The 142,084-nt window shown below is 41.5% G+C and overlaps 7 protein-coding genes and 1 long non-coding RNA gene across 19 annotated transcripts in view; 6 read left to right on the top strand and 2 right to left on the bottom strand.

Moving 5' to 3' along the window:
- Positions 1-14,332, bottom strand: part of PCMT1 (protein-L-isoaspartate (D-aspartate) O-methyltransferase) — a 16,833-nt gene extending 2,501 nt beyond the window's left edge. The window contains exons 1-8 of one of the 8 annotated variants that reach the window (XR_013983975.1): positions 14,056-14,332; positions 6,747-6,851; positions 6,414-6,445; positions 5,332-5,436; positions 3,591-3,711; positions 2,776-2,861; positions 1,928-2,150; positions 55-239 (exon numbers count right to left, since the gene is read on the bottom strand). Coding sequence is in view for 3 of the 8 variants with exons in the window: in XM_080998593.1 (XP_080854719.1) it covers positions 67-164; positions 1,981-2,150; positions 2,776-2,861; positions 3,591-3,711; positions 5,332-5,436; positions 6,414-6,445; positions 6,747-6,851; positions 14,056-14,317 (979 nt within the window). In the remaining 5 variants the exon portion in view is untranslated. The remainder of the gene's footprint in view (positions 1-54; positions 240-1,927; positions 2,151-2,775; positions 2,862-3,590; positions 3,712-5,331; positions 5,437-6,413; positions 6,446-6,746; positions 6,852-14,055) is intronic. The other 7 variants (XR_013983976.1, XR_013983977.1, XR_013983978.1 and 4 more) reach the window with 7 other exon arrangements.
- Positions 14,333-14,474: 142 nt separating this feature from the next.
- Positions 14,475-16,107, top strand: LOC308473257. The gene is made up of 2 exons (XR_013984000.1): positions 14,475-15,187; positions 15,232-16,107. It is a non-coding gene; the product is annotated as an uncharacterized lncRNA (long non-coding RNA).
- Positions 16,108-17,713: 1,606 nt separating this feature from the next.
- On the top strand, positions 17,714-27,718 carry NUP43 (nucleoporin 43). The gene is made up of 8 exons (XM_080998774.1): positions 17,714-18,189; positions 19,076-19,198; positions 19,407-19,484; positions 21,956-22,124; positions 23,497-23,632; positions 23,757-23,908; positions 24,792-24,914; positions 26,740-27,718. The coding sequence occupies exons 1-8, from the start codon at positions 18,070-18,072 to the stop codon at positions 26,955-26,957; spliced, it is 1,119 nt and encodes a 372-aa protein (XP_080854900.1). The 5' UTR covers positions 17,714-18,069; the 3' UTR covers positions 26,958-27,718.
- A 1,596-nt stretch (positions 27,719-29,314) lies between these two features.
- Positions 29,315-51,075, top strand: LATS1 (large tumor suppressor kinase 1). 3 transcript variants are annotated; one of them, XM_080998772.1, is made up of 8 exons: positions 29,331-29,532; positions 35,783-36,260; positions 38,846-38,996; positions 40,520-42,015; positions 46,236-46,818; positions 47,156-47,338; positions 48,128-48,234; positions 48,363-51,075. In XM_080998772.1, exons 2-8 carry the CDS (start codon positions 35,910-35,912, stop codon positions 48,867-48,869), a joined length of 3,378 nt encoding a protein of 1,125 aa, XP_080854898.1. In that variant the 5' UTR covers positions 29,331-29,532; positions 35,783-35,909; the 3' UTR covers positions 48,870-51,075. The 3 variants fall into 3 exon arrangements, with proteins under 3 accessions (XP_080854899.1, XP_080854898.1, XP_080854897.1); XM_080998771.1 differs by having other exon boundaries at positions 29,331-29,888; XM_080998773.1 differs by lacking the exons at positions 47,156-47,338; positions 48,128-48,234; positions 48,363-51,075 and adding an exon at positions 44,397-44,454 and having other exon boundaries at positions 29,315-29,888; positions 46,236-46,327.
- Positions 51,076-55,735: 4,660 nt separating this feature from the next.
- KATNA1 (katanin catalytic subunit A1) lies at positions 55,736-75,788 on the top strand. Its single transcript, XM_080998573.1, has 12 exons — positions 55,736-55,885; positions 56,292-56,383; positions 63,088-63,261; positions 64,723-64,880; positions 67,107-67,290; positions 68,349-68,470; positions 70,337-70,442; positions 71,215-71,373; positions 72,531-72,657; positions 73,145-73,279; positions 73,732-73,858; positions 75,439-75,788. The coding sequence occupies exons 3-12, from the start codon at positions 63,091-63,093 to the stop codon at positions 75,635-75,637; spliced, it is 1,488 nt and encodes a 495-aa protein (XP_080854699.1). The 5' UTR covers positions 55,736-55,885; positions 56,292-56,383; positions 63,088-63,090; the 3' UTR covers positions 75,638-75,788.
- A 1,776-nt stretch (positions 75,789-77,564) lies between these two features.
- GINM1 (glycosylated integral membrane protein 1) lies at positions 77,565-93,584 on the bottom strand. The gene is made up of 8 exons (XM_080998588.1): positions 93,426-93,584; positions 89,173-89,223; positions 88,508-88,604; positions 85,975-86,126; positions 81,878-82,034; positions 81,205-81,335; positions 78,892-79,055; positions 77,565-78,467 (listed from the first exon to the last, which is right to left on the bottom strand). The coding sequence occupies exons 1-8, from the start codon at positions 93,543-93,545 to the stop codon at positions 78,365-78,367; spliced, it is 975 nt and encodes a 324-aa protein (XP_080854714.1). The 5' UTR covers positions 93,546-93,584; the 3' UTR covers positions 77,565-78,364.
- Positions 93,585-95,858: 2,274 nt separating this feature from the next.
- Positions 95,859-112,465, top strand: PPIL4 (peptidylprolyl isomerase like 4). 2 transcript variants are annotated; one of them, XM_080998576.1, is made up of 13 exons: positions 95,859-96,576; positions 98,494-98,561; positions 98,891-98,955; positions 99,692-99,809; positions 100,646-100,788; positions 101,627-101,723; positions 103,267-103,383; positions 103,707-103,831; positions 105,743-105,809; positions 106,797-106,908; positions 107,832-107,928; positions 108,875-109,010; positions 111,630-112,465. In XM_080998576.1, exons 1-13 carry the CDS (start codon positions 96,507-96,509, stop codon positions 111,819-111,821), a joined length of 1,407 nt encoding a protein of 468 aa, XP_080854702.1. In that variant the 5' UTR covers positions 95,859-96,506; the 3' UTR covers positions 111,822-112,465. The 2 variants fall into 2 exon arrangements, with proteins under 2 accessions (XP_080854702.1, XP_080854703.1); XM_080998577.1 differs by having other exon boundaries at positions 95,867-96,576; positions 111,633-112,465.
- A 1,042-nt stretch (positions 112,466-113,507) lies between these two features.
- On the top strand, positions 113,508-131,905 carry ZC3H12D (zinc finger CCCH-type containing 12D). Of its 2 annotated transcripts, none has more exons than XM_080998570.1 (6): positions 113,508-115,508; positions 120,274-120,700; positions 124,904-125,043; positions 126,592-126,826; positions 127,251-127,357; positions 128,855-131,905. In XM_080998570.1, the coding sequence occupies exons 2-6, from the start codon at positions 120,399-120,401 to the stop codon at positions 129,883-129,885; spliced, it is 1,815 nt and encodes a 604-aa protein (XP_080854696.1). In that variant the 5' UTR covers positions 113,508-115,508; positions 120,274-120,398; the 3' UTR covers positions 129,886-131,905. The 2 variants fall into 2 exon arrangements, with proteins under 2 accessions (XP_080854696.1, XP_080854697.1); XM_080998571.1 differs by lacking the exon at positions 113,508-115,508 and adding an exon at positions 119,483-119,707.
- Positions 131,906-142,084: the final 10,179 nt, after the last annotated feature.

Below are 142,084 nucleotides of genomic sequence, written 5' to 3'. Positions count from 1 at the left end.
ACAGGTAGGGAGATACTGGAGATTAATTGAAATGTAAGCATAAAACCTACTGACCAGCTTACTCACTCTGCATTTTCTTCACTGCACTAGCTGTTAGCTTGTATCTCGGGAGTGCTAGCTGACATTTTTGTAAACTGAATCTTCTTCCAGTTGCTCTGATGTTTCTAAATTCTTTAAGCAATATCTGTATTAATGACTGTTGCAACACCTTCATGATCTTCAGTAGGCTTCATTCAGATCTGTCAATATTTATAACCAATTTCCAAATGGAGGTTCTGTTTGAGGCACTTCAGTCAGTTTTCAAATAATGGATAGACTAATAGCTAAGCTCAAAAGTGTTTAGCTTTAATGGAGATTTTAATGAAAAGACGACCTTCCTATTTTATGACACACTACACCATATCTCCTTAATCTATCTATTACATAAAAACAGAAAATATACCTATCTGCCTTCCAAACAGCAACTGCAGGGGTGAAGGTTTCTGCTTCTACCCAGGACGTTACAAGGACATAACCAAATATGCAACCTTCACTGAGTGGGAGAATGTGAATACCATGCATCTGTTGCCAGCAGTTTTTTGAGGCTAAGAGGGCTATACACAGCCTATACTAGCTGTGTAGAGCTATCTCTCCATTATCAGCAAAAAACCCCAAACACTATTTTGGTGAAAATGGGAAATTGCACACTAACCTAGAGGTAACTGTTGCTTGTCATAGGCTCAGTTTTTTTAGTAGCAGTAATAAGTTATAAGGCTGTACTAAATCTACTTCGGAAGCAAAGGCTATCCATCAATAAAATATTAATACAGAATTTAAACAAATAGCAAATATTAATTTGCTCAGCAGAATCTAGGTCTCTGAATATGAAACAAGCTTTCTGTAGCAGCTTTTGGTCAGCAGCAATTCATTCATGAAGTTATCGGTATGCTACGCAGTAGCTCAATACTGTTCTCACAAAACAGTGGGCCTTCCATTGAAGGCAGAAAAGCAAAATTAATTAGTTTATTTTTGCACAGACATTTCTACAGCTGTAAAGTGTCTAGAAATGCGACATTTTTATTAAATGTCAAAGTAAAACTTTATAGATTTGGAGAGCTAATCAGGCATGTGTTTGTCTCATCAACGAAGACAGTTCTCAAGCACTTCTATCTAGCCAGCAGTGAAGGACTGCTGGCTTATTCATATGCATGCTAATGATAGGCACCCTTTTAGCACTGACTACTCTGTTATGTGTGCCCTAAACTACAAAGCTATCCACAAACCCTGACAGCTCCCAGAGTTAAAAATCTCTGAGACCTGGTAGCTTGTTGAAAATGAACAGTTTGTCAGCTTGAAGAAAATATGACAAACATTATCACACATCCAATACCATCTTCTTTTAAAATAGCAAATGTAAAGTATTTGGCTTGGGTTGCTTTTGATCAACTATAGTGAACTTGTCTTAAAGCTAAACAACTAACATGTAAAAATATCCGTAATTAGATTGCTTGCTCTAAAGGTTTCTGAGCAATGTTTAACTTTTGAAAACTGGGAAATCCCTTTCCTTTATAGAAGTCAGGCAGACACTTGCAGTGTGAAACACAGTCTGATCTATTGCACCTTGCATATAATGCATACTTATCAAAATCTAACCCAAGACAGCAATAAGAACTTTGTATTTTGGGAATACTTTAGTCTCAAAATGTAGGTAATATTTTTAGCTTATACTAGAGAACCTCAAGAAGACACAAGTTACAATGAAAAATGAAATAAACGCAATCGATGCAATGGTATTTTCCCCAGCATTTAATGAGACACACAAAAACTTGTATGTGGTGATGTAACAATGCAAGAGGTTGCTTTTGGTGGTACAGTCAAGCAGAAAGCAGGGAGCAAAAGCAGCCTTGGCAAGCTATGTCTTAAGAATCAAGATTCAAGACCCTTTCACCTTGTATGTGTAAGTGTGTGGAAGAAGAAAGTTGAACAGAAAATCACTTCCACCTGGACCACTGCTTCTCCTTATCTGTTAAAGGCACATATATCACTCCCATCAGAGGCTTCATTTTGACACTGCCATCTTCTAGCTTATCGTACTGTTCCAGCATCTGGTTTCCTCCAGCGGGTCCAACAGGTAATATTAACCTTCCACCAGGCTTTAATTGATCTATAAGCTATAAATTAAAAAAAAAGTTAATTATTCACAGCAAGTGTACTCCTAAGCAGTGTTAGTTATACTCAAAGCAGACCCATTGAAATTAATGGAAATTACTAATTTAGGTCCATTAATTTCAATGGGCCTGCTCTTGAGTCTTAATTACTTAGTTGGATACAACTCTAAGATCCCTACCTTGTACAATGTAAAATAACAAAGAATACTGTATTATACTCCTTGATGGTTAGAGCTTTTAGGCCTAATGGTCTGAGACACAGCCCACAGTTCTAGCCCTTCCCCCTGAAAAATTGCTGGAAGCTAAGTTCTGGAAACAGGTAAAAGGAGAGGGGATAGTTTGGAATGCCCCAGTCTTTATTTGCCTTGACAAAATTAAAAGGGATTTGGGCCTGCACTGTGCAAAGCTTTTCATTTCCAAACCACCAGCACTCCCAATTCCAAAAAACATCAACATCACCTATTAGTATACCAAATCAAATTCCACTGTTGGAATGTGTTTCATTTAATGAAATCTAATTAAAAAGCCCATCGTTTAAAGCAGGTATAAGCATCCAATTAATCATTTCAATTAATAAAGAAAAATCATAGCAAACAATATGTACCATATATATGCATAAATCACTTACTGCTTGGGGAACAACTGGTGCAGCAGCTCCTACATGAATAGCATCATATGGAGCTTCTTCAGAATATCCCAACCTTCCATCTCCCACTACAAGGGGGGAAAAGATATATACAAGGATGAGGAACAGCTGACTTCATATTGTCCTCAGCTTATTCAAGACACTGAACTCATAGATGAAATCTTAACTAAGTTTATGAGTTTATGTGGAACCAGCAAAAAAATGTTGAAATTAAAAATAGCCATAATTAGCCTCCTAAATTTTAATCAGATTCCCAACTGAAATTTCTACTGGGAATGAACGACCTGGGTTCCAGGGAATTAGTACCAAACAGCAGTAGTTCACTAAATGCAGCCAGATGTGGACACAACAAAAGGCAGCTGTATATGAGGATTGGAAAGGGCTCCTAGTGATTTCTGCTCTTGTGCAACTGCAGTGCCATAAAGAGGAAACACTTTTACAGAGTGGACCCACAAATGAAACCCAGTTTGAAAGGCTATGACTCCCTGTGCCAACACTAAACTTCTTAGATCGGATCCCATGACCTGGTCACTAAGCACAGTAGCTTGCAAAAGATTACAGACCTAAGCACATGTAACTGAAAATGAAGTTATTAGCGGGCTTGGAAGGTTTTTGTTTAAAAAACCCCATCAAAAAGTAAACATAATAATTAAATAAAATTATATAAGTTGGATAGTAAACCTAACTACTCTAGTTGTTTATATTTCATAGAAAACCTACTACAAAGAGTAAGACCCTGCATTGAACAAGCATATTCCTATACCTATTTTTTACTGTTAATATACTCCAGTACTTACCAATCAGTTTCACTCTTCCTGAAGATAACAATAGGGGATCGTCCTTTTTAACATTATTTATTGAGTCATCTACCAACTCTTTGATATGATCAATTCCTACAACTTGTCCTTTGGGACCAACCTGAAACAAAACAAGTTTATTTTGGTATGGAATGTACTATGTATGTATTCAGTTCCTTACTTTTACTTTCAATTGAAGTTATAAGCAAAGGCTACAGGAGATGAAGGATAAAACCTAATACGGGTTTTTCCTATTATCTGTCTATCTGTTTCTCTTCCCCCAGTTTCACCACATCCATTTTGCCTTAGAATGTTTGGCATGCAAGTTTCTTCTAAGAAAGTTATTGCCATAAATACTTTAGAGTTTCTCATGGTCCATACTTACGAAGTCATTTCCCAATATTTTTTTTCATATTAATATTTTGTAATTAACATTCCAAGAAGATATGAATATTTTAAGGCCTCAAACCAGTGCTGCATGTTAGCAGTTTTACTATGAAATACATGAATAGCAACTTATTTTGTTATGTACAGAACTTTTTTTTAAACTTAACATTCTATTGGCATTTGAAATGTAATAGAATATAATCTGTTCAGCACTAGTATTGACTGCTGATTCACCTAAGCAGGATTACACAGGTGACAAGGCAACTTTTTTAAAGTTCAGGGTTTCTTAAGATATACTGAGATGATGGAAAGAAGCCACTAGCTGGAAAAAGAATACTGAACTAGATGGACCTTGGCAGTTCTTATTTTCTTACAAGATTATGGGAAAGAAATATGGTGGGTTTTTAAAAAAAATAAGAGTGTGTTCCATGTTGCAAGTTGATGTTAAAAGAAGAATGCAGAGTCTGGAGTCTACTTCTATATTAATGGCATGTCATACACATCGCACACTCTGCAAAAGAAAATAGAAACAGAAAATCCTGCACACCCCTGCTTGCTTTCTTACATGATCAGTAAGAAAAATCACTGAGGAAGGTATTGAAGTGGGGATGTGAAACATTTTGCAGCATGAATGCCTCATGAGCAACCTTCTGGGGAACCTGCATGCTGATGGTCAATGGGCCAGAGGCAACAAGTCAGCAGAGCAATGGATGCAATTCTTACATTTGTACAGTAAGCTTTATTCCAGCCACATACAAGTCAAATGCTTCTACACATCTCTGCATCTTCTACCCAGGCAGACAAGAGGCATTTTCACAATGCATATTCCAGCAAGGTAAAAGCACTTAAGGAGGGTGCAGAGCAGGGCCAGTGAGGTCTGAGGATGGGCTTCACTGGGGGAGAGTCCCAAGAGCCAGACAGAGAGGTCTGGAGGGATCCCTTAGCCCTGAGGATCCCTAGCCCTGTTTTAAAGCATCCTTTTTCCGGTTATAATTACTAAGCATTACACAGGAACTTGCCCCAGAATGGAGTACTTCCATACTTCATAGGCTGTTCTTTCTTCAAAATATTCAATCCAACTATTAGGTGGCATTAAATACAAAAAACAAAAATATGAGCTGATTTGAGCTAGTATTGCTTCATGTTCTTTATGAGCTGGACTTTATTGAAACAGTAAGGCATTGGTGTAAAGATACCCCAAAAGACCTATCCTTCTAAAAGTATAAAATAATATCAGAATCAAGTCCTTGCAATTCTCTTGTAAAGACATAAAAAATAAAGCATTTTGTAATGCACACAGAAACCTAACAAGAGTCATATATTTATCGTAAGTGGTTAAGAATTGTCCTCTCACCATTCGTGCAAAGCATGCAGAAAGAATTCCACTTCCAGATCCTACATCAAGGGCTTTGGCTCCTTCATGTAATTGTTCATATAGGAGTTCTAGAGCATATGCATGCTGACCGAAGGAAAAAAGGAAAAGATGTTGGTATTTTACTTTTGGTTTCGCCCAATGTACAATGCTATGATTTTATGTTCTTTCATAAAGAATTCAAACTATGCAATTCCCTACAGAGAATCCAGTAACTGAACTCAATCAAGCTGTTATAGATATCAAACAATTTCACAATTTAAGAACTGCAGTTTCAAACCACATAAAGGTAAGTATGTCAACTGTCAATTTGTAAATGTAAAAAGATCCCCAAACCCTTTAGCTACCCAAATTTGATTTCAGAATTGTCCATTTACACAATAACAGTTCAGAGGATCAAGCCCAGGATACACAGAAATACGTTACTAAATGAAAAATAGCTTTTAGGACCCCCAAAGGTTATCTGACAAGAACCCATGAGCTTAATATTTGCTATTAAGTTTTGTATTTTTCTCTATAAACCCTAATAAAATCTATTGAGCTTACAGAATGAGCCTAGACACAGAAAGACAGAAAAGCATTCAAAAGAAACTTGTGCCAGGCAGACTGTGAATCTATCAATCAAGTCTACTATTGACAGCAAATATGATATGGAATGTTAATGGGTGTCACAGTTGGAAGCCAACCCCACCCACAAAGAAAAACATGAGGGAGAGGAAAAAACCTACCTTCTCAAACAACTAACAGTATCCTTAAAAAGGGTCGAAACAAAATAAAAAAAAATCCTTCCAGTACCACCTTAGAGGCCAACTACGTTTGTCATTAGTATGAGCTTTCATGTGCATGCACACTTCTTCAGATACACTGAAACTGTTTCAGTTTCAGTGTATCTATGGCAGACCAACACGGCTACCTACCTGTAACTTAAAAAGGGTGTGGGGGATAAGCATTAGGGTTCCCCCTGCCATGTACTACACTGGGGTGTGTCATCAGGGTAGACAGAGGAAAATGAAAGTTTAGTTGTTAAAGGAGACAGGCTGACAGTATATAAATATAACGCTTACCATGTGTGGAGCACTGATTGTTGCTTGAAATCCTATAAAACATTTAAAGAATGATATGAGTAACAAAACAGCTCACTTATCAAAATGTTCAACATCAGCACCTTTGCTAGCCAACAAATGAAGACTTAGATATATCATTTCTGATGTATTATAATGACAAAGAAACAGTTTCCAAGAGCAAATCATTGCTACAACAGCAGCCAATTAATTGTGGCGTTATCTTGGCATTTGCAACACTTCTGGAACAGTTCATCTTTGGTTCAACACAACAAGGCCTTAGGAAAATAAAGCTTTTAGTCATCGTTAAAGACTTTGAATACATAATTTTCATACCTATTGATTGAGGAGAATCCATATATGGGTTGCATTTTGCATAATGGCAGCGGTCTGTTGCAAGCATTACTTCAAATACTTTATCTGACTTGATTATTCCATTTTCTGGAAGAAAGGCAAATCAAAATATAAGGGAATATTATTCCACAATACCATTATACTGAAACTACAAAATAAAATGTACCACAGTCTTCAGAAAAAAACACAAGTGGTCAGTCAGTTGATGTAATGCTCAATTGTAAAAGTTTATAGGAGAGAATTTTTCAAGCATCAAACAGTAATGCAAATGTCTGCTATGAATCCAGGAAGGATTGAGTTAATTACTGAAACAATACAGTATATTTATTACAAAAGAGATTATAAAAAAGAGATTACTTTCTTATAGCAAAATGTTTTGGCTTTTCCCTTCTTCAGCAGCTCTGAAGTGAACCAACTCACATCGGGGAACTTCAGGAAGATGCTACTTTAAAATATAGCCTACAGCAATGATATACATTATGCCCATGTTAGTTTATCTGCAAATTATGGAAGCTGAAATTCATCACTTCAACATTACTATGAAAACCCACTGTCAAAATAAATTAGGAGTTGGACTACGAGTCTTCTGGACTGCGTAGTGCTGATGTTATTGTTACAGTCAGCTATTTAAGGGTTCAGAGTGGGGAAAGAGCTTTATCCTATCCCTGCCAGTCCCTTTGTTATTCTAGAGATGGCCTGGGTGTAAGTGCTTCCAGATAAAACCTGAATTTTGGGGTGGGCCAAATATTAGTCTTGCCTGTTTGGACAAATTCCTCATCTAGGACTTTGGCCTGTGATTGACTGTTTCTGGATTGATCCCCCCTTGCTAAGGTTATGTGCCACATTTCCTAAGTTCTTCTTTAGCAGAGCAGCTAAGCACATAGAGCACTGAAATACAGGCAGGAATGGGACTGCAGCAGAGAACACATGTAACCAAAATTCAGCTATACTTGTTCTAACACAGCAAAGAATAGACCACTGCAGCTCTTTGAGTTATATAAAGCCTGGCAAATCCAATGTGTATCAACACATCTGAGTCTCTTCAGTTCCACACTCTGAAAAATGTGCCACAGTTTTCAGAAAGAAAATATGTGAACTCTAGATGGGGCTTTACCCTGAGAGTGTATCTTCTAATCTTATTTCAGCATAGTTGTCAATGAGGAAAAATTGAATTAACATCCACAATGTACAATCCAGTTCCTGCCTGCCTTGATTACTGATTTAGTGGCTGGGACTATGGTACCTTTGTTGACAAGCATTATATCAGCACATGCTTTACGCTGAGACCAAGTCATGCTGGTTCCCACCCCCTCAATAAGTGTGTTGTTTTATTTATTTTTTGGTCATCCAGTTCCTAACCTCCCATTTTTTAGAAGAACAAATGAGAAAAGCTTCAGATACATCTGCAACAGCATAAAAATAGATTTACAACTAAATATGATAACCGTGTTTCATTATTAGAATACAGTACCTCTATGGTCCCTATTCCTTAAAATATTGCTTTAGCAATATTTGCTTCTTGGTCCAGCTTCCTTACCTCACTTTAAACTAATTAAGGCTTGTCCCTGTTTCTGTGGATTGCAGAACTATATTCTTGCAGAAGAAATAATTATGCAACATCTAAGATAATAAAAACTGCCTTATTCCAGGTTGGACTATTTGTCCACATAGTCCAGTTCTGTCTACTTTGATTGGCAGCTCCAGAGTCTCAGGCAGATATCTTTCTCATCTGCTACCTGACCCGCTTAACAGGTGGTGCCAGGGATTGAACTGGGAACCTTTTGTGTGAAATAATGCGCTCAGGTACTGAACTATGGTCTCTTCCCAACTATGTCGTAAAATAAGAACTACACTACTGTATTGTGGTTCAGCAATAGTACAAGTTATAGATAAACCTTAGAAGAGAGTTCAAGAAACTATGAATTGTTTAATAATCTTCAAACCCATAATATGTTCAACTTTGCTGTGAGAATGAACAAAATAGTCATAGGCAAGGGGATTGGAACACCAATACATTTCACTTTGAAAAACAGTTTTTTTTTTAAATCTGGAAATGACTAGAAGATAACAAGGGGGAAGGGGAGAAAAATAACAGTCTGATAACTAACATTTCACCCCAGATGTGGAGCACTATCTACTAGTAAAAAAAATTCTTTCTTTTTTTAGAGAGTTCCTGAAAAACAAGTTCAAAAACACATACTAGTAGCTGCAACAGAAAACAGAGCTTTGTAAGAGCCTAGATATATTTTTCAGATCATTTTTTTCCTAGACTTCAAACTAGAATGATTTTAAGGGTGAATTTTGAAAGTAAATGTGCTCTTTGACATAGTGATTGGTTAGCTTCTTGATCAGAAGATTTAAAAACGACAATTGAGCATGATTTTACAGGGGAAGAATCAGGTTCTAAAATAATATTTAGTCATGCTCATTAATTTCAATGAGTTCACTAATACCTAGCTGAATACCACCCTATCTGTGTCACATTTCTGGATATTTACTATTTCATTTTATCACATTTCTATCATTTTTAGGGCTGTGAAAATCATTCTGAAATTGTCATCCAAAATTTGCAAAGCAGCACTAGAATTTATGTAACACTTTCCAAGGTTTTTAAGTACTAAGAGTCATATTCATTATTTAGTAGCAGAATTCAAACTACATCATGCTGTTGTCCTGCCTGCAAGCACCATACATATTTATGTTGCAAAAGGTTCTGAAACAAATCTGCAGCTTATTTAAGTCTCTGCTCACACCCCTACCTTATTAATAAACTATGATGTAGCTTTTAACTCTTCATCCCTACAACATCAAGAATAAGAGAGGGGCGTAGGGAGAGAAATAACACAAGCCCACCTTCCCTACACTATTCTCAGGAAACGCTATTGCTTTGCTAGACAGTATCATTGATTTTCCAGTGATGGGTTGGTGGAGGAAGCCATATGTTCTTAACAGAGAAATGTTTTTAAATATTTGGCAGGTCAGGCAGAAAAGATTAACTTCAGCATACCTTCTCTTTTTAGTTAAATTCAAATTCCTTAAGTTAAATCTTTCTGGTGTTGTCTTTGACTCCTGTTCTGCACTTATTTATTATTTTTGTATATTTATTGACCTAGATCCTTTTGGCTACCTACGCATATTTTTCTACAAAGGATAAGTATAAAATACTGGAAATAGATAAATAAGAAACAAAATAAAATGAGTGTTATGGACATACACAGTCATAAAATATAACTATGCATGTGCTGTTGAAGTCAGAATGTTGCAAAGTTATGTTTCCTTTATAGAAGTACGCTCAAATAAATAAACAAATAAATAAATAAATAAATAAAACCCCACCCATCTGGCTGGGTTTCCCCAGCCACTCTGGGCGGCTTCCAACAAAATATAAAAAATACAATAAATCATCAAACATTAAAAACTTCCCTAAACAGGGCTGCCTTCAGATGTCTTCTAAAAGTCAGATAGTTGTTTATTTCCTTGACATCTGATGAGAGGGCATTCCATAGGGTGGGCACCACTACCAAGAAGGCCCTCTGCCTGGTTCCCTGGAACTTCGCTTCTCGCAGTGAGGGAACCACCAGAAAGCCCTTGGAGCTGGACCTCAGTGAATGATGGGGGTGGAGACGCTCCTCAGGTATACTGGGCTAAGGCCGTTTAGGGCTTTAAAGGTAAGGACCAACACTTTGAAATGTGCTCGGAAAAGTACTGGAACCCAATGTAGGTCTTTCAAGACCAGTGTTATGTGGTCTTGGCGGTCTACCGTATTTTTTGCTCTATAAGACTCATTTTTTTCCTCCTAAAAAGTAAAGGGAAATGTGTGTGCGTCTTATGGAGCGAATGCAGGCTGCGCAGCTATCCCAGAAGCCAGAACAGCAAGAGGGATCGCTGCTTTCGCTGTGCAGCAGATGATCCCTCTTGTTGTTCCGGCTTCTGAGATTCAGAATATTTTTTTTCTTGTTTTCCTCCTCCAAAAACTAGGTGCGTCTTGTGGTCTGGTGCGTCTTATAGAGCGAAAAATACGGTAATTCCTCTGTTGTCAGAGGCATAAAAAAAGCCACATGCCCAATTTATTTATGGTAAACAACTGCTTACTATTAGATTCTAATGGATTATTGAATATTCCTTTATTTGATATGTTGTGACTTTTTTACATTATATCAGATTGTTACTATTAGTATTTGATGTTCTTTGTGTTTTTATATGTGTTGGAAGCTGCCCAGAAAGGCTGGGGTAACCCAGCCAGATGGGCGGGGAATAAATAAATAAAAATTATCAGTATTATTTCGCAAGTAGAGACACATACTAAAACTGCCTCCAAAATTTAAAAGCTGCTGTCCTATAATGAGTTTATAGACATATATAACAGGAAAAGTATTAAGATACAATGTAATATAAAACAAATCTCAAAAAATTTCCAACTGTTTTTCACTCTGCTCTTTAAATCACTTGCTACATTCCCAAATACGACAAACAGGATACTAAAGCTATTTGCTTAGCTGCAATACGAAAACAGGAACAGACAGCAAGAGCTGCTGCAAATGATTTTTGACTAAGACCTATAAATCTTTTCCAACCAGCTTCTCCTGTAAAATACTTCATGGAACAGGAATGGGAATTCTTACTTTCGAGATCTGCTGCTCATTTATTTGGGTGCTTTTTGTACAAACCCATATAATTTAGTAATAGCACCAAATGCTTTAATAAACAAAAATCACAACTCCATCAAACAAATGACATCACTAATTTATATTTGTGATATCACTACCGCAGATTGTCATATGTTGTGGGATTACTTTCGATTTATGCAGCCTGGTGATGTTGACAAGGCACCTGCTGCTCTGTGCCCAACCATGGCTCCTTCTTGGCTTATTAAATCTAGCAGAAGGGTGTGACTGGCTGGACTGAGGGCATGGTTAACACTTCATAGTGTGAGGAGGTGATCCCTGAGTTGAAAGAAACAACACCCACTCCTAAAGAAATCAACCCTGTGCCAGAATTCACCATGACGTTGATACAGTAAGTGCCACACTTTTAACATTGGGGGTAGGGAGGTGCCAGTAAGCATTTATGGATGCTGTTTATCTACTGATTCCAATCTGGGTTTAGGCCTGGCCATGTGACCAAATCTGCCTTGGGTGCCCTGATAAATCACTTTTACTGAGAATGGGACAAGAGGAATAAGTCCTTCCTTTGCTACCATTAACCATGCTATCCTCCTAAATAGCTTACGGTGGGTTGCAATTTTACCTACAGGACCGAGTCCAGAAAGTAAGACTAGGGAACTGGTTTTTGGTCCCATGACAGTGCCACAGGGTGTTATACTATCACCAATGTTGTTTAATATCTATATGAAGCTGCTAGGAATGGTCATTAGGACATTTGAAGCAAGGTGCTGATAATAATTTATTGTATGCCTTTCCCACCCCTCAAAAGATGGTCTCAGGGTAAGAAAAAGCATATAAAAAGACTATTAGAACACTCAGCTCTATTTCTCAATAAAATCTGAAACAGGAGAGGCTGCACAAGCGACAACCTAGTGCCTGGATGCAATGGTAGGCTGGATGAGGACAAATAAACAGAACTTTGATCCAAGCAAGGCTGAGGCTCTGTGGGTGAGTGGTTCCTGTGTCGCAGAAATGGGCCAGTTGCCTCCAAGGATGGGAGTTACACTTGCTCAGAAGATGCAGGTACATGGTCTGGAGTTATTCTTGGACCCAGCTCTCACTAATTAGGCTCAAGGTGATCTCCGTAGTTAGGAGCACCTTCCACCAGCTTCAGCCATTCCTCAACTAGGATAGCTTGCCCAAAGAAACCCAGGGAATTAGTAATTCTGAAAGTGGATTACTAAAGTATGATATATACAAGGCTTCCCTTGCGATTGCTCTGAAAGATGCAGTCAGAGCAGAATGCTATAGCATTATCGCTGACAGGAGAGAGAACCTACTAGCATATTACACTGCAACTCAAAGAACTGCACTAGCTGCTGATTTGCTATCAGGCCAAGTTCAAGGTCTTACTATTAGCATATAAAGCCCGTAACAGCTTGGGAGCAGTTTGTCTGTGTGGTCATCTAGCCCCTTATGTGCCTACTTCCACAGATTCAATGCGCAAAACTTGCACTGAACAAACACCTTCATTATGTTGCTTTAGACACCGACTAAAAACTTTGTTTCAGCAAGCCTATCCGGCCATGTAAACAAGTTATGCGTACCTGCTTTTAAATTTTGTTGAATTGTATATTGATATCTGTTTTGTGTGCACCAATAAGTGACATTCTTTTTATTAGGCTGTTAATTATTGTAAATAAATAAAAACAACAAATTATCCATTTCATCCAACTTTCTCATTATCGGATTCGCATTTGCAGCACACATTAACATGGGTGGCGGCTCCCAGGCAAACAAAGATGTTAACAGCTGAACCGATGAGAAGCACCCCAAGAGACTCACTAGACGGTTACATAATGACTGAGGGGAGAGCGAAAGAGCAGCTGCCACACTATCCAAGGGACATTTTAGATTTAGATGGTTTCATTCTTCTCTGAAGTCACATGAACCTGAAACCTAACTTTGCCTTTAACGACTTGAAAAACCTGGAACTTTCCGGCTTTTGTGAGCTATGCATCGGTTGTTTACCTGTGGGTGGGAAACTACATAACACATGCCTGCTGCAGTAGGTAACCCGCATAATGTTTATTTATTTTATATTAAAAGGGCGTTTGGCAGGTCCGATGCGCGATGCTCACAGCTGAGAGCCGGCCGTTTAGCTGCCTTCCCCCTTAAGACGCGGGAAGCGGAAACGGAACCGGGAGAGAGAGGCACCTCCACCACGACTGCCGGGCCCAGCGGCGAAGTTGGGTGGACAGCCGAGGCTGCTGCTTCCCTGCTTGCGAAACAGCGGAGGGACTCAGCCCTGCTCTCTTCCAGTAGTGGCGACAGCAGCCACCGCCCTCAAGCAAGCTCCCGCCGCACCGAGACACACCCGCTCGACTGCAGGGACTCTCTTTTCTCTCTCTCCCCCCCCCCCTCCCTCGCGGTGCTCGCGACCTCCCACCCGCCCACGTCTCCAGCAGCCGCCAGGCGCGAAGGCCGTTGGCGAAGGCACCCCAGCGCGCGCTTCTGAGGGCCGACAACTAACGGTCACTCCCTAGCGACGGGGTTCGCGCGCGCTTGTGTATGTGTGGTACATGAATGGACTGCGCGCGCCCTGGCCCCTCCTTCTGCCTCCTCCTCCTCCTCCCACCCCCTTCCTTGGCCACCGGCCCCGGCGCGCACACCACAGACGCACTCACTGCGGAGGTTGTGGATGAGCTCGGAGTGACTGGCGCCTCCTGACTTCCAGGCCATAGCTAGACAGACTCTGCGGAGCAGGTAGAGAGCCGCCTTCAGTGCCGCGACTGCGCACAGCAGTTTCCCCAGGAAGGACACAACCTCCAGCGCCGACACAGGCGCCGCCTCCTTCCCTCCCGCAGCAGCAGCTGCCGCCGCCGCTGCCGCCGCCTCGCGTCCGCCGGAGGGAGGGGCTGCTCCCCCGCCCCCCCGCGCGCTCGACATTCTGAACGGGCGCCGCCGCCGGGCAACCGCGGCTGGTGTGCGCAGGCGCAGTACATGGAATAAAGGGGAGCGGGCCGGGCAGGGGGGTGATGATCATCTTGGTGATGAGCGGAGGGGCGGGGTAGGAGGCTGGGTTCTTGGGGTTGCGGAGGACGGCGAGGGGCTTCGCAGCCGAGGTTGTGGGAAGCTGGCTGCTCCTTTAAACGGAAGCATGTGACAGGTTCTCCTGTCGGGCTATAAATAACCGTGGCATGGCCCATAAGGCACATTTGCAGTTTTATTTGCAGTGCAATGTGGGTAGGCTTTTGAGGCAGAGCTCAGTTTTAGGGGGTGAAAAGTCTCGCAGCGTCGCCGGCAGGGAGCAAAGCGCAACATACGCACCTGGCTGGACGCAAAACGCTTTCTGTCGTGTGGTGGCGGCGGCGGCACATAGGACATACAGTATATGTAATGGGGCCACATGATTCTTATGTATCAAGAAAAAAGATTCATAGCCCACCAATCCCAGCACTGGGTACAACATAGAGAAAATCCTAACAACAACAAAAATCAGTGACATACAAAAAGAGACAGTGGAAACAACAGAAAGGGGCTACAAGGATGTTGCCCACTAAAACGATAGGGCTGGGGAATGTTTGTGGAATTGCTGATGGATCTGGTGTGTGCTCAGCTGGGAGGGACAACACATCCAATGAGAAAATGCACTACAAAAATGGCAAACAAGCCCTCAACACCCCTGAAAACAGCCAGTGCCCACTAAGTTGCAACTGCGATGCCAGGTATGCCCACATGCTGCCCACCCATGGAGGGAGCCAATGAACTCTCAGCAAGATAGGTGTATCTGCAGCACACACCATTGCATCACCATACGTACAACACCCATGGGGATGCCACTCTGCCCCCACTCTTATCAGTTCCAAGCGGCACAGCCAAAACTGACCCCTACTGCCAGTTCTGAAGCATCCCTCCAGGCAGGGATCTGAATCCTTTTATGCTCCTCACAACCACTGTTTTGGAGCATAACCCACCAAGGACAGGAAGGGGAGCAACACAACACAGCACTCACTTAGCTCCCCAGGCAGGGCACACCTAAAGTACAGTGGTACCTTGGGTTACGTACTTAATTCGTTCCGGAGGTCCGTTCTTAACATGAAACTGTTCTTAACCTGAAGCACCACTTTAGCTAATGGAGCCTCCCGCTGCCGCTGCGCCACCAGAGCACAATTTCTCTTCTCATCCTGAAGCAAAGTTCTTAACCCGAAGTACTATTTCTAGGTTAGTGGAGTCTGTAACCTGAAGCATCTGTAACCTCAAGCGTGTGTAACCCGAGGTACCACTGTATGCACATAGCACTTAAAGGTTAAAGTTATAAGGCCCACCCAAAGAGGAAGAGGCACTCTTGTTAAACAGCCAAGTCAAGGAGAGGGTCAAGAATGCTGTTCCATCTAACCTGTGAGGAGAATGAGGGAAACATGCTTCTTTAATTAATTTATTGGTAATTGCTCACACTTCCTCAACTCTGCCTAGATTTGGATGAGGAAGAATCCCAGAATCTGCAGTTTATGTACCTGAGAGGGAGAATTATTTTAACAAGAGCTATTTACTGTTCATTGCACACTTGAGATAAATAAATATTTTATTATGGCAGACTGTTCTTCAGAACTCCCTGCCTATAGGCAAACTTCTTTGTTGTACTGTGTGCAATGTCTGCTAAAAATGTTATTTTTTGTATATATTTGTTTTTAAGAAGGTTGATTTTTATCTATAGTATGATAAATATGTTATAATTATATTATGCCTACTTTTGTTGTGTTGATTTTATCAGTATTTTCCTATGAATATTTAATATTACCTTACATAAACTGCTTAGAGGGCAGAACTTTGGAACAGAAGTTCAAGGCCCCACTCAGGGCTGATTTACCACATTTTGAAGTAACAAAATAATACACACTGCCTTCTAAAGAGGGTACCCTCCATAATACTTTTAAGTCCAGAGTCTAAAATTACCTAACTACACCACTTGAAATCATGTAGTTTTTATAGAGGCTAGAGTAGCTGCCAAGAAGCTATCCGATATGTATGCTATACTATTTTTCAGTCCTTTTCTATGCAGAGCTAAGTACCCATCAGCCATTATAATTTTTGAAAGTAAATAATAACCAATAGCTCCTGGCCCAGTTTGAGTTTACAGCCACAACCCTACGTATAGTTATCTGAGAATAAACCTCATTGAACACAGTGAGACATATGACTGAGCAAGTAAGATCTGGGGGCATGGATGCGATGCTATTGAGATTGTCACATGAAATCAAGTGCTGTTTTTGTCTTGCACAAAAATGAATCCTCCAAACCAAACACATTTCGTTCTCTTTTGCTGATGCAGTACTAACACTCATATTTTACTTACGTATATACAGTACACACTTCTTTCTCCCAGAACTGAGCAAACATCCGTCAACCCATACAAATACCGCTATCATCCCATAATTTTAAAGCGACAAATCAGGAAAACCACGACGTGGTTTCTGAAGTAACAAGGTCTAGCTTTAGAAATTGTAGAAGAAACAAGGAAGGAGCTTTACAGGCCTATGAATACTGTACTCTTCAGCTAATTCCACTGACGGGGAGTTCAATGAGGCTTATTCCATAGGAACTGTGTTTCGAATGACACTACATAGCATGATCCCTTGCATGTTTACTCAAAAGTAAAAGCCACTCTGTTCACTAGAATTTCCTAATAGGTGTGTTTACAGTTGCCGCTGTAGCACACATGGGTGTAGCCAGGGGGGACAGCTGCCCCCCCATAAGTAAATAAATAAAAATACTTAACTAAAAGTAGAAATTGCAGAGATTTTGAGAGATTTTTCCGAGAACTTGGGGTGAAAAGAAAGTAATTTAAAACAACATTGAAATATACTCAGAGTCGCAAAGTGATTTCATGCTCTTTATTCAGCTCATAGTGGTGAGGAGGAATGAATGAAAGTCCCCTCAAAGTATCTGCTTTATATACATTATTTACACAATGGGCTGCACATGATTGGCTAATTCTGGAATTCTACTGTAAGCCAATCAGGTTGTGGATTCACTTATATCTGGAGCATGATTGGGTGGTTCCTGCCAACCAATCATACTGCTGCATTGTTCTAGGACCAATCAGACTGATGCATTCTGAATCCTATTCTAGGACCAATCAGACTGCTGCAGTTTGGATCCTATTCAACTCAGTACATAACAAACATTTTATTCCAAATCTGCTAGACAGTTGATGATGACAGGTGGGTGTCCTGCCCCTGCCCTAACATAAATCCTGGCTACGCCCATAGTAGCACATAATGGGATGGTGGCCAAGAAGGATTGCAGGGAGCCAAGCCTTCCCTCGTGCCATTGGGTCCCTCGTCTTTATTAGGGTGCTCAGTATTGACATATATCACGAGATGTGGGGCATCACCGCCACGTCCTGGGAAAAACCGACATGGAAGGAACGTCTGGAGATGCTTTACATCCCACCTCAGCGTTTCCTCCAATTCTAGCTATTAGAAAACGAAAGGAAAAGCCAAAGATAGAGCATCCCGCGTTACTCCCCCCAGTAATCTCGGGAACCTAACGCCTCCTTGAGAGAGAGCAGCGCAGTCCTGACAGGCTTTTGTCCCGCTTCCTTCGCCGTCTCCCGTGACGTGTGTCAGCCAATCAAGAGGGCGCATTTGAAAGCCGGCGGAGGTAAGAGAGACGCGGCGGGTTCTCCCCGCTTAAGCATGGAGGATGTGGCCGCCAAGTACGTGTCCCAGAAAGTTAGTAAGGCCCGCTGGCGACCCGTGTCTGCCGCTGCCCTGCAACCTCCCGAAGTCTTCGCTACCGGCTCGTGGGATAACGAGGTAACGCGGTTTTCCATCCCGTCCCCCCTTTCCGTCTCGTCCCCCCCCATCCCGTCCCCCCCCCCGTCTTCGGTGCTTTCCGTTCCTACGTGCACGTTTTCCGTGTCTGAATCTCGGGGGTCGAGCTGTATTCGCTTAGACTCAGAGGTCCGTCGAAGCCCCAGACCCCATATTTTTTATTTAGTTTATTCAACTTGTAGTAGTAGTTACGATTTAACTGGGCGGTTTTTGTGTTTTGTGTGATTCTGCCTGTTCTTATTTAACTGTTGAGCTCCCCGAGCCAGTGAGAATGTTAGGATAATAATAATAATTAATAATAATAATAATTTATACCCCGCCCATCTGGCTGGGTTTCCCTAGAAAATGAACTCTTCCCCCCCTTTCCCTCTTTTTTTTTTAAAAAATGAACGATTAAAACAACTACTGGCCATTTGTAATTAAGGTGTGGGGTGGCTTAGAAATAACTGGCATATACTAATAATCATTTCATTCTGCTTTGGAAGTGTAATTTAATAGCTTTCTCTCTGTTTGTTTGCTCCCTCTCCTCACTAATGCAATAAGGTAGATTATGTGATCACTGAAAGCTTTTGTACAAAATTATAGAAACCTGGTAAGCTGTCTATTGACAGTTCAGTAGGTACTACGTATGTAAAAAAGAAAATCCAGCAGTTTTGTGTTTCCATTCTTTTTACCTCTATGTGGTGTGCACAATATATAGTGTTTTGTATCTACCTTTTAACTTCATATATTTGTTGATGATAGTATGGTATTTGGGACACTTTTTTAGCTTGGCAAGAAAAATGAAAATGTAGCTGAAGTAGGTTGCTATCCAAGTTTGGTTTTTCTTATACTGGTACAAGAGCTTGCTTTTCTTGTAATCCTACAGGAAAATAAGATTTCAATATGGTCTGTTGGAGACTTTGGAAGTTTGACCCCAAATGGAGAATACCATGGAGAACCACATCTGCTATGTGATATTGAACACAGTGGTGATGTTATGGATATGGAGGTAAAAGTGCTATAAAAATAGCTCTTAATGACATTTAATTTCCATGTTAAGAAAGTTTAAGGTGTTGCAGTTATACCAGTAAGAAAGGGAGTTCCTAACCTCTACAGTTGGGGAAATTAAATATGGGACATTGATACAATTTGCTTATCAAATCTTGTGTAAATACAGATTTGTGTGTTAACATGTTTGAGGATTTCTTCTCCCTTAGTTTTTGGATCAGGAGAGAATTGTGACTGCTTCATCCACTGGAAGTGTGACCATATTCAGACATCACCAAAATAATCAGGTAAATAATATTCGCTTTCAGCTACTCTGACAGTTGCTCTGCATGTCTGAAATAAACAAGTGTGAAGCTGTTAAATATAAATGACAGCTAAAAAACTCTAGTAGAAGTGGTTAGTTCTTTCTCTTGCACTTAGTTGACTAAAGTGTAATTGTGTGGTCCCTAGGCAGCTTTAGGAACATTTTATGAGAACTATACCCATACAACTCATCAGGTTTGTGTTGATGTATATTAGCTGAGTATACATTAATGTTGACAAAACCTTCATTGTGGAATAGTCTGCAGTTCTAATCACCATTAATCATAGTGAGACGTGCTTCTTAGTACTGCTGCATATGATTGTGCTGTTAATATAAAGCTCAATATACAAAAGAAAACAGTGAAACATTTTTACTTCATTAGAACACTTATAATGTAGTCCTATATTAGATGGGGGTTCCCCCCCCCCCAGTTGTGTCTGGGACTTCATCAAAGGCTACACTCCAACTATCAGCAGTTATGGAACTGTTGAAGCAAGGGCCAGTCTCTGTCACTGGCCAGAAGAATAAGGGGCATTGGGTACTTGTGTATTTTTAACGCGTTATAAGCTGTCTGAGAGATTATTTGACCTAAAGGTAGTGTATAAATAAACAATGGATGGGATTCAGCTAAGTCATTAAATGACATGCAATGGGACCTTCCCTCCCTCCCGCACACCCCCTAAATCTGTTCTCTCGGGTTGGAATTCCTGGAACATATTTAGGAGGTGTGCAGGCAGAAGAAACTGGAAACCCATTTGCATGAGCGGACCTCACTCCCTGTGTACATACCCCACCTACCGCTATGTTGAATTCCATCCATAATTATTTGCCCTTGTCCTTGAACGTTTGCTGATAACTTACCATTTGATTTGCTGTGTGTAATCAGTCTTTCAGATTAAATGCAAAACCATTCCTGCAGAATGGTTTGATGGGATATGTCTGGCAATCTGATTTCCTTGGAGTTGGTTACTCATTATAAATAACTGCAAGGCACTGACCTGAAATGTTGTAAATCAGGGTGGGGAACCTTTTTCAACCCAGGGGCTGCATTCCCTCATAGCCAGCTTTCTGGGGCCACATGCCAATGGGTTCAAAATGAAAGTAAGTGTGACCAGAGTGGACAAGGCCAGAGCTGATGGTGTGGCCAACAAACATAAATCTGCTGATGCTGTCTGAGTGTATGTGGCGGGGGGGGGGGGCTCATTTAGTTTCACTGCATACAGGTGGTATAGTGACAATAAAGGTTTATTTTTATTATTATACACATATTCGTTCTCTCCTGCCTTCTTGCAGCACCGAGGCTTTGAAAAACAGTAGGCTTTTTGGAAGCTATCTGTGACAAGCTAATTGTGAGTGTGTACACACTGACCCAATTTGCTTGTTGTGTTAACAATAACAAATGGTTTGCCCTGAACATAGAAATTACGTCTGTTTTTCTATTCCCCTTGAAGAAGCAACATTCCACCACCCCTGGTTTAGCATCATGTCTTTTTCTCCAGAAAAATACACGATTAAGTCAAGAACTAACCTTAACTTGACATTGTGGTTTGGAGTGAAACAAACCACGATTGCCAGTTTGGATGTAACACTAAGTTAGGGATTGTGATTTGTGGCTCCTGACTGTGTTAGAAAGGAAGTGAAGTGAGAGCCATCTGCACATCTGTGGTAAACCATTAATTAAGGTTTTCATGATGCTGCCCATCCAACATATTCTAGTTACCAGGAAAGGTGGAAACAGAATACCTCTGTGTCGCTTCCTTGAAACTTGGACATGTCACTCATGCATTTGTACTTCAAACATTTTTAAAATCCTTTGGAAGATGTGGGGTGTATAGGAGCAGCCAGAAATATAATATGTGTTTGCTTGCAAAACTGAAGATATATTTACTGGCAATTTATATAATACATAGATTGTTATCTTGACTTTTGAAACTTTAGTAGCTAACTTACGTAGTTGTTACTTCTGTAGCATTTTTCATTGTACCATTTTATTTACAATTCACATTTATGCAGTCTTACTGCACTCTGCAAATTGGTTTAGCCTAAGTGGTAATTTGTATAAAGCTACCCAAAAACCTTTTATGGAGTTTTGAACTTTTATGGAGTTTTGAACTTGAATGCGTGCATCACAGCTCTAAATTCAGATACTGTAGAAGAAGAAGAAGAAGAGTTTGGATTTGATATCCCGCCTTTCACTCCCCTTCAGGAGTCTCAAAGCGGCTAACATTCTCCTTTCCCTTCCTCCCCCACAACAAACACTCTGTGAGGTGAGTGGGGCTGAGAGACTTCAGAGAAGCGTGACTGGCCCAAGGTCACCCAGCAGCTGCATGTGGAGGAGCGGAGACGTGAACCCGGTTCCCCAGATTACGTGACTACCGCTCTTAACCACTACACCACACTGTACTAACTTTTTCCACATAGGGTGGCTGTTTAATCCTCTCTTTTGTCTTTTAGACTTTGTCTTTAAACCAGAAATGGAAAAATGCACATTACTATGATGCATCTGGTGGCAGTGCATCATGCACTGGGATCATATGCAACAGCCCTGAAATTTTTACAGTTGGTGAAGATGGTAGGATAAATGTGTTTGAAGTTGACCATAAGGAAGCTAAACGTACTATAGGTAAGTAATTTTAGCTCAAGTCCTAAATATTTGTGCAACATATTGTTGTAAACTTTCCTGCTGACCTTTGCTAGCTCAGGATAAAAACGAATCAATTGTCTGGGGAGTCCTTGGAAGATCCATGAGTGCCATTTTTATGTGAACTTAATCATAGCTGTAGGGAACAAGAATATTAAGTACACTTTTAGAGCAAAGTATATACAACTATGAAACACTGGAATGTGATTTACACTGATACTGTACATCGATGGGCATGTGCAGTATTGCTTACCTTACCCTATAAACCACCAGTTCATTGAGGCTCAGGAAGACATTAAATTTTGGATGGTGCCCTTTGTCATCTGCCTTAATCTACATGCCAAGGTGTTTTGCATGTTTTTAAGCAGATGAGATAAACATTTTCCAAACTGACAGCTCTCCTGTTTGAACCGAAGTATAGCTCATGCTTTGTTATATGTTAGTACTGCTATTAGTTGTTAAAACTCCTTCTGCACACATCCAATTTCCATAGGATGGTATACTCTGCTGCAATGCCTGTACTTTGCTTTCTCATTAAAAGCATTCTCTAATAAAATTATTAGGTTTTTTTAGAGCAAAGAATATTCTCAGGGACCTACACACAGACATGTTCTGCTGTGGTTTTCATAAGAACTCATATGCGAATGCAGCAAAGCTTCAACAGTAAGATCCTATAGAATATGGTTAAAACAGTGCTTTTGTAGTAATGGTTAGAAAAGTGAACAAGAAACAATAGCTTCAGCAAAATGGAAGCTGTAGACCAAAACTGTTTAGCCATTTAACAAAAATCTAAAATTGCTACTGGTTTCTTAACCAAGGTATTGAGATATTTAATAATGAGATAGTGGCATAACAAACCAGAGCAGTTCTCAGGGAGGCAACACTCTTCTCTCATACACCAATGAAGTTATTCTGGTGTTGATCTTTTGTGAAGACACTGATAAGGGCCATGTACACTCTAAAATACTTGACCTTTACTTTCATGAAGTTTCTAATTGGATTCTTTGCACTTTAATAAGCATTGTACAAAAATTCCCATCTCTCTTGGTAGACAGAAGTGTGAGCAATATATCAGAAACAGTAATATTGAATTCTGTGGAGATTACTCCCAGGTAAATGGCTATAGGATTACAACCTTAGTATACCCTTAATGAGAAGGTATATTAGTATATCCAACTAGTAGTTTACATGCCAGAAAATTCTCTCTAGAACATTTAATCTCCTGGGGTAAATCCTACAGTTACTTCTTAGAAACAGTTGTTTACTCTGCTTTTCTGATATATAAACAAACAATGCTTGCTAAGAGTGATACAGTTTTAGATGATATGAACTTTTTTGTTCTAATTTCCTGTAGATAATGCTGACAGCAGTACACTCCATGCAGTTACTCAACTTCGCACAACAGAGATCCTGACAGTCAATTCCATTGGTCAGCTAAAAGTATGGGATTTCAGACAGCAAGGAAATGAGCCTTCACAGATATTTTCATTGTAAGTATGTACTCTCAGATAAGGAATGATGTTAAAGCCAAGCACTATAGCTAAATGTCATTTGCTTCCTGGATTACAGCCTGTTTGATTCCCCATTAAAATGTGTGTTCCTCTTGCCTTGCAGGACAGGGGAAAGAGTTCCACTGCACTGTGTGGATAGGCACCCTAGTCAGCAGCACATTGTAGCCACAGGCAGCCAAGATGGAATGTTGAGTATTTGGGATGTAAGACAAGGCGGCATGCCAGTTTCCTTGCTAAATGCTCATGACGCAGAATGTAAGTACCGAAACAAACAGGCGTAATTCTTGCGCCTGTCCTAATGTCAACAACTAGAGGTACAAGCCTTCCACACATGAGTACAGTACTTGGGCGAGGCAGGATTTCCATAGAGCTCAATAGACCCTTGTATCTCTCCTCCTTGGCATATACATGGGTATATGTTTGGGAGGTCTGTACAACCTCCAGTTATTCAAATGGTTGTGGTGTGTCCATGTATACGAGCTATGAGGTAAAAGAGAAATGGCTCTAAGCCAGCCTTTCTTAACATTGGGTCCCCAGATTCATAGAGTACTGTAATAGAATTGTAGCATTGCAAGGGACCCCTAGGAGCATGTGTGTGTATTCATATCAGGGAATTAGCCCTTCCAGAACATGAATGAATAAGAGAATTTATTACAAAATTCTTAAATAGAACCTATTCCCGGTACAGTCACCCTCTGTTCTGCTGGGAGACAAGAGAGCTAGCGCAGAAACTATGACACATTTTACAAAATATACAAGAGCGTAGCAACTGTAACTTGGGAACATAGTCTAGGCAGTGGAATGCTCTCATAAGGTGCTCAAGAGGGAACAATAGAGATTTCACTGTATTTTCTCAATAAAATTTCATTTCAGGAAAAGCTACAATCACACCCCATGTGAGGGTTCTGTTCCAGAGGCAGTGTGCATACTCAAAATCATTTTGTAGTTCATAGAAAAAATATATGTATGAGTCTGCTTTGTAAAAATTCAAGCTTCTGTTCTACTTAGGCTCATTGTATTCGACTCAGCCTCTAATCATAGTCTATTATTGTAAAATGTTGCACGCCTTCATGCTATCTAGTACCTTTATTATGTCCAGATTAGTGTATATTTCAATAAAATTTGTTTACTTGTTCAGTATGGGAAGTCCACTTTCATCCCTCCAATCCTGATCATCTGTTCACTTGTTCAGAAGATGGAGCTCTGTGGCACTGGGATGTTTCTACTGACGTGTCTGAAAGAAAATCATTCCTTCATACAGGTAAATTTCCTATTTTTGAGAAACTTGAAGGAGCTTATCTTCTGTCAGTAGACTTGGGAGTGAGTGTAAAGGAAAAGCATGGGACAACATGGGCTTATCAAGCATAGATGTTACTACATTTTTGTGTCTGCTCATCTTCAGAGAGTTCTTCTGTTGTGATATTCAGTTTGGCATTTTCTGTTTATTTCTAACGTGCTGTGTCTCTAGCCAAATTAAGACAGAGCAGTAAAACTTGGCACAATCTACGTTTCAAGTTCGTAAACTGGCCTAATGTTCCTCTGCTATCCCATCTGTGGTTAATGTGAGGAGGGAGGAAATATATACATATACTAGAAATCTCAAAGGAATTCTGTGGTGAAAGCAGTACAGTATCTGGTGCCAATTTTCCAAGTTGGTGTGGTGATGTGGTATGTTTACGATCACTCTGCTTGGGGAATGAAACTTTCAGCAGTGACTTACTGCTTTGATAAAGGAAGTGAAAGGTTGGTAGTGCTTGAAGGGAACACACAAATGTAGAAAAGAAGGTGCTAGAATGAAAGGCTCAAATTTTGAAAGTTGGGTAGAAGAGATCCCCTTGAAATCAAGTGGTTGAAGGCTAGGCCATGATTTATAAAAACAGATGAGCCAGGGGAAGAGAAGGAAATAATGTGTTGCATTATGTAGCATAACATGTGTACACCTGAAGAACAGTGGTTTTGCCCATGCTGCTGCTACTCTGTATTTTATTTATAGGCAGCCATTTGGTGAAAGACTCCAACCCAAATAGTAAAACACTATAGAAAATATAATTTCCAATAATAAAACCCATAAAAAACATAAAATTCAGCAGTCATAACAACTTAAAACCATTGACAAAGTATGTTGAAACCTATTGGCAATGAAGTCTTTGCCTAACACCAAACAGAAATTAAGGTAGACACTAGGGAAGTTTCCCTGGGAGAGCATTAAATATATGAGGCACTGTGACAGAGAAAATCCTCTTCCCATTATCACTTGCCTAACTTCAGGGCAACTTGCCTAACTTGTCAAGGGGATATGGACAAGACCTGAAGAATGAAGCGTTCATGTTTTGGAAGGCAGTCCTTAAGATAGCCAAGTCCCAAACCATTTAGGACTTCATAGGTAATGAATAGGGTGGTCTGGTAACCTGTATACTGAACTACAGACCTCTGTCTTTGAAAACTGTTTGGAAACTGCAGTTGGTATAAAATACAGCTGATAGCCTACTAACTGGAGCTGGCTCTAGGGACTATGTCTCACTGTTGTACTAGGTTCTCATAAGTTGAGAAGGTAAAGGATCCTGGACGGTGAAGTCCAGTCAAAGGCGACTATGGGGTTGCGGTACTTATCTCGCCTTCAGGCCGAGGGAGCCAGTGTTTGTCCACATACAGCTTTGGGTCATGTGGCCAGCACGACTAAACCGCTTCTGGTGCAACGGAACACCGTGACGTAAACCAGAGCGCACAGAAACACTGTTTACCTTCCCACCACAGTGGTACCTATTTATCTATTTGCACTGGCGTGCTTTTGAACTGCTAGGTTGGCAGGAGCTGGGACAGAGCTCACCCCGTCGTGGAATTCGAACCACCGACCTTCTGATTGGCAAGTTCAAGAGGCTCAGTGGTGTAGACCATAGCACCACCCCATCCCTAAGTTGAGACGGAAAGAGGTGTAGGCTATATTTCTGGAATGTTAGCAGCAAAGCCAAATACTTAAACTGTTAACAACATGAACAACTGTCAGTCATCACATTTGCTATGGAGAACAATGACTTTCTAATTCTGCATTTAAGTTAAAAATTAACTCATTTTGTGTTTTATTTTAGGTGGGAGAAGTACTACTACATATCTGCCTCACAGTGCAGTTAATCAATCTGTAACAAGTGCCTGGCTCAGCAATGATCCCACTAAAGACCGCATGGAGATCACAAATTTAGTTTCAAATCCAACATTATCTGTGAATAGTTTAGATGTTTTAGGATCATGTCTTGTATATGGAACTGATGCAGAATCTATTTATGTTAAAAAAAACCTATTTGCATAATTTTATCTCCACCAAAGCTGATTCTGAACTTCTAAATGCTGAAATACATTTTCTAGTCATAAACTAGGGGAATAATTTGTAATGGCAGATAAACTACAATTCACATTGCAGCCTCGATTCTTTAACCATGTTACATAAAAGAAAAATAATTGCCATTTCTTTCTAGTTCATGGGTTACCAACTCCTCTTTGCAGTAAGCTACCTAAAGCTCAAAAATTTAAAAGGATAGTTCAGCCACTTTTACAGTTCTTCAGCAATCATGAAGAATATAATTAATGTTTAAGTTACTGATAGTGGCAGTAGACTAAATTTCTGAACAAATGCTTGTTTGGGGGAGACTTATGTTGCATTTTTATGTACCAATTAGGTTACAATACTGCTAATCAAAGCTGGAAAAAATATAAATCTTGGCAAAGGAAAACGGAAACAGTAGACGGTTAAAATGCTTCAAAATTTTAATAGTAAGCCATGAAATGGTTTTAAATAGTAACTTTAATGTGACACTGCATACCTCCAATACTGTATCTGACAATAAGATCAATCTTTGGCCTGTCATACAAATTCCATTTAGATTAGCACTGTTACTATGAATTTTTACTTAGAAGTCCCACTGATTTCAGGAAGACTTTTTCCCAGTTAAGTAAGCTAAGGTTCAACAGCCTTATCAATTTAAGAAACACAACTGCTTGTAAAATTGTTAAGAAATCACTGACTGCATGTATCATTTATGAGAAAACTTTTTTATTAAACTGTCAATAGAAGTTGGTTTTCTTTTCCTACACTCGAGTGCTTAAACAATTATTATAGAACTTGAACATATTTATTGAATAATAAAGCTGTCTTTATTATAAGCAGGGCTGCCAGGAGAAGGGTCTATGATAAGGTTACCAGATTTTTTTCAATGAGTCCGGGGACACTTTTCAACTTCATACTAAATACCGTAGATGGATTTTGTCAGGGGACTGATTTGTAAATCTGGGGACGTCTGGTAACCTTAGTCTATGAGTCCAAGTGAGCTTTTTAAACCAAAAGTGAATAGTTTGTTCCAGCCCTCCCCCAGGTGTATAGAACCAAGAGCTGTTTGGGGTAGGTGGGTGAGTAGGAAGGCACTGATGCACTCCAAAGAAGACTGTCCTGTTACAGAAACCATGTGAAGGCCATAGTTTTACCTCCACAATAAGTCTTCAGTTAAAGGTAAAGGGACCCCTGACCATTAGGTCCAGTCGTGACCGACTCTGGGGTTGCGGCGCTCATCTCGCATTATTGGCCGAGGGAGCCGGTGTGCAGCTTTTGGTTATGTGGCCAGCATGACTAAGCTGCTTCTGGCAAACCAGAGCAGCACGCGGAAACACTGTTTACCTTCCCGCTGGAGCGGTACCTATATATCTACTTGTGCTTTGACGTGCTTTTGAACTGCTAGGTTGGCAGGAACAGGGACCGAGCAATGGGAGCTCACCCCCTTGCGGGGATTCAAACCACTGACCTTCTGATTGGCAAGTCCTAGGCTCTGCGGTTTAACCCAGTTAGGCTAAACAGCCCTATGCCACTTGTGAGTTGTGGCCTGATCCAAGATGGGCCACAACAGGAGCACTACCACCATGCAAATGCACGCTAAAAGATTAAAGAAGGTGTCCCCTATTGCATGTTTGGGTGAAGAGTGGGTCCTGGGTCTGAAAACTGTTTCCCTGAAGAATGGGGGGGTAGGCTAAGCCGAAGGCAGCAGAATACCTTGGCCTGGTTCTGTCCTCTACTTAGTTCCACCCAATGGGCCCAATCCGCACCCCCCCCCCCACAGCCAGAGCAGGCGAGCGAGAAGCGACCCATGAGTAGATGCTGCAGCTGTTCCTTGCAGCCACCTACTGCTCGCCGGCAACCGAGCAACGAAACTAGTTGCAAGAAACAGCTGCCGCAGCCATCTCTCACTCTTTCAGCGGCACGCTCATATCATTGCCCAGGCCCTACGGTTTGGCCCGCCTGAGCAGCCGCTTTCCCTCGCTTGCGCTGCGTGCTCCTGCCGGGCAGAAGCAAGCGGAGGCTGCCGCTGCTGCTGCTGCTGCTCGCTGACACTGCCAGATCCTCTGCCTCCCTTCGGTGAGAGGGAGCCGTCTCCCCGCAGCAGCCTCTCCGAGAAGCAGCAGCAGAAGCAGCTCACAGGCGCTGCGAGACAGGCACGCGCCTGCCTTCTCCCCACTGCTCGCCTGGCCCAGCTTCCCTCGGCAGTTGCATCACCCGCCCCCTGCCCCCCCCCCCAGAAGGCGGAGGCTTCTTACTCCTCGCATTCCAAAGCGAGGGGAGAAGAGGAGGAGGCCAAAAGCCGGCGAAACACGCAAAGGAAGACGGGAAAAGGTTTTACATCCGGGAACCTTGGGCGACAGGCCCTCCGACAAAATGGCGGCCCGGAACTGAACCCCGGAAAAAAGGGGGTGGGTGGGAGATATTGCAGGGGGGAGGGGACGAGCAACTGCTGCCATCAGCACCGGGGACCGAAGCCTTGCTGGCTGCTGCAGAGACGCGCCGCTCCCGCCCCTCTGGGAATCGCTCGCCTTGAGGCGCTGCCGTCTCCTCCCTCAGGCAGGTGGGTAGGAAGGCTTGGCTGCAGTTCCGCCTCAGGGAAGGAAACTCGGTGGCTAGTTAATGGGGAAGGCCCTGCGCACCACACGCCTTGGCCTGGGGTGTTATAACGGGTCCTTCGCTGCCACGGCAAGAACGTCGCTGCCTCCCTTGCCTGGTGAGCGTCTCACCTCCTTCCTCCCCCCGCATTCCTCCGTCTCCGTACAGCTTCTCTCAAGCAGGTTTCTGGCCTTTTTGGTGTCGTGGGCGTTCCTTGTTAGACCATCCGTCCCATTCAACCTTAGACACCCGCTTGCAGCCACCTTATTTATTTCCTGCTCTCCATCCGTTCCCCACTTTTTCATGCTGTGCTGACGAGAAGTAAGTCTTAACGAAGTAGCTGTTCTCTTTTATTTCTCTATTTGGAATTTCGTTTTCCTGTCAGATCTCTCTATCTTGCTGACTGGTTTTTAAAAAATGATAATTAAAGAAAGGTAGTAGTTAACATTCTCCCAGGGCAGATCAGAATTGTTTGGAAACCTGCCTACTATTTCTCCACAGCGAGATCTGTATTATCATTTTTTAAATGTTTCATCTTACTGCTTGGAATAATGATTAGATGAAAAAGAATGTCTGTTCAAAGTATAACACCAATTCGAATCTGAGATTAATCTGCAAGATCAAATCACTTAACAGGGAACAATATCTAACTGATATGATGCTGATAGGCTTTTCTTTTTCTGGTTTACAGTACTGTATAGTACTTTGCTTAGGTGCAAGTTTGAGTTGAACTGATCTATAGTCATAAATAGCCTGATTGTGAAGAAAAACCTGCAGTTGGAGTTTTTTTCTCTTTAAACCACAGCTCCGCTTCCAAGTATTTTGGTATTGATTGTCATTATTAAATATTAGGTTCTTAACATTCTGCTGTATGCTATACAAATAATAAAATAGGCAAACTTTTGCCTAGATGGCTTACTATATTATTTTATGCCCAGGGTGGAGAGAGGGAATATCGTAAACAAAAAACACAGAACCTCAGATATATAAATTTTACTTAAGGGGGGAGGAATGAAAAGATTACTATGCTTTATTTTCTTTTGTTTTAAAAGTGTGCCTCAATGTGGTGTTTTTGAGATATAATGATTGTAGGTATTAACAGTTATAAAAATTAGCTGTGTTTGTCCTCATAGTTTATAGCATGGGTAGGCAAACTAAGGCCTGGGGGCCGGATGTGGCCCAATCGCCTTCTAAATCCAGCCCCTGGATGGTCTGGGAATCAGCATATTTTTACATGAGTAGAATGTGTCCTTTTATTTAAAATGCATCTCTGGGTTATTTGTGAGGCATAGGAATTTGTTCATATTCCAACATATAGTCTGACCCCCCACAAGGTCTGAGGGATAGTGGACCGGCCCCCTGCTGAAAAGCTTTGCTGACCCCTGTTTTATAGTATTTCATTATGAGCTATTGGACTTTTGCTTTATTGTTATAGGTCTCCTAACAGCTTGATCTTACACGTTTATTCAAGTTTAATTTATTTAAATTGGGCTTACTCCCAAGTGTGTTTGTGATCTAAGGTAGTGGTTCCCAAACTTGTTATCTCCTGGACCACCTGAAAATTGCAGTGTCTTGGCAGACCACTTAATGATTTTCTATTTGTTTAGCAATTGTAATGTGCTGTGCTAGATACTGAAGTATTTTTTAAAAATTATATGGAATTCAAATTTTAATACAATAACTTGGCGCTCAGGACTCTAAGTGGAATCAGCAAATACTGCATCTCCCATCCCTCCATTCCACCTGCAAGAATGTCCAGTTTGCAGAGCAGCAGCTTCCTTTAATCAACACATTTCCATTAGAGAAGCCTTTTCATTTGTAACATGGCAGGTCTGAATCCAGCTCTTTGTGAATTAAAACATGACTAGTGATGGATGCGGGTGGCGCTGTGGGTTAAACCACAGAGCCTAGGACTTGCCGATCAGAAGGTCGGTGGTTCGAATGCCCGCAATGGGGTGAGCTCCCGTTGCTCAATCCCTGCTCCTGCCAACCTAGCAGCTCGAAAGCACGTCAAAGTGCAAGTAGATAAATAGGTACCGCTCCGGCGGGAAGGTAAACGGCGTTTCCGTGCGCTGCTCTGGTTCGCCAGAAGCAGCTTAGTCATGCTGGCTACATGCCCTGTCTGCTGACAAACGCCAGCTCCCTCAGCCAGTTAAGTGAGATGAGCGCCGCAATCCCAGAGAGTCGTCTGCGACTGGACCTAATGGTCAGGGGTCCCTTTACCCTTACCTTTAGTGATATTTAGCAGGACAGGAAGAGAAAAATAGTTTTAAACTTTAATATATTGAAAGAAAACAGAAGGGACACAAGCCAATTCCTATCAGCTTTTAAAAAATAAGTTAATACAACATGTAATATTTTAGTGCACATATAGTGTTGAGCATTTCTAGTTTATTCCTATTCAAAGAGGTATTTTCATATTGGCCATCCCAGTAGGATTTCTTTCTTTCTTTATTACAGGTGTGGATCCCACATTGTTTCACTACTGCTTTTGAAAGTACTATGCTTCAAAAGCAAATTGCAGTGTAGCTGATACTTTGGTGGGTTTTTTAAGCCCACACCTCATTTGAAATGTGGAACTAAATGTGCCATTGGTAAAGTGTGGACAAAAACTTTAGAAGCTTTTTTTCCCCATTGAGGACTGTTCAGGCTCATTGAAATCAAAGTTGGATTTTCCATTGATTTAAGTGGGAAGTAGATTATTTTGTTGAAAATGCAGACTTTAAGTAGGTAGTCCTTTTTAAAAGGTGAGTGGATAGTCCTGCAGGTCTTTTCCTCTTGTGTACCTACTATCTTTGCAGTATTTTAACTGGATTGATGGCCTATGTTCTTAGCACTACTTTGAACATCCTTCATTGAAAGCAAATGTATAGGACGACATCCAGTGATGTCCGCCTGATTGTGCAGCAGATTTCTGTGTATGCAATGGGACTCCCCTTCCTTTGCTCCCTTAGCTCCCCTGCATGCCCTCCAAATCTCCAAAGGGCCCTTTAACTCCAGAGTTAAAGTCCGGTTTCCGTCCTGGTTTTGGGACCGAGACGGCTCTGGTTGCCCTAACAGATGATCTCCATAGACAACTGGATCGAGGCGGGTCAGGACTGCTGATCCTTTTAGATTTGTCAGCAGCCTTTGACATGGTCGATCATGATCTTTTGGACCACCGCCTCGCAGACGTGAGGATACAGGGCATAGCCCGTAACTGGTTGTGCTCTTTTATCTCTGGTGGGGGACAGAGGGTGGCACTAGGGAGGGAAATGTCGTCGCGCCACTCCTTGGTGTGTGGAGTGCCGCAGGGCGCAATTCTCTCCCTGATGCTTTTTAACATCTTTATGCGCCCCCTTGCCCAGATTATCCGGAGCTTTGGGCTGGGCTGTCACCAATATGCTGATGACACTCAGCTCTATCTGCTGATGGATGGCCACATCGACTCGGCCCCGAACACACTGACCAGATGCTTGGAAGCTGTGGCTGGATGGTTTCGTGGGAGCCGATTGAAACTAAATCCTTCAAAGACAGAGGTCCTATGGCTAGGTCGGGATGGCATGGGGATGAGGAACCAACTCCCTTCTCTTGCGGGGGCCCAATTAGTGCCATTGCCTTCCGTTAAGAGTTTGGGTGTAATCCTTGATGCCTCCCTTTCCATGAAGACGCAAGTTACAGCAACAGCCAAGGCGACATTTTCCCACCTTCGCCGCATCAAGCAGTTGGTCCCTTACCTTTCCCGCCCCAACCTGGCCACAGTGATCCATGTGACGGTCATCTCCAGGCTTGACTACTGTAATTCGCTCTACGCGGGGCTGCCCTTGAAGCTGTCCCAGAAACTCCAGCAGGTACAGAATGCTGCAGCGAGGCTCCTCACAGTGTCTCTGCCATGGGAGCATATTCACCCAGTGTTTTTCAAGCTGCACTGGCTCCCAGTGGAGTACAGGGTCAGATTTAAGGTGCTGCTTTTGACCTTCAAAGCCCTTCACGGCCTAGGACCCTCATACCTACGGGACCGCCTCTCCCGGTATGCCCCACGGAGAGCCTCAAGGTCCATAAATAGCAACACCCTAGTGGTCCCGGGCCCTAAGGAAGTTAGATTGGCTTCAACCAGAGCCAGGGCCTTTTCAACTCTGGCTCCGGCCTGGTGGAACGCTCTGCCTCATGAGACCAGAGCCCTGCAGGATCTGATTTCTTTCCGCAGGGCCTTTGTTCCGCCTGGCCTTTGGCTTGGAGCCAATTTGATTCCCTCCCTCCGTCTCTTTCTTTTTTCTTTTCTTTTCCTTCTCCTCCTGCGATGAGGCTACTTTTTAATATTTTAATGTTTCAATATTTTAATGTTGTATTTTAATTTTGTTTTTAAGTTGTAATCATTCAACTTGTTTTTATTATTGCTTGTAAGCCGCTCTGAGCCCGGCCTTGGCTGGGGAGGGCGGGGTATAAATAAAAATTATTATTATTATTATTAGAGGTGACTAGAGGGACAGAGGATAGGGCAGCTATTGGGAGGTGGGGCCAGGTACATCGAGATAGAGCTAAAGATAGGGGAAGTGTAGTGGTACCTCGAGTTAAGTCCTTAATTCGCTCCGGAGGTCCGTACTTTACCTGAAACTGTTCTTAATTTGAAGCACCACTTTAGCTAATGGGGCCTCCTCCTGCTGCTGTGCCGCCAGAGCATGATTTCTGTTCTCAGCCTGAAGCAAAGTTCTTAACCCGAGGTACTATTTCTGGGTTAGCGGAGTCTGTAACCTGAAGCATATGTAACCTGAAGCGTATGTAACCCGAGGTACCACTGTACTACAGTTTTGTGAGACACACTTATTTTAGGGTAAACTTCATTGAACAAAGTGGGACTTCTGAGTAAGATTGTGTTAGTAATCTTGACTATGTCCTACTTCAGAAATATAATTAGTCATTACATAGTCACACTACATCTTTCCAATAGAGAAACCAGCAAAATGTTACCTTCAGGAACAGTTATTTTACCACATGCAGCTCGATCCAATGCATGATTACTTATTGAATGGAATATGACTGGCTCCCAAAGTAGTGTATATTGGATTGCATTCCTGTGCCTTTGACAGTAGCTTAACATGCTGAAAGTAAACAGGTGAAGCTCTTCATAACATGGCTATATCAATTGTGGGGAAAGCTGTTTCCAGCCAGTGTACTTAGAAGTGGCCTTATTCCTAAGTTCATTGGAGTTCAGCCTTCATAGAAACCCTGCTTTTCATATCAGGCTACTGCTAAACTCACGGAAGCAGGAAAATAAAGTTGGTAATCCTGCTGCTAGTCTAGAAAGATGCCTTGGGGGACAAGTAGAATTGCCACCTTTTCCTCACTGGATTCTTGTGCCTTCAAACAGCTGCAAGGAGAAGCAAATTTTCAGCAGCTGTAACTTACCTAGGAATGGAAAATCCAGTTTTGGAGCCTGATCTGGGTATCAAAATGAACTTTCATTAAATTTGCAATAGGAATAAAAGTTTCAAGTATCCATTTCACTGAGGATTGGTGAGGCTCAGAGACCAATAACGTACTTGTCCATTTCAGAGAGCGTAAAACTCAACAAAGCAGTTGCAAAAGCCTATTGTAGAGCAGAGAAAATGGTAGTTATGTTGTGTTTTATAAATCCAGATGTGCACCAGATGAGTTAGCTTCACTTAAAAATTTCAGAGGGGAAAAATGGACTACTGCTACTGAAAGTAAACCTCCAACAAAGCTTTTCCAAAAGTGCATTTCAGGGACACCCCACCCCCATTTTAAAAGCAGTTTAAAATATTTCTTTCTCCACAAATTAGACATAAGTTTAATTTACCCCAACAGAAATGACTTCTTGCAAAAAGAGGTCTGAATTTTTGCATAATAGTCTTGGACTTGGTTAGTTTGTTTTGAGAGTATCCCCAGTCTTTGACAGCACACAGAAACTTACGTTGGGTGAGTTATACATGGATATCTCTGAAGTTGTGTCTTTTTTATAGAGTCTCTCCATGCCTGCTTCCCTCAGTTCAAGCTAGGTTATAAAGAATAAAGCATTTTGCTAAAGCTGTCAGATCAAATCATTTGGAAACAAACATGTAAATAAAACTCTGGCTGCAATCCTATGCACGCTTAATTGAGAGTAAAACCAAATGATCCCAGCAGGAGTTATTTTTTACTAAGCATGTATAGGATTTTGCTGTTGGCAGGAAAACAACAATTGGAAAATGTTATAACAATGACCTTTATTTATTTAGGTTGGCTGACCTAGGTTTGAATGAATGGTTATCCTCCTGGAATCAAGGTCAACTGTCAATTTTGAAGTTGCCATCAAACTTGTTGAGTATATTGAAGGTGAATCTTCGTTAGAGGTTATACAGTTTCATGAAGAGAAGTGAGAAACCAGAAGGTTATAGACAAATGAGGCCTAAAACTTTTCCTGCCAGTAATTACACTGGTAGCAGCCGGCAAATGTTGCAAGAAATACGAGAAAGCCTTAGAAATTTGCCTAAGCCCTCTGAAGCTGCAAAAGTTGAGCAAAATGTGGGTAAAATACCAACTGATGATCCCAGACAGGGTCGAAATCCCCCTAAATTTGTGACCTACCATAAAGCATTACAAGAAATTCGGAATTCTCTGCTTCCCTTTGCAAATGAAACAAGTTCTTCAACAAGAGGAACATCAGAAGTTAATCGGCAGATGTTACAAGATCTACAAGCTGCTGGATTTGATGAGGTAAAATAACAAATTTAAGTGGTTACTTATATTAATGATAGTGCAAAAGCCATATGAAATCATTGTGAATGTTTTGCTTGTAATTTGTTGCTGGTAATATTTTGCTGCTTCCTATGCACATTCCTAGTATAAACTTAATGTTCCTGTCTAGAATTCAGTCCAAAATACAGTGTATAACTTTGGCTTTCTAGTTAGTTCTGTTGGTTTTCAAAAGGATTTGTTTTTCTTTATTGATTGTGGTTCAGGTTTTTTCCACAAGCATTTCAGATTGCTAGCAACCTCTTATTTGATTAACGTTAATACCGTAAGTAATGTTAATGAGATGATTATTTTATACACTGTTGCTCTTTTTGTGTTTTCTATTTCTTGTATTTTATTATTTTTGGGATTTCATTAGTGCATAAAATTCAAGTGCTTTAGATGTTGCAACAAATCAGCCCAAGTACCCAACTCTTTCAGTGTAACTTGTATACTTTTAAGATGCATCTTGTTTTTGAGGCTGCATTCCTAACATGCTTACCAGAGGAAGTCCCTTTCCCATATTTCTCTCTTCTCTGGAGTCTGTCAATCATCTGCTTTAGATCATTTTCTCTTTATCTCTTTCCTCACAATCCTGTTATTTTGTTTTATGCTGAACCTGCAGCTTCACTTCTATATTTATTTCCATTTCTGATAACTCTGCTTGAGTTTTTGCTATTTCTGGCTAGATGTGTTTCCATTCGCTTTCTCTTAAAAGTTTCCCAAACTGGGCTATTGGTCTTTTCTACTTCTCTACATACACTATATTTATTTTCTTTTACTTTGCATCATTCTTCTCTTTTATGTTAAAGTTGTTTTTGATTCCTCTCTTTATTCAAGCTGTTTCAAAAAAATTGTTCAAACATTAATATAACTAATGTATTTCTTGTTGTCTTCTTCCACTGCCAAGGCACTGGTGTAGTATTAATTATTAATTTATAGCTTTATACCTTTCCTCTTCTCAGCTTCCTCTGGTCTCTTCCATCCTTTTAACTCTGCTGCTAATTTAGTTCATTTTGGCCACTGTATTTGTTGTTGTTTCAATTACCTTCATTGGGTTCCTTATCAAAGACAGTTTAACCTGTCACTTCCTTTTCTTAAACCTCTTCTTTATGGACACCATCTTATCTATCTTTTATTTGTCTTCTCATAGTCTTCACCTCTTGCTTTACTTCTTCTCACACCCAGTGCTTTTTTGTTGCCACTGGTGAAAGGAATATGTAATGAGCTAGGGAGTAGGAATTTCAAGGGAAAGTGGCAAGATATCCCCTTGCAGCTATTTCTGCTGCCTGCAACATACATCACTGAATTGAGAAACTTACTGCATGATGTAAGGGAGAGTTTTCCCTCTGTTTTCTTTCCCACTCCCTTGCAGCTGGGAAGCATCCCTTTGTCTGGGTGGCAGGAATGGATTTGGTGGATAAATATATCCTCAGTTGGGTTGCTGCTCCTGTTTATTCCAGAAAGTGGAGCTATTGAAATCAAGCACAACTACCCTCTAAAGGAGAGCACCTTCCCTCAGTCTTCTGACGCTTCAGGAGACAGCTCAGACATTAGCTCTCTACCTTTCCCCCTTCACTCTCTTTTTTTGTCTGCCTTGAGTTTTTCTTTAAGACCACTCTCTTATGTATTCTAAAGAGAGAGAAAGAAGCAGCTCAGTGTGCTTTTGATCCCACCCTGCCATCAGTCTAATCCCCACACTCACTCTTTCCTCCTAATCCCGCATCACACTTTCTCCCACACTGCTAATCCTCAACCTTAAAATACATTGTACCAGGAAGAATAAATGTTAAATTCTAATAGAGCTCGGGGAAAGTTTGCCTCAAGTTTAATAGCTAATTGTACAACACTATGCACTAAGAAGCCTAAGGCTACAATCCTGTACCTGCTTATTGAAAGTAAGCCAAATTGAATTTAATGGAACTTACTTCTGAATAGGATAGTATTGCATTTTCAACTTCACAGTGTTATCAGTATTGGAGTTGGATAAAATGTCATTTAAAAGTCTTAAGCAGTGACAAAAAAAGAAGCACCAAGCTACAGAGAGAGATAGAAATATAGCAAGGCACTTCCGTGCATAAGAAAAAGGACAGATTGCGAAGGATGCATCAGCCTTTGCAAGAAAGTTGATAATAACTTAAACTGTAAGTTCAATCATATACTGTACAGAAGTGGACTCATTGTGTCCATTGGGGCTTACTCCCAGAAAAGGATTGCAGTCTTAGAATTCTTACAATATATTGAATTTTTATTTAGTCTTTGAGCGTTCAATTATATTCTCCATGGAAAAGTATATAAGCCCTGCCATCTGGAACGTGTAATTTGGAGGGAGATACCAGCAGGAGAGGGTTGATACATCCTTTCCCAACTGCCCACATGATTTGCATAATTAGCAAATACTTTGCATAGTATGCAAATTAGGCCACATTTGGGGAACTGAAATCTAGATCTTAATCTAGTCATCATCATGATGCATTAAAGGTTTGAATGTGTTCCTTCCACCCTTTTTTGTTGTGAGTTATTGGAGGTTTTATTTTAAACCCTTTCTCCTCCCACTCCCCAAATAGGATATGGTTGTACAAGCTCTAAGACAAACCAACAGCCGCAGTATAGAAGCAGCAATTGAATTCATAAGTAAAATGAGCTACCAAGATTCTCGGCGAGAACAAATGGCAGCGGCAGCAGCTAGACCTGTTAACGCTGGCACAAAACCACCAGGTAGGTGTAAAGAAAAAAAGTAAAGTACCGCTGGATGGTTAAGTGCAGTCAAAGGCGACTATGGGGTGCGGCGCTCATCTTGCTTCAGGCCAAGGGAGCCGGCGTTTGTCCACAGACAGCTTTCTGGATAATGTGGCTAGCATGACTAAACCATTTCTAATATATGGCCTTGGAAACAAGAAATGAAATTGGCCACTTCTGCCATGATTGGAAATCTTGTGGCAGAGGACAGAGAGATAAGCTTTGGAAGTTCAACATCCAAACAATAAAGACAAGACTTTTTAAAAAGTAGCATTTTCATTTATATATGCTATAAAATTTTATGTTCAGTGTTACACAATTTTACAGCAAACTACTGCAGCTCAATTAATTTTGTGTATTCAGTTCATTTTGATATCGGGTTGGATGGAGATGGTGTTATTTAACTTCTGAAGTGGATATTTAATTAAAGGCCTGTTGAAACAGGGTGCGTGTGTCTTTTTGCTATTGCTTTCATTCTAACTCAATACACCAGGAAGCCCCAGGGAAGTAAATTGAGAATGCTTCCTCATCTCATCTGGCTAGCTCCAGCCCCATTTCTCTCCCACCTTTGGGCTGGCATCTGGAAAACTGGGTATAGCCAGAGAAAGGCAATACATAGAGATCTGGACCAAGTTTTACAGCAATGGGTCACTTAACATATTATATTCCAATGTGCATAACTAACCCTTTTTTAAAAAAATGAAAAGCTGCCTCAGGAAAGGAGTGTTCAGAGTGAAAGAGGGAGGGATGCTTAGTCCATTCTCCACCTGCCATGTCTGTGCTGAAAATCAAATGCCTCCTTCCCCCAGAGACTTTCTTGTGGAGTTCCACAAGTTTCTTTGTCCTATCATACTCAGAAATTAACCAGAAAAGAGAGAAAAGCCTCTTGAGCATAGGAATAATTTGGTGCAAATAAATAGCTGGATAGAAAAAATAGTGTCCTCCTGTTGCTGCTTTCCTTTTGGGGAAAAAATCTGTTTGGGCTCAGTTACATGCAGTTGTTTGTAATATGTAGTTACACAGAATATCCATTTCACAGAAGAAACACCTGTGATGTTTCGAGTCCTCCCCACCCCAGACAGGTCTCTTAATTCCTCAAATAAGAAATAAAACAAACAAAGTAGGCAATACCCCCTAAAAAAAAAAAGGACAATGCCTCCCAACAAAACAACCAAGAGAGGGAAAATAAACTTAACTTTTAAAAATAAAAAATTGGTTGGGGAAAGCATGCCTGAGGGTATAAACCCTTTAGGATCTTCCAGTGTTTTTCTGTGCATATATTTGAATTAATTCATGCCCCTTATTCCTAGAAGTAAGTTCTTTTAAATTAATGTTTTTAAACTCAAATGAATCATTCATATTGTTTTTTCAAAGTTATATTTGAACTTTGCTTCTGTTTCCATGAAACATCACATTTATTAATCCTATGAAATTCCTGTTCTGAAATAACAGTGCACTGTGTAATAAAAAGCATACTGTTGTTTTCTTTTTAAAACAAATAGGGGGAGTGCAGCAGTCAGTCAACCGCAGGCAGAGCTGGAAAGGTTCTAAAGAATCCTTGGTGCCTCAGAGACATGGTCCTGCATTGGTAGATGGCCTGGCATTTCATTCCGAGAATCCCATTTCTCAGCCTGATGGAGGAAGACCCTTGTCTGGCTCTGGAATAACAGGATTTGCTCAGGCTCATCCTGGTAATGGACAAAGAGCAAATCCGCCACCTCCACCTCAAGTAAGGAGTGTAACCCCTCCTCCTCCACCTCCCAGGGGAACAACTCCACCTCCCAGAGGAACAACTCCACCTCCTCCTTCCTGGGAAACAAATTCTCAGACAAAACGGTATTCTGGTAGCATGGAATATATGATCTCTCGCATTTCTCCAGTGCCACCAGGGGCATGGCAAGATGGCTATCCTCCGCAACCTATAAATCCATCATCGATGAATCCTTCCACACAGGGACAAAGAGGTATTAGTTCTGTTCCTGTTGGCAGGCAACCAATAATCATGCAAAGTTCAGTTAACAATAAATTTAGTTTTTCATCTGGAAGGGCTGGAATGCAAAATGGCAATTGTCAGACTGATTATATTGTTCATCAGAATATTGTGCCTGGTAACTCAGCGAATCGTCAACCACCACCGCCTTACCCCATGTCTCCGGCAAGCCAGCAAAGCCCCACACCTTTGCAAATGCAAGCAGGAGGCTCTGCAGCCCCATCATATCCTAATGGGAACATTCCTCAGTCTATGATGGTTCCAAACAGAAACAGCCACAATATGGAGCTGTACAATATAAATGTTCCTGGAATCCCAACATCCTGGCCCCAGTCGTCCTCTGGGCACGAAATTCCAACTTGGCAACCGAATATTCCAGTAAGGTCAAATTCCTTCAATAACCCTCTTGGAAGCAGACAAAGCCATGCTACCAATTCACAGACTTCTGCCACCACAGTAACTGCTGTTACTCCAGCTCCTATACAGCAGCCAGTAAAAAGCATGCGTGTACTGAAACCAGAGCTGCAAACTGCCTTAGCTCCTACTCACCCTTCTTGGATGTCACAACCAATGCAGGCTGTCCAACCCATCTCCTTTTCTGAGGGACCATGTACAAATATGGCAGTCCTGTCACCTGCGCCAGAGGCTCCAACATATCAAGGTCCACCACCACCTTACCCAAAGCATTTATTACACCCAAATCCACCTGTCACTCCTTACGAGTCTGTTGCAAAGCCTGGCAAAGAAGATCAGCCCAGTTTCCCTAAAGAAGAAGAAAGTGAAAAGAATGAGAACAGCGAGGGAATGGATAGAGAAAAGAAGCAAATAACAACTTCACCAGTCCCTGTTAGGAAAAACAAGAGAGATGAAGAAAGAAGGGAGTCCCGCATTCAGAGCTATTCTCCTCAGGCTTTTAAGTTCTTTATGGAGCAGCATGTCGAAAACATACTGAAATCTCACCAGCAGCGACTCCATCGTAAGAAACAACTGGAAAATGAAATGATGCGGGTAAAGCCTTTTAATTATTTAATTCCTATTTCCGTGTTGCTTCTGTGTGGAATGTTTTTCAAGCCTTCTGATTGTATCATTGTGTCAAATCTCTGAGGTGAACTAGGCTGACCTTCAGTGATTTACTCATGGCCAAACACTCTGAATCTGAGATCTTTCATACCCAAATGCCAGGAGCAGCTGGTGTGATGGGTTAGAACTGTGGAGCCATCTTCCTGGCAGCACCAGTGCTGTAGCTTACCAGGGCAGTGCTTGGGTGGAGTACCAGATTGACTTTTTGACACTCCAGTCCAATGACATCCAGGTAAGCTGCAGCAGAGTTGGTTTCTGAAGGACAAGTCTGTGGCTCTAGTGTACCACATCAGCCATTAATGTTAGATGCAATACTATCATTTGCCACAGCCCCCCAAAATTCATACTTAGATAATTGTTGAATCTGAGTTGCTTCCCTTATATGTATTATATCATGCAACAGTATCAAGGTAGATGTGTTGGGTATTTTGTGTCTAGGAAGAAAAGTTATAAAAAATTGTTTCTGAAGTAATGTTGCATGAGCAAAATATACTTAAGCTCCTGCAAGGAGCTGTTTTCAGGTTTTTTGGTCATTTCCATAGCAGGCGTTTGTGACATATGCTACTAAATTACCTCTTCTATGTGCACAGTTGATGATAGTCTAGCTCTGTAGGAATGCAGCATTTGTTATAGTTCTACATTTACTCTCTTTTGAAAACTATAAATAAATAATTAAATATTATACCTAGCAGATAAATGGCTTTGATCCTGAGTTGCTGTTTGACTACCAGAAACGACTCTGAGCCTAAAATCCAAGCCTGTATCTGTACAATCTCAAATTCAGTTCCAGAATATATTTGCAGAATTTATACTTTCACCTTCAATTAAAGTCCCAGGGCAGCATTTCCAGGATACTGTTTTGTCCTATGGATTTTTGTTGTTCACTCTGTTTCTCTCTTTACTGTAGTAGTGGTAGAATTCAGCCTCAGACCACAGGTGTTGTTACATATCTCTGTATGTAAGCAGTAAGCATCAAGTTCTCATGTGAGATGTAGCAATTAGCTTTGTCCAAGCAATTAGCTTTGTTTCAAGCACAAGAGAATTCTAATAAGAATGGCTTAAAGATCCTAATGCAGACTTCTTCAACCTCGGCCCTCCAGATATTTTTTGACCTACAACTCCCATGATCCCTAGCTAGCAGGACCAGTCGTCCGGGATGATGGGAATTGTAGTCTCAAAACATCTGGAGCTGCCAAGGTTGAGGAAGCCTGTCCTAATGGAAGGAATCTCATTTGCAGGGGGGAAACCGTGAAAAATCGAAAGCTCTTCTAACAATCAGCAATAATGCTGCTCTAGTCAGGGTATCAGGCTGGAATCACAGGAGAGCTTGAAGCTCTCTAGCCATTGTCTATACCTTTGTAGGAAAGGCCTACCTTCCTTTATGAAAACAGGGTTCTTGGTCAAAAAAAGAACCTATCTCCTTATGTCTGCTGAAGCCAAGTTGGTGCATTCAAGAAACTATAAAAGGAATGCATGCAATCAGGAAGCACTGGAAAATGGGTAGAAACAAGTGATCTAAAAATGCAGTATGCCGACTTTCAACTTTATTGCTCAGAAGAGAAACAAATTGTTGATGCCATGAGAGTTGGGAATGGGGAAGTTGGAAACTTATTTATATGTGCCCACCAAGGATATACACAAGTGTAGTCAGAAGCAGGCAGCTTCCCTAGGAATGTGCCAAAGAGATTAAGTATTATTTTCCCCAAACTCTAGCAATACTGATTCTGCTAGGACCATTACTTCTAAATCTGAGCTTTGCAGCTATTTTTTGTGGCAGACATGGGCCTAGAAGTAAGTGACTCAGTAGACTGAGAGATTTAATAAATCCTGTGATGAATACAGGCTAACAAGATATAAGGGTTTTCCTTAATCTTGCTAATTTTATGTTAAGCTATTTGATGGAATGTAAAAGGCCTCTTTGAAAGAAAACAACAACTGTATACGCTCCAAAATTATGTGATGTAGGAAGGAACTGTTTTAATCAGTTGTGAGTTCTTTTGATTTGTTACAGACAGATATATTTTGACAAAGCAGTGGAATTGCCTTTATTACCTGTGTTAAAAATAAGCATTGGAATTTCAGCTGCATGTTATTAATTTCTAGTTTACACTTTCACTGGAATCAAGGGTGAACCACCTTTCTCTGCTTCTGTGAAATTCTTTAGAAGTGCAGTTTTGTTTTCAAAAAATATCCCTGTTAAATTGTATCTTTATGTAATAGTAAGCTAACTGATGTGTAAATCAAATTCCAGTTCTTGCTTTTTCTACATGTTCATTCTTAGTCTCTTTCCTTTTCACTTTCACTAACAGCTGATTTAACTATTAAGGTGTTGGAACCTTTCCTGACATCTCTACCCTTCGTTACTGGGTAGGCAAGTAATATTTTGGAGACAAGTGTTGCATTTACAGAATAGCATGGACTCTTTCTTAGGGACCCTGCATGCTTACTTGCATTTGAATTAAGCATGTATTCTTTCACCGTACTTGAATGTATTTATATCAATTACTAATCTTCCTTCCTTTTCCTGTTTTATAAAATTATTTATGGTCTGCAGTAGCACAGGGATAATGATACAATTATACTTTTGTATTTTACTTATTTATTTATTTTTTAATAAAAAACCAAGTTCTAATTCCCTATTCTCTTATTAAATATTTCTTAAAGCATAGTCTCCTTCAGGATTGTCAGGGCAGAAAAATTGGGGGGAAACCTGAATACTGGAGGTAGAAGCTCCTACACTTTCCAGAGTCTGCAAAAAAAGCAAACCTCTATTTTACTCTCTTTGCTGAAAACTAATCTGATTTGGCTTGGCTTCAAACGGAATAGGAAAGGATAGGGGAAAGTCCTGCATTCTTATATGGTTATTGCTGTACTTTTAATTTAATGTAACATCCTCCCAAGACCATGAAGCTCTTATTTTCATTTCGGAAGCTGCAAATCTTCAAACGCCACCACAACCCGACCCCGCCCTTCCTTCTCAAGATGAAGCATTTTTAAGCTATTGAAGCAATGACTCCCAAGTTCCAGTCCCCTATTCCCTCATTAAGTATTTCTTTAAAAAATCAGAACAGCAAGTGCAGAAGGGGGAGGAAAAAAACTCAATACTGGAGAGGCAGGAGCTACTACTTATAGAGAGCCTGCAAAAAATTAAAACCCCAGCAAGCCTCTAGTTTACTCCTTGCTGAAAGAAATTGATCAAGCAAGAATAATGAGAGAAAAAATCCTGTATTCGCTCAGAACCTGAGAGTACAGTGCTGATAACCCCACGGTCGCAAATTCAATCCCCATATGGGGCAGCTGAATATTCCTGCATTGCAAAGACTAGATGACCCTCCTTATTTTATTTGCTAAAGCATTATAATCTAGAACCAAACCCTAGAGCTTTGCTTTCCTAGCAGAAGCTATTCAAACCCCGCCAGCACCCAACCTCCACCCTTTCTCCCCGCAGCAAGAAAATCTATTTTACTTAATTCTGTATACTTAAAAGTGGCTGGTTTATTTAGTACTTTCATTCCTTATTTTGCCAGACACTTATTTGTATAACTTTCCACCCTCCTTTTCTTCTAAAGATTGTGTTCAACACAATTATAAATTGAGTCCTTTAACAGTGAAGGGTAGAAAGTCACATGGGAAGAAATAGTGCAGTTTCTTTAGTAAGATTTGAATCCTGACAGGAGAAGACTACTTTTCTTGTCACGTAAATAGAAGAAATGTGAATGAGATCTAGCTTTAGCTGACTATTAAGAACATTTCTATGAAGGAAAGTAGTCATAGCCATCCTGTCCCCCAAACTCTTAGCAGTAACAGAATGTTGTGTTCAGCTTGCCTATTTTCATCAGTCAAGACCCTCATCAAACCAATTGTCCTTAAATCCTGAGCCTCATTGTGCATGGCTCTTAGTGTATGGCTTTGTTATAATCACTCCTTTTAACCATCCCTGAATACTACATTTTGTGTCATATTTGTTCTGAAGTGTTTTCATTGACTCCTAACATATTGCAATACAGAAATTAAAACAATAAAAAATGGAGGCATTATTCCCTATTTAAGGACTGGTGCTTTGCTTGTCCTAAACCTGAGTTTGTAGACATTTTCCATGAGCAATTCTTCATTTTTTTCACTTGTCAAATTTCATATTTGTTGCATAGGTTGGGTTATCCCAAGAAGCCCAGGATCAAATGAGGAAAATGTTATGCCAAAAGGAATCTAACTACATCCGTCTGAAACGGGCAAAAATGGATAAATCAATGTTTGTTAAGATTAAGACCCTTGGAATTGGGGCATTTGGAGAGGTGTGCTTAGCAAGAAAGGTGGATACAAATGCCTTATATGCAACAAAAACTCTACGTAAAAAGGATGTGTTACTTCGGAATCAGGTTGCTCATGTTAAAGCTGAACGGGATATTCTTGCAGAAGCTGATAATGAGTGGGTAGTTCGTTTGTACTATTCATTCCAAGATAAAGACAATTTATACTTCGTTATGGACTATATTCCAGGAGGAGATATGATGAGTCTGTTAATTCGAATGGGGGTCTTCCCAGAAAATATGGCCCGGTTCTACATAGCAGAACTGATCTGCGCAGTTGAAAGTGTCCATAAGATGGGATTCATTCATAGGGACATAAAACCAGATAATATTCTGATTGATCGTGATGGCCACATCAAATTGACTGACTTTGGGCTTTGTACTGGCTTTCGGTGGACACATGATTCCAAATACTACCAGAGTGGTAAGAGAAATGTTTGCAATAATGGCATTTTGTTACTGCATATTAGCATATATAGTAGCAGCGTTTACTTGTATTTACTAGCAGGTTTTCCACATTGCTGCCTGATTGAGCACCATAACATTTTGTGAAGTCATTATCAAAGCAGAGATAGTCTCAATCACCCATTATATAATATTAGATGACTTTTGTAATCTTGTCCCACTTCAAAAAATATTAATGACTATTGTGAAATGACATCATTTAAAATATATATACAGCAAAGATGAGCAAGGTTTTGCTTCCCAGTCACCCCCTTCACAATTGCTTCTATTGGTTTGCAAAATGTTTTCTGTTGCAGGTGACCACCCACGTCAGGACAGCATGGATTTCAGTAATGAATGGGGAGATCCAGCAAGCTGTAGATGTGGAGACAGGTTGAAGCCACTCGAACGTAGAGCAGCACGTCAGCACCAGCGCTGTCTGGCACACTCATTAGTTGGGACACCAAATTATATTGCACCAGAAGTATTGCTGCGGACAGGTAAATGTTTCCTTTTGTTCCTTGGCAAAGTAATTTGGTGCTAGTTTCTGAAAATGATTACCCAAAAACACAAACTGGTATAATAAGGAAGCACCGCTATAATACAGGACTGTATACAGTGATACAAATGACAATTTATGGTGCTATATTTTGTAACACAACATAGTGTATCAATGTGAAGAACTCTTCATCCTAATAGGGGAAGATCACAGTTATCCAACATTGTATAGATTCCTCTGCTTGTGGTAAAGTACACCTGGATAGAAAAAGCACCTATTTTTAAGGTAGCTTCTCATTTCAGCTACAAATGCAAACATGAACAATGAAGGTTTTCCCCTGTTTGGTGAGCCTACCATTTTTTCAAAATGTTTTTATCATACAGGTAACATTGTAATACGACTGTACTGTGACACTTTATGGTCTTAAATTTTGTATTATTGTGCTATGTGTGATAGAGCTCCTGACTTTTAACAGTCCTGCTGCATAATAATTAGATTAGACTTCCATTTGTATGCTGCCTTTCCACAAAACAAATTATGTTCAATAACATTTCAGCAATAATTTATATAAGCATTGAATACAGCAACATTTCTGAAATGAATCAAGCCAAACTGCATACACATTAAAGTGCCACATGCAAAAGCATCACTAACCATCAGCCCATTTTTAAAATAAATAAAGTTACATGCAGTAGAAAATTGAAAAACATGGCAATTAAAAAAAATAGCTGGTGGTTAAATCTAGAATTTTTATTGAAATATTGAATTACTGAGTTTTCTTTTGTTTCAGGATATACACAGCTGTGTGACTGGTGGAGTGTTGGGGTGATTCTCTTTGAAATGCTAGTTGGACAACCTCCCTTCCTGGCACAAACACCATTGGAAACACAGATGAAGGTATTAGAGGAAAATCTACTTTTGAATGTGTTTCAGAAATGTTTCTTCACTTGTTCGTGAGGGTAGGTGTTTTATTACTGAAACAGTCTTCTAATTTTGTTGCACTTGTTTGTGTTTTTAATCTAAAGGTTATCAATTGGAAAACATCACTGCACATTCCGCTGCAAGCAAAACTAACGCCAGAGGCATCTGACCTTATTATTAAGCTCTGCCGTGGGCCAGAAGACCGCTTAGGCAAGAATGGTGCAGATGAAATAAAAGCACATCCGTTTTTTAAATCTATTGATTTTTCAAGTGATCTGCGGCAGCAACCTGCTTCCTACATCCCTAAAATTACGCATCCCACAGACACATCAAATTTTGATCCAATTGACCCAGATAAATTATGGAGTGAGGATAAGGAAGGGAATGTAAATGACACACTTAATGGGTGGTATAAAAATGGCAAACATCCTGAACATGCTTTTTATGAATTTACATTTCGAAGGTTTTTTGATGACAATGGTTACCCTTACAGCTATCCCAAGCCTATTGAATATGAATACAGTAATTGTCATAGATTGGAGTCAGAATCAGATGAAGATGAGGAGAGGACCAGAAGAGAGGCCCAAAATCATGATCTAGTTTATATTTAGTGGAGAACGTAAACCATTCTTTGGGATTTCCAAGATGTATGCTACAAGAGAACCTGAAAAACAATTGGAAAGCTGGTTTTCTGCGCACTTGGGGTGGAGAAAAAGGATGCATGATCATTGTTGATCTAGTGGTTTTTCCTGTCTTTCTTTTCTCCCTATCAACACAGAAGTCCTTTTTCAAGCATTCATTTTTTCCAGCATTGTTAAAGAGGAATATAGAAAACAGTAATGTTAGGAAAAATAAATTGTAAAATAAATAGTTACACCTTTGTAAAGTATTCAGATTAGGAAATTGTAATTTCTTTAGGAAATTAGATACTTGTCTATTTGTATATAGACCACATACATTTATTTTCCTCCCATAATTTTTCATTTTTTAAAATCGTCTTAGCTTGACCAAATATCATTAATACCATGTACTTACTAAACTGATAGTTGTTTTTCCTGACTATTTATCAAATTCTCACTCTAGATGAGACTGCAGAGAGTAAACTAGTAGGGATTTTCTGGCACTCTGGGGGTTGTGGGTTTGGAACAAAGAAGCGTAGGATTATAATCCGAAACCCATTTAGAAGTAAACTGTTGAGAATGTAGTGGGACTGACTTCTGAGTAAACATGCATAGGAATGTTTGTGTTTCTTCTGACAATAAATGATGATGTTCACATATTAGTAATTATTTTAATTTTGCTTGATTGTTTTGTGAAGCATTACTGGCTTTGTGGTGCCATAACATAAAATTGAGGCGGGGGGGCGTGTGTGTAGTGATACTGGCCTATCACAAAATGTCTTTGCTGGTTGATCTCATCCTGCATTAGAAAAGACTGAAAACACTTGAGTTCCTGTGATACATACTTACTATGAATTCTTATCCTATCCCTGTAAGAAACGCCATAACCAGGTTCCCTGCAGTTCCATTATTACTGTCCTTGTGCTGTATCATTTCAAACCAAAGGGCTTGTTTTGAAACAGGTGGTTCAGTTCCTTACTCCCAGATTCATTAACTAATTTGAACTGAACTAGTAATCCTGTTTACTGGGGATTAGGTATAATTTTATCTCTCCAGTAGACTGCTTCTGGGATACCTTTGAAGTTGCAGCCTCTTGTTTCATCATTCCAAGAATAACATGCTAAGTCCTGGTTTCCATGGTACATGTTGGCTTGAAGATATTTCTTGCTTCCTGCATAGAGGGCACATGCTGCTGTTGCAGGTAACTGTTGTACCCACAAAATCTGTTTGTACCTCAGTGATTGTAGAAGGTAAATAGTTCTTCATCCCAGAGCCAGCTACTTTAAACTAAAGGAAAAACAGCAGATCATACAATTTTGCTTGCTTGATTTTTTAGAAAGCAGTTCCCCCCTGCACAGATTATTCTAAACATCCTGCTCTCTAACACAGAGTTGCACAAATAGTTACCCTTTCAAACCCATATGCTAGCCTTTTCACCCTTGAAGAATTAGCAGATTCAACATCCTGTAGTAGTCATACAACTACTTAAGAATATGTATATATCTCTCTGGTTGTGAAAAATAATGTGATGTGCTCTGAAGAATCTCCTTCCCTGACTAGTGCTTATTCTTTTGCAATGAGTTAATTTATTATTTATTATGATTCCTTGCTTTTCCTCTGATAATGACATAAATGGCTCATAAGAATCTTCTAAATAATCTTGTGCCTATATAGGATAACATGGTCAGGGCTGCTTGCTTTCAGCATTAGAACCAGATCTTGTGCCTTTAGACCATTCTCTGGCCTGCTTACCTCTTGAGCAATAGGCATGTTTAATATTTCTCTATTAAAAACAGTAATATTCATGGAGTATAGGCTACTGCAGAATGCATATAGATATCTGTCTTCAAGAAAAACAATTGCCCCAACACCTTTATCATTTAACATTCTGGTTTAGAATTTACCTTGTGTGGGTCCTACATATGATGGGTATAAAAAACCCAATTCATGCACCCTCCCTTATCTGGTATATAGCTTTTAGTCTTAACTAGACAGTCTTTTGAAAAGTTCTGTGGGCGGTCAGATAGTCTTGTCTTGCTCCCCTACACTACAAAACATAAGTTCTGTGTTTGAAGCTGAAGTGTGAATCAGACCTTGGAATGTCTAACTTTAGCATTATATAGGATGCAGTGTACAGTTATTCTAACTTTTGAGATGTGTTTTTTGTAAAAATAAAAAAGTCCTATTTTAAAGAGGATTTTGAAGGTTGTCCCTTGTTTATTATTGATAGGAGTTCCAGTTAAACTGGCAAGTTACTGTTTTTTGTCCTGCAATAAAATATAATATATTCCTGGCTAAAGCCAGATAAATTTAAACTGCTATTTACAGTTAAGTACATATGTGAACTTGCTTTCTCAGTTTCAAAACAGAATGTTCATCATCTAAACTCAGAGAGAAAACAGAGAGATCTTATGTATCCCGAGTTCTCAAGTCCAGGAGATGGCCTGTTTTGGAAGAGGTTACCCTGTCCTAGGAGCAGCAGGTCCATAGCTTAGGGGTTCTGGATTCAACTGAAGTTTCAGGTAGCCTTAGTGGCTATGAGTGTCTTTTTCCAGCTATGCACCATTTGGAAAATAAATGATTTGGTCACTGTATTCCAGACCCTGGCAACTTCCCAATTGGATCATTGCAATGCACTCTCCATTGGTCTGCCCTTAAAGATAACTTAGAAAGCTCAGTTGATCAGGATTACTGGCTGGGATTCCATTTTCAATCATATAATCCCTTTTCTTAAACAGCTGCATTGGTTGTCTGTTCATTTCTGGGCCCAGTTTAAGGTGTTCATGTTAGTGTTTAAAGTAAATGGTGCTTCCGTCACGGTGTTCCGTTGCACCAGAAGTGGTTTAGTCCTGCTGGCCACATGACCCGGAAAGCTGTCTGTGGACAAACGCCAGCTCCCTTGGCCTGAAGCAAGATGAGTGCTGCACCCCATAGTCTCCTTTCACTGGACTTAACCATCCAGGGGTCCTTTACTGTTTACCTTTAAAGCCCTAAACTACTTAGGCCTCATATACCTGAAGGACCATCTCCTTCCCTGCAGACCCTCTCAGGTGTTAAGATCGGCAGAGGAGGCCTCTCTTTATAGTTTTGTTGCCCCCAAGAACTTTGGGTGAGGCTTAGAGAGGGCATTCTTGGTGACAGCCCTTAAATTGGAACTCCCACCCCACAGAGGTGTGTCTGGGACCCTCACTACAAAGTTTTCAAAGAATGCTGAAGATACACCTCTTTATCCAGGCCTTTGACACTTGAGATGTATATTTGTAGAACCTACCCTACTTTTGTGATTAAAAAGTTTACAACAAACTACAGAGTTGTATTCTAAATGGTTGTGACCCACCCTGAGACCTTAGGTTGAAGGGCAAGTGATAAATAAAAATTAACCATAATAATAATCCAAATGTTAACATATCAAAAGTTTTAGGTGCACAAATAAGGCCTGTTAAGTTTTCTAAATTTTGCCCATTACTGTTTTCAGCTAAGGAGTGATGATGTAACATTCACAAATGTAGACCCCAAATTAATTATTTTAATTAAGCTTGTTAATATTTATATGCAGAGAAATTAGGAATGTGATGTGTGACACTGCATTTTGGAACATTATAAAAATAATATTCTGCCTCATTTGTTTCCTACTGTCCATCCAAAACATTCCTACAAATGCTACTTTTTCTTGGGGAAGGAGAGTGCTAAATTAGGATAACTGGTGTTTGTGTGAGTCCTCATATAAACAGAATGTAATGCTTTCCCACTCTTTGTGACTTATAGTCTTGGTGGACCTATTATTTATCAGTAGTCAGAGTGGATTTATTGTAGCATCAGTTTTTATTAGCAATGTACTTCATCAGTTTGTGTGTCTTTATTACCAAGTTGTGCCCTTGGAAAAACAGAAGATATGCTCATAAGCAATTGTGATGTTATAGTTGCCTTGTGTCCATGTGTAGATTTTCTCATACTTTTTTCAAAATAGTCTCTGGTGTGAATTTCGAATATTTTATAGACTGCACAATTTACATTTTTCTTCGTAGAAGAAATTCTATTTTTTTAGTTTTGTAGTATTTTCAACAAAAAAGTTTGTGACAGGACCGAACAAAAGAGAGAGAAAACATAAACTTGTTCCACACTTGGTTTCTAAATAAACTTTTCAGTTAAAACGTTAAAAATGTCATTGCTTTGCTTTTCCACATACACATATGACCTGTATTTATATAAAATGTTCTATAATCATGTAATTGTATTGTAAATACGGTTGTACTATTTGCTTACATACTTTCCTCTTGCTGATTCTTTTCTACCTTATTCGTAACCAACCCTGCAGAATGTTTGACTAAAACTTTTCTCTCTTTTTTGGAGACTTAAAAAAAAATCTGTTGTTGCAGTATGCAAAGCTGTGATGGAGAACCAGTTTTTTTTTATTTTGTTGATATTGTACATCTGCTAGAGAATGCAGTGTGAATGGGTTCATAGATGCTGCTGCTGTTACCCAAAGTACCTGTTAATTTTTGGCTGTAGATCTCTGGTATTTTAAACAAGACATTAGTATTTGCTGTAATGCAGCCAAAGGAAAGCAATGGTATATTTGGGTAAACATCTGATAGTAAAACTTTAAAATGCCTTACTATACCCTCCAGTGAAAGGCACTATTCAAGTTTACTTTTATATTTCATTTTGTATATATTCCTTTTGTATTGTAAACACTGCTGGTAAACATTACACTTTTATTAAGAAAATTCTGTAGTGTGAGAGAAGTGCCTTGACAGACAGTATAACAATCATCTTTACATATTTCTGCATGTAATAACTATTTGGTAATCCATTAAATTCCTTGAGTGTCTTATGGATCTCTTTCCACTTTTTAAATCGGTTTTCTCTAATGTACCATTTGCTGAGGTAATAAAATTTAAATTCAATGAATAAGCTGCTAATCAAATATAAGTTTATATTGATAAAAAGTGTTGGTTTGGTCTTCCTCCTCTTTGTTGAATGGAGATATTGAAATCCTGTTCATTCAGATGTTATGCTGTATTTGTTTATACTGGCCATGATTACCTGGCTCACAGAGCAATCCAAATCCTTAACAGGGAGCAACACACGGATGGATCCATCAGCTCATCCAAAACTCTGCCACATGGGTGAAGGGTGGTTTTCATACATTTTCCCTTGCACTAGCATTAGGCTTGTATAGCTGTCAGGGACCTACGGGTCTTTGGATCTCGGAGCTCCAATGCCTCTAATGTCCTGGGGGTTTTGGGGAGGGGGCTTCTCTGGGTACCAGCAGCAGTATCTTCACACCTGCCCTCACAGAACTTGGAGCCACTGGTACCACGCACCCCCACCAGTGGTGCTCTTCATCAGCTGATAGGCCTGCACACCATCCCACTACCATCTGACATGAGCATCCAGGAGTTAAGATTTTGCCCCCAGTTGTTATTTACTGTATTTCTAAATGGGGTCCGATGACAGTGTACAAATAGAGTATAAATCTTACCATGTAATGGAATCCCCCCCCCTAAATACAGGTATTTTGAAAACCACAGTTCATAGGACTTGTAATTTTTTTCCAACTTAGGTAAAAATCTAAGACCCTATCCTATTGGTCTTTATTCTAAAGTAACATGAAGTAGCATTCCAAAGTACCAATATAATAAACTATAAAATCAAACCTAAAAAAAAAATAAAATACACAGCACTTTATTCTGCTTTTCTATACACACCTGAAAGTAAGCCCAGTTTAACTGTGAGGTTTACTAATTGGTAGATGCTCTGGACTGTTGCATTGCTATGATACTGCAATTTGTGAAACGTATGAGGCTCTGTGAAATGCTATGAGTGTAGCATGATCCTACTGCTGCTGGTAAAGTACGGTAAAAAGGTATTTCCTTGGCTTTGCTATGCCACTAAGCCAAAGAAGGAATCTACCCTCCACATGTCACCTCCCATCAGGCAGCAGAGCCAATGATCAAGGATAATGGAAGATACCAACCAAAACATCTGGAGGACCCCTTCTCAAAATCATATAGCCTTTAATTTCATGAAAGCAGAGGGCAACACCAAACCTGATGCCTCAACGCCTTCCACATGTGCTGAGTCAGAAATATTTTGGGCAGCAGGTTGCAGGACAGCCTCAAAGATGTGCTCTCCCAAGCCCACATTCCCAGCATGTTCGCACTCCTGTTTCGGTGACGTCTGTGCTGACTTGGTCATATTCACGAAATGGAAGATGGCAGGATCCCCTCAGGGTCATAGTTACAGGCACCAACTAACCTGTTGGCAGACCAACTCTGCCTTACAAAGACGTCTGCAAACATGACATGGCAACATCAACCCTGCCCTGTGGGAGTCCCTTGCAGATGACTGCAGTGCCTGAAGGCAGACAGGCAGCTCCAGTAGGCTAGTTTGTACACACTCAGCCCGCTCTCTATCCTGCATTCAGACGTGCAAGAAGCCTTGTCAGAGATAAAGGGCACATTCCAAGCAGGCGAGAAGGCGCGGGCGCCAAGCGGGGCCAGCGAGGGGTGAAGCGGCAGGGTGAGGCTGTGGCTGGGAAAGACTTCCGAGAAGGCACCTCGGCCTAGCGATCCCCGTCCCTGACATGAAGAGTTCGGGGACCACCAGCACCCCTTCCCAAAGAGAGCGAGAAGTGACAAGCCAGCCGGATCCTTGTACCAAACAATGTGGCGGGTGGAGGCGGGGAAAGAAAGTAAAAAAGAAAAAGCGGGCAGAAGAGCCCGCCCAGCAGTGACGCCGCGAGTTCTGATTGGAGGAGAGAATATAAATGAACGAAGGAGGGAAAGAATCCCACGCCACTCAAGAGTCCCGAGAAAAAAAAGAACCGCCCGGTGGGCGGGGCGTAGGGACGTTAGGACGCCGTGGGGCGGGACAAGAGCTGGCGCCTGCGCGCTAGCGACAGTGCCTCCGCGCGGAGTGGGCGGGAGGCGGCGCTGAGATGAGTCGGGCCCTAGCGCCACCGCCGCGGTCGCCGCCGTTACGGAGCTGAGCGCGCCGAAGAGGTGAGTGAGCGTCCGCTTCCGCCAGCCTCGCTTTCCCCGTCCGTTGAGCCCGGAGCGCCCCCTCCCTCGCCGCCCGCCTCCTTCGGCGTCTTCTCTGGGCGCCTTCTGCCCCCCCCCAAGCATCCGGAGTGGGATGTCGCCCCCCGAGCGGCGTTGGCGGGAGGGCTTTGAATGGGCTTTGCTGGGCAGCCTCTCCTCGTCCAGGAGGCCCGAAAAGAGGCGCGAGGGGAGGCGCCCGCGTCCCCAGGTCCCGGTTTCCTGCGGCTCCAGACCCTGTTTCGTCTCCTCCTCCTGCTCGAGACCTTCTTTGCATTCCCTTCCCTTCCCGCCCCCCCCCAGCACCTGCCCGTGTGAGGCATCCCGCGGGTGACTGGAGAGCCCTTTGCCCAGTTACGTGTTCTCTTAGGATTTCAGGTGATGCGGGAGACGTCACTGTCGGGCTACTCGTCCTGCCATTCCTTGGACTGCTTTCCGGAGTAAACAACACCTGCTTTTGGAGTAAGTCAGTCTCTCTTTTTGTATGGTTGGGGGCGGAGTGGGGACATCATCGTGAGTTTGGGGGGGGGGGGACGGACTTCTTTATTCCCTGTGCCATAGGAGTGGGGTTCCCAGCAACTAGTGCTCAGAGACATACTGCCTTTGAAAGTGGAAGTAGCCATTGTAGCGAGTAGCCATGGAAAGCTTTATTCACCATGGATTTGTCTAATCCTCTTTCAAAGTTATCCAGGTTGGTGATGCTACCTCTTGTGTGAGTGAACTCCATAGTTAAACTATGTGCTGTGTGTGAAGAAGCTGTTTCTTCTACCTGTCCGGAATCTTCCTGTATTCAACTTCATTGGATGTTCCCAAGTTATGAGAGAGGAAGGAAAATTTTTCTCTGTCTGCTAGTTCTCCATACTATACTGTTATAGATTTGGGAGTGCTCCCCGCCCCACAAATCCTAGAAATTAATAATTGGTAATATTTTGATTATTTGGGATGTGAAAGGAGAAATGCAAACTGCAGAGGAATTTCTGGGCTAGTCTATTCAAAACAGGGCCATTAAGGAACAATAGAGTTCCAGTGATATCTGACCAATATTTTAACAGTGGCCCACTAATTAAAATAACTTGGCAATGCAAGAGAACTGTCCTTCCCCCCTGCCCTGAGTTGTGAACAGAGACTGGGGTTTGGAAGGTTGGCAGGGTGACTGTGTTTGAGGTGACAGGAAAAAGGAGTCTGGGAAGGAGAAGGAGGAAGAGAGACTAGGATTCATCTTTGGGCAGGTTGGCTGAGGGAGATGCCTTGACTCCAGGGCTTCACTGCTGCAGGGACAAGCCCTCTTGAAATGACCATGCTGTAAGATTTGGACTCCTCCCATGCAGACTGAAGCCACGACAGTTTCCACCATGTCTCAGTTCTTCAAAGGACCACAGTGCCTGGAACCCCATGAGCATGAGCTCTTGCCACTGCTCAGCAGAGAGTGGGAGGCACCCAGCTTTTGTAACAATACATAATTTTATGCATCTTTATAATTTCTTCTTTAGATTTGTATAATGGCATTATGATATTGAGATCTTTATTTTCCATTCCTTTGTAATGATACTTAGCATGGAAGTTGCCTATTTTCACAGCTGCTGCATGACTGCATTGCAGACCTCCTGGAAGTTCAGGTGTGTACTCTGGGTTACACCTTGAACCATCATTGCTACTGGAGGCGTGGGTGGCCCCAGAGGCTAGGAGTGCCTTTTCCTAGCTTTGATTGGTGCACCAGCCATAGCCATTCTTGGACAGGGCTAATCTATGCACCATTAACTTCCAGGTTGGATTACTGCAATGTGCTCGTGTGTTCTGCTTGTTGCTGCTTTAGGACCTGCGGCTAACTCAGTGGTTTGGTTGCTGAATGGTGCTGCCTACCATTGAGCATGTTACACTGGGGCAGGTTCAAGGTGCTTATTGACATATAAGACCCTGAACAACTTGGGGCCTGGTTACTTGAGGGAGCACCTTCTCTCATATCATCCTGTCCATTAATTGAGTTCTCCATGTCAGGCCCTCCTAGTCATTCCATGCATCCTGAAGCACCGAGGGGGAGATCTTTCTCTGGTGCAATGCCCAGCTCTTGGAATTCACTCTTTCCTGAAGTATGACAGGTACCAACCTTGTGTTTTGGTATCTGTTTAAGACCTACCACTTTTATCAAGCATTTCCTTTATTAAACACCTAGCTTTCTGTGAAATATTTTTTATTTTCCCACTGTTATTGTTGCATTAATGCTTTGTGTTATTTCTTAAATACGTTCAATATAAGCTGCCCTGAAATTTGATAATAAGGATGGTATATAAATATTAGAAACAATGCTGGTGTTTATAGGACTAAATATTTCATTGTTTTCTTGCCCTGTAGAGTGGAGTGGAGTGGAGTGGAGAATTCAGTATCAGGATTGTGCATTATTGCTGTTGTTGTTGCAAGTGAGCTAATGTAAAATGATTACTTGGGGTCTGCTCCTGAAGGTTGCAAGAATGAGCATTTGGTCTTGATAAAATTATTGCATCTGTTGAAATTTTGTGGGTAGCCAGTCTTTTGCCCTCCAGATGTTGGGCTACAGCTGCATCACTCCTGACATTTGGTTATGGGGCGGGGGTGTAGTCCAGCAATATCTGGGGGGCACCTCTTTGGTTATCCCTGGTTCAGCAGAAGGTCATCTTCCCGGTTACACAGGAAGAGGAAAGGAGGAATATGAGCTTGAGTCTTGCTGTGGTTTGTGCAAGTCCCCCTAAACCAGCGGTCATCTTGGTTTTTAGACACCTTTTTTTAGACCCAAGAGAGAACACCCATACTCTTCACTTTTCCAAGGGATCTGGGTATAACTCTTGCGGCTAAGACAATAGTGCTCAGCAGAACAGGGTAAAGCTTCACTTTTTATCTTGCCTTTCAACACTTGGGTCACTGCTCATTACTGAGAGGGTCAGCAGAGGCAGGTTGGTCCTGCCCCACCAACTACTACTGGACTAACATGTTTTTTAAAAGATGCAAAGAGGGGTATACATTTCTCAGTGAAGGCACCCAGACTCTAAAAAGTGGTAACATTGTAATTAAAGAGTTGTTATTTAGTCCATATTTTATTTTTGTTATTATATGTACAACTAATAATGGCAACAAAGTGTTCTGGTTCTATTAAGTGTACAGGAGCATAATAAACAATCTTCAAACAGGTCAAAACTAGCATAGTGTAACAAGCTGTAATATGACAACAAGCATTTTCTCTTGATTTCAGTGTTTTAATTCTCTCAAAATTGATATTGGTGGGACTTTGGGTACATTGTGCCCATAATGCTCTGGTTTTCTAGAGCAGGGGTTGTCAGCCTGGTCCCTACCGCCCACTAGTGTGCATTTCAGGATTCTAGGTGGGCGGTAGGGGGTTCTACGGCACAAGCTGAATCCTCCTTCCGTTGAGCACTGGTGGGCGGTAAGGAAATTTTACCATCAAGAAAAATGCATTAGTGGGCAGTAGGTATAAAAAGGTTGACTACCCCTGTTCTAGAGTAAAAGAATGGACAAAGTAACATGCATATCAGAGGGGATGAAGGTAGCAATGCTTTTCTCTATCCCTGTTAACCATTTACAAATAACTTTTCAAAATTAACAGTGAAACTCTATAGCAGATGGCAGAATTCTGAACTGTCATTTCAGAAGCAACACTCTCCTTATGTAGTATTGTTCAGTGCTGGATCTACAAGTTTTGTCATAGGGTGCAAAAGTCTTGTTTTTTGTCCTAGGGTGCCACCCATTCTCCCTAAAGACAAATGCTTTAAAAAGGCCTCATATAGGTTGGTGGGTTAAGTCAAGGAAAGGGAGCTTTGAAAATGAGTTGCTAGTTTCCTTTATACTGCACTGTCAGATTTAAAATTCAATTAAAAGCAAAATTAAATAATAATAATAATGTATAGTTTAGTAGCCAGGACCATCCAACACAGGAAATCAAGTTACATACACTTCTTTCTTCTTAGATGTATGAAGCTGTCAGTGTTCCCAATTAGCCCACACACATCCACACACAGGTTACTAACTGTAAAGCATAATGGGAGGCCAGTATATAGGGGAGTGCCTGCAAGGGGGCCACCCTCCTGGTTTGCTCTGCCCAGGGTTCATGTGCTTGCCTTCTTGGTGCAGTGGGTACTAGGAAGCAGAAGGTGACTGGAAGGCAAAGGAGGCAGAGGCGCTTATCTGGACCCATCTCCTGTGGCGGGGTGTGTACCCTGAAAGCTGAGGATCGGGTGGGAGAAAAAAGGAGGCATTTGATTACAGCATATCTGTGGGTGCTGCCCTGGGCATTTCCAGCAAGGGATGCAGCTGCATCTGTAGTGGTGAAGTGGAAGGAAGAGGAAAACAAGGAGGGCTGCCCATCTGTCTGCCTTGGGACCTGCTGCGTCTTGGAACAAGGGCTGCCAGGCAACAGTGAGGCAAGGCAAGGCAGAAATGGCAGGGAAGGTTCTGGGCTCTACTGCTGCTGTTGCTGCCACGCTTGCATTGCCTGGCTGCTGTTTGCCATCTGCTGCCAGCCCAACAGACCAGACCCAATGTGAAGTGAGAGGCTCCTCCCTGCCCTTTCGCTCCTTTCAGCATTGATGTGTGTGTGCGTGTTGAACCCAGTAATTTTGAAGCCACCCCAAATGTGCCATCCAGGGGCACTTGCCCGCTTTCTCCCCACACCCGATCCAGCCCAAGTATTGTTTTGGGAGAGATTCATTTAGCAGCAGAGCACACAAACACACTTAAAAAATATATATTTAAATAGATGGTTTGAATAAAAATCATAATGCTAAAGTATGATGTCATGACTGGAAATGCATTTTATAAGCTTCATAATTTCTCTTTGGAAGCTGAGCTTCTGTTAGTGCTGTTGTTAAAAGTTACAAGTCTTGGAAACTGCTGTGAAGTTTTTAGTGCACAACTTGTGTGAGAAAACATGCTTCCAAGATTTCAGCAAGCTTTCTCATAGATGTTTAGGATGGGTAAAAATGGTTCTCATACCTGATACACTTGTTTGCTAGTACGAGCTGATGACTAAACTAGTTTGAAATTACAAGTTTAGCAAGATGATGAAAACAATTAAGCAAGTAATGGCAAGTCATAAAGGAGATTTGGGTTTTTTGGATTCCAGAGTTTAAAAGCATATTATAGTTCGGTTTTTGCAGTAAAGAACAAGAGATAAGAGTGCTCTGAAAAGTCATAGGCAGGCAAAAAAAAAAAAGGAAGTAGATAATACTGAATGAAACGGTAGTAATGATAAGCAAGGAGAAAACCAGAGGAAGAGTATTTGAAATGAGAGAGCACTGTACACAAAGTAAATCCCATTAAAGAGCCACATACTAAACAAAGCAATGTCTTTTAGCATTAATTTTAGTGTGGTTGGTATCTTCAATGAAATTTTGTTAAACTTTTTTTTAAGCTTAAGACACTTAAAAAGTTTAATTTTTTTTTTAAAAAAAGCAGTGTACAAAATAATCAAAACATATTAAAATCAAAATTATATACCAATATCATAAAATAAAATTCTAAAAATTACATGGTGATCAGTAGAATGTACAGCTAATAGCTGTTTATCAGGTCAATGTAGTTTGGGCCCCTGTGTTATCGGCAGGGGAAGCTGCAAACTTGCTGCCGCACCCTGCACTACTTACTGCCAGTTATGTCAGCGTGTTTTGAGTTTCTATTAATATAAGTTCTGTAGCCAGAAATGTTACCCATAACTAGTTTCAACATGTAGCTCTGAATGGATTGCGTACTAAATCTCATAGCAACACTTGACGCAGTGAAATGTGTTTTAAAGGGATAAAGCAGAGAGCTTTTACCAACTTCAGTGAGAGTCATTCCCTGAGTTTTAATCTCGTGTTACCTACAAACAAGTAGAAATCAAAAGAGTAAAATTTTCACTAAACACAAAATGCTGCAGAAATGATCCTGCATTTGTTTTTAAGTGTAATTCTATCCTAAATCCCTCTTCCATGGATAACCAGATTAATTTACTTAGAACATAGTGCAGAACATTTAATGTAACATTTATGGCTGCTTATTTAAGTCTCACCAGAACAATGATCTTTTATGAATGAGCCATTAAGATACATTAGGTTTTCTAAGGGTGAACTCTTGGAATGCTGGGAGTAGATTCCAACTAACTCAATGGCACTTTCTGCTGAATAGGTTTGTGTAGAATTGCACTGTCAGGCACACAGCACTTCTGAAGTGATATAAAGAGAGAACATTTTATAATAATTAAGAAGTCACGATGCGATTGGGCAACTACAGTGTGTCTTCTCCTTCCATCAGCCTCCCTCCTGTTGATAGCATTTCTGTAATACATATGGGCAGCCCAGGATATTTAATGTATTCTAAGAGGAAAAGTATGGTTTCTTTTCCTTATTTGGCTTTAATGGAACATCTTCTGCCCATCATGTACTTCTATTCTTTTGAAAGCCCTTGGCCACTCTGTGGACTCAGCTATATAGCTGCAAATAAAACTTTTTAAGTGCAATATACGATGTGACACTATATAGCAGTGGTGAACCTTATGGAAAATTCAATGTATTTTTTAAATGCTTTTTAAAAAGCATTTTCAGAACATTTTTTATGTGTGTGTAGATTGCACCTGTGTCTCTCAGCCATACCAGGAAATGCCAGGGATTAAATTTAGGACCTTCTGTATGCAAGTCAGGTGCTTTAAGACTGGTAGGGGAAATCTTTCAGATTCTGAATTTGAATAATACAAAGCAATGAAACTGGGACTGGAGGGGAAGCCATGTGTCTGATTTCTATATACCATATAATTTAATTATTCAGTTTATGTTCTAGTTATTCACAATTAACAGTCTAACATAAATTATGACAAATCTACAGACTATGTGCAGCTTCTATCATTATTTAAAGTATAGTTCTTTGGAGATGAAACTGAGCATGCTTGAACTATGTATTGAGTAATGCTTGTGTCATGACTATTTGACAACAGCTATGTTCACAATAGATTCAAAGGTCTTTGAGAGAGATGGCTTTGTTACAAAATGTAAGTGTTCTGTAGTACTAAGACTATTTCACATAGTGTAAAAAATTGAAATACAGCATGAGAACCTTTCCATTCTTACACATTTCCATGTTACACATTTGACAGGTTTTCTTTATATCCCAGCTGTTGTATATTCCAATTGCAGCATTTTTTTCCTCCCCAGCTTATGTTGACCATGAGTCTTGTCATGATAAGTGAGAATGTGAAGCTGGCCCGTGAGTACGCCTTGCTGGGAAATTATGACTCTGCAATGGTCTATTACCAGGGAGTACTTGACCAAATGAATAAATACCTCTCTTCTGTCAAAGACACATACCTCCAGCAGAAATGGCAACAGGTGGGTCATCCTTTTTCCATTGATTGGTTCTTACTTACACTTAATTCATAAGGTCCTTAGCTTAAAAAAATTGCTTGATAATAATTTGCTTACAACAGATTGATTAAATTTTATAAACATGCACATTTCTAAAGCCTCCTCTTGGTGAATTCCTGACTTACACTTACTAAAGAAAAGCTGCTACTAATTGTTAGAGAAAATGGCACCTTTAATTTTAAGTTACCTATTATTTTAATAATTAAAAAGCCTCAAAAATAAACTCAGCACTGATTAAAATCTGATGCCAGCGCTTAATTAAAGTTCAAGCCAAACCTTGTCCACTCAGAAGCAAGTCCTATATTGAATTCAGTGGGGTTTTCTCCTAGGTATGTGGAGTTTGGATTTGCAGCCTTAGTTGATTAATCTAAAACTTACTGTTCTGATGAATTGTCTTAATTAATCACTATCATGTGGACATCTGAGCCCTTCCTGGAATGTATCACTTCAGACTACTGGTGAGGAGTTGCATTTATGAATGCTCTCCCTTAATGTTTTTCAAAAACACAACTTTATGCACAAAAAATGTGACCTTTCTGGCATATCGTGGCTCTTCCATGTGAATGATCATCTGAAATTTCCTGTCAGAGAATTTGCTCCTGCCACACTGGGAGTTGTATTCTTTCTCAGTACTAAAGGTATGTTCCAAAGGCACATGATGCGGCAACCTTGCTGAGATCAATGCCTGGATGGGAGGCCATCTGGAAATCCTACATATGCCTCTGGAATAGAAATATGTAAAGTGGGATATAAATAGAATAATAGTTCATCATTATGACTTGCTTATTTAGTACTGGAATATCTTGCAGTGGCCCAAGGAACCTTGAAAGGCCTGCAGTAAACACCAGTGCGAGGGCTTCTGTGGTGCATTACTGTGCCTGCTATGAAATTTAGATTACAGGAGTCTGTTCTGGAATAACTACCTTAAAGGGCACCTAGCATATGGGCGATCCTTAAGATTAGCTATCACAGAGAAGTAATACTGTACCTTTAATATGGAATGGAACATGCAAACAAACTTCTAAGTTACTCAGCATAAGTTTGCAAACAGTACGAAGTGGACTGGAATGAACTTTAAGCATAAAAAAGTTTGCATGTAAGATCCATTGAAAGAAAAGTCAAGCATGTAGTGGTGCATTTGTTCCCCATTTTGGTGCAGGATTTGGGAATCTTTGGAGGACCAGGTCAACTTCCCATAAAGCAACATATTTATCTTGAAAACTTCCAAACGGCCCCTTCATCCAAAATAAAGATAAAAATAAAAGACTGATACAATATCAAAACAAACAATTAAAAAAATCAAAGCAAACAATTGAAGTTAAACATCTCTAGCACTTCTAATGGAGAACTTTTTTTAAGGTACATATGCTCAGCTAGGGACACGTTTCTACCTGTTAAAGCTATACTTTTCGTGTTTTCAATCAGGTTAGGCAGGAGATAAGTGTAGAAGCGAAGCACGTGAAGGATATCATGAAAACACTAGAAAGCTTTAAATTAGACAGCACGCCTTTGAAAGCTGCGCAGCAAGAATTACCGGCTCATGATGGAGAAGTTTGGTCCCTGCCTGTACCTGCCGAACGTAGGTAAGAGACGCCGAGAGTGTAAAGTGGATCAGGGAAGCCCAAAACATTACATTTAAAATGTCTGTGAGGCCCACACACCGGTTCCAGTTCCTAAGTCGGGGGGAAAAGCATGCTGCGCTGTCCCCGGTAAATATACCTTAGCAGTCCACATGAAGCCTCAGCACAGACCTTGCCGGGGGGGGGGCGGGATTCCTAAGATCTATTGCCCCATAATGTAAACTATTCAGTGCTCGCTTCGGCAGCACATATACTAAAATTGGAACGATACAGAGAAGATTAGCATGGCCCCTGCGCAAGGATGACACGCAAATTCGTGAAGCGTTCCATATTTTTAAAAGTAAAATACCTAGGGGTAAACATAACATCAAAAAATCTAAGTCTATTTAAGGATAACTACGAAAAATGCTGGGCAGAAATCAAGAGAGACTTAGATAGTTGGTCAAAATTGAAACTTTCTTTGTTAGGCCGAATTGCTGCTATTAAGATGAATGTATTGCCAAAGATGTTGTTTTTGTTTCAAACACTTCAGGTTTTGGACAAGACGGAGTGCTTTCAGAAGTGGCAGAGAGATATTTCTAAGTTTGTCTGGCAGGGCAAAAAGCCCAGAATTAAGTTTAAGATATTAACTGATGCGAAAGAAAGAGGGGGCTTTGCCCTGCCAGATCTAAAGTTGTATTATGAGGCCGCAGCGTTCTGCTGGCTAAAAGACTGGCTACTTCTTGAAGACACTGACGTGTTGGATTTGGAAGGGTTTAACAATGCTTTTGGATGGCATGCATACTTATGGTATGACAAGGTTAAAGCAAATAAGGCCTTTAAGAACCATATTGTCAGAAAATCACTGTTTAATGTCTGGACAAAATATAAAGACTTGCTGGAAAATAAAACTCCAAGGTGGCTTTCACCTTTGGAAGCTAAGGCCCGAAAAAGACCCAATATGGAGGCTAAATGGCCTAAATATTGGGAAATAATAGAAAAAGATGGAGACAATTGGAAATTGCAGAGTTTGGAGAAAATGAAGGATAAAGTGCGAGACTGGTTACATTACGCTCAGATTAAAGAAGTTTTTAAAAACGACAAGAAACTAGGGTTCCAGGTGGAGAAATCGAAACTAGAAACAGAATTGTTAGAACCAAAGACTAAGGTACTTTCAAGGATGTATAACTTGCTGTTAAAATGGAATACACAAGATGAAATGGTCAAATCGGCTATGATAAGGTGGGCACAGGACATTGGGTATAATATTATGTTTGAGGACTGGGAAAGGTTGTGGAGTACTGGATTGAAATTTACTGCATGTAATGCTTTGAAAGAAAATGTAATGAAAATGATATATAGATGGTACATGACCCCAGTCAAACTTGCAAAAATTTACCACCTGTCTGATAATAAGTGTTGGAAATGTAAAGAGAGTGAAGGAACATTCTTCCACCTCTGGTGGACTTGCCCTAAAGTGAAGGCGTTCTGGGAAATGATTTATAATGAACTGAAAAAGGTATTTAAGTATACCTTCACTAAGAAACCAGAGGCCTTTCTTTTGGGTATTGTCGGCCAAGGGGTGGTAAAGAAGGATTGGACATTTTTTATGTATGCAACAACAGCAGCAAGGATACTTCTCGCAAAGTACTGGAAAACTCAAGATCTACCCACACTGGAAGAATGGCAGATGCAACTGATAGACTATATGGAACTAGCTGAGATGACTGGCAGAATCCGTGACCTGGGAGAAGAGAGGATGGAGGAGGATTGGAAGAAATTTAAGAACTATTTACAAAAACATTGCAATTTGAGTGAATGCTAAGCAGGATGCTAGATCATAAATAATTGAGCACCACTAACTTAGATGATTTAAGAAAATAAGAGAGATTGAGAAAATATAACTCTTTTTTTGAGAACTAGAAGACTATGAAATATAGAAGGGATATAAGAATGCAAATAAGATAACAAATTGCTGCTAAAAAGTTATAACGATGAAAGTGGGAGCGGGAGATGTGAGGAAGTCCAAAAAAAAATGTGAAACTATGTTAAGATATTTGCTATATTGTCTGTTACATGTATTCTTATTGTAAACTCCAATAAATATTATATATATATATAAAAACATAATGTAAACTATTCAGATCCTCATAGGTCCAAACAAAATGCTTATGCACTTGTCCCTATGTTGAAAGCTGCTTTAGTTTAGCTTTATTACAGTTTTCTCTTTTACATTTTCTAACTAACCAGAAGTTCACCAGGAGCCAGGAAACGTCAGTCTGCTCATTGCAGTGATTGCAGGAGCCAAAATAACCGAGCGAGTGCAGCGCCTAAAGTCTCCAGCCGTCCCTCCTCCCGAAGCTCTAACGATAAAGGCAAAATAATCCGTGGCCGGGAAAAGAAGGATCCGCAGAATAAAATAAAAGAAGAAAAAGTAAGTGTCTAAAATGTGAAGCTAGCTTTTCAAGTTCTTAGAAGTGCCCCTCTCCCATTTGGATCTCTCTCATATACACTGTCAACATTCTCAAGAGGCAGGAGGTCTAAGGTTTTAGGGAAGAGTAGTTTGAAACATGTCAATTTTGAAGCCCCATTACATTCAGTAGTGCATATTTCCAGGTAAATGTGTATAGAATTGCAGCCTTAATGAAACTAAACGTGGCGTTTTTGTCAAATGGTACAAAGATGAATATTATTAGAATTTCCTTTCAGGGAGTCTGAAGGCTATAGTGTATTTCATAAGAGCATAAGAAGACCCTGCTGGATCAGGCCGAGGGCCCATCTAGTCCAGTATCCTGTTCTCACAGTGGCTGAATAGCTACCTGTGCGAAACCAGTAAGCAGGATTTGAGCACAAGAGCATTCCCCTCTCCTGTGGTTTCTGCAAATGGATGGAGTCATTCCATTCACGGAAGAACTTTTAATTAACTGAAGAGGCTTCAGTTAATGGAAGGGGACCATTTTCACCAACACCCACCATGGCACTCCAGCACTGCTCAACGCTCCAGAATATATCTTTGGGGAAGGGATCAATGGGGTTGGTAAAAATGGTTCCCCCTCTTCCACTAGCAGAGACCTCCACTATGTCCTTCCATCTGAGAAACAGCCTTTGATAATATTGGGTGGAGCCATGGGTGTTTTTACAAAACATTTCCATTGTAAAATGCTATATAAATATACCTAATGCCACAATTCAGTAACGGAATTATTTATTATAACAAGGTGCCAGATCAGTTCATGGCTCAGCTGACTTCTGAATTAGCTAACCTGCACTTGGGGATGATTTTAATAGTTCCACCCAGTGCCATATTTCCATCTTGAATTTGCATTATTCTGGTGCGGCTGTAAGCTGTGTAGACTATGCCCACTTTTGCCTACAGGACCCTTGCTTCTATTATAATTAAGAGGGCATTAAGCCAGGTATAGTGATTCATTGTGTGGACAATTTAAAAATAACATATGTAGGTTTGATATGCAAACTGTGTTTGTAATGCAGAATAAGCCCTCGTCTGACATTTCAGAATCTGAGCCAAAGAAATTTGATAGCACTGGATACGACAAAGACTTAGTAGAAGCTTTGGAAAGAGACATCATTTCCCAAAATCCCAATGTTCGATGGTAAGTGTAACCCATCTCTGTAATTTTTTTTACTTGGGAAGTATGTGTGTAAGCTCAGTCCTTTAAAGAGGGTAATGCCAATGCTTGGTTAAAAATTAAATTTAACCTGACAACAGATTGTAGGTCTTCCATTAATAATATTTTTCATTCAGTTTACGGCAAGATATTACATTCAAGGAATTAAGTGTATCAGGCCTAGCTCAGTGCAACATATTGTCCACTGTGACCTGCCAACTTATTTGCATCATTCAGCTGAATCTAGCACAAGGCTTCTATAGAGGGGATATCACTACATCATACCTACTGTGCAGCCAGGAACAGCAAAATAATGGTACACAACTAGATGCTATACCACAACATCAGTGGTCTGAAAGAATAATAAGCATACTCTTAACTAATGCTGCTATACAGACTTCCTTGCTTAGAAGCAATCCTGTTACCACATAGCCAGCTGAGTGGCCATTCCCTCATTGGCTGGCATCCTGTATTTGCTATGAACAGGATGTAGTTTTAGTGGCTGAAGCGTAAATGACTACTGTCCCAATGTGGGCTAGTCAACAGTTGTTAAGAGTTGCTAATTATCTGAATTAACATTTTTCTCCTTTGTGTATACATAAGGCAAGAATGTTATAAAATGAGCTTAACATATACACTTGTACCAAGAATCCCTGGAAAAGATGGTCAATTTGCCTCAACAGAATTTTTCTTAGAATATTACATGAGCCAGTTTTCAGTGAGGGTGGGAGAATGAGTTTGTGCATCTTAAAATTAGAGCTTGTGTAGTCTGTATTTGGGCCTGTTCAATGCCTGAAAGGGGGGTGGGGGAGAACACTCTTCTGACTTAGAGAAGCAAATTGCCTGCTTTCCTTGGTCTTTACTTGCCATATACAACCAGTGGATTGGTTTCTGTTTCTATTATGAACCTGTACTTTAAAAGCAAATTCCTTCATACTGAAACACTTCATTCTTACTAAATCCTGAGGAATGTGCCCTGCTGAGTAAACATGAATAATATTAGGCTACTTGTGCCCAAAGAAAGGGCTGGCACATACTGTACAAAATAATGTTTCTCCATAACTTAGAATGTAACGGTTGTGGTTGTGATTGATTGTTTGTTTGTTTGTTTGTTTGTTACTTAATTTATATTTTGAAACTCTCTAGAGGAGGAGGTGGTTTGAGGGGCTGCAGGGGGAGGAGGAATTGCTGGAAACAGCCAGCCTGCTCAGTCTTCTAATATATTTTTTCTGTCAGCAGTGGGACACCCACTGAATACCTTTCTGTGGTTTTTGACTTCTTGAATGTTTATAATTTGTATAACAAATGCACGTATTTATAAAGCTTCACCTCTAATCACTTTTACCCTTGGTTTATATATAAAATCATATTTTAACTTGGTGTGTTAAAAAGTCAAAATTTAACTCAATGTGGTGCCTGCATTCAGAGAGCATTTTAAGCCAGGTTACTTAAAGGGATGATAAATATTACTGAAATGCTTAAACGGAAAAAAAACACCTGAACTTTTTATATTAAAAACAACTTTATGATAGACTTCCATGTGAAAGAACATTTTGTGCAAACAACAAGTGTGTTGATGTATTGATAGTTTTCTCCTGGAACAGAATTACAGATCATGCAAATTTACTTGGAACAGAATGCTGACACCTGGGAGCAGATAGAATTCAAATGGGAAACTATTTATTTGATATTCTTCTGTAGAGAGTCATAGAAAGTTTCAGCTGCAGGTAGGAATGCATCTTTTAGAAGCTAACCCAAGGTTACCGTCCGACTGTGATAGGGACTCTTGAAAGGAACAGTAATTAGTTGCTTCTAGTGTGTCATAATCTGTTAATTTCTTTTCTTAAACAGGGATGATATAGCTGACTTAGTGGAAGCTAAAAAGTTGCTCAAAGAAGCGGTGGTTTTACCCATGTGGATGCCAGAATTCTTTAAGGGGATTAGAAGGCCCTGGAAGGTAAAATCATGCAATTTAGTTTTGAATTAATAATGTTTTCATATGTCCTGATCGGGCACAATTTTAATAAGAGAAAATGATGAGATAGTATTAACCTAAAATCTGAATGCAATTATTGTATGGCTAGAATTTCTCACATTTTAGCAATAGAGCAAAATATAAAGGTAAAGGTACCCCTGCCCGTACGGGCCAGTCGTGTCTGACTCTAGGTTTGTGCGCCCATCTCACTTAAGAGGCCGGGGGCCAGCGCTGTCCGGAGACACTTCCGGGTCACGTGGCCAGTGTGACAAAGCTGCTCTGGCGAGCCAGCACCAGCGCAGCACACGGAAACGCCGTTTACATTCCCGCTATAAAGCGGTACCTATTTATCTACTTGCACTTAGGGGTGCTTTCGGACTGCTAGGTGGGCAGGAGCTGGGACCAAAAGACGGGAGCTCACTCCGCCGCGGGGATTTGAACCGCCGACCATACGATCGGCAAGTCCTAGGCACTGAGGTTTTACCCACAGCGCCACCCGCGTCCCAAGAGCAAAATATAATATATCACAATTCCACTGAATGCAATGTGTAGTGATCTGGATACGTAAACAAGTTATGTAAGAATGCCTGCTGTTCTGATCCTCAGAGCTAGGATACCATTTTCTTAGACATGATATTAAAGCACATTTGGAGAAAAGGAAGTTCTAAAGCAATTTCCCATGGAAAATGTGTTCTAGATATCTCAAATGAGAAACTTTCTGAACATTTTTTTGGACTTCCTTTCTTTTACATAGGGTGTTTTGATGGTTGGTCCTCCTGGCACTGGAAAAACGCTTCTTGCAAAAGCTGTAGCTACTGAATGCAAGACAACCTTTTTCAACATATCATCGTCAACACTTACTTCAAAATACAGAGGAGAATCTGAAAAACTTGTTCGACTTCTATTTGAAATGGTGATTTTAGAGTTCACTGTTGGTTCTTTGATATATATTTTGGATGAATAATAGTTTCTAGAATATACAGGTGTTTCAAAAACCTGGCTACTCGTCTGAAATTTATATTTAAGCTTTTTTCAGACTTCTAGTTGTACAGCAGCTAAAGGGTATGCATGTTTGTATGTAATGGTTGTTGTGTTACATTGGTCAGTTGAGCAGGCCTGACCAGCGTTGAGCTATCGTGGACCAGACTCCTTGTACTGTCATAATTTTGTCTTAACGCAGTACCAGTCCTATCTGACTGCAATGAGTTATTCTCCTTTACCAGACAAGCATGATGCAGTTGCATCACAAAATGTAGAGGGGGTGTGTGTGTGTGTGTGTGTGTGTGTGTGTGTGTGTAGCCAGCCTCATTCCCACACCACCCCTCTCCATTAAAGTCTTACAGGTTGCTTTGTCACTTAGCAGTGAATTGCATAGTAGCACCTCCCTTGGTTTCATACCATTCAAGTTAATGTATAACTTCTATTACTTTTTTAATGAATGAATTCAGGTAGGTAGCCGTGTTGGTCTGACGCAGTCAAAAAAAATTTAAAAGTATCTGAAGAAGTGTGCATGCACACGAAAGCTTATACCCAGAACAAACTTAGTTGGTCTCTAAGGTGCTACTGGACGATTTTTTAAATTTATTATGAAGCACTCCAAAGCCCACTTGCATGCTGCCCAGAATATTATTTGAAAGTTTGTTGGGTCTCTGGATGTTGGATTAATGCATAACATTTGGCCATGCTGGCTAGGAATGGCAGTTGAAGTCCAGTGTCTGGGAACCCAAGATTGTTGCTTCAGGGGTAGACTTTAGTAATATGGTGCCCTGAGCAAAGGCAAAATTTGGCATTGTCCCCCCCCCCAAAAAAAAACCTTTGAGTAGGTACCCATATAAATATAGCGATGATGATGATGATGATGATGATGCGCCCCCTCGGCTCGGCAACCTGTGCAGGGGAACTACCCGAATCACCCTAAATCTGGTGCTGGCTGCTGACTTGAGAGGGAAAAACTGTAATTGTATGGACTTTCAAGGTTATATGCCATGTTTTTTGTGAAGTAAGTTGTTAAACATAGCTCAGCGGTGCTTCTGGTGATTTAATTGATGTTCCTTCATCTTGTCTCTCCAGGCTCGATTCTATGCACCAACAACAATATTTATAGATGAAATCGATTCTATCTGTAGTCGCAGAGGAACTTCTGAGGAGCATGAAGCCAGCAGAAGGGTGAAGGCAGAATTACTCGTTCAGATGGATGGTAAATAAGCTCAGTTCACATTGTGTTAAAGAGATGTGGAGCTCAAAGTAGGAACTTTGATGTGACATTAACGTAGCAACACTGTACTAATATTTCTGCTTTGGATCAGAAATTATGTATGACTGTTTAGAGTAGTAGCTTTGTGCTATACGTGTATCATGTGGATGTAGCACTGTCTGAATTACTGTGGTTGTGGAATCATTGAACAGTCTTAATTTTGCAGACCAGTGGATAGACTTCTGAAAAGTGTTTTCCCTCTTTACAAAGCTGTCTTAGTCGTTCTGCTCCTCTTTTTTTCTTTTTTAGTAATTAAATGCAGCAGCAGGGGGAGCTGCTTCAATAGCCAAGAGACACTTTATTCAAATTGTTCAGTGCAAATCTGTTGCCATTTTATGCAGGTGATTAAAATTCACATTGGCTTTAACTTTGGATAGCTTCCAGAATTTTGTGACCTCCCCTTATAACTTCCTCTTTCCTTCTGATTTAGGTGTTGGAGGGGCTTCTGAAAATGACGACCCTTCCAAAATGGTTATGGTACTAGCTGCTACTAATTTCCCATGGGATATTGATGAGGCCTTACGACGGCGGCTAGAGAAGAGAATTTATATTCCTTTGCCATCAGGTAGAACAACTTCCATTTTGGGGGAAACCAACCTTTTTATTTATCCTGAATTTTGAATTCTGAACCTGAATTTGGTATAGGACTGTATTGGGAAATAGGGGTGGTGCTTCCAAGTGGCCTCCGGGGAAAATACTCCCCCAAGAAGTAGAATCCCAGGTTTGTGCTGCCTTCTATGGAAGGGACAGTGTTCCCTTCTCCCCTGGGAAGTCCCCTGAACCTCCAGAGCTGTGATTAGGGTGGCAGTTTGGGTTGCAGTGAAAATCACTTCCCTTCCTTGGTAGATTGATGCTTGTAAACTTTGGCACACAAGATTCTCGGGTGGCAAAAAGCAGAACTAAGTGCATGTTTAGGAACCCATTTTTGAAAGCCTCAGCATTTTTTGAAAGTTAGTAACTATACTATGTGGTTCAAACTATTTATATTGTTACTTTTTTAAAAATGTTCCATTTTAGCCAAAGGTAGAGAAGAACTTCTAAGAATAAGCCTGCGAGAGTTGGAACTTGCTGATGATGTTGACCTTGCCAATATAGCACAAAATATGGACGGTTATTCCGGGGCTGACATTACTAATGTGTGCAGGTACGTTAAAACTGTAACACTTCTAAAATAATTAAGGCCTGTTTTAAGCATACCTGCTCAGAAATTTGAATGAATAATCATTTAATTGGGGCTTCTATTGGAATCCAAAATTTGTTTATGAAAATACATTAATGTTGCCATTTGTCCACTGGCTTACTGCTTTGATAAAAAAAATATTATACTGAAACTACTTCCCAGCCAGGCAGTCTTTATTCTTCTCCCTCTTCATTCTCCTCTAGTTCAAGGAAAGCAGACAGATTCAACCTATTTCTCTGCTTTCCTTGAACTTGGGGAATGGCAGGTTTGTATACCATTTCCCCCTAGTCCCCATTCTCTGCCACGATGGGTATTTTCCTTCTTGGTGCACACTTCTCTCATGTATTGTTCCTCTCCACTCTACATTTTGTTTTATCCTTTTTCTCTGGCCATATTCACTTTTTCCTCATCCACATCAGTTACCTTCTCTTATTTCTTCCACTCCCCTCTACTCCCTCTCCGTTATTTTTTTCCTGCCTCACTCAGTAAATCTTTCTCTAACCCCATACCTGTCTCAACTGCACTACTTGTGCTTTTTCTCAGTAGCTGAATCCATTCAGCCCTTGCAAAATGAAGAGGGTAATGCCCATATCGGCCCCTCCAAAATGACTCCACACCCCTTGCCTTCTGTCATCTATTAGCCTAGCCAGTGTCACTGTTTGAAATACCGAAATTCCTGTCTTCCCATTGAAGGCAGTTTTGATATTTGACAGAGCTGTAGCTGTAAAGCATCTGCTCTGAATGCATAAATTCCTAGGTTGGAAACATCCCTTATCTGAAATCCTAGTGAGCCACTGCCAGTCAGTGTAGACAATACTGAGCTGGATAGACCAATGCTCTGACTCTGTATAAGGCAACTTCCTGGATTCTTGTGACATTTTGCTAAAGGGAGATGCCAAAAATGTGTAGCGGTTTCTGTGAATATACAGTGGTACCTCGGGTTAAGTACTTAATTCGTTCCGGAGGTCCGTTCTTAACCTGAAGCACCACTTTAGCTAATGGGGCCTCCTGCTGCTGCTACTGCGCCGCTGCTGCACGATTTCTGTTCTCATCCTGAAGCAAAGTTCTTAACCCGAGGTACTATTTCTGGGTTAGCGGAGTCTAACCTGAAGCGTATGTAACCCGAAATACCATTGTACAAAGGATAAGACATGCATGATCAGAGAGAGAAAAGAATGATAAAAAGGTGTCTCTGTAAGCTGGGGTTTCAAGCTGGGTCTCAGATTCCAAATTACTGCAATAGATTTATGTGATCTACTGAACTGTTATTAATCCACTGTTGTAGAAGTGGGAGCCTGCATGCCTCCAGATGTTGCTGGACTGACTCCAACATCTGGAGCCACAGGTTCCCTATCCATGTAGTACTGGGTACAGTACGAAGTCCTCAGATGTGTTTCCGTTTGTGTGTGGAAGGTCAAACTTTCCAAGCAGTCTCTGTTTGATATTTTAAGCATGTCAGTGTTCATCTACAACTACTATTAGCCATTTACTTAGGACCAGTGGCATTGTGTATTCTCATTAAGTCCAATCTTGGATACCAACAGGGATGCTTCACTAATGGCTATGAGAAGGCGTATTGAAGGCTTGACACCAGAAGAAATCCGAAATCTTTCCAGAGATGAAATGCACATGCCAACCACAATGGAAGATTTTGAAATGGCTTTAAAGAAAGTTTCGAAGTCAGTCTCTGCTGCGGACATTGAAAAATATGAGAAATGGATATTCGAATTTGGATCATGCTAAGCCTTCCTACCTTGAGATATCTGCCTTAAGTCTTCAAACAATTCCAGAAGTAATTAAAAAGTAGTGCAACAGGGCACTGAGTACTATTTTTTAACTTTTGTAATTACAGTTAACAGCAATATCCTTAATAAAGTTAGTTTTTTAAACTGCAGCTCATTTTTTACCTCTTGCACCAGTTGTCCCTTCTGTTCTCTGCACAAGGTATTTGCATGTAAACTAGTCTTACTTCCATCTATGCACCCAACTAATGCAATAGTATTAGTTGGGAAGTGTTATACGTACCTATTTACAGATAACAGGGTGAAAACTTTTTGACATAGATCCACATTTTCAATATTTTATATTCAAATAGAGTAAGCTTGCTTTGCTGTTTGCCTACACTTTTAATGATAAGTAAAAGTGAACCACCTGAGCCTCAGGTGACAGCAAAGGATCCAAAATAACCCCCAAGCTACATACCTGCTCCTTCAGAGTATATAATCCATCAGGAACAGGCAATCTCCCATCCATACAGCCTAAGGAACCACTCACTAACAGTGCCCTAATTCTGTAACTTTAGCGAATTACATAAACATTCAATGGGAATCAATGCTAGGTGGTGCTGGGAAACACGAATGGCACAAGGAGAATTCACAGGAGAAAACCAATGGCAATATATAAAGGGTAACATGGTGCTGGTAAGAAAATAAATATTTTGCCTTGTCTCACACTTTGCTCTGGAGACCTTATTCACCAAGCAGCAGTAGCATTTCAGTATTATGAATATGTAGTGCTTTGTGTTCTAGCATGGCAGTTATCTCAAAAATGGAATGCTTTTCAATATAAAATATTTGAAGGCATTCTTTTCATGTGAAGTCATAGGCTTGATAGCTACATGAACCTGCTCTCATGCTGAGATCACCCTGGGTCCTCCCATCTCCAAAGGTAATGCAGGTAGCAGCTAGGATATGGTTTTTTTCAGTTGTTGCATCCTCCGTTATCTTTCTGGCACCAAGCAAATATATTTTTTATTTCCCCAGGCCTTTTAGCTTTCATGTTATAAAGGCATTTATGTGCCATCTTTCAGCTTTAGAAAGAGCCCCCAAAGTAGCATTTGATCATTCAGTGGTGGTGCTTGGCTGAAGGTAAGGCTTCCAGCAGCAGAATAAGGAGCAAAGCAATTTCCCTTCCTCTCTCCAAATCTGCTCTGGAAAGTCCCCAGCCCTCCATACTAACTTAGGAGGGATGTGCAGGGGAGGAGATGCTGCTTCCCTCCCTATTCTGTTGACAGACTCCTTACGGTCCGCTGAGCAACACTCCTCAACACAATCCTAAAGGTAAAGGTACCCCTGACTGTTAGGTCCATTCGCAGACGACTCTGGGGTTGCGACTCTATAGGCCGAGGGAGCCAGCGTTTGTCCACAGACAGCTTCCAGATCATGTGGCCAGCATGACTAAGCCGCTTCTGGCAAACCAGAGCAGCGCACGGAAACGCCATTTACCTTCCCACCAGAGCAGTAGCTATTTATATACTTGCACTTAGTGCTTTCGAACTGCTAGGTTGACAGGAGCTGGGACCGAACAACGGGAGCTCACCCCGTCGCGGGGATTCAAACCGCCAACCTTCTGATCCGCAAGCCCAAGGCTCAGTGGTTTAGACCACAGCGCCACCTGCGTCCCTTCAACACAATCCTGAAGCTTTTTAAATCTGTGATTGGGTTTTTTATCTGCTGCTGAGAATTTATTTTACATTGCTGCTTTCTTCGCCTCTAAGCAGTTAAATACATCTGGTGTGTTTTTGTTAGGCATGTTCGGAGCAGTAATGCTGAAGGGTAGTGTAGCAACTCTGTGAAATAAACCACCCCCTGTAAAATATACGAAGCAAACCAGTTTTCCAAGGGTCGGGCCTTGCTGTCCTTGATAGGCATGAATGATACAAGGCCTCCAGTTTCTCTCAACAGATAAGGATTTATTGTAAAGCTGTGATCGTACAAATCCATATGTAAAACAATTCTTAGTAAATCGGGATCTTGAAGACATTTTCTCTTGGGTAAGAGGCATTTATACTGTACTGCAACTTCAAGAAGTACAGTTTTACAAACACAACTTTTAGTGGGAAGAGGCCTTTTAAAAAAAATGACTGAATAAAGTGCTTGTAATGTTAGATTGCCTTTCATGCACCAAAAAGCACCACACCAATACTGAATTTGTTGTAAGAGCAGGATGAAAGCTATCTCTCGACCTCTCCCATAAGGCACGCTTAAGGACAGCAGGCCTAAATTAGCTTTCCTTTTCTCACAGGTGTGTACAATCCTGTCCATGCTGTTCCATGTTGCTGGGGTCTAATCACTTATTATTTTCATTGCTCTGTGGAGCTTAAGGCTGCAGTCTTAATTATGTTCACGTATCATTACTGAAATCTCAGGATGTTTCAAGGCAGCAGGTTATTTAGATTAGTGTGGCAGGTTCATGCAACCAGTGTAGTCGGGATGATTTTATGAGGAGATGGGAAATTACTTCATAGAAGTTAGAACTTGCTGAAGTCCTTATGGAAGGAAACTGCTATTTTTTTCCCCTTCTGTCAATAACTTATTAAGGTGGTTGAAGTGGAGATGTAGTCTTTGGGGCCTCTTAAAACATTTTAAAACATTGATATTTCATAGTCTGTATAGGAAAGGGTACACAATATATTAAGAATCAAGTGTCAAATACCGTGTCAACAAATTCATACAATTAAGGTGAATGTGTTTAAATACATTTTTCCTCTATATTATCTGTCTTCTCTGGAATATCTGGAAGTAAGCTGATCCCAACCACAGGGACGACACTGAGATCAACCTGAAGGACTCCCCTGAAAAAGAAGCAGGTAGTCATTAAAATCTAGACTTCAGAAATTCAAGGTTTTTCTTACCAGTTGTCATGCCCAGTTTAACAGTGTTGTTTCAGCTTCAGAACTGAAAACTGTACAACAAAAACAAGTTTACTTCAACAGATATGTAAGCATGGTAAGCTAAGACTGTTAAAAAAAAGTTTGTCTTCTGCGTTTATAGTGCCTATTAGGAAGAGCAACTGTTCAAAACAGCTGCACCTGAAATATAGAAGAATGGTTTTAAAAGGGTCAATATATTATAATATTTTAGGAGAACTACATTTGTGGAACTGGACTATGCTCACAAAAATTTAAGCAGGGAAAGAAAACAGTAGTCAGAAATAAGCTCCTTTTTTTCTGAAGTAACAGTTTGGTTCTACAGAATGAAATGTAGAAAGGCATTTACCTGGGTTCACATGAGGGGCAAAACACTTTTAAGACTTTGATGATTAAAGCTGCTCCAACAACTCCAACAACAATGACCAACATTAGATCAAAGAACACTGGAAAGGACTGCAGCCAGAACCTGCAGAGCTCTTTTCTCAAGTATTCCACCCACTGGCACATCACCTGCAAATGCAACAATACTGCCAGTTAAATACCCATCACTGATGCCCACTAAACACAGAAGGTGGTATATCTGTTTCAAATCTCAGACCATAGATCCTCTTCGGAAGCCCAACTGCTCCAATTTAAATGATCTTTTTAGCTCTCAACCACTATTTATTTACTGATAAGTAAACAGTGATTAAGACTAGCGGTGGCTGATCAGAGTGGTGGCTCTAGCCCTGCCCTCTATCCAAAAGTGGCCAGTTTAGAGGTGAAGTTTGCAAGCCTGGTGGCAGCAGCTTTTTCCTCTTCTATGCCTGCAGCACATGATATATATGCTGTATCTACACAGATACTTAGATCTTAAGATAAGTGAACAAAAAGAAGATCATGGAAGGAAAGTTTCCCTTCCCCTCTTCCACCCCCACAGTTGCCCGAAGCTTCTCAAATTCCTTCTGTACTTGCCTCATAAACTTACACTTGTTTTGGCCGATTTTTTTTTGTTTCCCTCCTTTGTTCAAAAAGGATACTAACTCGCCTTTGACAGCTTCCTTGACGTTGCTATTTAACCACACTGCCGTTCTCTTGGACTCGTTTGCACCTGTACATTTTTATCTGACTCTGTTATAATTATTGGGTGATACTGGAACAGCTTTTGATCTAGCAGTGGGGTCTGTTTATATAAGAGAAGGAGAAGTCATTTGTGCCAATTTACTTCTCTCTATAACCCCGCCATGTCCCTCAAAAATCTGTTCCAGAGACTTGGGAGACCATTGGTGACAGTGTGGAATATAGCTCTGGGGACTGCAGCAGTAAGCAGAATTTTTTTAACTTCCTTTGTAACTAACCTCTCATTTTTAGACACTTCCTCTTCTGAAATTGAATGCCACGTTACTGCACTTTCTGGGCAAGCTTACAATGATTATGAAATGCTGAATTTGAGACACAAGTATTTATTGTATCTAGAAATTTGTCTTTTTGTTATGGCCTGATATTTACCCAAAGTGAGGATAATTTAAGTTGTCCATTATTACAATAGTTTCATCTTTGGCTGCCTACCCGGCTTGTCTGTCTGAAAATCATCATCAGAGTTTTGGTCAGGAGCATAATAACATGTTCATAATATATTATTTTGGAGGCCTGGTATTTCTGTGATGGGATTTCTTCTTTTATTATTTTTAATTTATTATATGTAATGTCCTCTTTTATGCAGATAGGTAGCCGTGTTGGTCTGCCATAGTCAAAATAAAAAAAAATCCTTCCAGTAGCACCTTTAAGACCAACTAAGTTAGTTCTTGGTATGAGCTTTCGTGTGTATCTGAAGAAGTGTGCTTGCACACGAAAGCTCATACCAAGAACTAACTTAGTTGGTCTTAAAGGTGCTACTGGAAGGATTTTTTTTTCTCTTTTATGCAGACTAACACCACTCCAAGTGGGGCCTCTGGAATTTTTATACCCAGGAGTAGGAAATAGATTATCACCATAATGCTTCTGATATTTTAACTATGTTTTAAGTATATGCTTTTCTTTAATTCCAGGAACTTTTAATTTGCTTATCTTGGATCTGAAACTTCTAGAATTAGCATACAAATACCAATACATTTTAGCTCAAGGTATACATGTCTTTTTTTGCGCATGATTTTGACTATAATACATTTGGTTATTAGTTTGGTTTCATGTTTTCTTTTTCATGTTTAAATTAACTTTTCTATTTTGTGTTCAGTTACAGGGCAAGAAACATTCATCTCCTTGATGAACATCACATATGTTCAATCATCTTGTAGAGCAGGAGGAAGACCATGCCCACAGGCCATGCTCCCAACCAGTAGAAGTTCAGCTGAATGTGTAAAAAAAGACACCTGTGCTCTCATATCCCAGGAGGAAAGGAGCTGAGAACACACAAGCTTGGCCTCGGGCATTGTGAATTCTCATCTCTGAAACATGCATGTACGCCCAGCTCTTGGCCTTCCCTACCATTGGGGTTTTGGGTTGAAGTCCCTTCTGCAATCAGAATAACTCTATGATATTTTTTGGAAAGGGTAGGGAGCAGTTTCCTCTGTCCCAGCAGTACTCTGCCCTGCTGTCTTGTCCCCTACATAATTTAGGCTCCTGGAATGTCTCACGAGAATGCCCCACCCTACAATAGTGGTGTAACAGTAACAGAAAAGACCTTATAAGAGGATGGAGGCTCTGTTCTGAGAGGAGTCTCTGGCAACTTGCCAGGCATTGTCTCTTCGTCCACTGTAGTTTCTACTTGTCTTAGAAGGTAGTGACTGGTTGTTTGTAGTGGGCTTTCAATATCTATTTTTTAAAAAGAAAAGAAAGAGTTTAGCTTAACAAGTAGATGCCTCCCCACCTCCATAGATAATTCCAGGGGAAAGCAAGCAAGCAAAATAACAAAGTAAGGCTACATTTTGAGAATATCCAAATATACTTGTGCATTTTGTTTCACAATACAACATACTAAAAAGAATGACAAACAAACAAATTTGACCTGCCTTTAAAATTGAGGAGTCAATTTTTGGCCATTTCCCATAAGACTTGAAAGACTTCTTAGCTGGCATTTGGCTGATTCACTAGTCTGGGGATTGTTTTATCATTATTTGATGCTTTCATCTTACCAAGTTGTTCTTAAATGATGCACACCACTTAGAACATCGGAAAAGCAGCCTATAGACATTTTAAAATCAATCAACTTAAAATAGATTGGATGTTCTCCCTTTCGGTGTATGGATACTGAAAAGTAATACAGGAAAGCTTAAATGAAAAGACAAAAATTATGGCAACACTTTCTGTAATGAAGAAGCCAAACCGGTTTGTCAGAGATCAACATCACTGCATACCTTTTCCTGCAATGTTTGGAAGTGTGAACAAGATATCATTGTCTCTGGGGATGGAATACAGCATGCTTTCCTTCAAAGGAACAGTGTAATTTGAGTGCCTAAGGACTCTTAAGTCCTTTACCAAGATGTCTATTTCAGTCACTTCATCTTGCTGAACCTGCAAAAGAGAAATATAACTATTTATGAGTAATCCTCTTGAAACCGGAGCAGTAGGTGCTTTTTTGAAATGGTGAAAATAAAAAGGCAGATGTATAAAAGATAAACAGAATGCCAAGATGAAAAGTCTGTTTGATTTAGGAACATAGGAAGCTGCCTTATACTGAGCCAGACCAATGGTCCATCTAGCGCAGTACTGTCAACACTGACCAGGCAGGAGCCATTCCCAGCCCAAACTGGAGATGCTGGGGACTGAACCTCATACCTTTTCAAGCAATGCAGATGCTCTACCAGTGAGCCATGGTTCTTCCTCGTTAAATAAAGATTCCACTCACTGTAGCCCTTTTCGTAGTCTCACTAAAGAGATATTAAGGTGAAGGGCAGAATGTGATATCGACTCTCTTTTAAAGAGCAACCCTGTTGAATTGTCTCTTGAAATTTGAAGGTTCATTATTGTTCCACAATATGTGTATTTCTTTAAGGGCCAGAGCAAATAACGTGACCTAGTTTTACAGCTGTGAAGCAGTATAGCAAGTGCTGTTAAATTGTGGTGATTAAGCTGTGTCAGCAATTGGGTATAGTATATAAAGAGCAGCACCTAGCTCTCTCAGTACCGTGGTGGTTGGGTTATGCTTATTTATATATTTAATGTAAAAGGAGTTTTTGTTTTTGTTATTAAAACCTAGTTAAAGTTATTTTGTGTTCCTTGCAATGTGTGGTCTTCCCAGCAAGCTTTCTGCAGCGCAACTAATCTGCAAATAGCCAACAAACCCATGCTCCTAATCTTTCATTAAAACATTACCAGGAAATGGGGCCTACCCACTACAACATAAACATGCTGAACATCTTCTCTCTAGAATGAGGGCCAATGTGGGGAAGTATGAAAAAGCAGCAGTGTCATGTGGTATGGGAATGCTGTTTTGTTTTAAAGTAATTGAAGAAGAGAATTGCGAATAATTCTGTGCCAAATATTAATTCCTGTATGAGCTGTCAGTTTCATCTGATGATCTCAATGCTAGTATTTCGTGCATCTGGCTATTAGAACTATCCACAGAACAGCATCTGTTAGCTGTGGCCTAAATGATGAAGAAAGGAGCTGCCTCTGTTTGACTGGATGGGAGGGAATGAATGAATGGCTTGCTCCTTCCCCCTCCCTTCCAAACGATGCTCCCATACTTGGACATGACTGACCATGAACACATCAATTCCTGGAAAGTTCTGCCTCCTGAGTTCCAAAATCTTGGGATGGAAGGAAGCTGCCCCTTCATTCCAATCCAAACACAGGACCCTCTACCACCACGACTGCACTCAGATAAGGAAGGAAGATCCCCCAGACTTAAATAATGGCACCGTTTTATTTTCAGTTCTGTGAAACTGGAAAAATATATAGTGTAAGTTGCCTTATACAGAGTCAGATTATTTGTCCATCCAGATCAGTATTGTTTACAGCTATCATGGTGCCCGTCAGATCATAGCTGTCAACTTTTCCCTTTTCTTGCAAGGAATCCTATTTGGAATAAGGGAATTTCCCTTTAAAAAAGGGAAACGTTGACAGCTATGCGTCAGATGTTGTTGGGCTCCAGCATGGCCAATGGTCAGGAAAGTTGGAAGTTATAGCCCATAGAGTAGCATGTTAACTGCTTGGTCGACACTGACTGGAAGCAGCTCTTCAGAGCTGCTGACACCAGTGTTTCTCCGGCCAACCTGGACTGCACCCATCTCCCTAAAATGTTTCTGCCTCTGTGTGGATTTGAACCAGTAACGTCCTGAGCTTTTCTATGGTTATGTTAACATACAGCCCCACAAAGTTCCCTTTTCTGATCACTCATAACAATGAAGTTGCCCTTTCAGTTGCCACCAAGTGTCGGGCTGATTTTCACAGGGGCTTTTTACCAAGGCCTCAAGGTGTTTCCCCACCCCCACCCCCAAGCTGTCACTATAAAAGTGTAGGATTTTTGTTCTAATATGCCACATTCTGAACTCAATGCAGAACAGAATTTGTCATTCTGCTGTGGAGTCTTCATGCCACTTGTTGCTTGCAACAGTGTGGTGCAATTTACAAAAGTCCATGGGGATAAAAATGAGACAGGCATCTTGTGAATCACATTGCCTGGAATAGTATGGTAATGAGAAATCTTTAATAAATGATGTGTAAACTCTACCAAGTGTGATTAATAGGAAGTAAATGACTCTGAATCAGTAGAACTTGTTTCCAAAGTGTCTGTTGCTGTTATTTCAGCTTCAGTAATTGTACTTAATATCCTGACTGGTTCTCCCTTAAAAGGGAAGAGAAAGATCAGGCATACGTATTTTGAAGTATTTTTACCCTACTCTTCAGCTGAAAAAATGCATTTAAACAAACTAATGGCTGCATTTATCACACTCAGAAATAAGCAGCAGACTGAATGTAGTGCATAAAACAATGGGAGTGCTAAAAATATCACACCACAGACTTACTGGACAACAATTCCCCATTATGCATAGAATGCAACTGGATGGGGAAAGTTCTCTAACACTGGAATTCAGAAAACAAAACTTTCTAAACAAATCACCAATCTATTAACTCTTTAGGAGGAGATGGGATGCCATGAGTGCTCACTGAATAAGTCTTGGCACCAAAATTAGAGCACTGTCATATATTAATTACAGAACTGGTTTGTTGATTTTCCTGTCCTTTTGTCACTAGTAATTCAGAACATACTACCTGATGCCAACACTGACATGATGAGTTGTGAGGGGGGGGGGGTCCAATCTGACTGTAAAGTGCTAAACCCTAACAATTTAGAGACATGTCAATGAAGAGGAATGTAGCAGGATGCCGTTTGTTGATGTAAGTTTTATTGTTCAGCCGTCTGCCAGGCTTTCAGGTGCCCAAGCTGCAATGCTGATCAAGAATTATATATTCACACTGACACTTCTGTTGAAATTTAGATTTGAGCATTGGAGTTGAAGCAAACAAATTCCTAGTAGTTCACTTCACACTTAGTTCATTTCACATTTCTTAGCATATGGCATAAAACAATTAGAGCACTAAACACAATACAACACAGAATTACTGTCAACAGTACTGTACTGTACACAGTTGTACACAATACTCAACTGGGTGTGGCAAGTTATCTCATGCTGAAAATTTAAAAACACCATACATTTTAAGCAAATCACCAGGCTACCAGAACTATTTGAGAGGAAGAGTTTTGTCACTTCTTTAGAACTCAGAACCATTTTTCTTTGAAAGCCCTGTTTCTTCTTGTTGCCACACACATTTAGTAAGAGAGATTCTCTTTTGACAGTTTCTTGATTAGAATGATTAATTTCTGCAGTACAGGAGTGGATTTTACAATAAGATCAGACTACAGTTGAAAAGAGCGATGTACTAGAAATTCTGTTAACAGGTATTAGGTCAATATCCTTATGTGACAGCAGCAAGGCTGGCTCTGTATCCAATGAGTCCCAGTCCAGATGAGCCCTGTCTTCTCCCTGTCCCTGGAAAGCCCTGTTTGGTGATAATATACAGTATATATTGTTGTGGTGTTATGGTTTCTTTTTAAATCCTATTTGTTTTGTGGTTTTTAGTTCTTTTACTTATGTATATTTTAAGAGATATTTATTGTTGCTTATGTGGGGTGGTTGTTGTTGTTGCTGCTGCTGTTTAGTTTTAAATGTGGAATTTGTATTGCATTTTTTTAGATGGATTCCTTTAGTAAACAGCTTAGATGTTTTTGTTTAAATACGGAGCAGAATATACTTAAAGTAAATAAATAATGTACTTGGGGTCCACTGCCCAAAGAGGACATATAATAGCACAAACATCGGACACCGTTATGATATGGTGGCCCAGGGCATATCATACAACTAAACTACCCATTCACAGTGGAACCAAGTGCTCCAATGAATTTAAAAACTGGCCAACAAATACAATAATTTAAAGTGGTATGACCTACCCGCTTGCCATCAATTTCTGTCACTTCCTCTTGAACGACAATCAATCGCAAGTTGGATCTGGATGCCATCGGCCATTCGTGGACCATAATGCGAACGCTGACAATTCCTAATCGCTCCTCTTCCTGTAGTGTTTCAGAGTTACTACTCTCCACTATCAATGAAGAACTGTGTGTCATATAGTGGTTATATAGAGAGATATGATCTCTAAAAACAAGGTACACATAAATGGGTGATCGGTGCATTGCAGATTAGATTTGGCTCCTCACTGCACGGGAACAGAACTGCTTGCTGGATTCAAAGCAGCTTTCAAAAGAAGTGATCATGGGCCAAGAGAGTACAAAGGTTTCCCTGAATGCAAACAAGAATACTTTTTAATCATCTGTGTATTGGTTTTCCCAAAGAACAAGTGGAAACACAAGCAGCCTCCTTCATTCCATAGGGTTCCCAAGAACTGAGTTCAGCACTGCATTCCTATTAAAGCTGGAGCTTGTGAAAATTGGTGGCAGAGAAAGGGGAGCAGGAATAGTGTTCAGATAAGTGCACACATCACATGTCTAGGTAAAGGTAAAAAGGTAAAGTACCCCTGGACGGTTAAGTCCAGTCCAAGGCGACTATAGGGTTGCGGCGCTCATCTCGCTTTCAGGCCAAGGGAACTGGCATTTGTCCATGGACAGCTTTCCTGGTCATGTGGCCAGCATGACTAAACCGCTTCTGGTGCAACAGGACACCGTGATGGAAACCAGAGCGCACGGAAACGCCGTTTACCTTCCCGCTACAGCTGTACCTATTTATCTACTTGCACTGGCGTGCTTTCGAACTGCTAGATTGGCAGGAGCTGGGGCAGAGCAACAGGAGCTCACCCCGTCATGGGGATTCGAACTACTGACCTTCCGATCGGCAAGCCCAAGAGTCTCAGTGGTTTAGACCACAGCACCACCCGTGTGTACCATGTCTACCAAGACCAATCTCCCCACGACTTTTTGGCACAAAAATGAAGGAAAGCAAATGATAGGACACTTACATCCAAACTCCCTGCCCCAGGGGCAAGTACGATATCCTTGCTCCTATGGACATTTACGTTAGGGAAGGAGCGGCTGTCTTGCTGGCTTTGCACATGCATGCGTCCAACCCTGTTGGTAATATGTAGGCAGCTTCTATCCACAACACACAAGTCAAATCAGTCTTTGGAGTTTCAGACAAAAAAAATAAGGGCTTGTTCCAAGTACCACTATTTTCTTCTGCAAGGACTGGGGTATTTAGTGTCAGTTGAGACCCCCTCCTACCCTGACCTCCCTCCATCCCTCCAGTAAGGCAAAGTGGATGTTTGAATGCATTGTGGGAAGTAATAACATGCACTCTTATTATACAACCCCAGAATTTTATATTCTTATCTTGGAAATTTAACAGAAACTCAAAGGTAAGGCTTACAGAACCAACAGCAATTAGATTTTATATTAAATCAATACAAATTTGTATTGTGATGGTTTGAGAGTTGATTGCATCTGAGTAAAGAACAGTGAGAGCTCATTTCTAAATATGTTTATTGAGACATATGCCCTGCTCAGTTCAAGAGAACCTACTTCCTTTAGAAGATCTATACTAATTTTTTTAAGCATAGGAGCACTTTTGCTGCATCCAAACCATGATGAGCCACTGCCTGGTCTCCTTAAAGGAAACCATGTTTAGTTATTAATGCATAATGTTTTAGGCTTTCAAAAGCCAATGCTTAAAACACATTAGCATGCCCTTAGTGCAAGAGCTGATCATAAAGGGTAGATGATCTCAGAACTTAACCTTGAGACCACCCATAACCAGTGCATCAAGAGACTACTCTGTGCATAAAATGTTCTTCCATGGAAAGTAATTGCTTTAGCTTCATTCATTATGTAAAATGTTGCCTGTATACCCAAATCAGGATGTTTCTGTCCAGGACAAAGCAGATTGGGGGGGACGGGACAGTATTTCCATTTTCAATAACTACATTATAAAAATTACTAGGAAATCTTTCTAATCAAATCTCTAGTTCTAGCAGAGATTGAACTTAAACTAAGAAAGTCTACAGGAGAAGAAAGTGTTTTGCAAAGATTATCTGAAAGACTCTCCCAACATTCTATTATTATTCTTTCTTTTACACAACTGTATCTGGATAGATGCCAGTTTAAGAAAGGAGACAGACAGGACTTATCAGGGTGGAGTCACATCCTTGCATTTATACTGCCTAGTCTACGGCACAAATTCTTTGCCTTTAACAAATAAATTAACTGAACAGGAACTTCGCTAACTGTTCCAGAAAGGGAAGGTTTGAACTCATTATTTTTTATGGGCAGAATATGTGAGCACTGTGGATGAGAAAGAGAGAGGGCACTCCATTTCGTATTTTATCTATTTTAAATATACCTTAACAGTGGAGATTTATTTTTAACAGTACAGATGTGTATATAGTATAGTGTTACTTATTTATTATACCATTATTCATGAGTGGTGAACTGCATGGAAGCACACAGCACATGTAAGAAATTAAACAATACTTACATATTAAAGTCTGACATTTAATCCGAGCAACTCCACTCTTCAGCGGAAAGTCATTTACATACACCTGACCATTTACATAAGTAATATTAAGGATGACCTAAAGAAAATAACAGAATCGAATATGTTAAATGTCCACATTTTGTAATACAAGGTCAAGCACAATTGTTAAGTTTATTTAATCTAAATAATCATTTTAGCAATTACCAGAATTCAGACCTTAAGAAGTTAAGGCTGCAATCATGGAACTGACATTCAACTGGTTATGGGATGCAGTTGGCACCAGAGGTCCCCCAGTACATGTTTGGAAAGCTCTGAAGGTGTAGATGTTTTGCTGGTGGTAGGGGTCAAAATGGAGTGGGCGAGGCTGAGGATCCACAGGATTCTGCATCCTCTCACCTCCATATTCCCTGGAGACACCCCAAAATGCTTTGCAAAGCTACACCAGCCATGCAGTAGGCATAAGCAATTCCCACTGATCACTATAATCTTTTAGGGGAGCAAAACAAGAAGTCACATGGTGCCATCACTTGCTACCATCAACGGTACCTGCTACTCTGTATCTATCACAGATTAGTTAGACCCTAAATACATGCTTGATTTCCACTGACTGATCACAATCACAAGATAAAAGGCTAGCTAAAGCAAGTACAGGAAGTCTGACATACCTGCCCATCCCTGTTGTTTTCCAGCATTGTAACTTTAATCTTGATGCTTTCCTGCAAGTGTAAGAGGAGGAAGAGGATTCAAAGAAAGAAACATGTTACAGATTCCTCAATATGGCATCAACTAGGTAGCTGTTTCTATTTCGAGTTCCAAAACCCTTTCCAATACCAGTTTTAATCTATCCGTGTTTCCTGTATATTCAAAAAGTAGAGTATAATTTTATAAAAACTATATAACAGACCTTTAGATTACGAAGAACTGAATACAACCAAGTTTTCAAAAGCTGTGAGATCTAGCAGTCAGTTGATCATGGTGTGGTTGGTAAAAAAAACGTATAATCTGATGAACAGGCGCCAAGTTACTTCCACTTTCTGCAGTTTATCCTGATCTGTGCCCCAGATATTGAGTAATAATAAACATTGCATTCTACAATGCACAACAGGTTCTCATCTGAGTTGCTGGAATAGGTATTTTTTTTTTTTTAAGGGACCCCTGACCATTAGGTCCAGTCGTGACCGACTCTGGGGTTGCGGCACTCATCTCGCTTTAGTGGCCGAGGGAGCCGGTGTACAGCTTCCAGATCATGTGGCCAGCATGACTAAGCCGCTTCTGGCGAACCAGAGCAGCACACGGAAACGCTGTTTACCTTCCCACCGGAGCGGTACCTGTTTATCTACTTGCACTTCATGCTTTCAAACTGCTAGGTGGGCAGGAGCAGGGACCGAGCAACGGGAGCGCACCCCACCGTGGGGATTTGAACCACCGACCTTCTGATTGGCAAGTCCTAGGCTCTGTGGTTTAACCCACAGCGCCGGAATAGGTATTACACCAGTTGTATTCCATATCCAGGTTTTCCTATATTAAAACAACTGTCAAAATGATGGTATATTAACTATATCCTTATTTGTTGTATGTTCACATTATCCTTTAGATCATGTGTGAGGAACTTTTGGCTCTCCAGATGTTGCAGTGCTACATCTCTCACCATCCCTAGACATTGGCCATGATTGCTGGGGCTAACAAGCCAAAGGTTCCCCACACCTGCTTTATATTTTAATTAAAAAAATTAAGGCAATCAACTGCTTATAAGCTATATATATGAGACCACAGTGCATGAGAGTGCCATGAATAGAGAGCACGTGCCACACTGTGACAAATGTCTAACTTATCAAAAGTTTAACCAATACTTTACTTCTGCTCTCTGCCTTACAATTAAATTAGCACCAGAGATGGAATCCAAATTACTGCTGGCATTTATATTTTCAGGAAAACAAACAAAATAAAATGCTCTTGGGGTCGTTTGCAGCTAGCAAACCTACGTTTGCATAAGCTCTCTGGAACTCCTTCATTTATTTATTGTTTATTTGGGTTTTTTTGCATTTATGTCCTATCTTTCCTCCAAGATGCTTAGGAGAATGTGCATGATTTCCCAACCACCAAGAAGAGCTGGGCGGAGTCCATACCATGATGCTGGTTTCTTAATTTTTGACCTGGCAATATATCACGAATCATGGTGTGTGGGTGTGTGTGTGCATGTGCATGCGTGCCCTATGCAAAAATCACAATGTGGGGGAAACCGTGAAGCCAGCCAATGCCTCTACCTAGGTCCATCCTTATTTCAGACATTGTGATATATTGGTATATCATGATGTTGAAAACCAGATATCACCCAGCCCTACCACCAAGCTCATTTTATCCTCACAATAATTCACTGAGGTACAGCAGTTTCAATGTACATCTTAGGTCTGAATTTTACCAAATGTATACTAGCCTGCATATGTGCTTCACATATGGTATGCTGGCTTTGTATGTATAACCTGGTTTATATTTCCTTTAACTGTCACCCCGCCCAGCACTTTCCCCCCTCCCCTCCTTTTATGCTGGCACATATTGTGAATGTTGTGATAAAACTTTAAATAATAAATAGTATAAATCAATAAAAAACAGTACTTTTCACATTGTATTATTTTCACACACACTACACGTCTCTTGGATGTCCCAGCATTTCTTGCCCTGCCAAATACACACACTGCATGACTGGGTAGAGTATTTCTTGGGTACATTTAATGACCCTTCAGTTCAAAACTCTCTATTCTGCAAAATTATGATGAAGAGGCCAGAGTTCACAATGTTCCCTTTGTGACGAATGCAAAGAATGACTAATTTCAACAGAACAAAGGGGGAGGAGTCAACTGTGGAGCATATTCTACGTAGTTTAGAAAAATTTCAAGAAATTGTGCAATAGTGGTCATGTAGGAGGATTGCACCATAAGCAAATGACTGAACAGACATTTTATTATTTTGCCTTTCAATATCTTTCTTTCTTAGTCCTTTCCTCTAACAATTTTTCAAGAAGATATATTTCTAAAAGAATTGTATTCTGAAGGTAAACTTCTACCAGCAGGTTCTAGTGGTGCAATAAGCCTTTCTGGAGGCTTTAAAATATAAGATGTAAAGATTACATGTTAAGGGTGAAAATGAGAATTTTTTGGGGAAGAGGGAAGTAGGGAAGTAGTAAAACAACTAAAGGAAGATCATTCCAGATTCATGGAATGAAAACTAGCAGTGTTTTGCCTGAAGGACAGAACTTCTGACCACTTTCCTCTTAGATATTCTCCTGTTGATTTTATAGTTCCTAGGAATCACTGAGATAGCTATAGAGGAAAACAAATCACAAAAGAACCTCAAAAATACTTCTTTTTGGCAGTCCAAACCCCTTAGCAAGTCATGAACACCTGTACTGATCAAAATCTTTTTACCCTTATGTTTATGCAAGCAGCATCTACTTCTTAGGGGTTATTAAGAAATAAGTGCATTCTTTCCATCAAAGTTTTATGATGTGTCAACTATTCCTTTGCTCTTTGTGCATTACGTACCACAAAGACACAGAGGGCGATTCTCGCATTTCCCACTGTTTCTTGCAAGTAGCCATCACCTTAGTAGTGAAGGGAATCACTACCGGAAGAGTAAATATGCACCACTCTTTTAAAGAAGAGTCCCCAGACTCTTGCACCTTCCTTTTCTAAAATAAAAAATGCTTTCAAAAAGCAAAGTTATTGACTTTTCTAGTACAGCATATTCATGTGAAACTTCAGTTCATTCATAAACGATATAAAAAAGTAGAGTGAGTGTGTGTCTTATAAATGCTCACTTGAGGTATTTACTTTGCTAGTTCTTCATAAAGTGGATCTTTCCATATACTACTCCATCACACTGAAAACCAGGGATAAAGTTAATCCAAATCTAATCATTGCTTGTTCAGATGTTTGTGATGGAGATTTTGGGTTAGCTCTCTTAGCAATTAGCTAGCTATCAGAAGTTGAATGCAGTAGCATCTTAAGTGCTTGAAAAGGACACTGTACCAAAACCACTCCTGTGCTTCAAGCTAACACAGCTATAACATGTGATTAACTTAAAGAAACTACTAGTAACACCCACAAATCACAGGATTTGTAACACCTACAAATCACTTAAACATTCCTCTTTATTTTCCACTCAAAAGCAATTTGTTTTTGTTGGACAGCTTATCATTAAAGGCTTCCGCACAGAAACTGTTGAGAATATCATGCTCTTCTCTCAACGCAGACCAGATGCATTAAAGAAAGCACTCAATCCCAAAGTTCAAATCAGACAAATAAAATCTAATCTTGGTGTTACCTAGCCCAATGGACATCCTGTATTCTCACTGCATATCCATTTGGTCCCTTGAATATGCCTGTGTGCATATATAGCAAGCACGCAGCTGACGTACTTCATACCAACATCCAAGCCACACAAGGCCCGATGCCACATCTTATGCAATTCTGCATACATATGAATATACAAATCGCTCCTTCACGGGGCTGGGGGTGGGGGAGGAAGAAACACCCCCCCCCCACACACACACCTTCAAAGTGTACAAGCCTGAGCATTTCACACAGGTGGGCACTACGGCACCATCTCGGGATGTCCACACGAAGCTCCTGCACGTCACACTCAGTCTTGCACACTCCCACGGCACCTTAGACAAGACAAACAATGCAACGCCGCCGCGCCTATCTACAGCAGCATGTCGCTTCCTTACTCCGAATTAAGAGGAAGCCGAGCACGGAAGATTAGGGGCCAACCCACTGCATTTCTTGTTTCTTGGTTTTATCGGACTCCTCCGAGGGGTCCACTTCTGCTCGCCCCTCTTCCCCACTCCCTCCGTGTACTCTCCGTCCTGGTGCCGCCAGGATAAAGATGAGGCTGCCCGGAGACCCTTCCTCTCCCTTACCTGGCTATCGAGCTGGGAGAAAGCGGCTGTCGGCTCCGGGGCGGCCAGGCAGGAGGGCAGCAGCAGCAGGAGCCCCGGGAGCAGCCGCAGGAACTCGCGTGGCCCCAGCGCCGCCTCCATCTTGGGAGCCGGGAATTAAAACAAAGTGAAACATCAACAAAGCCAGAGGAGGCGGCAGGCGGAGCAGAGGCGGGGAGGAGTCCGGCAGGGGAGGGGAGAGGAGAGGAGAGGAGGAGGAGGAGACCGCAGCAGCAGCCGCAGCAGCAGCAGCAACAACAACACAACCGGGAAAGATGCAGGATTAGGAGAGGTGCTGCTGAGGGCAGGAGAAAGGCCCTGTCAAAAAGGTTTCCCTTGGGAAAGGCTTAGGAGTTGGAGCCAAACAGCTCAGAGGAGATTTGCGCGGGGGAAAGAGCAACCTGTCTCAAATAAATTAGTCCTCCTTCCTCAAATTAGCAGAGATGAGAATAGGCATGCAGGTTTAGTCAGCAATAAATCCCGCTTTATTCAGTGTGCATACGGTACCACTGAAGGCTCCTCAGCATCCATCCCCTGATAATGCCCACCAGAGCATTATCTTTTTGTGTATTACCATACAGAGTTTTTCCCCGCCTTCGAATATTATTTAGGTGGGGTTAAAAACAGCAGAAATGAATAATGCTAAAAACAAAACAGGAAGTTGAAACAAAGCAAAAGGCAGCATTTTTATTTGGAAAACAAAACAAAACAAATAAAACAGATAAAGTTTAAAAGCCTGGGAATTCAAAAAACGTTTTTCCTTGGCACCAGAAATACATTAGTGTGGGCACCAGGCAAGCTTCTCTGGGCAGAGAATTGCAAAGTTGAAATGTCACCCTGGGAAAGGCCATCTCTGTTGTAATTGCAGAGGAACCTGGAAGAGTAAACAATGCAGTGGCGACTAGCCATGATGGCTAGTGCTCTCTAAGGTGAGAGGCAACGTGCTTCTGAATGCCAGCTGCTGGACACTGCAGGAGGGGAGAGTGCTCTTGCTCTAGTCCTTCTTGGGGATTTCCTGCAGGCATCTGGTTGGCCACTGTCAGAACAGGAGGCTGGACTAAATGGGCCCTTGGCCTGATCCAGCGGATGGCTCTTATGTTCTTAAGAGGCTGTGACGCTGCAATCCTGAGAGTGAACCCCAATGAACACACTTACCAATGCAATGGGTTAATGAGTAAGTTGTTATTCTAAAGGTGGGTATGGTTGCCTCTCTAAAAAGAGTGCAACACTTGGCTGTTTTGCCATTTCATGAGGGTCTTAAAAAGCACACTAAAAATCAGGTTTTTTGTTTTAAAAAATATTTACTATGAAGCAAAATGCATGTTAGTCCATTTCACATGGACTAACTATCAGGACATAAATCAGCTTGCTGCATGATCCAAATTGCCTAATCCCATTGAAATCAATGTGCTGCATAAAGCCAGTCTATTAATGGGACGAAAGTACTGTAGTAATTAAAATCCAGGTGTGCATGGAAAGAAGTTTATCCCCACCCCACCCCGACAAAAAAAGTGTTCATACCTGGGAATCTAAACTTGTCAAGAATAAAAACGTATTTTGAGAATTTGTGAATGTAATGCGGTTGAGTCATTTGTGGATGGGATTGATGGCAATAACTCCTCCTAAACCACTTCGTTCTGTCAAATCAATTCCTATTGGGATCTCTTTCCATTTGTTTAGTGAATGATTTATAGTTGCTATGTTGAATGTTGATGGGGACATATGAATAATTACTTAGCCATTACTCCTACATTGCTCAGTTTAACTCATGAGCATAGCCAGTGGGGGGGCAGGGGGCAGCTGCACCCCCCTAGATCAAGTACAGTAAAACAATAGAAATACTTAACAAACTGAACAATTACGTCGGTTCTGCCTCCACCCCGAAAAGTCCAGCCCCCCCCTAACAAAAATCCTGGCTACGCCCATGGTTTAACTCCTGAATTTTTCTATGCCTGGTGGCTCAGAGGGAAGGAACAATTGAAAGGGAAACAGCAAATTGCAGGTTCAGTGGTGTTCTTGTGAAATATGTGTATGCCCTCCACAAAGCACAATTTACTGTCAGGTACAGGCAGCGCCCCCTCCCCAATTTATGCGCATTCAGAGAGGTTTGTTCGGCCGCGGCGCTGCAGGCACTGCTTCCAGCTGCTGTAACCATATTGGAGCATTTTAAACTGATTGGACTGAGGCCCTTATAAGGACGTTTAAAACACTAATTACCAGTATTACAAGCACCGCCAATAACTGATCATTTTCTATTCTTGTGGAGGAAAGATGTAAGTAGACGATAACATTTGTGTAGTTTTTTTGTCTGAATATTACCTTTGTTTGTTTCAGCAAATTGTATGGGGACCAAGCTGTTATGAGACATAACATCCAGGCTCCTTCTGAAGCTGTTTAATTCCAGGAGAAAGAAGTTAGAGCTGCCAATGGAGAAATTCCGAACAGTTGTGAGTGGGCGAAAGGAAGGATTTATGTCATTGTGGTTTTTTAAAATGTGTTTTTGTGAGTTTAAAGCATTTGAAACTTTGCCCCACCAATGCCAATGCAATTATACTATGGGGTCTGTAGTCTGTGGTGGAAAGCGACTTCCTGGAACTCGATGAAAATCACCACTCTATCGCAGGTTAGAAGCAGTTCTCGGGTTGCACTGGCAGCTAAGGTCCGCGCAGGTAGTTCAAGCATCCCATGCTCGAGCGGATCCCCGGTCAGAACTGCAGGCAGAAGCTTTGCGCTGCAGTCACTTCCAGGCAGGTGCGCTGCGCCTTCACCACGCGAAGCACGACCTGCCTCGCCGGAAAGAGCAGACGCTTCTGCCTCTGCTGCGACCTGTTTTATGGGGAACAGGCTGGTCCCGGTCCCGCTCCGGCCAGTCACACCTATAGGAAATCCAGTGTTTTCTCCGGGCGGTTTGCACCACCGCCACAAAATGGTGCCTAAAGTGAACGGAGGCGGCGGCTTCTGAGCGCGTGAGTCTGTTGCCAAGCAGGGGAGGAAAAGGCGGAGCGGCACTGCGGCGGCTACTTCCGGGGCGAGGGAGGCCGCCGGGAAGCGGAGCGAGGCGCCATGGCGGTGCTCCTGGAAACCACGCTGGGAGACCTGGTGATCGACTTGTATACGGAGGAGAGGCCGAGAGGTGAGAGGAGGCTCCGGCGTCCGCCAGCAGAAGGCCGAACAGGCTGCAGATGCCTTTCCCGAGTGTCCCTCTCCGACGCGGCCTTCAGGAGCCGCCATGGAGTTTTTCCTCCCTCGTTGCATTTCTGCGCTGCACCGGTTGGGACCTAGGTGGTGTGCCCTCAAGTGGCCCGACCTGCCTTCTCCCACCTTTGGGGGTGGGAGGGTGTCATCCAGATGTTTTGGACTAGAGCTCCCGTAGTCCATGTTGGTTGAGGCTGAAGGGAGTTGTGGCCCCCAAATTTAGAGGGCACCAAGTCGGGAAAGGCTGGGCTAGACTGTGCATTCTAGAAGCAAAACAACATCCTTTGCAATGTTGTAGATACTGAGAGCAAAGCGTAGATCATCTAGCACAGTCTCTCTTGGGATATATATTTCTACAAGTACAGTTGCTTCCAGGAGACAACTTTTGTTGATTCTTCAGGAGTTCTACCAGGATTATTTTAAAAATACCGTCTTTCTTTTGCTTTGTTTATTGGTTTTGCCTCATGCCTTTGGCAGTAGCTTGACACCCAAAGATTAAGGAACCAAAGTTTTTCTAATTGTTTATCTATGTGAGTAGGACAAATACTGCAAGGTCTGGATTTGTTCATGTGGGAAGAGGCGGTCCTTGAGGGCCTTGACTATAGGGCTTGATAGGTCAAAACAAGCACTTTGAAGTGATTACAGAAACTAATTAGTAGCTATTGCAATCTGGACATAATTGGTGTACTGTACTCAGATGTTCTGTAAGGGACGCGGGTGGCGCTGTGGGTTAAACCACAGAGCCTAGGGCTTGCTCGCTCCCTGCTCCTGCCAACCTAGCAGTTCGAAAGCATGCAGTGCAAGTAGATAAATAGGTACTGCTCCAGCGGGAAGATAAACAGTGTTTCCGTGCGCTGCTCTGGTTCGCCAGAAGCGGCTTAGTCATGCTGGCCACATGACCTGGAAGCTGTACGCTGGCTTCCTCGGCCAGTAAAGCGAGATGCGCGTCGCAAACCCGGAGTCATCCGCAACTGGACCTAATGGTCAGGGGTCCCTTTACCTCTGGTCTCAGTTAGTAATCTGGCCACTGAATTGTGCAACAGTGTAACTTCTGAACTGTTTTCAGAGGCAGCCCCATGTATAAAGCATTGTAGTAGTTTACCCTAGAGGTTACTAGCATATAAATAAGTGAAGCTAGGTTATCTCTGTCCAGATAGAGTAGCATCTAGGCCAGGGGTAGACAACCTAAGGCTCATGGGCCACAAGTGGCCCATGGGGGTTGTTTAACCAGCCCACAAGCTGCCATTGAGCTGCCTTCTCGGCGAGTCCCTGTGCGCTGTGCTAAACCAGCGCAGTGCGGGGACTCACTTCTGCAGTGCCAGAAATCACGTCTGTCTATGCTCAGGTGCCAAAAATCGCATCTATGCAGACACCGGAAATCATGTCTGTGCAGACACCGGAAATTAAGGCCGTGCGTGCAATCTGGCCTACAGAGGGATTTCCGCTGGAGTGAACCAGTCCAAGTGAGGTAAACCTTGCCGACCCCTGATCTAGGTCAAAGCTGGTGGAAGACGCTGCACCATCCAGGCTACTTGTGCCTCCAATGACAGCCGTGGTTCCAGAAGCATTCCTAAACTGCACACTTGCTCCTTTAAAGGGAGTGCAACCCCATTTAACATCTGAACATCATCTTTTCACTGTTATTTTACTCAGGATGAGTTCTTTATTCTGAAAGTTCTGTTAAGGGTTGACTAGAGTGACAACCTTGGCACAGGGTTTGTTTCTACTAGCCTCTTACTGCAGGCCTTGATGTGTTGTGGATTTTGTTGTTCTTACATATAATGGAGGAGCAGTGAAAGTTTCTTTTATTAAGCAAAACATGCAGACTGGTTCATTTGCTTTAAATTTCTTGCAGCTTGCCTGAATTTTCTGAAGCTCTGCAAAATCAAGTATTACAATTACTGCCTTATACATAATATACAAGTAAGTATTTGTTATGATTGATTTTAAGATTTTGTGCTATACAGCTGATAAAGAGAGTTGAACTTAGACCTAGGAGATCTTAGCTCACTTCACCTGTACTGTATATTGGAAATAATAGCTTTGCAGTCTGCATCATACAAATGTCAGTGCAAGCAGTAAATTTTAATAAACCTATTTTTCTAAAACTCGTAAACTGCCCTGTGATCTTTGGATAAGGGGTGGTATATAAATTTAATAAATAATAATAATAATAATAATAATAATAATAAATAAACGATGGTGATAGATAGCATTAAAGAACTTTTTATATGTGCTTTGCATTCATTCAGAGAGATTTTATCATACAAACTGGAGACCCACAGGGGACTGGCCGTGGAGGTGAATCAATTTTTTGGTGAGTTTCATTTAGATCTTGAGTCTGTGTATGCTTACCAGGAAGTGAGTCTCTTTGGACACCGTGGGACCTTTGCCCAAGTAAACATGCATTGGAATGGACAGTTCATTGGGTAATTAAACCCAGGAGAAAGACCAATAGACCTTATCTGGACTGTCTATCTTAGGTGTTCTTCCCCCTCCAGTAATGCTGACAAATTTTGTGTTCAGCTGTCGAAAGAAGGGAGAGTCCCTTGTATGGAACATTACTCTTTTAAAAATGGAAATGAATATTTTTCTCATCTCCGTAGCCAGTCCAACAAGATTCACACCACTCCTTTGAACACATGGAACTAGATGCAAGCTTGACAGATCAAGGCAAATGTATTGTTTTTCTAAAAGCAGTTCTAAAAGCTTGTGAACGTGGGTGTTGTTACCCGATTAAGAGTTTCTTAGGCACACAGAGAGCTCCTACATTATTTTATGTACCCTATTCATTTGAAAGGAATATGTTTGCATCTTGGTCTCCTATTGAAACAAATAGTGATGATCTTAATAGAAGAGCTTTGCATGCATATTGGAGCATTTTAAACTGATTGTTGGACTGAGGCACTTGTAATGAAGTTTAAAACACTAATTAGCAGTATTATGAGCACCGCCAATAACTGATCATTTTATATCCATGTGGAGGAAAGATGTAAGTAGACTATAACATTTGTTTAGTTTTTTTGTCTGAATATTACCTTTGTGTGTTTCAGCAAATTGTATGGGGACCAAGCTAGATTTTTTGAAACAGAAAAAGTGCCAAGAATTAAACACAAGAAAAGGGGTACAGTGTCAATGGTGAACAATGGCAGTGATCAGCATGGATCTCAGGTCAGTCCACAGTACTGGAAGAGTCTTACAAGAAACTTGGGATAAGTGAATGGAGTGATGCCACAAAGAATTAAAATAACGATTTGACTGGGCATAATCCATGCACATGATACAGATATGTTCTTAAAGAACAGCTACTAACAAGACTTGACACAACATTAAAAACCAAAACTAATACTTACATAGATTGACATTGTGGGTAATAGAAGAGCATTGACTCTAAAAACCACCATAAAGCACATGCACAAAATTCCTATACAGTATTGTCTTTCTTTTACTTGTTCACAGTGTCAAGCAAGATGAGATGGTTCTTAAACTTGTGGCAATTATGTAAATTTTAAAATGTGTTAGATTTTTACATGACTCTTAGGTTTGGAAAGGCATAAAAATGTAAATGTGTAATCTTTGGGAGGGGAGGGAAATATCAAAGCTGATGATCCCTGAGAGAGTCAGGACCTAAAACAGAGAACCAATATTTCCAAATGGTACTGGACAGCAACCGGCAACAGTGCAGATGTTTCAAAACTTGCATGTGAATATCAGTCTGCACTTATTAACAGGCAGGCTTCTATATTTTGTCCTAGCTGAAGTTTCCAAATCATCTTAAAAGGCAGCCCCACATGTAACACATAACATATTACAATAGCCTCTCTTCTGGAACCTGCCCTCCAGAGAAAACTATATATTGCCTGTAGTTCCTAATCCCGTTCAGAATATACAATGATTGATGATATTGAAAGCTGCTGTTGATAGCAAACAGTCTCAAAGGAAACATCTTAAAATACCTGGAGATTTCCACCATGCAGTTAACTCAAAATAGTTTTGGGGTTTTTTAGTTTCTTATTACCACAGGAGACGACCTAGATTACTTGAATGGTGTACATACAGTCTTCGGTGAAGTAACAGAAGGCATGGATGTGTTGATGAAAATTAATGAAGCCTTCGTTGACAAGGATTTTGTTCCATATCAAGACATCAGGTTTGACTCTGTTTTGCTTTTATAGGCTACATATATCAGAAAATCCCTGCTTGATCAGACCCAATGGTCTTTCTAGTCCAGCATCCCCCTCAGGGGTCTGCCAGGTTCTTTTGAGAGGTCCACATGCAGGACATAGCAATCAGTACCTGTTCCCAACTGCCGCATCCCAATACCTTCTGATCAGTGGTATACCACCTCTGGCACTGGAGGGTCCATTTGGCCTATCATGCCAAACGTTTTTGCTAGACCTATCCTCAATGAACTCATCTTTCAAAGGCAATCAAACTAGTTACAATGACCATCTTCAGAAGCAGTGAATTCCACAAAATAATGTTTTTATTATTTATTTAATGTGTTTATATGCTGCTTTTTATTGCCAAGTGACCTCAGTTGTGTATTACATGATGGTATTTTTCTTAACTTTTTGGGGGGGTCTGTTCTGAAATCGTTGCCAGTCAGTTGTATGACCATCAGCTCTTGGCTATTTTGCGACAGTCTTATGAACTGGCCAAATATGATTTGCCTTCTGTTTTAGCCAAGAGAATATCTCTGCAGTCATATGCTGCAGTAGGATCTGAACCTTCCTCCACAAAAGCCAGCTCACATGCTTTTGGGAAACGGCAAGAGCCCTGCACTATACAGTGATGCTCTGTTCATTGCCTGTCTGGCTGTGTGCCATACTTGACATACATACTTTGCAAATGACCTGACTTTCTTACAGATTCTGATTATCCATCTGAGAGGTTAGTGTGTGAGTGTATTTTACTGATGCATTTGTTGCCACAATGCACACATATGCATGAAATTATCCTTTACTTTTACTGCAATTGTTGTCTAGGATAAACCATACAGTGATCTTGGATGATCCATTTGATGACCCTCCTGGTTTGGCAATACCAGATCGTTCACCAGAGCCTACCAAGGAACAGTTGGATGTGAGTGTTGCTATTTAATGTCTTTTGATACTGGAGAGGGAAATCAGAAAATAGATAAACAAGGAATATTTATCACCATCACACAAACCCTCAGTCCTTAATCATGGTGCCCATTCAACATATGCAAAATGAAAAGAAGAGTAAAACAAAAAGAAAAAAGTGAACCTGAACTGGTGGAGATGGAAAGTTTACTACTGAAACAAAAATCAAGCTGTGTCTTGACAATGAATCGTCTTCAAGGACAATAGTAATGTGTGTTTTTCAGTTTCAGCAGAGTGCATTTTTTGGAGCTCTGAGTTGTATGAGGAATGTTCCCAGAGAGAGATTCTCCCTCCACCTGCTGCTTTCCTCCCAATTCAATAAGCAGTGTCATAAAAAAAAGCCTATCCTGAAAGGCATCCATCAACCTCTGATTAAACTATGTTAGACTGGCGCTAACACTTTGCGATGTGAAAGAATTTATATTTTCAAGGGCTGAAACATTCAAGCAGTCAGATTATTAAAATTGTTATTTCTGGGTATATCTTCCATTTTTATTTGGAATGCATGGCTGCACACAACCCAATGCCTGCAGAAACATGGAGGTGCAATATGTGAAATGTAAAAGATATACCTGTGTATTTTCCAAAGAAGGCATATGTCTGACCAAAGATAAGGAGGAGGATAAGTGTCTTCACAGGCAAACAGGCACATGTGCTATCCATGCCACATTATGTAGCTATGCCTCCTAAGGCGCAGGTTTATATGCCTGTGCTTCAGACATTAATATGGCAGGCAACTTTAGGTTTATAGATACACTGCTGCCTTGAACTTCAGAAATGGAACTGCATCTACACCCCTCCCCTGTCCAGGTTTTAAAAGGTGAAGAAAATGGGGAGAACAATTGGTGCATTCATTGTGGAATTGAGAAAAATAAGGGTCATCCTGTAACTCATACTAGGAGAAAAATACAAATTAACTGCTATAATTGTCATCAAGCATGTTCGTGTCTGGTGGTTCACAATATAGATTATTGTGATATATGTAAACCTGTGCTAACTGCTTACATTTTGCTGAGTGTATAATTTCAAAAAGGGTAAGCTACACAGTACAGTTGTACCTTGGAAGTCGAACGGAATCTGTTCCGGAGGTCCGTCCGACTTACAAAACATTTGGAAACCAAAGTGTGGCTTCCAACTGGCTGCAGGAGCATCCTGCAGCCAATCAGAAGCCATACCGGATATTCGGCTTCCAAAAATCGTTCAAAAACCGGAACACTCACTTCCGGGTTTGATCATTCGGGAGCCGATTTGTTCAGGAGCCAAAGTATGACTGTACTGTGGACAGGACTGTAATCAATCTCTTAAGCTTGAACTCACAAGTGTAAAGTGCTTCTGTATGTCTTCCTGTGTATGTTTAAAATTAGTGTTCAAGCAGTAAAGTTAGTTTCAGTTCAGCTATGCATTGAGTCACAAATGGATTGAAAAAAAGCAACAATATATACTCACTGGCTAAATATTATTAAATAGCTGTTTTTCTTTTATTTGTTTTAAATATAAGACAGAGTGGAAGAATAGGAGCTGATGAGGAGATTGATGACTTCAAAGGAAGGTCTGTTGATGAAGTGGAAGAAATTCTGGCAGAGAAAGAAGCAAAAACTAAGGCTATTCTTTTGGAAATGGTAAATATGTTCAATTATTTAACTCAAAGTCAGCCTTGCAGATATGCATGTGCTTTTTGTGAATATAAATAAAGCTGTCGCAGCATCAGATATGATGATTACTAGGACTGTCTGTTGAATCTAGATGTAGGTTCAATTTTTTAAAAAAATCTAATAATTGATCTTGCAATGGGACATAAAGATAAATCAGAAGGATTTTATGCATGCTTAAAAGGTTGTATATGTTAAATAATTACATGTCAAAACATGTCTAAATGTAACTTGCCCGAGATTCTGTATAAAGTGGGACTAAAATCTCCTCTCATATCACACTTGTATTCCAGGTTGGAGACTTGCCTGATGCAGATATCAAGCCTCCTGAAAATGTCTTGTTTGTTTGCAAACTTAATCCTGTGACAACAGATGAAGACCTTGAAATCATATTTTCCCGATTCGGACAAATAAAAAGGTAATTATTGAAAATCGGCACAAGAAGCAAAAAGTTTGCAAGTAATTTTAAAACTCTTCCTTTCTGGGACTGATTGCTCTGCTTTCAGTTTGTTTCAGTCATAAATCTTTTATTTCAACCTTTGGCTATTTTAGAAATTTTTAAGACTTGAACAGCGGAGGCGGGTGCTGGTGGGTGAGAGTCAGGAATTTTACTATGGCTGGAAGAAAGTGCTTGTTGGCTGCCTTCCCCTTCAGCATGTGTAGTAACAAAGTTAGGGGAAACATGGTATCACAAGAAGTTGTGCAGCATCTTTCCCTCTCCTTCCGAGAGTCCTTTTTCCCCTAGATGCACTTTTTCGTCCTCTTCTCTCCCTGCCTTTTCTTGTCAATTCACTTTTGAATTCTACCTCTTTCAAGCGTGCTGCTGTCTGATCCCTAGAAGAGTGCCCCAGGGGCTATGGGACAGAGTGGGAAGGGAGGCACCGTATTTTTCGCTCTATAGGACGCACCCGACCATAGGATGCACCCTGTTTTAGAGGGGGAGAACAGGGGAAAAAATTATCCCCCTCTCTGCTCAGCACCTCTCCAGCGAAGCAAAGCCTGGAGAGCAAGAGGGATTGGTGTGCACTGACCCCTCTCGCTCTCCAGACTTCAGTGAAGGCAACCCGAAGCCTCCGGAGTGCAGTGGGAGCTCCCGCTGCGCTCCGAAGGCTTTGGGGATAGCTGCCTGAAGCATCCGGAGCGCAGCAGGAGTTCCCGCTGCGCTCCGGAGGCTTCAGGCAGCTTCAGCGAAAACAACGCAAAGCCTCCGGAGCACGGCGGGAGCGCTCCCTCTGCGCTTCGGAAGGCTTCGCGTTGCTGTCGCTGAAGCCAAGCAGCCTGCATTCGATCCATAAGACGCACACACATTTCCCCTTAATTTTTGAAGGGGGAAAAGTGCATCTTATAGAGCGAAAAATACGGTATGTGCACAGAGAAGGGGCTTTACCTATGCAATGCTTTGTTAGGACAGAGTGGAACTCTGCTAACTGGATTATCCCATGAGCAAAAGGAGTGAGCAAGGAATTCTTGCTCATTCTTCCTTCCCCATATGCCTCCTGCATGAGGGACCCTCACGGGAGAGGGCTGTAGCGGGAAGGGAAGATTGGGAAAGATCTCCTCTTCTCACTGCTTCCACCAGTTGGAGCACCCAGAGAGAAAAGCAGGAGGTTCTTCTGGAGCAGAGTTCTACCTGCAAATGGAAGGTGCACTTCCATTCACAGACGAAGATGTCTGGATCCAAATCATAATGTTGGGTTTCGCAAGACCTGCATTTTTATCACATATCCTTATGCATTTTGTGGTTTCTGATGCAACAATTGCTTATGAAGCCACTCTATACCCAGAATTTGTGATGTAGGAGGCAGCCCTCTGTTTCTGGTTTTAGACCTAACAGCGATGGCTAGTACAGTGGTGCCCCGCAAGACGAATGCCTCGCAAGACGGAAAACTCGCTAGACGAAAGAGTTTTCCGTTTTGGAGGTGCTTCGCAAAACGAAGCTCCTATGGGCTTGCTTCGCAAGACGAAAATGTCTTGCGAGTTCCTGCGGTTTCCCCCCCTTTCCCCCCCCTTTTTCTAAGCCGCTAAGCCGCTTATCTGCTTATCCGATATGCTGATAAGCCGCTAAAAGCCGCTAATAGCGCTAATCCGCTAATCCGTCAATGGGCTTGCTTCGCAAGACGAAAAAACCGCTAGACGAAGAGACTCACAGAACGGATTCTTTTCGTCTTGCGAGGCACCACTGTCCTGTATAGAAAATGTGATCCATGTTAGCAGATACAGAGCTGTTTTTCTTGGGGACTTGTTGAGGAAGGTTTCAGCCCATTGATATCATACCACTGTTGTCGTCGTCCTGCGATTTCCAGAACAAAATGCTTTACTCATTTTTCAGTTGTGAAGTGATTCGAGATTGGAAGACAGGTGAATCCCTCTGCTATGCTTTCATCGAGTTTGAAAAGGTATGTGGCCTCACAAAAACTGTACTCACAGTTCATTTTATGTAGCATCTTTATAGGAGGGTAAAACCTAAAGGTGTGTTCTACCTGTCTCTTATGAAATGGTTTTATAATGCTGCTAATAAAATTACAAAGGTGGAGCAGCTTATGACATTCAAAGCACCAGTACAACTCACCCACACCCAAAATCTATAATGACAAATCTTCTATTGTGAGTTTGAGGAAAGTATTTTCTGCTGGAACAATTCTGGTGTCCTGGATAGTGTATAATTCTCATCTGGGAAGATCCAAATGAGCTCTGCTGTAGGTTCATTTCTGTGGCTTCTGGGAAGTCACTGCCTCTCAGCTTTAGATCCCCATTCATAAAATACAGTTTACAGTAACCAGTCTCACTGGGATCGTGAGAGAATTAATGGTTGTAAATGTTATATTCCCTAAATTTTCAGAAAGTCAGATCCTGTTCGGGTGCCTGATTCCACAGTTGGTTATCCTGGGAGAATGTTGCTTGTGCTCCTTTCAATTTCTGGTTTAGTTTATGCATTTAAGAAATTGAAAATGGCTTGACAGTTCTTAATGCATGGGAAGAACCAGGCTCTTGATTTGCTTCTCTTAAAGTCTCCTCATAGACGTGTAGTGATGTTGTGGTTGTGTAGGTTGCACAGGGCTGTGGCAGAAATGGTTTTGGATTCCTTGACCATACAGATAGCTAGATTAGTGCAGTTTTGGATAACCACCGTGTAGAAACATTTGGGGTTTCATTACGCAAACTTGATACCAAACATTTTAAGTTGAAACAAATCTCTACAATCATGGATGACACATATCACTGTGCCAGCACAACAGTTGGTGTTCCTCATCCGAAGCATGAGGACTTCATGGACTTTTAAGCTACTGGAATTTCCTTTTTCCATTCATATACTGCTGTTGCAGGTTTATTTTTAAATGTCATTTTCTAATTTTAACTTTACATTTCTCTGAAACGTGTACCAGGAAGAAGACTGTGAGAAAGCTTACTTTAAGATGGATAATGTTTTAATAGATGACAGGCGGATACATGTGGATTTTAGCCAGTCTGTTGCAAAGATTAAATGGAAAGGAAAAGGTAATTTATTTTACGCATTATATCTATAACTCTTTTTTATTATAACCACCAGTTCTCCTTTAGGAGAGCAGACAAACATTAGCTTTTGATGCAGTCATGTTCAGGTTTGCTAGTTATGAAATTGCCAAACAACCATAAAATGTGATCTCTTCCCAGTTAGCATCCTATAAATACCCTGCTTCTCAAATTTGGCAGTGTATAGTATTTTGTGCTGGTGGAGAATAAGGGCAAAGCAATCCAACTCTCTCCCTTACACCAGGCTGGTGGGAAGGTGTTAGAATGAACAGGGGTGCCCCTCCCTAGTTCTGTTAGCCAAGTCAGCTAGCCACCAAATATGCAGACAATCAGGAGAGCCACTTGTGGGATCCCTAATGGTAGCAGCCAGTAGAAGCTGGGGGAACTGGGAGGCAATGAGCATTGAAAGTGAATGTTTCTCAAACTTTTTGACTACCTTTCTAAAAATCTACTTATTCTTTGTACTGAGACTCACAGACATACCCAAACATTCAGAGCTTCTGTTAGGCAGATGAGAATGTGGTGGAGTTTTGGTGTGCAGCTGCACATATGCTCTGCCGTGCATGAGAATCTGTAGACCAAGAAAGAGAGACATTAATGACTGTTTTAGCAGGAGTCCTTTCTCTCAATTCTCTTTCTTTGCTGAATAGTCCCTTCTTGCTAGCTTGGAACCTCAACTCTACAAAGTATTTAGCCATTTGCATTTTGTGACCTTGAACCATAAGATGGCAGCACATAGCTAAAGATACTCACTTAAGCAGTGAATTTTCCCTCTCTCCCACATTTTAAAAAGTTTTATATTATTTATTATTTTGACAATTTAAAATTTGGGGTGCGGAGGCGACTTGTGATTTTTGTCTTACTTGCATTCAAGATCAATGGCAGCTTATCTCTCTTCCTATAAACAGGTGGGAAGTATACTAAGGATGATTTCAAAGAATATGAAAAGGACCGTGATAAAACTCCTAAATTAAGTTTGAAGGAGAAGGTGAAGCCAAAGCAAGAGTATCCTTTGCAACTAAATAATTGTATGTTATTTTTAAAAACTCCCATTTTACTATTTATGAGTAAAAAGGCTACAACCTGGATACGCATGGTATATGTTTCTAGTTTATTGGAATCTTGCAGTGGGATTGCAAAAACATTTTACCTTGAATTTGGTAGATAGATTTTTATTACCTTAACTTCTAATAACTGTTTCTCAGACTAGTAGTTTTTGTATGTAAACTCCTTTGCGATGTAATTGTGCATGTAAAATTTTAATTCACTGATTTAGTTAAAATCTTAGTTGAATTTAGAAATGTGGAAATCACTTTTCAATTGGCGTTTCCAACTCCTTGACCAAAACAAAATAGCCCCAGCTAAATGTCTGTTTTGGGCCATATTCCAGCTTTGTGGGCTTCAAAACAGAGCAGCTCCATCCTCAGGCTGTGGTTCGAATCAGAGTAGTTAACTTTTAAAAATGCATGTTTTCATATAGTGGGAGCTCTGTGTGTTCTAATTGCCCTGCCAGTGCTGCCTCCCTCAGACTTGATGATGCTTGCCTGGATCGTCTTACTGTACAATCTGGCTGAACCACATAGTGAACCCATTACAGATGCTGTGACATGGAGTCTAACCATCATCTCTATGCAGAAATATCTTTTGACAGCTTTTGTTCCCTACTTGTGCCATTTGAATTGTGCCTTAGAATAGCTGTGAAATGGGGTGGGGGGTGGCATTTGTTTTTGTTATGCAGTTAAAATGATAATGTGCATTCGCTGGCTTTGACCTTCCAGAAATGATTCCAGAGGTACACTGAAGTGGACCATTTTAGTTTGTCATTTTATTCTCCTGGATCCCGTTCACTCATGTTTTTGCCTGATAGTGCTGCGAGGTGTTACTCTGTTGGCCAACTTGTTGGCTAACCCTAATATCGGTCTCCCAAGCTTTCCTTAACAGACTGCTCTAGCTCAAGATATGACCTTGTATTGGAGGAGGAAGAGGATGACGGCAAAACAAGTCACAGGCACTCTGATAAAAAGAAGAAGAAACGCCACCATTCAGATGATACCGATGAGGATGAGAAGAGGTCCAAAAAGTCTAAGGTGCTGGGCTCTTGTCCTTTCAGTTTAATGATGTGTTGCTGCATCAGGGAAACATTGGGTCAGATGCATGGAATGTTTTCATCACACTTCAGTCAACACTCAGTAGATATACAGTGGTACCTCGGGTTACATACCCTTCAGGTTACAGACTCCGCTAACCCAGAAGTATTACCTCGGGTTAAGAACTTTTCTTCAGGATGAGAACAGAAATCGTGCTCCGGCGGCGCAGCAGCAGCGGGAGGCCCCATTAGCTAAAGTGGTGCTTCAGGTTAAGAACAGTTTCAGGTTAAGAACGGACCTCCGGAACGAATTAAGTACTTAACCCAAGGTATCACTGTATTGTGAAATGTTCTAACATTGTCCAGTTCTTGTCTGCATAATCTCAGCCGAAAGTCAGCTCCTGATTTTGCTACTTTCATATATACGTTAACCTTTTCCCCACATCTCACTGACCATTTATACTTCCTCCTTGTTGGCCCCACATGTAGCCTTGCCACTTCTACAGAACTCTTATTGGTTTCTCCCACTACTTTGGCTGTCCTACAGAGATGCTCTTGGTCTCTACCTTCTTCCTTTCAAGAGCTCTGTACAATCATTTCTATTTGAAAGCTTCAGCCACTTAGATGCCAGCCTTCCTTGCACGCCAAACTGGAGCATATTTGGGTCAGAGTGCTGCTGTTGCTGCCACATACCGTTCACAATGCTCCACAGCTGCTGCATAATTTAGCACATTGGTTGCACAATTAGATTGAGATTTTCTTCATAAGCCACCCTTTTAGAAGATTCCTGTATGATACCAGTCCTCGTTTCTTCTCTTTTTAGAGAAAGTAAGCAAGTGGGCATTTGCATGTCAAAGAATGTGAATTGTTCAACAGTGTTAGGACCGAAGCCCATGTCTCCACAATGCATTCTCCATCTCCAGAGTGGCAATATCCATCTATATCAGGTTATTAGCCAGAAGAGCCAGATCATGGGAGGTAAAACTGTGACCCTCCAGATTATTCTGGACTACAAATCTCATTATCCCTAACTATTGACTATCCTAGTTAGGACAGATGGGCATTGGGTGTCCCAAAAAAATCTAGATGCACCAGGTTGCTGAATTCTGCCATACAGCCGAAACATATTACACAAAATCAGGCCTTTTTTAATTGATTCATTTTCTCAGCTCAGGATCAGCTTTCCCATGTCTTTTAGGAGCGTTGTTTACATTTCTTCCAGCATAGATACAATTTGTCATGTAGCTCAAGAATAGGGGATTTGTGGCCCTCCAGATGTTGCTCGACTCCCAGCTCCCATTAGTCCTAGTCAACATAGCCAATGGTCAGGGATAATAGTTGTTGCCAACCAGTTTCTGCAGGGCCACAGGTTCATCACTCAGGATCTACCTCTGGTCCTGTGGCATCAGAAATGGATTCAGAAATGGATTCAGATGGTAGTTTTCACAGTTAGTGACGGTGTAGCTGCTGCAAACTCTGGTCCAGCTGAAACGAAGCTGATGCTGGTGCAGGTAGCATATTTGCAGAAATAAGTGCTCTGGATCTGATTGCACTTCTCTTTTAAGGAGCAAGTTAATACAGCAGCTTTTCTTCTGGGCTGGCGTGTTCTTTGCTGCCACATTTCTCTTTGCTGCTGTTTCTCTTCTCCTTTTGCTTTCTGGTTCATGAGTTTAAGCTTTATCCGCTTTTCCCATTCCAGCACTTTACTTTCTGCTCTCATATCCCAATATATTCTTTCCATGACCTTGGCTCCTACAGCTGCACCATTCTCAGCTGTCTGAAGGTCTCCTGCCTCAAACAATTCCACCCTTGCTTTCTTATACTGGATGTTTCCTGTATGATTTATTGATACCATCTCTTTCTTCATGTCCTTTTTCAAAACCAAGCAAATTAAAAAAAATAGTAGTAGACTTCATTTGTTTTAAAAGGAAAGGCATTGAATAATACAGTGTTGAACAACAGCATCAAAAGTTCAGAGCACACATGCCACAAAATATAACAGATATATATTACATTTCTTGATCCTGTAAAACATGCTTGATTTTTGGAATCAGGCTTAGATTTTTCACTTTTGTTGGACTGAAGCAAAGGAAAGGTAAGCATACAAAGCCTGTGAAACATGCATACTTTCCTCATCCACTATTTATACAAGTTATGTTGGTTGAATCTATTTTACTAATGACAATACTTGGGGTGGGGTAGAGATAACAGATATGGTGAAATTATTATTAGGAAACTACATTCTTGTATAAGGAAGGGAGAGTTTTAAAGTTTTTAAAATTGCCCATGATAAATTTTGCTTCTGTATTCTTTTGCTAAAGCAAGTGGTCCTTGCTGCAGAAACCTAACTTTACACGGTTCAAAAACCAGGTGAATGAAGCAACCACTTTAATTCAGCCACACATTGCTGATAATAGGTTGTATCCAAAGATGGTTTGAGAGGAAGGCTGTTCATGCAACTGATCTTTTGCCACAGACCCAAAAAGAATGCTGTAAGCTCTGAATGCATTTACATCTGATTCTGAATTATGTCATTGCAAGCTTGTGTATTCTTTTCAAATTAATTTGTGTCATTCCTAGCCCTTTCTAATCCTTACAACTCTCTCTACATTTCTTAAAGCAGGACCTTGACCGAAGGCAGAAAGAAGAGAAAAGAAAAAACGAAAAGCGAGAGAGGCGGCGCAGCCGTAGCCGTAGCCAGTCTTGGGATAGAGATGACCGATACCGAAAGTCAAAGGACAAATACGAGGAAAAGAGGAAAGCCAGAAGCCCTAAGAAATCCAGAGAGAAGGAGAAGTCCAAGTACAGATGAATGAGGATTAAGAAAAACAAACTCTTCCCCCAGTGCTTTTCTGCCTTTGAGACCAACAACCACTCCCCAAAGACCCTTCAGTCTTCCTTTTTGACTTTTGATCCTGGGGCTCTATAGGATGACATCCTATAATGTGGAATTTAGTAAAATTTTGACTGTATTGGGGGGGGGGGGAGTTAAAGCATTTTGTTTTCAGTTTACAGTGGAATGGTGACAAGACCACCACATTATTTGATTTATTACAGACACCACCCACCAAAAAGGAACCTTAGTAATGTCAGCTGTTAAAACATTATTTTTGTCAGCTCTTAAGAGTTACTTGATTCATAATTAATTTCCTACTTTATCTTTTCTGTATAGGAAACTGCATGCAACTGAAGGGTGTGTCATTATATGTGACAGAAGTGGGCTTTATTTTGCCATGGAAACCTGCTTCCAGTTAGGGCTTCCTGCTACATGTATTGAAGTAGTGTTGCGCGTCTTAATTACACATGCTGTATACACAGTTGGTACATCCAGTTCCTAGACAGAACTGATATCAAAGTAGAGACCTTGTCACGTGCAAAGTAGCTCTAAATTCCTTTGGTTGTGTGAGGCCTTCACTAAAAGGCCATCTTTTACAATACACATTTCATAATTCAGAAGCATGTTTGTTTGTTTGTTTTTTAATACCTACACACTTCTCCCTGAAGCTGTTTTCTATATGCAGAGATCTAGATTCATGGCAGGAAGAAGTCTCTGCACTTTGTAGTTATTGCAAGGCAAGCAACAAGCAAACTCCACACTAGCACTGAAGTTTCTCTATGTCACTTTAGAGGGTATGAGAAAAGAATCCTTTCTTCAGAAGCCAACAACAGAATTGGAGAAGACCAAGTCATGCCCTGCTAGTGACTGGCTTAGTCCAAGAAAATTTCAGCGTAGAACAACATTTCACAAACAGTTGTGTTTTACCATGCTATAAATTATTAAAGTTAAAAACAACCACCACTACCAGGTACAATTTACAAATAGGAATCAGAGTAGGGCTATTTAGTTTCTCTCTACTTCCTTCAATATTGTAATTAACCCCCCTTTACTGCAGAAAGCTAACATAGTGTTACAAACAAGAAATGTCTGAGTTGAAACAGCCAGCAGAACTTGTTGCTGCATGCAAAACCAAGCCAGCATAGAAAGGAAATGCTTATTAAACCACAACCCAAGGTATAAAATACTTGTAGGGAGGACTGACGTTAGTTTTGCCACGTGTTTATCTTTTTCTTTTTTAGATGCTCTGTATTCCTCTGTTATGTATTAAAAGAACAAGCCAGTAATGTATATGCAGATCTCTCAAAGGTTGGGATGTAACTAAGCTGTTTTTTAAATGTTATCTCGGTAATGCATTCTTGCTAAGGAATATATGGGGTCCCCCCCCCGGACAAGAGAGGCTGTAATTCTATACTGATTTGAGTGGAAGACCCATTGAATACTGTGGAATTTGCTGCTTTGTAAGCTGGCATGGGGTTGTGCTGTAGCTTTCATAAACTCCCACATTCTTTTTAACTTTCCAGCGCAAGCTCCCTGTGCCTGAAATACTATATTTTGTAAAGATGTGCTGCCAGTGTTTTTGTAGAAAAAATCTTTACAGAAGCGAAGCTTTCCAGGTGAAAGCTATTCCTCCAATATGAGCTTCCCATGCATGGCAGACAGTTCCTACCTATTAAAAATAGAGAATAGTTTTTAGCATTCTAGACCAGACTTCCCCAACCTATTGTCTTCTAGATGTTTTTGGACTACAACACCAAGACAGTGTGGTATAGTGATTAAGAGCGGTGGACTCGTAATCTGGTGAACCGGGTTCGCTTCCTCGCTCCTCCACATGCAGCTGCTGGGTGACCTTGGGCTAGTCACACTTCTCTGAAGTCTCTCAGCCTCACTCACCTCACAGTGTGTTTGTTGTGGGGGAGGAAGGGAAAGGAGATTGTTAGCCGCTTTGAGACTCCTTAAGGGGAGTGAAAGGTGGGATATCAAATCCAAACTCCTCCTCTTCATAACCTCTGACCTTTCGCCTTGCTGCATAAGACTGGTGGGAGCTGGGAATCCATAACATTTGGGTGGTACCAAGACACAAACGTACGTTTTCAGAAATCCATGCACTCATCCCACTCAATCCCTTTCTCCTTAAGATCTCTTTTTTGAACTGGAGGGGAAGACTCGCACACCAGCTTACACTCAGATAACACAATACAGTGGTACCTCGGGTTAAGAACTTAATTCGTTCTGGAGGTCTGTTCTTAACCTGAAACTGTTCTTAACGTGAAGCACCACTTTAGCTAATGGGGCCTCCCGCTGCCGCTGCGCCACTGCTGCACAATTTTTGTTCTCATCCTGAAGCAAAGTTCTTAACCCGAGGTACTATTTCTGGGAGTCTAACCTGAAGAGTCTGTAACCCGAGGTAGCACTGTAATGTTAAAACACTTAAAACTGAAAGATTCATCAGGGCAGTCTGGCAGCTAAAAGCCTTCACCTGCCAACTGCCTTCCTAAGCAGACTGATTTCCTGCCATGTCCTTAACTAGCAGCAGCAAAGGGAGCTGGTGGGTTTTCCTTCAGCAGGAGTTCCAAAAGGGGCTTAATGTGCTTCTCATGAGAAACCAAACCAGCTTAATGCTAGGCCATGACATTTGTAGGGGCTAGGTGTGCGTGAGTTAATATTGCTTCCAAAGTACTGAAATATTCACAATTCCATCTCAAAATATCTTGTAAGGTTTCTCATTTTGCAGCACACTGAAGCCTGGGTTCTTCCACCACTTGATTTCTAAAACATCTGGGATCCACAGGACTATGCAGTGAGCTTACACAGCTTCTGATATTGCTAGCTGTGGACTTCTGCTTCTCCTCTTGGAGAGTATAGAAAGTGGTCTGTGCCCAGTTTTTGTTTTTTAAAGAGGGGCATACTCTAAGGAGCATGGCTAAATCTGTAGTGGAGAACCCTCAATAGTAATAGAAAAAAACAGTGTTAGAAACAGAGATAGGAAAGCTGGGAGCTAAATGGCACCTTAAATCTAGGTTATTGGCACAACAACAGAATGTCTAGGTGCGCTTTTTTATAACAAGAATACAAAGCTGAAAATGAGTGAACTGCAGCTAAAATATTATGTTCATTTTTCACATAGTCGAGTCCTCCTGCCTACCGCCTTATATTCTTAAGAGGGTCTTGAATCTTCAGAAAGTAGCTGGAAGTGGGGGGGAAACCCCATGTTTACCATTTTTAATTGAATGCTCGAACACAATCAATGAAAAGTTCTGTGTGACACAAAATTCTGTATATGCTTACTCTAAGAAAGGTTGTTCCAATCAAAGATAAGTACAGATATGGTTTATAAAAGCATGTTATCACCAAATGGCTATGGCCTTTGTCCTGACACACCCCTCTCCTTGCCTCATTTTGCAAAAGCAAAGTCTAATGAGTTAAATTTTATGAGATGTCCAATTAAGGAAGTGAAAATGTTCCCATGAAATGAGTTGCAGTTTGCACATTGTACTTTCAGTTGGCACCAATAACAATGCGCCTTGAAAAACAGGCAGCATTTCCTTGAGTGCATAGAATTGCAAATGCACTGTAGCCTGCTGAATGAGCTGCTGGATAACAGCGATGGCCCATCCAGCCTCACATTTCTCTGGTCACTGAGGGAAGACATTGCACTTCATTGTAAGTACCAACTATTTTTTTCAACGTGTTTAGCAAATGCACTTGGATGGGTTAGTGAAGCAAAGCAGAGCTTAGTGTGAACCAGGGTTTGGACCTTGCCCCACTTCTTGTAATGTTTGCCACGTATGTCTCCTGCCCTTCCAATATACCGTATTTTTTGCACCATAGGACGCACCGGACAATAGGACGCACCTTGTTTTAGAGGGGGGAGAACAAGAAAAAAAATTCTCCCCCTCTCTGCCCAGCGCCCCTTCAGCGAAGCGGCAGGAGGCGCTGCGCAGAGAGGGGGAGAATTCCCCCCTCTTGCTTTCCCGCTCTAAAGGTGCCGTTTAAGGTGCGTTCAGGCGGCTACCTTGGAAGCCTGGAGAGCGAGAGGGGTTGGTGCGCACCGACCCCTCTCGCTCTCCAGGCTTCAGGTTCCTTTCGACCTGCTCATTGGGGCTGGCGGGGGGAAGCCCACCACCAGCCCCAAAGAGCAGGTCTGGGAGCAGCGGAGAGGCTGCTGCCATAGTCGCGCGTCACCTCTCCAGCCGAGAGAGGGTCGCGGGGGGCTTCTTTAGCCCCACGCGCGCTTGCGCAGCTATAGAGGCTGCTGCCATAGTCGCGCATCACCGCTCCAGCTGGGAGAGGGTCGCGGGGGGCTTCTTTAGCCCCACGCGCGCTTGCGCAGCTATAGAGGCTGCTGCCATAGTCGCGCATCACCGCTCCAGCTGGGAGAGGGTCGCGGGGGGCTTCTTTAGCCCCACGCGTCCCGGCTGGAGAGGTGACGCGCCACTATAGAGGCTCGTGCCATAGCTGTGTGTCACCTCTCCCGCCGGGAGAGGGTTGCGGGGCTATGACGTCTTCGCTCCATAGGACGCACACACATTTCCCCTTCATTTTTGAAGGGGAAAAAGTGTGTCCTATAGAGCGAAAAATACGGTAATCCTTGCAAGCATAGGCAGAGTGCTTTTTACCACTGAGTCGTAGGGAATTGGGGATGAGGTTCTGTAGGTCAAAGGTCCATCTTCAAGGAACTGTTCCGTCTTGAAGGATTCAAAACTGCATTCTCGTGTGCCATGTCCTTTGGATAACATTACTTCTGATCAGAAAGCTCTTGCTGAAACATATAGGAGGCAAAACCAAATTGTGGCTTTGCACACTTTCAACTGCAAGGGAAAACAGAAAGTGAGAGATACTCATATTTACTTTCCCTGCCTGTAACCTGTAGCATTGTGCCATAGGCAGCTACTGTTCATTAAAACTAGGCGCTAGATTAATAAAAGGGGGAGAGTTTCAGCTCAAGGTGTTATGTTACTATTGTATTATGCAGCACTATCTACAGTAACTTGAATGCATGCATACACATACACATACACACACACACACACACACACACACACACACCATGCCCTTTAACCAGGAACTTACCTCATTTTCAACAGTAAGGAAGAAAACACTGATGGGAGCGCCAAGGATAGGAAATGGCCATAGAAAGTAACCATTTCTAAGTGGATAGCCATGTTAGGCTGTTGCGGATCAAAAATAAAAATAAAAATCAAGGGTGTAGCACCATAAAAGTTAACACTTTTATTATTATGGCATAACCCTTGATGGGCAAAAGTGTAAAACTTGACTTCTTCATAATCAACAGTAATTAGTAATTAGTTTCAGTTAATCTGTCCACCCCCTCACTTCACCACCAGCTTGACTGATACGTTCTCAATATTAAACATTTATTCTTGCACAGATTGATCTTCCTGATTCAAAGTAATTTTTAAGCAGTTAATTTTTGAAGTTCCTCTCTTGAGTGATTGGACTGAGTGCTGTCTTCATCACAGCACACACAAACCTAAGCATGGCATTAGGTTTCCCACAGCTCTCCCTCTCCCACATCCCAAGGCTCCAGGTGGGGGGGAAAGAGGTTGACCAGCTTATCCTGGCACACAGGTGAATCAATTAGATAGAGGCAGAGGCAGAACATATGCTCACGCTGCCCAGGGCAGGACGTGCTCCCAACGGGGGCGGGGCGCGAAGGGTGCCCTCCCACACGCCACAGTTCAGGGTAGGAGAGTGGCAGGGAAGCTGTTGCTCACTCTCCTCCTCCTCTCTGCAGCTGGGTCAGACATGACCTGGCAACGGAGCTGCTGCAGCTGGGTGCGCCTCGCCACGGCTGAAGAGGGCTGCTCTCTGCCGCTGGGTCAGAAGAGCTGATGCCGCTGGGCGCAAGGTGTGCTGCCCACTCACCTGCCATTTTGTCACTCCTCTCAGTCATGACACCCGAGGCAGGCCACACTCACTGCAGCCCCCTTCCTAAGCCTCTAGATAATGGGAAAGGGAGTGTAAAATGTTGAGTGAACAATGCCTATTATGCCCCCAAGGCCAGTTGCACGCCCAGTGGAAGCATTTTTATCCGTTTTGGTTCATTCTTTAAATGAGGCAGCTTTTTCTCCACGGGCTGGAGCAGAGCTGGATGGGTTCAGCTCCTCTGCAGTTAGTAATGTGTAGAGGCGCACACACCCGTTGCTATTAGGCACGTGTTAGAAGCCAGTATTAAGCTGAGCAGTCTGGTAGCTCTTCCTCCTGCTAGGCTCCGGTTTTGTGCTGGAAACACTACAGGCCAGAAGGAAACCACAGCGCACCGCTCGCGTGTGCAAGCCTCTTTGCAAAGAAGATAAGGAGCTCACCCTTTCTGTGTCATTTTGAAGTTGCTTTGGCAACATCTGATGTACTGTTGCAGCTGCTGGTCTAAATCAGACGTCATCCTTTGTCAGAACTGTCAAAACAACAACAACAACAACCCTGTAACATTTGAGAGCATGTTTGGTGAAGATACAAGCAGGGCAATGACCCTGTGAATGGTGCTCTGAAAGCGATTGTATGTCAGTGCAGACATTAGCAGCAACAGCAACTGCCCAATGTAAATAGCAGCTTCAGGGGATTTATATGCATTGGGCAGCTGCCATTGCTGCTGGTGCAACCCACCTGCTGGCTGGGGTTTTTTTAGACCCCCCCCCCACCAAACCCTAATGCCTCCCCTACTCAAGGTTGCTATTTTAAAAAGAATAATCAGACTTGCAAGGTCAAAATACGCATTTGACATGTAGTTTGGCTCTCACCCTGTGAGGCTGCCATTTGATAAAGCCTTTGAATAAGTAGCTGCAATCGCTATTAGTGTTTAGTTATGCCAGCGTTTCTCAAACTTGGGTCTGTTTTTGATCTACTCCCACCATGCCTAGCTAGCAGGACCAGTGGTCAGTGTTGATGGGAACTGTAGTTCAAAAAAAAGCTGGAGAGAGACCAAAGTTTGGGAAACACTGAGTTACACAATACCTTGAGGTAGGCAGGTATTACATACCGTATTTTTCCATGTATAAGATACCCCCATGTATCTTATGTATGTATTTCTTAATTTTAGGGACTCCAAATTAAGAAAACACCCCTCAGCACTGCCCGTGTATAAGACGAGCCCCAGTTTTCTTTTCTTTGTTTATTAAATCTTTCTGTTGCTGGTAGTGGTGAGACAAATCTTCAAGATGATGCTGAACGGACAGAATTGCAGTGGCTTCCCCAGAGTGACTCTAGGGCACAATGGCACCACCGTAGCAGCCTGAATTCCATGATAATGCTGGACCCCATCATACAGGTGTTTCCCCCTCAGTCACAAAGCATTGCAGTTGATGAGATATGGGGTGCATGGTGGCATCATTTGGAGGTAAATCCGCTGCCCCCCCCAAAAATGCCACAAGTAAAGTATCCTGTTTCATAACCTCATCCCTTCCAATTATGAACAGTGGTAGACATACAAATTAAAAAAAAAAAAAACCAGCACAGACCAGCCATCCTCAAAGAAACTGAATAACCACAACAAGCTGGGTAGAATTTGTTTTTGTTTTTCAATGCTTAAAAGATTTGTTAATTGCTAAGCACTTGCAGCATTTGAAGCCACTTCACAAACTAAGAGATGATATCTGTATTTTACTAACCACACTGCAGAAGTGCAATCCCTCAGTTACGTTGTTTTGGGTTGTTATAATCAGAGATAAGCCTGAGCTGCTTGTGCGTATGCACATATGTATAGCCTTGTGCATACGTCACTCTTGCACACCTATTTAGGAACATACCTGCTGTTCTGACGAATATTGGTTGTCCAGAGGGTATATTTAATAAGAGGAGATCATTTGTGCTCAGAATATCAGAAGAAAGGCTGGAGTCTTTTGGTAAGTCAAAGGCAGCTGATATGAACTAAGCTCTGTGCAGCAAGGGTTCTCAAATGTCCTCATGAGCTTTTCTTAACAGAAAACTAAACCTTATGGCCTCCCTTTTGGCTTTAGAAAGGCAACTTACTGTTCATTCTTCTCAAGGTGCAAATTACTCCTCCCTAGTATTAGGAAAAAGGGGGCTGAAGTTTCTAAGAACAGAAATATTTTGGAACTCGGTATCATTTAATCCACATAAAATGTGCATAATTGCACCAGTCAGGAATATCTGTTAGCTCAACAGCAAGCTAGAAACAGGAGAGACACATAAAATAGAATATTTTATTTTTAAAAGTTTAATTGATATATTAATGTTACTTGCAAAATCCTGCCAACATGCTGATGTAACTACTTGTTTATTATAATTTATAAAAACAGACAAGCATTCTCCAAGCCCATGACAGCTGCTTATTATCCATTAAATGATACATGGTTCATACTTTGAAGAATAGGAAGGTTGCTATCTTTAGTATTTACTAAACAGCAAATCACTGAATGAGTGTTTTCCTTTTGTTTCCTCTCTAAAGCTGAACTGGCTGCATTGGATCAATACCATTGACTGGAAGTCTGCCATCAAACAAGCACACACGAAACCACAGGAGGGTCTCCATTTTTAAAGTGCCCCTGTGAGTTTCCTATCTTTGGAGAAGAAATGGAAGCGCAACAGAGCAAGCTGGAATTTTTCCACAAGTTGGGCTATGGAAAGGAGCAAGTCCGCCAAGTGCTGGAGAAACTAGGTCAAGATGCCTCAGAGAACGATTTGCTACAAGAGTTGGTTCAGGTGGGCAGCAGGCCTCAGGAGCCTGAGAACTGGACGCCAAGTTTTCACTCCACCCCTGCTGCCCATGGATCATGCAGGCCTTTGCCAGTTTCCAGACAGTCTACCGAGGAAGGAAATGATCCCTCCAGTGTCTTGAGAGCTATTGTGATTGATGGCAGCAATGTTGCTATGAGGCAAGCATCTTTTTCATTTTGTTATCTCGGCGACTTCTCTGTTTCTTAAGCTTGCCCTGTTGTGCAAGCCAAAGCTTGTCCGTAGATATAAGATGGGACACCTGAGGTATGGGAAATGCACTATGGGGTTCAGAGGAGCATCACCCCCATTTCCAAGTGAATCGAATAACTGATTTGCATCATGTCTGGAGCGATGAGAGTGTGGTGATCTGAAAGCTCTTCTCTTGGGGTGGTTGATTGATGATGGCACATTCATACAAGCATGTGTCATCAAGCAAGAGATAAGCATGCGTGAACTATCCCATTTGCCTCATTTTCCCAAACTGGCATGCATCTCATCTCTCTCATCCCTTTAAAGTAAGCCATGCAGAAGTTTGCACATGAGGAAGTTGCTGTGCCGCTGACTGCTTTGATGCAAAATTATGTTCTCCAGAAGGAGATAAGAGTTATTTGTTATGGTAACAGGCCTCTATACAAACGGCCGACTTCCTGATGATAAAGCCAGAGGTTGGTTGATGGTGACAGGGAATGGTTGCAAGAGCTTGCATTTAAGGGGAAATGTGAAGAGAGGGATAGATTGGCTGTGTCTGCCTATTAAGCACACATGCAACCAATCTCTTTAGCATGCTAGAATTCTGCTTCCCAAACAGGAACTCCCTAAGAGGTACATCTCTTCTACAGACTTAAATTACAGCATAATCCTAACCATGTCTACTCAGAAGTCAATCCTTATGAATTCAGTGCAGACTAGCAGGGTTAGGCTTGCAACCTTAGTTTAACAATGATGCAATTTTCCCAAGGATTCCTAGGAACTGCAGTTCTGTAAAGTGGACTGGGGATTCCTAACAAAGAAACCTCAACACCTGCTCCAAACTACAATCTCCATGATTCTTTTGAGAAAGCATGGCAGCACAATTGGCATATAATGGATATTAATTTTAATTTTTTATGGCTAAGTATTCATTTACTCCTTAATTATGCAGATTTTGGCTGTGTCTGCACATCATAATAGACCATAAACCATGGTTTACTGTTCATGAGCCACTTTGCTCCTTCCTGTATTGCTGCATTCATGATACTATAGCACATGAACTGGGCCACTGTGTCTTCTGTTTCAGCTACCAACAACCTGCCCCTGTATTACCGCTGTTAGAGCCACAAACTCCACTACTGGCTTCCCACTATTAACACTTTCCATTTTGCCTAGTCCTTTTTTATAGCTTGTGATGGCTGTTAAATGATCAAATATCCAGGGACAGGAAGCCCTAAAGCAGTTGGTGCCCTCCAAATATTTTGGACTAGGTTGGATACTGTTGCCCTAAACTAAATTAAACCTCTTTGTTTTCATACTCAACAGGCTGCTGAAAGATTAAACAAATGCCAATAAAATCAATGACTCACCTCTTTTTATCCTGGTAAACAACTGCAAGGTTTCTTTCTCATAGAATCATAGAGTTGGAAGAGACCACAAGGGCCATCGAGTCCAACCCCCTGCCAAGCAGGAAACACCATCAGAGCACTCCTGACATATGGTTGTCAAGCCTCTGCTTAAAGACCTCCAAAGAAGGAGACTCCACCACACTCCTTGGCAGCAAATTCCACTGTCGAACAGCTCTTACTGTCAGGAAGTTCTTCCTAATGTTTAGCTGGAATCTTCTTTCTTGTAGTTTGGATCCATTGCTCCGTGTCCGCTTCTCTGGAGCAGCAGAAAACAACATTTCTCCCTCCTCTATGTGACATCCTTTTATATATTTGAACATGGCTATCATATCACCCCTTAACCTCCTCTTCTCCAGGCTAAACATGCCCAGCTCCCTTAGCCGTTCCTCATAAGGCATTGTTTCCAGGCCTTTGACCATTTTGGTTGCCCTCCTCTGGACACGTTCCAGTTTGTCAGTGTCCTTCTTGAACTGTGGTGCCCAGAACTGGACACCATACTCCAGGTGAGGTCTGACCAGAGCAGAATACAGTGGCACTATTACTTCCCTTGATCTAGATGCTATACTCCTATTGATGCAGCCCAGAATTGCATTGGCTTTTTTAGCTGCCGCGCCACACTGTTGGCTCATGTCAAGTTTGTGGTCAACCAAGACTCCTAGATCCTTTTCACATGTACTGCTCTCAAGCCAGGTGTCACTCATCTTGTATTTGTGCCTCTCATTTTTTTTTGCCCAAGTGCAATACTTCTTTACAAGAATATCATGGGGCACCTTTTCAAATGCCTTGCTGAAATCAAGGTAGGCTACATCCACTGCGTTCCCTTCATCTACCAGGCTTGTAATTCTGTCAAAAAACGAGATCAGGTTAGTCTGACATGACTTATTTTTCAGAAATCCATGCTGACTATTGGTGATCACAGCATTCCTTTCTAGGTGCTCACAGACTGTTTGCTTAATGATCTGCTCCAGAATCTTCCCTGGTATTGATGTCAGACTGACAGGGCGGTAATTATTTGGGTCCTCTCTTTTCCCCTTTTTGAAAATAGGGACAACATTTGCCCTCCTCCAGTCTGCCGGGACTTCGCCTGTTCTCCAGGAATTCTCAAAGATGACTGCCAGTGGTTCTGAGATCACATCTGCCAGTTCTTTTAATACTCTTGGATGCAGTTCATCTGGCCCTGGAGACTTGAATACATCTAAACTAGCCAAGTATTCTTCTACTATCTCCTTAGTTATTCTGGGCTGTGTTTCCTCTGCTGAATCATTTGCTCCAAATTCTTCAGGTCGGGCATTGTTTTCTTTATTGGAGAAGAGTGAGGCAAAGAAGGCATTGGGGAGTTCAGCCCTTTCTGTGTCCCCTGTTTGCATTTCACCATCTTCTCCTCTGAGTGACCCCACTGTTTCTTTGTTCTTCCTTTTGCTACGAACATACCCATAAAAGCCTTTTTTGTTGCTTTTAACCTCTCTAGCAAGCCTGAGTTCATTCTGTGCTTTAGCTTTTCTGACTTTGTGTCTACACGTGCTGGCTATTTGTTTGAATTCCTCTTTGGTGGTTCCCCCCTTTTCCATTTTTTGTACACATCCTTTTTTAATCTTAACTCAGTTAAAAGTTCTTTAGATAGCCACCCTGGCTTCTTTAGGCACCTTCCATGTTTCCGTCTCACTGGTATTGCCTGAAGTTGTGCTTTTACTATCTCCCTCTTAACAAACTCCCAGCCATCATGAACTCCCTTTCCTTTTAGTATTACTGTCCATGGGATCTCACCTAGCACTTCCCTAAGTTTTATGAAGTCGGCTTTCTTAAAGTCAAGAAATTGAGTCCTAGTATGCTTGGCTGCTGGAGTGGGTGGAGTTCAGTTTCAGATAAACTCACAGACCTGCGTATGAGAGTCAATGATTTTAGAATTGTTCATATAGGTAGGCAAGGGAAACAAACCTAGGACAACAATCCTGGGGGTGGGAACTCTATGATCATGCAGAGTCTCTTTGATAGAGAGGTAATAAGGATGCTGGCTTAGATTAGCATTTACGTTTGGTGATCATAAAGTCCAGTGCACCTGGCCTGGGAGAGCATGGCCCTGACTGAATCCAGTCAAAAAAGCAACTGAATAGACTCTTGGGCTGTGGCATTGTTTAGGGTGTTTTCTTGGGATTTTTGTTGTTGTTATTCTTGATGTTAATTTTTGGGTTTTTTTTGTTTGTTTTAGATCTCATTATGATTTATGTGGGAAATTGTTCAATTTGGTTGTACACTTTTTGATGTGTTGTTTGTGACTTTTTGTTATGTTTCTAATTATGTAATTCTTGTCATGTTGTCAGCCACCTTGAGCATCATTTTAACTATGGAAAGGCATCATACAAATTAAATGATGATGATGGTAGAGGCTGAAGTAAAATTACTTTAGAAATTTCATTTATCCCTGTACTGTACTTGGTTCCATGCCTTGCCTATTTAATATCCTTGCCTATTTCATTTCCTCCATCTACATATATTTCTGAGCTGATTTGCCGTGATAAAGAATCTAGCTCTGACTCATTCCTCAAGGTGACTTCTGAACAGTAGGGGCATAGAAGGGAAGGAAACAGTCAACAATAATAGCTGCCTCTGCCCTCACATTTTCATGAGACATACCTACAGAATATCAATGATACAAAATACTAGAACACATGTAAACTGAGCAGATGTCAAAAAGCAGCAAGACTTTCTGATCCTAAAACATACTTCCTTTCTCTCAGTCTCTCTGTCTTTTCTTTTTTTTTCCAGTCATGGAAATAAGGAAGTGTTTTCATGCTTGGGAATTCAGCTGGTGGTGGACTGGTTCAAACAGAGAGGTCATCAATATATCAAAGTCTTTGTCCCATCATGGAGAAAGGAACCAAGCCGCTTTGATAACCCCATTACAGGTAGGCATGCCTCCCATACATATTTTAGATATAAAAGCTTGCAAAATATTAGGTCACCATTTTGGCTCCTAGTTCAGACACATCCCACAGAAGTTGGTGCAAACAGGTGTGCTTTGGAAAACTCTTCCAAGGCTGGTCTAGGAGAATAAGTTGTATCTACTCTGATACAATTGAATTATTTTCTGTTATAAACACAGACTTTGATGTATTTAAATATTTTTCTTTCAAACCTTTGCTATATCGTTTAAAGAGTGCAAGAGAGCCAATCACTTTCATTCTGTCTCCCCAACAAACATGTCTCCTACAAATAGCCTGGCATCTTTTTCTGCCTTGTGTTTCTAACACTAATATTGAGATGTCCGAGACTCCAGGTCAATGGCTAGGGTTAGCAGCTCATGAATGAAAAGATCCCTTCTTCCCTCTGGCACCGGTAAAAAGAAAAAAGAAAGACTATCACATTATGTATTTCCATAATTCACAAGGATGTTGCAGGTACTCAATAGCTAACACATTAACTAATAACATGAAAACATTAAAGGATGGTTATGGAGGAAGTGATTTTTAGACTACAGAGTGGCAAGGAAACCAAGGGCCACATTTCCTCATGGACAACCTTCCAGGGGCCACATGCCAGTAGTGGGTTAGTCCAGAAGAAAAAGTTTCAGAGCAACTGATGTGACTCTTGCACAGCCCAAAGCCATGTGTTTCTACAAACATACACAAAAACACTTACGGAAGGTGAGGGTTATGGCTAGAGGAGAATTTAAAGAGCCAGAAAGAGAAGCCAGGAGGGTTGTATTTGATTCATGAGCTGAAGTTCCTCACCCATGTCAGTGGCATTTGTTTCAACCTATCTGTCTATGCTTATCCCTGTAGAAATAAATTCCAACTCATAGTGGAATGTTATGCTTCCCAAAGTTAAGGTCTACTCTACTATGTGAACAGCAAACTATTTTTCAGATTTATATGCATCATCCTCAACTGCATCACTGTAATTCACCTAGTTCTCTTCCTGTCTGTTCCATAAATTGATGACCTGCTTTATTGTCTTGGAACCACAAGCCAACTCACTCTAGTGAAATGTGATAATATAGACCTGAATTGTGTTTATTAACTGGTAGATCAGATCACTGATAGTGCAGATTAGAGAGGAGCTCAGATATTAATCCACCATTTTACTCTGATGACATCACTCCTACCAAAAGCCAACTTGAGCTCTTGATTGGTCCAGTTTATTAAGTGCTGAGCATGCAAAATCCACATTGTGGAGTTCTAGCCCTCTTTAAATTTAATCAAGTAATTTACAGACCAGTTCACATTCCAGTTACACTGAAATCAATGGAATTAAAATGGATTCAATCCAAATAATTAAATTTAATTTGAGCAGCTGATTGTGCTGTTAGTTACTAATATAGTGACTTGAATGGAGAAACCTTTAAGCACATTTTTGAGGATTCCCTGCATGATTTGTGGTGGTGTTCTTATTCCAAACTTCTGCTTGGGATCTTCTTCTTTTTTGTTTAATTCTCTTCTCCTATTTTTACGTAGATCAGCATGTTCTTGAAAAACTTGCAAAGGAAGCAATTCTTGTGTACACACCATCCCGCAGAATGAAAGGCAAAAGGCTGGTATGCTATGATGATCGGTACATAGTTAAACTGGCGTATGAGCAAGATGGGATCATTGTTTCCAACGATAACTTTCGGGACCTGCAGAATGAAAATCCTGAGTGGAAATGGTTCATTGAACAGCGACTACTGATGTACTCCTTTGTCAATGACAAGTAAGAGACTGGCCTATTTGCAAATATTATTTCACCTTGGGTCACGTATCTGAGTGAAACTGAACCTTAGCATGGTCAGCTGCAGTTCTCATTACATTAAGGGGGGAAAGTACTTAGCTTTTTGAAAAGGCACCCTTTTAGACATTTTCTTGGCATCTGTTAGTATACATATTTGTAACCTTGGCCATAACCAAAAAAGGAACTTAATTGTATGTACCTATGTTGCCACAGATTGTTAATTCTGCCCATTTTTTATCTAGTTAATACAGCTAGATATAAGATGCTACCTATCTTCCCATCAGTGGAGGAACTGTGTACATGTTGCAAATCTTTTTTTTGCTAAGAATCCCTTCAGTAAACTTCAAATACAATTCAGAAAATATGGTGATGTTTGCCCAATAAACTGTGATCATTTCCTTTTTAGATTTATGCCTCCTGATGATCCCTTAGGCCGGCACGGACCCTCTCTTGACAGCTTTCTCAGCAAAATGCCACAGATTCCCGAGCCAAAATGGCAGCTCTGTCCTTATGGTAGGTTTTGTTTAATGCCATTCACAGCTTTATCTGCCTCCCTGGTGGGATCCCCCGGGAGATTAACTTGAGGCTCTAGAGAAAGAACCAAGACATGAGTATTATTCAGACATTCCAATCTCTCATACAACCAAGGAGAGCAGATGTATACATGCTTGCTCCACTCATGTTGGAGAGAAATTCCGAAGTGGGGAAACTTCCTTACGCATGTAGACGCCACACATTATTTTTGCCTCCATTGCAGACATTTGCCTCCAATTTTTGGAGAATGATGAAAAAAGCACTGCTCATTCCAGCTCTCTCTCATGCAATTCTAATTCCTCTGGTGGGTGATTCATGTACCTGCTTTTCATGTTTTCAGTGTAAAATCCAAATGGGGAACATGTGCATCAACCTCATGCAGAAATGCTCAGGCTCCCTCAACTTCTGGAGCTCACAAATATTTCAACACAGGTGACAACAGAAGCACATAAAGCAGGTGTGCAAGCCACAACTTTTTGCCACTTTAAAAACAATTGCAAGTACTCCCCCATTTCATTGCAAAAGACAGCAGGTTGTATGTGATGTAATAGTTACTTTCCCCCACTCTGTATTGTTTGTCTATTTAGAGTATTTTCACCCTTCTCTTCAGCCAAAAAAAAGACTCCTAGAGTGGGTTACAGAGGTCAGTACTAAGACTGCAAGCCTGACAGTAACAATTACATAAAAGACAGGGCATAAAAAGAAATTTGTATTAAATTTGAATTAGTTTGGTGTTAATTTGTTAAAAAATTTGAAAATAAAAAATTAATTGGCAAAAAAGAAAGAAAAGAAGAAGCAGAGAGGACAAAGGGGTAGAGGAAAATAACAAATTCAGACACTAGCTCTTAGTTCTAGATTTCAGCAGGTCATGGAGCTGGATCTAAGCACAGTGGAAGGTTCTGCGGCTTGCTCTCCCTCCAGTGGCTCCTGTGATTGTTGCTGGTAACTGAAGGGAAGGCTCTCAGCTGGAGGGGTGCTAACTGCTGTTTTCTCTCCTGCTGGTGACCTTCTAGTGAATCTCACCATACAGATTGAACACGGGGGTTTATTATTGAGCAATGCATTATGATACGCTTCTGCATGTCTTCCAAGTGAAACAATAGCCTGTGGTAAGATACCCACACTTCACATGTTGTACAGCAGTGTGAGAAATATACATGCCACATTCTCACTGCATATGCAAAGCTATCCTCAAGTTAGGAGAAGCGTGCTGTTCTGACAATGACCACAAAGGGGCTGAATGGCCCTTCTGATACAAAGATGTATCAGAATACTCTGGGCGTACCCAGGGCAGCCAATGACATGAGTTTCTGAAAAACATACCATTCTCTCTTAATATTAATTGTTCTATAAACTGATAAGCCCAAAAGCATCCAACAGGCTTTTATCTGCCGTACAGGCATGCTTCCACGACCCTGTGTTGCATCCCACTGAACATGTATTTAGCAAATTATCTGCTCCGTTTTCCCCACACAGGCAAAAAATGCACATATGGCATCAAGTGCAAATATTACCACCCAGAAAGACTGACTTGGGACCATCGCTCTGTAGCTGATGAGCTCCGAGCTAAGACAAAGACCAACTCACTTGCTCAGAGGACAGAAGAAGAGAAGACAAGAGCAAACCCAGTAAAGAACAGAGATGGGAATACATCACATTTACCTGGTCCCAATGGTGGTAGTGTTATTGGCAGGAGAAGCTCAGCACACAGCTTGGCAACATTTCACAGTAATCCCCAACAGTGGGAAGGAGAAGACAACAGGGATGCAACAAGTGACTGGACAAAGATACATCAAGACAACTGGCAGCCTGAATCTACTGAATTACAAGAAGATCAGGCAGGGGCCATGTCAAAACAACTGACTGCATTGTCTCTCAGTGCCAGCAAATACTCTGGAAATACTCTTGCTGGACCTGGTAAATATGAAGACATAGTGGGTGACCCACGTAGGGATCATTATCTCAAATACAACCAGACTTCATCTCTGTCTCCTCACAGTCTGTGCTGGGATTGCCCTTGCTTACAAATATGTAATTTTCAAGGATGTTACAGAATGCAAACAGCAGCAGTGTCAGTCCCGACCTCACAAACACCTTCTAGTTTGCTAAGGGATGGCTTGAAGGACCAACATGAAGGACGACATGGCTCTATGGTTTCTTTGGCTGAGTCATTTTCAGGCTGCAAGGATGGAGATATGAAATATCCTGGAAATCTGCAGACCAAATCTTACAACCCATTATTTTTTATGGATTCCAGCTCATTCAACACACTAGACCATTACACACATCCTTCTGGTACTGAGGCCCAGCAGAATTTGACTCTGCAGTCACTTCCTAGAGAGCAAGCAAATGTCCAGCAAGCACAGTACTTTGGCTTCCCATATAATGCAGCAGAGCAAACTGTGTCCTCCTCCTACACCAATATTGTAGATGAGACACACTTAATGCCATTCGTTCATTGGCATGGGACCCTACATAGCAGATCTCCTAACAGAAAACCATGGTAAGGAGAAAGAGAGGAGTTGGTAATGCCCTATTCAAAGACTCCAGTATTCACCTTGCTCAACCTCAACAAGTCTCTCAGTGGAAAGTAGTATTTATATGCTGGCCTTGAGATTTGTTTGTATTCTACATCCCCTACCTTCTGCATGATTTCTCTTCTGCCATCATTGCAAGCAACATCCTGACCTTCACTCCCTCTAGCCAGTTTGTGTTCTCCTTTCCAGAGACTACTCACATGCCACACTTCCCAAAAAGCTTTTCCTAGATCAGTGTTCTTCAACCATGGATCCCTAGACTACAACTCCCAAAATCCTTGACCATTGGCAAAACTGGCTGGGGATGTTTTGAGTTGTACACCAATAACAGCCAGAGACTTAAGGTTAAAGAACACTGTTCTAGATCACCACCACAACCTCCTCTGTTACAATCTGTTTAAATTCCAGTTAACCCCTTCTCCACAAACAAATCCATCTTTATCAAATCCATCTTTCAGCTTTTTCTTACCTGTGTCTGAGGTCTGTGTAGAGCTTATCCTTACCAAGGTTCTACTGGTGTTACATTAGTGTGATAAAGATGTGGATGAAAAATATATACAGCTAAATATTTGAGGATGTGTTGTTGGGCAATGCTGATAGGGGTGCAGGCCCATGCAGAGCAGGGGTGGGCAGCAGGGTACACTTGCCCCAGGCCTCGGGGGACCCTGCCAGGGACTGGTTGCTTTTTTTGTTTCAGTGTGTAACTTTATTCTAACAAGACTTCTGTCCTGGGCCTCAGACAAGCTCTGCATGGGCTTGCAGGTGGGGGCCCTCTCTGGCATGTCCAAGTAATGTTTAGAAATGCACTTCAGTATGCTTTGCATAGAAAACACATGCTCAGCTGGGCAAACAAGGTCCTGTGTGGATGCTCAAGTGGCATCTGTGACAAGAAGCATCTTTTGCCAACTTTGACTGGTGCTCCAGTTGTGGCATTTTGACACAGTTTGTAACGTCCAGGTTAGATTATTATAATGTAGTATATATCAGACTGCTTCTGAAATTGTTTTTTGAAACTGCAGCTGGTCCAAAATATAGTAGCAGCTCTTTTGCTCCATTTAAAAATGTTTTTATATATTCTTCTTGCATTGTTTTAGCAGTTTATGTATATGCTGCCTTGAAGACCAATTGATAGAGGGGTGGGCTAGAAATATTTTTAATTAAATAAACAAGCCAGCAACACACCCCTTGTGTATTTCATTTGACTCAGATACTCTGAGATATAGGGTGATAGATATATGTCAAAGTATTTCCATCTTTAAAAAAGCTTTTGAAATAGCTGGGGCTGTAGGGAGGAAAGCGATCCAGAATGAGACTGGACTACAGAGGAGAGGAGGGGAGATTAACTTTATCCCCTCACAGTGTGTCCTTACTAAAAACATAATAGCTTGGATTCAGCTAACACAACATTTTAATAGAAGCCAGCACAAGGGACACAGTCACAGGTCTCAGTCCTGCCCCTCCCCCCATGACTAATATTGCAAAAACTTTGGGGAGAGATAGAGATGCTATCACACTTCTTAACACTTATGTGTATTTTTGTGCTAAAAGTCCAGTCAGAGGTTAATTCAGAGGTTAATTTCTAATTTGCGGGGGGGGGGGGGGCATAACCAGAATGATCAGTGTAGCAATATATACAGACCTGGTTCACACATCATGATAAGCCAAAACTAAACCATAGTTTATTAAACAAACCATAAATCTCTGCTCATATGATCAAACAAACCTTGACTTGTTTTCCTTCCAGCTATTTTGTATTTCCCACCTGCTGTTGGATACAGAGATTTGGAAAAGAGATTTTACTCTCTCATAGCATAGTTAGCACAATGGAGATGGCTCCAAGTGCAATAAAACTGGGTTTGATTTACACCTGACTTCCTCCACCTTTAAACAAATGTTCCCCACAAAAATACTTAGGCTAGAATAAATCATACTCTTAGCTTTGTAAATAAGTGAATATTTTACTCACAGTTTCCAGAAGTTAGAGCAAACAAGTCTCCATTTGCTGGCCGTAAAATAAAGATAAAGAAGGTTCCAAATGACTTAAAACATAAGGTACTTTGTTTCTGTACAAAAATGATTGTGCTATCTTTAAATTAGCAAATATATAGGCTGTAAGATTTCCTTTTAAGTAGCATTTGCTGTGTTGGGAGCCAAGCTGCATGGCTCTTTCTTTGCTTCTTCCAGGAAGAGAAGAAGAGAAAGGGGGCAGGGTCAGAGGCTGCTGGAGCCTGCTAAGCCACACCCACTGGCAACCTGAGCTCAGGTTAACACTTTCATGCATACAAGACTTGATAAAGATGACACTGCTGTTAACACAGCTAGTGGGAACTGCCAAACATGGGAAGAGGTTTCATTTTTCAGCCGTCCTTAGTTAGCATCTCTAGCTTGGAGCCTGTTTGGGGAGGGGGGGAGAAGCCACATTTAAACCAGTTAAAGAACTGTTGGGATGCTAAGCCAAAATTAATGCCAGCAAGCCCACAACATATCACGATTTCTTTTAGTTAACAAACCAGTTAAGGCACTGAGGCTGGGCTCACACATAATACCCAAGTTGATTAATGAAGGGTTGTTTAAACCTTAGTTTACAGTTGCATGAAAAGCAGGATACGGTAAGGTCAGCTAGAGGAGCATCTTTCCAACCTGTAGGCTGGGATCCAAAAGTGGGTCACAGCAGGGCTGGATTTACATACTGCATAAGCTAAACAAGCTATTGCTTAGGGCCCCACTCTAAGAAAAACTAAACTGGATGTACATTTCCAAAATATAAGATAAAAAACAAATAAAATAAAACCTACATACAGCAACAGTGTTTTGTGTTGTGTAGGCTCCTATGATGTAAGCAGTGGGCCCCCAATCATTTTAAGTTAGAGCTTAATAATTCTTTCACTATTAATATACGTCTTAATTGTATTTCAGTATTAATATACTTCTTCTTAATTGTATTTCAGTTCAACAATTACTTTAATAAAATACATATTTTGTTATGTGCAAATGGCTTTAGATACCTATTAGGTCTATAAATTACCACATAGCATTTAGCTTAAGGGAAATGCTGAAGTTGCCCTTTGGGGCGCCTCAGGGTCAATTTTTTATAGTAGCCCAAATTTCAGTTGTACGGGTGTATGTATATATTTCAATTTTAACTCATGAGCTATTGCTGCAATCTGCTCCGATTGTGTATTTTATCTTTATGAATGCTGTTTTTATTGTGTTATGTTATGTGAGCTGGTCTTTGACCGTAATAAATTATCTATCTACCATACAGTGGTACCTCAGGTTAAGTACTTAATTCGTTCCGGAGGTCCGTACTTAACCTGAAACTGTTCTTAACCTGAAGCACCACTTTAGCTAACGGGGCCTCCTGTTGCTGCCGCACCACCGGAGCACGATTTAACCTGAAGCATTAACCTGTAACCTGAAGCGTATGTAACCCGAGGTACCACTGTATAGCATATATTAAACACAAAAAACAGCAACAATTTGTTGTTGACAAAGGACAGCTGGACATATAAAGGGCCTCATTACCTTCAATAGCTTAGGGCCTCATCAAACCTAAATCTGGCCCTGGGTCACAGGCACTGGTACAACACTGCTGCTGCCTGCCAGACGCTTGCTTTAAAAGGGGAAGTTTGGGAAGGGAAGGAGCGGCGGATCTACATCCCCGCAAGCCCAGGCTGCTCCTACCTGCGGGAGAGCCCTCGCCCCTCTCGGCAGGGGCTGCAGATGCCTCTTGTTCTCATCTAGCGTGTTTCAGACAGGTATGTACTATATTAACCTGACTATAGGCCCCACTTCCACAAAATATTCGTATTAATATAGTAGGTAAAGGGCGCGGGGGGGGGGGGCGGTTGCTTCGAAAGGAGAAGGGTGGCGACTGGAGAAGGACGCTTGTTATTCTTCGCTGCTCCTCTTAGGCTTAGGGTTTCCGTTTTTCTCTTGTCCGGGAGCGAGCAGAGGAGGCGCCCTGACAGGGAGGGCAGGCAAGGCCAGGCCTCCACTTTTGTGCTTCAGCCAAGAGGAGAAACAAGCATGCGAATTCAGCGGGAAGAGCCCTCTTCTCCCACCTCCCCATTTTCTGCCCATTTCCACAGCTTTGCTAAAAGCCTTTCAGCAGCAGCAGCAGCCTGTCTTTCCCGCCTTCCTGCCCTTTTCGCTTGTGTTCGGTCTACTCACGGAGGCATGCTGCATTTCTGCGCCTGCGTGCGGGTCTGGAAGTTCTCGGGGCGCCAGCCCCTTGCGAGGTTTCCTGCCGCTCTCTTGCGGGCCGATGTAGCTTAGCGGCTCCCATTTTGGCGCTCAGTTACTAAATTAATCTTGACTACACCCGTAATTGCTTCTTTCCCTCCGCCAGTCCTTATTCAGTTGATTGCCAGCTCAACTAATTGCTCTTCGCTTATTGCAGTCAAACTGTTAAGTTTGTCTCGCTCTTCCCAACTAGGGTTGCCACCTGTCCTGTATAATACAGGATCGTCCCATATTTCAATGTAAAATGTTGCGTCCTGTATTGTTGGGAACTACTGAACTATAGAATTTTTTATTCCCATTTCTCATAGGATTCTAATATATTTCTAGCATTTCTAGTTCATTATTGTTTGCATTTGATTCAGCGTTAGACTATTGATATCCATAAACCATAATCCAGTAACATTTCATGGGCAGAATTCCAAGTATATAGTTCTCATTGATTTTAACAGGACAGGATCACTGGCCATTTAAAAAATGTTCTAATAAATAAGCAACCCTTTGCATATATTTGTAAGAATGTTACTGCAAATGTGCCACTGGTATTTCATGTATTTGCTAACATCTGGGAAGTTGTTTGACCAAAGATGGTCAATTAAACTGTTCAAAAAGGGTTCTGGCCAATTTTATTTCATTTATTTTAGAGGGTTATATGTCACATCTTTATCAAAATGATGCCAGGGTGATTTACAATGATTAAAATAAAATTAATAGGAAAATAAATTTAAACATAAATTATTAATCTCTTATGGTTCTTCACCCCCCTCCCCCCGTGGAGTCATGGTTCTGGAAATGAAATCTCTTCATGGATGGGACTTTTCTTGACTTAAAAACAAATAAGCATTGGCATTGTGTTATGAAGTGCTTAGAAAACAGAACTCAAAAGAGGCAGTCAAAAATTACCACAAAACCAATATCTGGAATTCAAACATAACACTCCTAATGCTTTGCTGGTTAAGGTTAACATATTGTGAACCCCCTAGAGAACAGACAGTTGAATAGGTGATATAAAAGTATGAACAAAAAAACCCAAACAGTTTTCAGTTTTGAAGTATTTAATCTTTATTTGAACAGTACTTGTAGGCAGTACCTTGCAGCATGTTGCATTTGAATTTGGCTTCCCGTCCATATTCTCATTCAACTAGCCAGGTGTTAATACTTTTTTTGAAGTGCAGTGAGAGAGGAATCACAGCACTTCAACATTTGACATTTCAAAATTTTCAGAGTAATTGAAAAAAGGTGGAGCATTTGTCTTATGTAGAGAAACTAGACTAAAGGAAAAACAATTGAAGGCGATTTCCCCCTCAAACTGAGGACTGAGATCATTCAATGCTTCAGAAAGAGTGATGATGGCTCTGCTACTGTATGGAAACTCAATACAAATGGAAGACTGTGATCCATAATTTACTACCACACAAGCAGCGGTGGAGAAATTACAGTGGGGAAGAGAACTTGGAAGATATGGTTCAACATTGCCAAAATACACAGAACTATTGGCACCAGAAACAACATCAGATGAGAAGTGTGTGCTTCCCACAGGAGGTCATCTAAGGATGAGATAATACAATTTTAGAAGCTACAGAAACGAGTAAAAATATTATTCCAGTAAAGCAAACATAGTCTTGATAAGAACTTGGAACCACAAAACCCCTAATTCACTATGCAATTATAATTGTACATTATGTGACATGCAGAACTCCTTTTCTAACCAATGGGATGAATTCCATGTTAAAGTTACAAATTTAAAAGCTGTACAAGAAGAAGGAATGAAAATCAGCAACAGAGAACAGATGATTTATAGCTGGCAAATCTGACCCTGTCTGATCCGGCCTCTGCCATCCTGGTGCCCTCCAGATGTTTTGGTTACAAACCCCATCATCCCCAGTTAGGTGGTAGTGCAAAACATCTGGAGAGCATCAAGTTGGAGAAGGCTGGTCTAATACATAAGTGATCAGAGGACTTGATGACTGTAGAATCCACTGCAGACTACAATACAGTGTTTGTGACTTGCCTGCTCCTTGTCTATTTGCCCCAACCTCCCTAGACCTCCATCCAGGTTGCTATAAAAATGTACACCTGCTCAAGGCCCAGGACTTTGCTTTTCTACAGGTATGAACATCCAATAACTGATGAGATGCAAACCGTTTTTAGAATGCACTGAGAATGAAAAGAAACCAACCGCCTCTTTCTGCCATCAAATGATGTGTCACAGGTGACAAGAGTATTGAGATGAAAGTCACATCCAGTTCACAATTGTAGGACAAGATTACAAGTTTGTAGATAAGGAGTACTAGAAGAGTTGTCTTACAGAATCTCTGTGTTTATTCCCTTCCTACTTTGTGCATATAGGACCAAAAGTATGTTGGAAGCCTACTTTGTGCGAGTAGCATACAGCAATATGTGATTTAGTTAGTATAAAATTTAAAGTGGAGTACACACATAAAACCATGTGGTGTCACCCTAGTTTACAATATAGAAGCCAGAAGCTGCAAGGCAGGAGGTATCTAGTAGTGCCAAAGGCAGGATCTAATATTTGGCCTGCGTGTATTTTAACTTTTTGTTTTTGTGGGGGTGAAGGCATCAAACTTAATACATTTGATTAAAAAAAAACACCACTATTGCTAAAAGCTGTTGAGGCTGTAGCAATTCAACATGAATACATATATTTTAGCAGTAGTCACACTTGAAGCCTGCCTTTCAAGGTGGTATTTAAGACAGTTTACAACATTTAAAAACAAAAAATACAAAATAATAAAAGCAAGCTGCTTAAAAACAATTCTTAAAATACATCAAAACATATTTTGAAGCATCATTGAAATACAGTTTGCCCTGACAGCAGCCAATGTCTGCAACTTACGTAGTTTCCAAAGGCTTGTCTGAATAGCTATAAAGACAGTAGTTCTGGACTACCAGTTACATAACTGAGCAAAACAGATGCTTAAAAACACAGTATCACCTGCAAAGTGGGAAGCCCTGCTCACACAACTATGCCAGGAGAGTGCTGTAGCTCAGTGGTAGAGCATCTGCTTTGCATTTAGAAAGCCCTTGGTTCCACCTTCAGCATCTCCCAGCAAGGCTGGGAATGGTCCCCCATCTTACACCTGAAGAGCTACCACCAGTAAGCAAAGACAATACTGAGCTAGATGGACCAATGGTCTGTGTCAGTGTAAGGCAGAAATCTGTGTGACTTTAATATATAGCAGTTCTCAGACAGATCATCTGTATGCTAGGAGATACTCCATTGTGTGCAAGCTAAGCATTAATGAGTTTAGATGAAAGTATTTTTAAAGAGAACATGGTTGCTGTGGCCCTTGCATGCTAAATTAGTGCTGGAGGGTTACATGTGATGGAAGGGATTTTCTGTCACAGGTGCAGATCAGTCATCTGAAATGGCTCTGGATCTAGACATATTCCTGGAAGTACACGTCATAGAGCAGGTAGCTTACATGGTGTGTTTTCTTATCTTCATTCTTGTAGGACCCTCTGACCCCATTATTGTAGCATCAAAAGTTGTCTTCACAGCAATCTGCTTGCCCCATCCCACCTCTTCCCAGTTTGCAGCAAAGTAACCACAGATCCTAGGGCTTGCCAATCAGAAGGTTGGCAGTTCGAATCCCCGCGACGGGGTGAGCTCCCATTGCTCGGTCCCAGCTCCTGTCAACCTAGCAGTTTGAAAACACGTCAAAGTGCAAGTAGATAAATAGGTACCGCTCCGGCGGGAAGGTAAACAGCGTTTTCATGCACTGCTCTTGCTCACCAGAAGTGGTTTAGTCATGCTGGCCACATGACCCGGAAGCTGTCTGCAGACAAACGCTGGCTCCCTTGGCCTATAGAGTGAGATGAGCGTGCAACCCCAGAGTCGTCCGTGACTGGACCTAACGGTAAGGGGTACCTTTACCTTTACCTATTAGTGAATAGCCACTATATTTATCCATCTGTTATTATGCCATCCTTCAATTATATTCCTAGAATGGCTTACAAAAATATATATAAATAAACATGTACATCTAATAAACCAAGAGGCCACAAAATCATAAAAGCCACACAGAACATTCAACAGGGTTAAAAAACAACAATGTTGGGATGGTGCCAAAAAGATGATAAGATTTGAGGCGAATCTCTCTGGGGAGAGCATCCCACAGTGCGCACTGGGACTCCTGTTCTGTTTTGCTTGCTCTAGCGCTGCAGTGACCCCAGTGCAGTGCTGTGGCACCTTCCCATTAATTTAAGCGGGGTGAACAGGTTAAGAAAAAGGCTGGCAAAACTACGTTCACTGTCATGTAGCATGTGAAACAGCCCTTGGTTTGTATCTGCACCGGAACAGAAGAGAAGCTTCTGACAGAAGCTAATCTTGGGAGAAAGTGGCTTGTTAAGTTTCGGAGATGGCCCAAGACATTTTGTTGGCCGATGATGGTGTCCCCACCTCATTCCACATATAAGAGGGGACCAGACAGGCAGCTGATTTTTACTTCAACTCTTGAAATGCCAGTGTCCTTACACCACACGTAAAGTAGCGGCTGCATGACAGGCTACTTGGTACATTTACCTTACTGATGCTCCCCATTCGGCAGAAACTGCCTAACTGTAGGATCTGATTCACTTTATTGAATACAGATAAACCAATCACGTGAGCTTATGAAAATAAATGGGCAAAAAGCACAGCGAGCCACCTCAAGCTAGACCCATCTCCTGGTTTACTGTTGTATAGAATTGGTGATCCTGATCTTAAGCCACACCAATCTTGGAACTGTGACTGCAGGTTGTAGTTTTCATAGGGTGGAGTGGGAAGTAGCATGGAGCCAAGGCATTCCCAGGTTCTGAGAGCCAGAAACTTGAATGTGCCCCGTTCCCCCCCCCCTTTCCCAGCCACTCAGCTGGCTGATCTGGCAGCAAGGGAATGCCAGGTTTTCTTGGCGGTCCTACCTCAGTCAGAAACAGATGGTGCCAACATGGAGGGGAGGGGAGGCCAGAGTTAGTGTTGACACTCCACAGCCAGATATATCAGCCTGGCACCTGGAAGAAACACCTCCCTCCCTCTTCTTGCACAGGCATTCCCAAAGCCTGAAAATCTTTGAAAACACATTTCAAATGCTATATAAAACAATGTATATACCCTTTGAAGACAATGGCTACAGTCATGTGCCTACTTAAAGGGAAGCAGGGGTTCAGCGGGGCTTACCTTTCAGAGTAAAGAAACAAAGGACTAGGCTATAAGAAGCCTAAGGCCAAATTAACTATTTGCCAAATGCAACAATTTGACAAACTTCAATGTGTAAGCTAATTAAAAAAAATAAACAAAAAAGCCATTCTACAAATAAATTGTGCATTTCAAACACTAGTATGAATAGCAAACTAAATAAAGTTTAAACTAAACTTTAATAAACTAAATTCAGGAAGTGATACCCATTTGGGACTTCTGCTTGCCTCATGGGACTTCCCCTTCTCCTTTTTGAACCCCCTCAGAGGGTTGGGGAAAAGATCTGGGAGGTATAGGGATGAGGGAGGTTGCAGGGGATAAAAGCGTATGTTGGTACTTACTGTGATAAGTTCCTTCTCTGTAGGGAGAAATACAATCCTGTGTGGGTTATCACTGCCCATCTCGCCACTGACAGGAAGTAACTTTTTTTTTTAAGCGTATACCTGGGGCTGGGACAACCCATTTATCTCCAGTTCAATTTGTGCTTAAACAAGTAACTGTACAGTCAGGAATGAACAGAAGGAAACCAAATAGTTAGGAGCAGGAAATTCAGCAGTCCCAGTGGGGCATGCCTCTCTGTTCCCTGGACCCCCGTCCCAAGCTTGCCCTAATGGCCCCTTTAGATAGTACAGGTGCTATTCCCACCCCTGTTATGTGCTAAAGAGCAAGAGGGGCAGGGAGCTAGGAAGCCCCTGAGCATTGGGGGAAGGCATGTCTGGCCTCCTGGGCAACCCCCCATGCTCTGTGTCTGATGACCTCTCCCATGCACACAGCAGTACCTGGGAGGGCCGGATCATATTTCTCCCTACAGAGAAGGAACTTTCATGGTAAGTACCAATGTACACTTCTGTAGGGAGGGAAATATGATCCTGTGTGGGATGTATCTCAGCAGTTCTCAAATCGAGTGAGTCACACCTCTTTGGTGCTAAATCCCTGCTGAACCACTTGTCTCCCAAGGATACCTCCGCTGAGGCGTAAGTATCTAGCTTGTAATGACTCATGAAGGTGGAAGGCGAAGGTCAAATCATCGCCCTGCCACCACAGGTAGCTCCTGCAAGGTTTAGGCCAAGCGTCCTAAACTGATAGAGCCAGGAGTTCTGCAAACCATGTCCTCCTTAACCAGAAGGGACCCCCTACAATGATCTGACCCACTTGACAAATCTCTGAATAGGTACTGTGGAAGTAACGGCTTACAGTCCCCCCCCCCCACCACACTGACCAGGTAGGAGTCAGGGAACCCTAGCCCATTGCTCCACATTTTGGTTCTCTGGACTTGCCAACAGGACCTTGGAGGGTTGAAGCGATCTACCATTTGCTTGAGTGCCTGTGGAACTCCATTCCACCTAACAGAGGTCCCGACGGCTGAGCCCAACTGCTCAAGTGTTGGAGGCTCTGCTCTGCTGACAGGGATTCTGGGTGTTTACCCACCCAAGGCAGAAGAATAATGGCCTCCTACATGAGGGTCTGAGCCTTGCTGCCACCCTCCTTGCATCTATATGCCTCGGTTGTCAGGGCGGATAGGTACATGCTTGCCCCATCAGCCTCTGTGATGGAAGTCCGGTCTGATCACTCTGAGCTCCAACCAGTTGATGGATTGGATGGCTTCCTCCATGGCTGATTTCCTGAGGCCCTTCCCCTGCTGCTGCCCCTGGCGAAGGGGCCCTGATGGGCTTGTGGCAGGCGGAGGAAGGCTGTGGGGCTGCAGGTAAGCCCAGAGCCTGCCCCAGACAGGCCAGCCTTCAAGAGCAAAAGGGGGGCATCCTGCAAGGGGTGGGTAGGCATGAGTGGTCCCCGTCCCCCTTTTCCCAGCTTACCAGAACCTCTGGGAGTGCTGGAGCAGGCTTTTCAGGTCCCTCATACCTGCGTGACTGAGGAACTCGCTGCTACTGGAGTCAGGGTGATCGCAGGAGCTCTTACTCAGGCACCCAGTGACTCCATCTCCAAAAACAACTCTCCTCCTGAGAGAAGTCCTTTTCGTCCGTTTAAGCTCTTTCCAATGCTCCCCCCCCCCCCCGCCAAGAACATACAGAAAGCCTCCCAGGCTGTAGGCCCAAAACAAAAGGCCCAGACAATGGATGCCATGCAGGAGATCTATACAGCCTGGAGAAAACAAAAACCCTGTAGGAGTAGCAGAAGGAAGCGGAAGTAGGATCAAGGAGTAAACAAAAGAAAAATCCCTTCCAATATGGCGTTCCTGCCTCTTCTCTTTTGCTGTGCCTAGAGAAGCCGGCAAGACATCATACCAGTGGCTGCCAGGAAGCTGGAACTGGAGATAAAGGGGTTGTCCCTGCCCCAGGTATACACTCTCAAAAAAGTTATTTTCTGCCAGTGGTGAGATGGGCAGGGACAACCCACATAAGATCGTATTTCCCTCCCTACAGAAGGGAAAATCCACTCACAGTAGGTAGAATTCACAGAAACATCATTTGACACAAAATGTAAACTTTCAGTGCATTAGCAGTGCCATTACAGCATTTCATTCACAATACTCCCAAATGCTTTTAGTTTAGGGAGTTATATTGCCCATATAAGCTACATGTTTGCAATTCTCTTGAGCTTCTTCTCAGCACTTGAAAATCACACTAATTAGAACTCTGCTAGCACTTACCATAGGGCTGGGCCTGACACTGTCTGAGGAAGATCCTTGCCCACATGAAAGACCACTATTTTGTACTCAAAGGCTCTTGGATACCCATGCATATATGTTTGTGCTGTAAAAGTTGGCAACTC

The sequence above is a fragment of the Podarcis pityusensis genome, assembly GCF_964106645.2.
Source record: "Podarcis pityusensis genome assembly, chromosome: 3".
Classification (NCBI taxonomy): domain Eukaryota; kingdom Metazoa; phylum Chordata; class Lepidosauria; order Squamata; family Lacertidae; genus Podarcis; species Podarcis pityusensis.
The sequence above is the reverse complement of the archived record's forward strand: the minus strand, read 5'-3'. Positions and strand labels throughout refer to the sequence as shown.

Coding starts and splice junctions, on each gene's coding strand:
- LATS1 (XM_080998772.1), top strand. CDS start 35,910: ATGAAGAGAAGTGAGAAACCAGAAGGTTATAGACAAATGAGGCCTAAA. Junction 38,997..40,519: donor CGCTGGCACAAAACCACCAG/GTAGGTGTAAAG, acceptor TAAAACAAATAG/GGGGAGTGCAGCAGTCAGTC. Junction 47,339..48,127: donor AGAAGTATTGCTGCGGACAG/GTAAATGTTTCC, acceptor CTTTTGTTTCAG/GATATACACAGCTGTGTGAC.
- NUP43 (XM_080998774.1), top strand. CDS start 18,070: ATGGAGGATGTGGCCGCCAAGTACGTGTCCCAGAAAGTTAGTAAGGCC. Junction 19,485..21,955: donor GACATCACCAAAATAATCAG/GTAAATAATATT, acceptor TTTGTCTTTTAG/ACTTTGTCTTTAAACCAGAA. Junction 23,909..24,791: donor AAATGCTCATGACGCAGAAT/GTAAGTACCGAA, acceptor TTACTTGTTCAG/TATGGGAAGTCCACTTTCAT.
- GINM1 (XM_080998588.1), bottom strand. CDS start 93,545: ATGGAGGCGGCGCTGGGGCCACGCGAGTTCCTGCGGCTGCTCCCGGGG. Junction 86,127..88,507: donor TAAATGTCAGACTTTAATAT/GTAAGTATTGTT, acceptor CTTCATTGATAG/TGGAGAGTAGTAACTCTGAA. Junction 78,468..78,891: donor TGCCCCTCATGTGAACCCAG/GTAAATGCCTTT, acceptor CTTCTTTTTCAG/GGGAGTCCTTCAGGTTGATC.
- ZC3H12D (XM_080998570.1), top strand. CDS start 120,399: ATGGAAGCGCAACAGAGCAAGCTGGAATTTTTCCACAAGTTGGGCTAT. Junction 120,701..124,903: donor GGCAGCAATGTTGCTATGAG/GCAAGCATCTTT, acceptor TTTTTTTTCCAG/TCATGGAAATAAGGAAGTGT. Junction 125,044..126,591: donor CTTTGATAACCCCATTACAG/GTAGGCATGCCT, acceptor ATTTTTACGTAG/ATCAGCATGTTCTTGAAAAA.
- PPIL4 (XM_080998576.1), top strand. CDS start 96,507: ATGGCGGTGCTCCTGGAAACCACGCTGGGAGACCTGGTGATCGACTTG. Junction 98,562..98,890: donor GCCTTATACATAATATACAA/GTAAGTATTTGT, acceptor GCATTCATTCAG/AGAGATTTTATCATACAAAC. Junction 98,956..99,691: donor GGAGGTGAATCAATTTTTTG/GTGAGTTTCATT, acceptor TGTGTGTTTCAG/CAAATTGTATGGGGACCAAG.
- KATNA1 (XM_080998573.1), top strand. CDS start 63,091: ATGTTGACCATGAGTCTTGTCATGATAAGTGAGAATGTGAAGCTGGCC. Junction 64,881..67,106: donor CCTGTACCTGCCGAACGTAG/GTAAGAGACGCC, acceptor CTAACTAACCAG/AAGTTCACCAGGAGCCAGGA. Junction 71,374..72,530: donor TTCGACTTCTATTTGAAATG/GTGATTTTAGAG, acceptor TTGTCTCTCCAG/GCTCGATTCTATGCACCAAC.